This window comes from Rhinolophus hipposideros (genome assembly GCF_964194185.1).
Source record: "Rhinolophus hipposideros genome assembly, chromosome: 1".
NCBI lineage: Eukaryota > Metazoa > Chordata > Mammalia > Chiroptera > Rhinolophidae > Rhinolophus > Rhinolophus hipposideros.
This window is the reverse complement of record NC_138047.1, coordinates 8,630,181-8,774,359: the sequence shown is the minus strand read 5'-3', so window position 1 is coordinate 8,774,359 and position 144,179 is coordinate 8,630,181. Positions and strand designations below refer to the sequence as shown.

Here is a 144,179-nt window from a genome sequence, read left to right as displayed (position 1 = left end):
GGGGACGAGTGTGGGAGTTGCAGAGAAAAGTGTGTTTTTAAACAATAATATAATTAGTTCCTAAGAGAAAAGGTCTTGTCCCAACTACTAGAACATTTTTAAATTCTCCTTCTCTTTCAAAATTGCACATTTTCTCAGTGTTTTTTGTTTGTTTGTTTGTTTTGGTTTGGTTTAGTAACTTTAATAGGTATATGAAAGTTTTTTAAAAAATGTACCAGAATGGAAATGCAAAATGGCACAGCCACTTTGGAAGACAGTTTGACAGCTTTCTATAAAATGAACATACTCTTATCATTCAATCCAGCACTCATACTCCTTACTGTTTACCCAAATGACTTGAAAACTATGTCCACACAACACCTACACACAGATGTTTACAGCAGCTGTATTCCTAATTGCTAACATGTGGAAGCACCAAGATGGCCTTCAGTGGGTGAGTAAATAAAATGTGCTCCATTCAGACAATGGACTATTATTCAGCACTAAAAAGAAATGAGCTGTCAAGCCATGAAAAGACATGGAGGAAACTCAAATGCACATGACTAATTGAAAGAAGCCAATCTGAAAAGGCTACATACTGTATGATTTCAACTATATGATATTCTGGAAAGGGCAAAACTGGAGATAGGAAAAAGATCAGTGGTGGCCGGGGGTTGAGGTGGGGCCTGAGGGAAGGAAGGATGAATAAGTGGAACACAGAGAAGTTTTAGAGCAGTAAAACTCCATTATACAGTTGGCCAAGCCTATAGAAAGTACACCACCAAGTGTGAACCCTCCTGTAAACTGTGGACTCTGGGTGAAGAGGACGTGTAAATGGTGGTTCATCAATTATAGCAAATGTACCTTCTGGTGGGGATAATGGGGGAGGCTGGGTGTGGGTGTGGGGGGACGGGGACCATATAGAAATTCTGCACATTCTACTTAATTTTGCTGTGAACCTAAAACTATACTAAAACAAGTCTAAAAAAAAATTACCGGTATTGATAATTTTCCTATAGATTATATGTATTCTTAAGTGTTCACTGGCCACATACACCAAGTAGAAACATAATGAATTTTAGGGCGACAAGGACTTTTGCTTGAGATACTCCGAGGATTACCCACCATTGTTGTCTTCCAGGTTTTAAGTAGTGTTCCATTCATAGGGATAATTATCTTTCCCTAAGGGTTAATTTAGGACCCTAAGCTAATTTTTTCATTTAAAATGTGTATGTCCTTCCTATATTTATTTTTGTTAATTAAAATGTATATTTTTCCTTATTACTTATATCATACTAGTTTATTACATAAAATTTAGAAAACAGAAATCTTAAAAAAGAAAATAAAAATATTCCATAATCCACCACCAGAGAGAATTCTCCCGGTAATTTTTTCTATGTGTATTTATTTTTCAAAATAAATCATAGTATATTTTGTGCCGTCTTTTTTAAACATTTAGTAGAGCATGAATGTCTTTTTATGTCATTAACTATTCTCTTACATAATAGACATGCTAAGTATGGCCTCTTCCCCCAAAGTAGGATTGGAAGAGGTCCTAGTTTAGGCAACATGTGATCACACTTCACAGTACCTCGTCACTCACGCCACTGACAATGTCCACCCACTCATACACACACACACACACACACACACACACACACTCCCCTGATTGGGTCATTCAGATTTTCTCTCCCAGTAATTTGGAATTGGACAAAGACTGCGTCAATGAAACCACGATGGAGGTCTTTGTACTGTAGAGTTGATGAAATCAAAAGAATATGCTGCCTGTAAAGGGAAGCCATGAGGAGCAGAACTTTTATGAGAAGACCAAGTGCGCTGGTCTGCAAATAGAAGCAGGAGAACAGAATAGCCCTGCAGAGACACAGGGACGAGAAACCACTGGTGTCGATGGGTGAAAAACCTGATTTGCACTTACAGCTCCCATGTGACCTGGCTGGTCCATTTCCTTAGGTGGTCATGAGTTTACTTGTTTTGACTTTTCAATATTTTACCGTTTTTACTTTACTTATTTAAGTGGATTTCAGGTGATGAGCATTGACTAAGATAATCTATAGTCATTTTTACTAGCTGCATAGTTTTCTCTTGTAGAAATACATAATTCAACCAGTTAATTCCTAGTTGGTTATATATTGTCTATATTTCTCAGCTATTCTAAAGAACACTATAATAAGTAGCACTGCAGCTAAATCTTTGCAAATATTTCCTTGAGATAAATCATTACATGAGAAATTACAGGTTAGAGGAAATTAATATCATTCCCAGTAGTCGAATGTATGAAAATTTCTGTTTTCTACATGTTTACCAGCATTAAGTTGACAACTGAAGAAAGAAACCATTCTGCCAATTAAAATAGCTGAAAATGCTTTCTTACAGTTTTAATTTGCTTTTTTTGGGGGGGTTACTGGAATTGCACATACTTCCATATATTTATTGCTCAGTCATTTTCTTTTATTATGAAATGTTCGTTCACGTCTTTTATTCATTTTCTTCCATTTATTTGTTCATTTATGTCACCTTGATTTGTGAGCATTCTTTTTAAAATTAAGGCTATTAGACTTCTGATTCTTACATATTTTGAAGTTACTTTCTCCTCATCAGCTATTTGCTTCCTAATATGATACATGAGACATTTTGATATACATTAAAAATACCACGGGTGCCAAAAAAATGTATACAAGTGGACACTTTGGTTAATGTTGCTCAAGCAGTAGTTCACCATAACCAGAACTGTCTGGACACTGACGGTAACCACTTTGAGCATGTCTTGTAATTGCACAAGTCAAATATGACATTCCTCTCTCATCTTTGGTATCGGTATATATTGAGTATTACAATTTTAATGCAGTTTTCCTTTCTTAAAACGTGTATACATTTTTTTGGCACCCTCTGTATATTTGTATGGTCATGTGTAGTAATATTTTCTCTGCTGGTTTATTCCTTCAATGTCATAACTAGAAAATAGTTTACCTACTTAGTATCATATAATGATATACTTTCATTTTTAAGTGGGCATATGGAAAAAACATAATGAAATACAATAGCACTTAGATATGAAATATTTAAATGACATAAAATGCAGACACAAAGTGACATATACTAAAAGAAGAAATTCATCACGGAACCATTTTTTTAAATTTTAGGCGTACTGAAAAGTTACCAATTCTGAAACCTTTCTCTCTGTAGGAAAATAAAGCAGGAGTTTTAGCTCAGATTAAATTTATTTTAAAAATATTTTCATCCTGCCTTAGCTCTGCCTGTATTATTTAAGCTTCTAAAATTACCGGGGGGTGGGGGGCAATAAGATAAGAAACATTAAGTAATTAAGGTGACAAAGACTTTTATCTATTTCTCTCTTTCCTGAAATTACACAGAGGCAACTATGAGAGAAAATTCACTCCGGATCTCCAAATTCATATGGCCCCATCCATTCCTTTGTGTGGTGACATAGGAATAGCTATCATTTGAATGTGAAATGCTGTCATCTAGTGGATTGTAGAGTTCACCATTAATATGGTTCCCATTCAGAAATGTGCCTGAAGAGTCTTGAGTTGTCAGCCTCAGGTCTGCAGCCCATAATTCACATGATTATTCTTATTATCTTTTTTTTTTTTTTTTTTTTTGTCTCGTGGCTAGGGACAGAAGTAAAACGATGTATTGGAAATTACAGGAGTTGTTCAGTACAGAGGAAAGGGGGAGATTAAGCCCACATTATCAAGGGTATATTACAAAGTAGCTGTTGTGCAGTGTACTGTATCTGAAGTAGTATCTCATTGTACAGATGAGGAAACAAAAGCTCAGAGAGGTCTAGCAACTTCCCGTGGTCACAAAGCCAATGAGTGAAGGCGCTGGGATTTGACAAACAGGATGTTGGAAATAGCAGATGTAAGTGAAGAGAGCAAGAAGGGACACAAATCTAACATGAGATAGGTGGTGGGGAAACAGCTTTTTAATTGACAGAGGTTTATTAGTCTCGCAGCAGTCCTGATGGGGAGTGTGCAGATAGTCCAACTTCAGACCTGAGCGCTGAATTCTTTCTATTCAAGCATAAAAAGCGGCGTCTTCATAAGTGTGCCTTGGGTTGGTATATTGATATTCCCTTTGCAAGGTGCTTTGTTTTAGGACCTATACTAATCCTTTGCTTCAGAGTCCGAAGTGCTTGCTAATTGATTTTGTGTAAGAATTTCTATAAATATGTTGTAATTCTATGCCCTCCTTATCCGATAGGACCCAAGCCTAGGGAGGATATTCCCCTCCTGAAAATTAAGAGATGTGCCTTCTCAATAATACCCACAGTTCGGGAAGGCTGTGCCTTCCTCTCTCCTTCACAGTGCTGTGTGCGCATGCTCTCTGTGCACATGTTGCTCTATTTCTAGTCAGTGTATGTTCTGCTCCCCTCAACATCACCCCCACACCCAAATAAAAGCATTTCCAGGAACCCCAAGTGGATGGCTTTGTTTGTAGCCTTCCTCTTGGCAGGATCAGTATGGGCTGATTTATAAATTACAGGTAGGTGTGCAAAACAGATCAAGGTTCACCGGCTATGAGCCCACTCAGTGCACCTTCCGGACAATCGCAAGTGGCTCTAGGTTCTCCGCTAATGGCTTCTGCAAACACTGTCAGTTCCAGCCACTCAGGCTGCCTTGGGCTCAGAGCAGCATGAGTTGTCCTCCTCTCAGTAAGCGGGGAATAAATAAGGTCATTTGTTTTGTAAATCACCATACTCAAAGCATGACTTCCCTGGATTAATTTTCACTAATTCATATTTGAAATAGGTCCCTATGCCTCCTTGTTAGGCCATTTTCATGGGGGAAGTAACTTGCCTCTGTCTTTTTTTTTTTTTTTTTTTTTTTTACTATCAGATGCAGATGTCTTGTTATTTGAATGAAATCTTTATAGGAAAGAGGCAATGCCTGCAATGACATTCCTCTCTCATAATCTGAGGCTGGAATGCAGCAGAGTGAAATGACTGTCGTCCCCTAACAACTACTGAAAAGACAATATTCTTTAGCATTGTGGACCAATTACTTCATGTGTGTTAATTACTGTGTGTGTGTGTGTGTGTGTGTGTGTGTGTGCGCGCCCCAATACATTGGGTAAAAATTTTGGACCTCTGACTCATACTGACGATACACAATATAAAAAGCGCACATGCACTCTATGAATGAAATGTCATATTCCCTCTTCTCATCCACTCTCCTGGCCAGCTGCCTCAGTGCTTCATGAATGAAAGAAATGGGAAAGAAAAGGAATGGAGGTGAAGAAGGGGGACAAAGGAGAAAGGGCAGGAAACCCCATCATACAGAGGGCCTCTCCCTGGCTCGTGATTGGCATCTGCTTTTCTTCTTCCCTTCAGCTCCAGCCCCCACTCTGGAATCTGAATGAAAATGCCAGGGATTTGACTGCCTTTCCTCTGTCTGACACCTGAAGGCAGAAAGCTAAAGCCCAAGGCCATTTTAACTTAACAATAAGATGTTGTGATGGTTGACTTTCTGTGTCAACCTGACTGGGCTCAGGGATGCCCAAAGAGCTGGCAGAACATTATTTCTAGCTAAGTCTGGGAGGGTGTCTCCAGAAGAGATTAGCATCTGAGTCTGCATACTGAGTAAAGAAGATGGTCCTCACCAATGCTGGTGGGCATATCTCATCAACTGAGGACCTGAATAAAATACAAGATGGAGGAAGGGTGGGTTTGTCCTCTTGCTTGAACTGTGACATCCATCTTCTCCTGCCCTGGGACAGTGACACTCCTTGTTCTCAGGCCTTTGGACTCAGACTGAGTTACACCACCAGCTTTCCAGTGTATCCTGCTACAGATGGCAGATGTGGGACTTCTCAGCCTCCATAAATATGTGAGCCAATGCCTCAAATAATCTCCTCATGTCTATATCTATCTATCTATCTATCTATCTATCTATCTATCATCTATTTATCATATATATAGCTATAGATATAAAATATATATATAAATAACAGAATAGATAGAGATAATATCCTTTTGGGTCTGTTTCCCTGAAGAACCCTGAATAATACACATGAAAGTTAGAAGTTGACTTCAATTCATTAAACACAATTCATTAAAAGGAGCGCGATGGTAAGACACAGAAAGTGATTTCCCCACGGCTGCCCACAGCTGGCAAGTTTCAGACCCAGGGCTACACTAGTCCTCAGACTCCCCCAGTCCAGTGTTCTCCATCCGAAAGCTCCCTGCTTCCCTCAGTTATGCTCAGCTTCTCAAGGCCGGGGTCAAGACACCAGACTCAGACCTTCTTCTTGCACACACCTCTCCTCAGCTCAGCCTCACCTTGACCTGGGTTTAACCTCGGCATTAACCTGGGTTTGGTGACACCTGTCACACAAAGGGGGGGGCCCTGCCACCATATTTGTAGATGCACCACGACAGTGATTTTTCAACCAGGCGTGGTTTGGTCTCATCAGGGGATTTTGGGGGGCAATGTCTGGAGATATTTTTTGCTGTCACAACTTCAGGAGCGCTGCTGGCATCTAGTGGGTGGAGGTGCCGCTGGACATCCCACAGTGTACAGGACAGCACCCGACAACAAAGACTTATCTTGCCCCATGTGCCAATAATGCCAAGGTGGAAAAACCTGCATTGATCCTGCCAAGGCTGGTCTGACAACTCCAGAGGCAGATCTGTGCCTGGAATCTGGTTTTGGCACGAGCCTTTGCAGATCTGCAGACATGAGACCAGCAGACTGCATGGTAGGGTATCAGGAGAGTAAAGATGTCTGGGTTGCAGGCCAGGCTCTGCTCCGAACCAGTCCTGGCATGAGAAAAAGCCACTTTCTGTCTCAGGCCTCAGACATCACGGGAAGAGTCCTATGCCTCAGAGTGGTCATCGTTGCAGAGATTGAATATCATTCAGCCCACAGAAGATGCCTGGGAACGCTGAGCGTGCCTAAGGGCAAAGTGCCATGCATATCAGGTTGTGCCTGCAGCCTTCTGGCTTTCACGTCAGCCATGAAAAGTTGGGCCAGAGCACAGCCCCTGTGGGCCAGGAAAACCTTGGCCTGAACTTCCTCACCTCTCCCTCCTAAGCCCCCTCCCTGACAGACCGATTGGAACCCCAACACCTTAGATATTCACACTCATGTCCTACCTCCCACAGTGTCCCAGTGTCATTGCTTATTTTCGACGATTTGCTTTGCCCCCAAGCTCTTTTCCCAACCCCCCCCCCCATTCCTCTGTTTAAATCATCAGTAACAATTTCTAAAGTTCATTCCAGACCAGACATTCTATGAGAGTAGGTCCACGGGTCCATCTATTCTCCTATTAGCTTTGCACTAAATCCTTGAAACCATTATGAAAACCTTCCTAGCAACTCTGCTGCTAAAAAAGACGGCTTTCCTGCCCCATCATGTCCACCAGTTTTGGCCATGTCACTCCCAACATTTGAGCCACTCTATATGTACCTTATGCCTTTATTTCCCCAGACACCCATCAACTAAAAAATTCTTCCAAGAGGACCATTAATGTCCTTTGAGAATGCCTGTTCAAAAGAAATTTTCTCTACTAGAAATTTCTTGAGACCCATGAATGGGTGTGTCTGGTGCCTCACACTTAGGAGATGCTCAATAAATATTTGCTAACTCAATTTGATAATGAGCAGGCCCGACAAATATAATGGCATCATGTTGCTCTGTGTTATAATTGGCTTATATCTCAGGAAAGTTAACCCAGCGTCTTTTTTTTTTTTTTTTTTTTTTTGGTTTCGATTTCGTTAGTACCACACAGAGAGCATGTGTTGTTCTTATCACTGTTAGTTTCTTACCTTCTCCCCCAGAAACTCACAGCAGAGAAGAAAAAAAAAACAGAAAGATAAAGAAGGGATGAGATGTAACCCAATGGAAAAGCTGGTGCCCCTGCTGTCCTCAGTTCTGAAACTTAGAGAACACTGCTCTGATTCAAAGCCTTTGGTTATTTTTATTTCACCATCATTTATCTATCCCTCAAGATCACTAAGTTAAAAATTAACCAACCTGAAATCTGGCTTTTGTTATGTGAATTTTAAAATGTAGAGACATGGACTCATCCTTTGGGCATCTTAGCCTTTTAATCCAAAGGAGAATCAATTTGAGTTAATGGCTGTAAATGTGGTGGTTGTGAACCAGATTCTGCTCATGTGCAAAGCTGTACTTTTCCATCAAGTCTATTCTTTTAACTGCTACATCTCCCCCAAGCAGAAACCACAGCCACAAAATGTCACAACAGGGAGTAAAACACCGAAAACACGTGGGCACTTAGTAACTCAGAACTTATTACACCTCGGTACTATGGGGCAGCCAGCTTGCTGGAGCAGAGGGAGCAGGGAAATTTTCATTAACTGTGTGGGGCCCCAGGATGTGTTTTGGTTTTGCAAGCTGCTTGGCAGGGCCTGCCTTCCTGTTTATCCACCTCGTATGCCCTTCCAGCACACACAATTCAGAACACAGGTGGAGGTCTTTTACATTCAAAAGACCAGAACATTTGTCATAAGACTGAAAAATAAAAAGATAGCAGCTCTGGAAGATGTGTGCCCCTCTTTGCTTTCCTTTGAAGGCTGCAATTAAACACCTCACAGAGAACTTAGCCATGCCATCCCAAGAAAAGGGGGTATCTGAACCCAATTATTTGGTAGTCAACTTTGCCCCGAAAATAAATGAAACTGCAAAGCTGTCTTTTACCCGATGCCCAGGCCCTGACAGAAAGCTGCGTGACCAGAATTTTATATCCATTCCCTTGGGGCATGATTTAAAGCAAGAAACCTGTCTTCGGGAGGAAAGTGGGGAACAGCTCTAGGGACAGCTGAAAAATGATGGTGAAGGGTTTTTGTCTCCCTCTCAACCCTGTAAAACTAAGTGAAACCGACCTCTGATTGATTATTAAACACTTTGCATTAAATGGCTGGGGGATATTCAGCTCATTAAATCCATGATTCTTAGAAAAGCTATTTTTGCTGGATTATATAGTGGGGGTGGGGTAGGGGCACAGATAATGAGAAGGAAATGATGGTATCGAGTTGGCAAAACTCCTGAGAAAGTTGAAAAAAACTTCTGTTAGCAACACCGCCTACCTAACAAATACTATTCTTTTTGAGATTAAAGAATCAGGTGAACAAATATAAGTCATCACCTTTACTATGGAAAGCAGGTATTCACCATGGGGAGTGGAAGAATCATGTCTAATGGAATTCTTCTATTTAGAAGGACAAAATTGTCTTGCATATGGGACCAAATTTCTCCCTTCATCTCAAATTGCTTCTTTTAAGTATTCATACTAATAAAGGTTAACGTGCTTCTCTTTATTTTGGTCACAAATTAGAATTATTTCTGGCATCACTTATTTGTGCTTTTTAAAACACTGTGTACACTAGTGCCTTACACCATGGTATTTAATGCAAATGAGGATTCCTTGGTCTTAAACAGAACACTTGATGGGATTCAAAGGTTCCCATTTAGTAGAGGAGGCATCATTATGCTTTTATTTACTAGATGTGTTTTCTTTCCATTCTCATGGTTTTTATATTTTCCTCCACTTTACTTGGAATAACATCATCTCCCATCTATCTGGGGATAAAAGATGATTACCTTTTTGTTCAGAATCCACTAAACGAATACAGTTATTCTGTTTGTTGCTAAGCAACCAAGCTGGGTTATCCAGAAGAATCTCACTCCACTGTCAGATCCTTGTTCCCTTTTTGATAATTGACCATGGAGAGAGTTTGCTGATGATGAGGAAGAGCTTGCAATCAAGAGACTTGAGGAATAAAATAATAATAATAATAATAATAATAATAATAATAATAATAACTCTCCCAATTTTGTCAAAACTTTTACATAAACAAATATCACTGAATACCATTCAACATGGATGAAACTTAAATGCATTAAGACGAAGCCAGACACAAAAGAGTACATACTATATGTATTTCATTTCATTTAGATGAAACTCAAGCAAAGACAAATCAGGTAGGGATTGCCTGGGATGGGGGCACAGGGAGTTTTTAGGGATGAGATGGAAACATCCCAGTATCTGTATATTGATTGTGTTAGAATTTGCACAGGATGCAAATTGAAATGAAATGTAAATGGATGTATTTTATTGCATATAAATTACACCTCAATAAAGAAACCAAGGGTGTTAGTGCTCATGTATGTAGTTTCTTAAATTTGTATTTAGTTGTGTTATTTTTAGGACTGAGACTATCTGCTCCTATTGGGAGTAATTCTCTTTGACAGGGAAAGGAGATTCGTGTACATTAATAAAATGCACCTTAATTTTTAAAGAAAGAATTTTTATTACTTTTTAAAAGAATACTTGAGAAGTATTGTAATTCATATATATATTTCCCTTGGCTGCTTTTTTTTCCTTTCCTTTTTTATTTTTGTTAAAGTTATACATATGAATAATTTAAAGAATCTCTTATCTCACAAAAACAATGACTTTCAACTCTTTTAAGCTGTTTCTCTTTGGAATTAATTTTGCATTTCTAGTAAAATGTTTATATTGCTGCTTCTTGATTTTTTTCAGATTATGCTTTATTGGTTTCTCACTCTGGAAATTTAGTTCTCTCTCTCTCTCTCTCTCTCTCTCTCTCTCTCTCTCTCTCTCTCTCTCTCTCTCTCTCTCTCTCTCGTGAACTTCCAGTTCCTCGTCTTCCCACTGTGGTTATACCATCATTTTGTTTAATTTTGGTGTTTACCTTATTAGACTATGTAAATGCCATCCACTGAGAGACAAGTAGTAAGCTATGATCACTTTTCTTTTCCTGCATAATTTTTGTTTTCCTGGAGTTAATAAGTGCTGGGGTTTTGTTCACTGTTTAGTTTGCTCCAATGAGGGCCCACGCTCGCCACGCCCACGGCACAGCTGTCACCTTGATCCTCGTTCCTGATTGCTCTGTGCACTCCCTCCACCTCTCATTGGATTGTCCTCACGTCCTGTGAAACTTGGTTACAAAGAATGAGTGGCAGGTCTGCTTAACTAGAAACGTTTTTTTAATCTACCCTCATATGTAAATGATTGCTTATCTGGGTATAGATATCTAGATTGAAATTTGAAGCTGTTTCTCCACTTTAATCTTTTAAAAGTTTCTAGTGTTAATTTGAGAAATCTCTGCCATTCTGACACATGTTGCTATAGGAAACCATTTCCTTTCCTTGAAAGATCCTCACAGAATCTTCTAGTGGCCCACTGTTCCGAAATATCACAGTGACCTTCCAGGGCGTGGGTCCATTGTCACCTCCTGTGCTGAGGACTCAGTGGTCCCTGTCTATCTGGCAACTTATTTTCATCTGTTCTGGAAAACTCTGAGTTGTTCCTCTGGTGATTTCGTTCCTTCCTATTATTTATATGTTTGGATATCATGGACTCATCTTCCAATTATCTCATCTTTTCATTCCTATTTCTGTTGCTTTGTGTGCTTTCTCAATTTTATCTTCCAGCAATTCTATTGCGTTTGTTGCTGTCCTATTTCCAAGGGTTGATTTTTCATAGGGTGTGATATATGCCCTTATTTTTCTGTACTTATTAATGTTGTTTCTGATAGTTTTTTTCTTTCTGTGTTGTCTCCTCCGAGTTTGTGTTTTCTGTATGTTTTGGTCTCTGTCTTAGTCTGTTTTGACTGCTGTAGCAAAAATACCACTGATTGGGGGCTTGTAAACAACAGACATTTATTTCTCACAGTTCCGGAGGCTGGACAGCCAAGATCAAGATGCCAGCAGATTTGCAGGTTCATAGATGGCTGTGTTCTCACTGTGTCCTCACATGGTGTTAAGGGACGCCAGCACTCTCTGGAGTCTCTTTTATCAGGGCACTAATCCCATCATCGGGGCTCCACCCTCATGACCTCATCACCACCCCAAAAGCCCCACCCCTAACACCATCACCTTGGGGGTTAGAATTCAACATATGGATTTGGGAGGAGACGATGAACGTTCAATTCATTGCAGTCTCTCTCGTTTATGATGAAGGCTTTATACAGAGGGTTAGTGAACCTCTGCTATCTGCCCATAGGTAAGGCTGGATCAGGAAAGGCAGATGGGGGGCTCTGTGTGGAGATGGGCTTGTTGAATGTAGGCCTCACTTTCTGTCGGGTGGGGAAAAAGTGGAGATCTGGGGCCCAAATGCTTCTTACCTGACTTTCATCTAATCCTCTTGTTTCCAGCACCACTTTCAATATTGTTCTAAGGGCATGATGCAGCTGATTCCTGAAACGTCCAGGGTTCTGCCTCTTGGCTTTCCTAATTGCAGGCTTAGAATTCATCTTTCTTGGATCTGTATCTCTACTTGATGAAGACATACTTTCTGTATTCTAGCTCGCAAATTTCCCCCCATCATTTTCCCTCCTGTTCTCCTTACCTACATAAATTTACATTTTATGATAACTGTTTGTTATTTGCTAACCCCTTTGGGTTGCTTTGTGGGGTTTTAGGAGAGAATGGAAATAAATACTTGAGACCCACCTGCCATCTTTAATGAGAAAAAAAAAGTTTTTTAAGGGTTTGAATTCTATATTTCGGATCAGTAATAGAAGAAAAGATGGAATTAGAAAAAATATGCACATATAGACAAAGTAGATATGGGAAAAGACACACAGAAAAAGAGAAAAGGTTGACAAAGCAAGGCATACACAGAGAGGGGACACTAAGACCAATTAAAAAACACAAACGTTTACAAAACAACAGGTTAGTGGGATGTACTGCTGTCAACGTCCTCATTCTCTAAGGGACAACAGCAAGAGCAAAAGTCTACTTTATGAAATTGATCCAAGCCACTAAACAGAAGCCATGGCAGGACAGTTTCTTGTGACATAAAAAGAGGCTGGACTTAAGCCTGTAATGCAACTGGATTTGTCCCTTAATTTGACACCTATCCCTTCTCCCACATCCCTGCACTCCCTGACCAAAGAAAGACACTCTGCTGGTTACTGCAGAAGGTGAAATTCTAAGGGGTGCAGGGCAGATGGAACCTATGGTGAGCTGGGATCTTTGGATTAAAGAATCTCTGTGCCCAAGACACTTTAATGTTCTTTATAAAAACAAATCACCAAAAACAAAGTATCGAACAATGGAGGGATGATGTTTTTACATGTTATATTTTTGTACTTCTGACATATATTATCTCTGAACTTCACAACAAACCTGTCAGCCAGATATTTGCATCGCCACTTCACAAATGACGAAACTGAGGCTCAAAGAGGTGATGTGATTGGCCCAAAGCCACCTTGCAAGTAAAAGATTTGAATTAAATTCCAGAGCCCGTGTTTATTTCCCATATCGTGCTGCAAGAAAGCCAACATATCCGTTTCAGACATCCTATTCTAGGATTATGTGTTTTTGTTTCCTGTGTTGACTTCAACTCAACAGATATGTCTTAATTGTTCTAACCAGGGAAGCAAGAATTTTCAAGCTCCTATAGCTTCACCATTCAGCAAGAAATACCTCAAAGAGGCAGAGGGGAGGATACTCAGTAAACCAATGAACTACCGACACCGTCAGAATTTCCAGGGCTGTGAGTTGAAAAGGCAAACAACACAAATCCACTGGCAGACTGCCAATGATTTTGTCTGCCCTCACAGCACACGATTTTCACAACTGTGTGCCCTTGACTGATAGAAACGCTGCAAAATACCTTCTGAGTATCATTATTTTGAAACTTGAGAGGACCACAGAAGAATTCAGATAGCTCATTCCCAAAGTTTCGAGATGCCACAGAACCCATGATAAGCTCTCACATGTGGGGATTTTCCATTTAAAAGGTACAGTATGTAGCAGCTTGTGACACTTTTAAAAAAACAAACAAACAGCTGTTCCTTTGCCTGTCGGTGCCATAATCTTGTTTCCTAACTGCAGCTCAGTGAAAGAGATTAATCTTCACAGGCTCACTATGAAATCAATCTACACAAATCAGAGAACACACAAAAGAGTTGGTTATTATACTTCACCGTTTCTGCAGCAATTTAAGCTCCAGAATGCTCTGCAGACGACCCAAGACACAGTTTGAAGGAGAACCCACACTTGGCAAAAGATTAAAATATCAGCTGTCCTTCGGAAAATAATCTACATGATCAGTGATAAACCGGAAATTAAGGTTTTTACAGCTTTACTTAATCACAATTCTAAGAAGAATTCACACTGAAATGTAAACTACTAGAAATGTGTTAAGATGTCAGCCTTCTCGTGGGCATTTAATTCTAAACTAAAGACAGCCCATCCTTGCCTGTATTTTTCCACTGTTTGGTTCTTTCTTTTTCTTTTTATATTCTTTTTCTTTACTTAGGTATGTTCTATTGCTTAGAATAACAAGGACAGCCAAAGAATTATTACCAATTATTCTTGTGGAGGGTTCAAAATTTTGAAAAGGCAGCCCAAATCGTTTATTTGTTTGCGTTTGCTAAAGGATGGAATTCTCAGGAAGTTGGCGAAAGGTGTCAGCGCCATATTTTGCCTGAAGCTTGAATACTTTAAAGTAGGGAAATGTCATCATAATAGCAATGCAAGTAGAATTAGACTTCTGCTTCTAACAACCGGAGTGGAACCCAGAGAAAGGAAGAGGCCTTAGTTCATAAGCCTACTGAACACTCCAGATGAAATACCTCTGTGTACACCTCTCTTCCTGTGATGTCGGTATCCCCAGTCAGTTCCGCTGTCTTCTGCTTCTGAGGAAGAGGAAGGATGAGGCAAAAGGAGAAGAACATGGAGAAGGAGGATATGTGCTCATATTCCTGGCTTCCCTCCCCCTTGAGTGGTCCCTATGTGCCAAGGAAACAAGAGGAAGACAGCACCTTTCCAGAGTAATGTAAGCTTTGACAAGTTGTGTTGTCTCCCAGATTGCAAGCCGTAGCCCCGAGCACAGAGGACACGAAGGAATTTGACATCGTACATGGCACATGGTACATGTTCTAGAAGTTTTTGTTAAATCTCAATACCATCTGAGTGGCGAGGGCCTGTTGTGCTTTATTGTGGGAATGTGACGTTCATGGTATATGACTTCCAGGGGAAGTTAGGGAGCCGGGGGGCATTGTGGATGGGGAAAGGTGAGTGAGGAGGACTCAGAAGAGAAGCGGGGGGCAGCACAGCTCTGAAGATTGAAGGACAAAGGAGAAAAGACTGCCAGTTACTACCCATAAAAAATATAGTCATTAATATGGTAATAACTATGTATAGTGCCAGGTGGGTACTGGACTAGTCAGGGGGATCACTTCTTAAATTACACAAATGTCCTTTTCAGGAAGACGGCACTGAAAGCGAAGAAGGAAACCCCTGCTGCGTCCCCCCAACCCCCACCCCGAAAGCGAAAGCCAAAGCCAAAGCAAAGGATTTGAAGGCAAAGAAAGCAGTCCTGAAAGGCGTCCACACCCACCATTCCCCCTTCTTAAAAACCAGACCTCTAGTTTCAGCTGGGCCCTCAGCATCACATTTCCTGGGCTCCCTTGCAATGTGAAGTGGCCACATGGCCCAGTGGTGGCCAATAAGATGAAAGCAAAATGCTGAGTGGGACTTGCAGGAGGTTTTCTCGAAGGGCATGGACTGCTGGGAACAGAGTCCTTTTTGCATTTCTGCTACTTCTTTCTCCTTCCTTCCTTGAAGAGGTGATAGCTGGAACGCCAGCAGCTGTTTTGGACCATGAGGTGGCCTTAGAAATGAATGCCATGCATCTCTGAAAAGGCAGAATGTAAAGATGAGAGCATGGGGCCCTCAAGACCACTTTAAGAGCCCGGTGCTGTTCTTCTGCAGTTATGTGACAGAGAAGCCAGCTTCTGTCTTACTGAAATAACTGCTATTTTGTGGTTTTTCTGTTATGTGTGACCAAACTTCACTTCAACTAACCAAGAAATCTCTCCTTTGCCCTCCAAGAGACCGCAAGTGAATGTGAGTGGCTCCCCACTTACAGTTACTTACAGCAAGTTGGCTGACAGTTTTTCTATCATTAAATGATTAAGGATAACTTTGTTTGAGGGTGATTTGTTTGACTAAAGATCTCCTTTCTTTTTATGCATGCTTTTTCTGGTTTGATATCAGATTTCCAAGAAATAGCAAGAAATCAACCTGATTTTGATGCACCAGTGGTTTCCTCAAACCCCCACCGGCCAAGAGTGATGCAGGATCACAAACACAGTACAGTCTGCCTCTATGAGCCTCCCCGCTAGCTCTAGAAGTCCTGAGAGGAAGGTCTCATGCTCACTCGTGACACTGTTCGGTCCCTTCCTGCTGTCCTGCTCCCTGGAGCTGCCTAGAAGAAGCGACATTTGTTCCTGACAAACATTCCTCCTGCTTCCCCTGCTTCTCCACGTTGCAGATGAACCCAAATGTATCCTTTCCGTCTTCCTACATACCTTGTCACACATTTGCTCCAATAAGGACATCTTGTGAAGTCCCTTTATAGCAGTTTTAGTGAAAAACTCTCAAAGTGTACTTTTTATTTTTTTCAATCACAGAACCCTTTCTCTAGAGCCCAAGCTGGATGGCCAGGCCCTGAGGGGAAGTTTATATCTTATTATTCTTTGCATTCCTCATGCCTACCTTGTGTCTTAGTCCATTTGGGCTTTCATAACAAAAATGCCATGAACTAGGGGCCTTATAAACAACAGACATTTCTTCCTCACAATCTAGAGGCTGGAAGTCTGAGATCAAGATCCCGGCAGATTCAGTGTCTGGTGAGGGCCTGCTTCCTGTTTTAGAGATGGAGTGGTCTCGCTGTGACCTCACATGGTGAGGAGGCTCGCTGGGGTTTCTTTTATAAAGATGCTAATCCTATTTGTGAGAGCTCCACCCTCATGACCCCACCTTCTCATATCACCACCTTGGGGGTTAGGGTCTCAACAGTCATTTGGGGGAGCAGCACAAACTGTCAGTCTACAGCACATAGTGCTTGAGATCTGAGAGGTGTTTATTCAAGTTTTTGAATGAATGAGGGCTCTATAGTGGCCAATAAAAGAAGTCCATTTATTCTCTCTTCTAGCCCTGAATAATCACCCTAGAAGTAAACCCAGCTCTCAAATGTCCCAGTGCTGTCCGTAAAGATTAAGTCCTTTCCCGGAGACTCGAATGCTAAAAAGATTTCTCTTTGGTTCTTGGTGGTGACTCTACCACACACAGTCCTGGAGGGGCCGGGGAGAGGATACCGTCCATTGGCCCAGTGACCCTGGTACGCTTGAATGTAAGGGTCAGCATTTAGCTGTGGATGCCACGCCTAAGGATCCCCAACCCACTACTCCCTACTTTTCTGTACCCCCATACTTCCACCATGCCACTACCTACAGAGGAAAAGGAAGAGATACAGTAAAAGAGTAGGCTCACGATACCCGTCTGGGGCTGGACAAATGTTGGATGAAAAGACACCTTTTAGGTGTTTGGGCTAGCCTCCCTCATGGGACAACTTGAGGTGTTGGTGTGGGGGCTCCGCCCCTTGGATCCCAGAGCAGGAGAGGGCATGATACATGCACAATTCAGCTCCCACATCTGAATGCAGGAAGGAGGAGGGCGGCCTTGCTAACTGTTCTCTTCCCGTGGCGAAGTCCCACTGCGCTGTCCAAACACGCACTTGTTGGCCAATCAGTGAATGCACACGCAATGAAATCGCTGGCCTGTGGCTTTAAAGCAAATCCTTGGGAACATTGCAAGTCGTTAATACAGAGCAATGCAGCACAGGCAGCTTTGGTACCTAAACGAGCACGCATTTCCCTTCGGCCTGAGGCCTTCGCTAAGCCGACTACGCTTTCTGTCATACAGCACTGACCTTTAGAAAGCACAGATCATAGATCCTGTATAGGCTGTGGACAGCCCCAAAGGTGCTCAGAACCTCTTCCCTTGCTTTCTTCCCGAGTCAGCATCTCGCCCAAGTGGAGCGGGTGAGAAGCTGAGATGCCTGGGTTCCAGTTGAAATGCTGACAGCATGTTGTGTGCCTGGGAGTAAGTGTGCGTGGTTAACTCGGTCAAATGATTCATCCTCTCTACACCTCAGCGATGGTGATGATGGTAGTAAGTCCTGCTTGGCTTAACTCACAAGTTTGTATAGATACCAAATGGAGAAAGTATTCATAGTAGGAAAAACTAAAAACCCCAGAGTCTAAAATGCAATGCGTTGTTTTCATTTTCCAGCTTTTTTGTTTTTTCCTTTCTTATGCCCTTAACTCATATCTTTTCTTCTCCTTCTGCAATGGTTTTCTTTTCTTTCTGTGTTGTGTTTATGTGGGTTCCTATGCTTTCAAAAGTGCCGGAAGAACCCTCTAAGCCGTCAGCTACATTTGGCTTCATTGTCCATAAAGCTGGGCAAAGGACTTCATATAAAACATATGCTCAATATACTAGTGTTCCTGGGCAGGACTCTAACGACCACGGCTGGAGGCATGAAGGTCAAAACGGCCGTTTGTCTGAACTCAGGGGCCTCTGTGGCCGGCAGAATACTGCAGAGTTCACAGGGGGTTTTGTTTAAGAGATTGATTAATTGATTGATTGATTATTAGCTCCTGGCTATTGTTTTACCTCTTTGGCTATCTCCTGTTTAAAGTTACCTTTTTCTTTTTTTATTAAAGTGTTTTTGGGTGACAATTGTTAGTAAAATTACATAGATTTTAAGTGTACAATTCTGTAATACATCATCTATATATCACATTGTGTGTTCACCACCCAGAGTCTGTTCTTCCATCACCATATATTTGATCCCCTTTACCCTCATCTATCACCTCCCTCCCCCCTTACCCTCTGGTAACCACTAAACTATTGTCTGTGTCTATGAGTTTTTGTTTCTTTATTTATTTGTCTTGTTCCTTTGTTGCTTTCAGTTTTATATCCCACATATCAGTGAAATCATATGGTTCTTGACTTTTTCTATCTGACTTATTTCGCTTAGCATTATACTCTCAAGATCGTAATTCTATTCTTAGGTCCACTAGGAAGCTCCCAAAACTTTTGATCATTCTCTTTATGGCCCCATTCCTCCTCTTTCCTTTTCAAACATTCTTTGAATATCAATAATATATAGTCTCTCTGGGACCTCTGTACAAAAGAAAAGAAGCTAAAACAAGACTTCCAAACTGTGCCAAAATAGGACATATAAGCACTGGGTCAAAGGAGAAGATGGTTTGAGATTTATCTTCTCAGGACATAGAATTACATTTTGGTTAAAAAAAATAAAACAATAGTTTGAGTGATGGCAGGGCTTTATCCAGCCAAGCCTCTCAATACCACAGCTGAGACTCATAGACCAGAGGGAAGAGGCCAATCTGAGAAAGCCTTTCTCGCCCAGTTTTCCTGGGTTTGATAGTCCCCCAAATGACAAGGAACAATTACTACACCCAACATTTAGCATGTCTACATTCAATGCCCACACCAGAAAAACCCCACTCATCAGTACTAATATTATTAATATCATTTCACCAAGGAAGAAACTGAAGCCAAAAGAGGATTAACAACATGCAGGTCACCAACTAGAAGTGGCAGAGCTGGAATTTTAACTAGGTTTTTCCAGTTTTCTTTGTAGTTAATTTGTAAACTGACTTTGGTTTTAAGTACCACCGGAGTAAGAAGTTGATGGTGTCCACACTTCAGTAATATTATATTTTAAATGATGTAAATGACTAACAGTCTTCGTAAGCATTTTTCCTCTGCAGTTTGCATGAAACTACCTTGTTGGTCATAGCAATGGTTCAAGTCCAATGTCATGAGATGGGATGATCTGATTTGCTCCAGATCACTGAGTTAAGCATGGGGACAGCCTTTGTTCCCCAATTCTTGTCTACACTGCAGCCCTTGTGTGCTAATTTGATAATGATGTTCCTTAGTGATGGAAATGCATTTGTATAAATTATAAGTTTTGATGAAGCTGATAGTGATGATATAATTAGAGCAGGGTTAAACACCCTGTTTTCCAATTATAAATGTGATTTATAGACATTGTAGCAATTTCTATAAAAATTGTAGGAAATTCAAAATATGGAAAAAAATATCCCTGATAATTGCTACACAGTCTTCTAGTGGTGAAACACTAGAAGATTTGTGCATTTCCTGCCATCCCTCCTTTCTAAGTCCATAGTTGGCTGTATGCTTTGTATGCCAGAAGAGAGCTACTTTTTTCACTAATACCATATTGGGTATTTTCCCCAAGTCACTAAGAATTATGTGAAAACATTTTTATACCCTTCAATATGGCATGACTTGCCATGATTTAATGAACTGTCTTCCCTGTAGTTGGACATTTAGATTGTGTGGTGTGTTTTTCTAAGTCATAAATAACCATGTCTATTTTTGCTTAGTACACATTCCCAGAGTAGGATGACTGGGTTAGAGGGAAGGAACATTTTGAAACATTCGCAGTGCAACATATTGCCAGCAAATCACATTACAGAAAGGCTGGATCAGTTTGCATTCGGTGAGGTGGACACTCTCATTGTGGGGGTCCCCCAGGTCTCCTCAACATTTTGGAATTCACCCCTGCAGCCCTCTGTGTTCCCATGATTACCTCCATGCTTATCTGGCCCCGTCACCTCAGAACCTGTTTCCTGTCTGAATGGGTGACAGAGCTGGAGAGGGATGTTCCAAATTCCTTTCAGAAATGTGAGGATACCCAATGGACAGAGGATCTGAATAGGCATTTCTCTAAAGAGGACATGCAGATGGCCAATAGACGTAGGAAAAGATGCTCAACATCACTGATCATCAGAGAAATGCAATTAAAAGCCACAATGAGATGCCACCTCATTCTTGTCAGAATGGCCATCATCAATAAATCAAACAACACGTGTTGGCGCGGATGTGGAGAAAAGAGAATCCTCGTGCACTGTTGGTGGGATTGCAAATTGGTGCAGCCACTATGGAAAACAGTATGGAGGGTTCTCAAAAATTTAAAAATAGAACTACCTTATGACCCAGCAATTCCACTCCTGGGTATTTATCCAAAGAATCCAAAACACAAATTCAAAAAAATATATGGACCCCCTATGTTTACTGCAGCCCTATTCACAATAGCTAAGATAAGGAAACAACTGAAATGTCCATCAATAGATGACTGGATAAAGAAACGGTCGTACATTTATACGATGGGGTATTACTCTGCTATAAAAAAGAATGAAATCTTACCATTTGCATCCATGGATGGACCTAGAGGATATTATGAAATAAGTCAGACAGAGAAAGACAAATACCATATGATCTCACTTATATGCAGAATCTGAAGAATGGAATAAATGAGCAAAGAAAACAGAAATGGACTCAGAGATACAGAGAACAAACTGATGGTTGCTAGATGGAGGGGGCTTGGGAGATGGGGAGAAGTGAAGGATTAGAAAGTACAAACTAACGCCGAATAGTATTCCATTGTGTATATATACCACAACTTCTTTATCCATTTAAGGGGGATCAAATATATGGTGATGGACGGAGAACTGACTCTGGGTGGTGAACACACAATGGGATTTATAGATGATGTAATACAGAATTGTACACCTGAAATCTATGTAAATTTACTAACAATTGTCACCCCAATAAATTTAATTTAAAAAAAGTAAAAAAAATAAAAATAAAAATAAAATTAAAAAAAAGTACAAACTAGTAATTATAAAGTAGTCATGGGGATGTGAATTACAGTATGGGGAATATAATCAACAATGATTATGTAGGGTGCCAGATGGGTACTGGATTTATTGGGGGGGATCACTTCATTGATTGTATAGATGTCTGACCACTGCACAATACACTTGAAGCTGATGTAGAATCATATTGAATGTCAACTCTAATTAAATATATCTATATCTATCTGTCTATCTACCTATCTTCACACAGGGTGCCAAAAAAAATGTATACATATTTTAAGACAGGAAAACTGTATTAAAACTGTAATACTCAATATATACCAATAGAAAAAGATGAATACAAGTCACGTTTGACTTCTGCAATTACAAGAGGTGCTCAAAGTGGTTACCATGAGTGTCCAGACACTTCTGATGATGGTGAACTACTGCTTGAGCAACGTTGACCAAAGTGTTCACTTGTATACATTTTTTTGGCACCCCTGGTATGTGTATTCACGGAATGTAAAGTACAGCATAGGGAATATGATCAATGGTATTATAACAGCTATATATGATGTCAGGGGGTAGTAGACTTGGGGGGTTATCACTTTGTGAGGGGTATAAATGTCTAATCATGTGGTTTTGTACACCTGAAACTGCTATAAAAAATAAAAGTAAATGATTAAAGAAACAAACCTGTGAGTGCACCCTCTATGCCTGGGCATGGACACCCCTGAGGCCTGGGAGCCGCTCCCCACATACTTGCTGGACCCCCCGTCCCTTTCATACGAGGAGTCTGAGCTCTGGACCCCACAGGGTGGCTGGGCAGGGGCCATTTCCGGAGACAGCCATCTCCGAGGATCCTCCTCTCCCTGCTGGACTCTCTCCCCACGTGTCTCTCCTATGTCCCCATCCCATAGCTGCAACAATGGATCACCGTTGGGCAAATCTGAGGTTACCTTACAAGTGTTCCCTGCGGTGGATGCGTGGAACACCTTGGTATGTAAGTAGACAGTTCTGGTTTGTCTTCCTCGAAGACGTGTTACTTTAAAACCCCAAACACCGGAAGAGGGGTCTGTGAGATTATGAGTTCCACTTATTGGTCAGGTTTGTGTTGGGATTAGGGGAGCGGTGGTGGTGGCATTGCTAAGTGAAATTTGTGTGCAGCAAAAGTCCCTTATGTCCCTTTGATCAAAGGGTGCAGATCTGATGGCAGGACCGGCTGAGACTTGGGTCTTTTAGGCTCCAGCAAAGGAAAGGGTTAAGCCAGAAGCCAGGTCCTTGTCAGGTGTCTTGAGTACACCAGCTGGTTTGTGATGTGAATGCAGAACGTTTACTACAAAGCACCCCAGATTCAGGGGCTCTGGGTCAGGCCTAAATCGAGGGGGGTGATTACCTCCTTAGAGATGAGCTCCTTCCGATCTGACGAGGATGAATAAATCTGATTACACTTGTGAGCGTTCACATCTCTCGTTCTCAGTCTGGTGATTTTTCTAGGGCAATAATGTTATTTCCCAAATTGTGAACAAAAGCCAGCCTAAAAAACAAGTGGGACTGAATGCCAATGATTTAATATACACTGTTCTACTGAATTACGATTATTAAGTCCATCTGCGAGGGTCTCAGAATGACAGGAGAAAACTCAGGAAATGATGTTTGTTCTACAGAGGCTGAATATGTGGCAAGTTATTGATCAGATATAACCTACATCTTTTCAAGAGTAACTTTGTTGTAACATCTGAAATAGGAGGAAATGGTGCAATGATTAGAAGTTAGCTATATCATGTTGTATCTTCTGGGAGGGGGAGGGGACGACGTTGGACATTGGATTCCATGGCACGGAAAGCAGGGCTTGATGACGAGGAGAAAGCGAGGCTATAAATACTTGGGCTGACAGAGCAGCAGATGGCTGGCTTGGAAGTGGGTGTCTGGGAGGGAAATGTGCTAAGTGGTATTGGCATATGTTTCCTCGAGTCTTTGACCTGCTTGTTTCTCCAAAGACTTTATTAAAGGCTTGGAAAAGAGATTGGAAAGTTGTGACGATAAAGAAAAGTTGGAAAAGAAAAGGGAAAGACTCACAGAAGGCACGTGCCTCTCTCTCCTCTGTGTGATTGATTTGTATTACAAATAATCATTTTAGTCATCCTGAAAAATATCAAAATGCCATCTCAGATTTCCCATCCTCCTTCCAGCCACCACGCCCATTGGCACAAGAATGCAAAGCAGAAAACTGAGGGAGCCAGTTGGGCTGTAGGCCTGTGGGCGGGCACAGAGTTGGTTTGACCCCATAGAAGCTTCCTGTTGACTCAGCTCAGGACCATCCATACAAATATTCATTGTGCAGCCCTGTTGGTAACACCAGCACTATTGTTCTGAACAGTTTATTCAATAAAGTAATAGATCTCCAAAGTGCGATGCCAGTTTTGCTCATGTTAGACCCAGATGTAAGCTTCCGTTTGGCCTGACTCGATATTTTCTTTTGCCTGAGAAGTTGCCCATTCACCTTCCTGACTGGTCCTTGGGCCACGTTAGTGTGAACTCCGTGAAAGAGGGCAGGACACCTCTCTCCCTGCGCCTAGCCCGGCCCATCTCGCTTGAGCAGGAAGATGTGCATTCATTATCCAATTGCATTGTTCTTCTTTTTTATTGTTTTAATTGGGGAATATTGGGGAACAGTGTGTTTCTCCAGGGCCCGTCAACTCCAAGTTGTTGTCCTTCAATCTACTTGTGGAGGGCACAGCTCAGCTCCAAGTCCAGTCGCCGTTTTCAATCTTAGTTGCAGGAGGCACAGCCCACCATCCCATGCGGGAATTGAACCAGCAACCCTGTTGTTGAGAGCTCGCGCTCTAACCAACTGAGCCATTCAGCCACCCCAATTGCATAGTTTGTAAAGGTCTCACTAGGTTATAAATTCTCTGAAGGCACGAGTCATGTCTTCTCTTTTAATGTTTTAATGCTTGACAGCAGCTGGCATAGCATCTTGCACCTCCCGGCCCACTACACAGGGAATTTGATAGTCTATGGAATCTGAAGAGAGTACACTCTCTTCTCTCCCCAGACGAAGAAAGGCTCAGATGGAACATGGGCTGCTACGGGTCTACCTACTGGATATTCTGGATATGGACGGCACGCAGAGGATACCCTGTGAGGAAGCCAGTGTGCCCTCTATCTGTAAGGTGCAGAGGGGGGATCCCTCATATAGCCATGTGGTGCTTAACGACGGGGTACGTTCTGAGAAATGCATGCTTAGGCGATTTCGTCATTGTGCGAACATCATCGAGTGCACTTACTCACACCTTGACAGTCTAGCCTCCTGCACCCCCAGGCTGCATGCGACAGCCTACTGCTTCTAGGCTACAAGCCTGTACAACACGTCACTGCACAAGACAACACTACAAGATTCAGTTAAGCACAAGCAACAATAATGCAGTAAGAGATGCCATAAACACAAGAGGTTTATGTCTGCTGCCAGTGTAATACGATATTTTACAGCGAGCTGTTTTGTTTAATAGAAGAGTACACTCTGAAATAACAAGTAGAAGTATGGCATAATAAATACATAAACCAGCAAAGTAGTTGTTTATTATCATTATCAGGTATTAAGTACTGTACATACTTGTCTGTGTTACACTTTTATACGACTGGCAGCACAGTAGGTTTGTTTAAGCCAGCATCACTATAAACACGGGAGAAATACGTTATGTTAAGATGATAAGACACTGTGAAGTCACTAGGCGATAGGAATCTTTCAGCTGAGTTCATGGATTGGAAGACTTAATGTTGTTCATTCTATCCTTTTTGTTATGAAATATAACATATACATAAAAGTACATGAAACATAAATGTAGAGTTTAATGAAGTATTTTAAGCAAAGTCCCATTTAGCTACATCTAAGTCACACACTAGAAACTGCCAACGTTCCAGAAATTCCCGCCATCCTGCACACCCCTGCCCTACCACAATGCTCATTGTCGCCTCTAGAGGGAGCTGCTATCCTGACTTCCTTTATAGTTTCTGGCACTTAGTGTGCATGCTTTTCTTATTTATCTTTTATATAGTTTTACCACTTAAGCATCTCTAAAAAATAGTCTAATTCTGCAAGTTTTTGACTTCATATAAGCAGAATCATATAATGTATATTCTTTTATGTCTGACTTACTTTGTTCAACATTATGTTTTTAAGATTCGGCCAAGTACCTGTGTACCTGTAGTTTATTCATTTTCCTTGCTCTATAATATTATACTGTACGAATATACCACCATTTGGTTATTGACTTTACTATTGATGGATGTCAAGGTGTTTCCAGTTTGGAGCTATTACCAAATATGCCACTGAAAACATTCGTGCCTCCTTGCTAAGGAGACGCATAGGCACACATTTCTCTAGGGCAGTGGTTTTCAAAAGGAGGTCCCAAAGGGCAGCATCAGCATTGCCTAGACACTTGTTAGAAAGGCACATTCTTGGGGCCCACCTCCACCCTACAGGATCCGACACTCTGGGGTGGGGCTTGCCCATCTGTGTTCTAACAAGTTCTCCAGGAGATTGTGAAGCACACCAAAACTTGAGAACCACTACTCCTGGGAATATCTACCCTAATCTAGGGGTAGGACTGACCATCTAGAAGAGTCACAGCGTCTACCCGCAAGTTACTTCAAAGTGGGCAGCCAGTGTAGATTCTCATGGCGCAGTGTGAAAGATCCCATGGCCTCCCCGACGCTCCCTTCACCAGGGAAAGGGAGTGTGTCGACACGTGCATTTTACAGATGACTTAGATTGTTTCCCTTTTCCTACATCTATGGTCCATTTTGATTTCCTCTTTTGTGAAGTAAACTTTCCACTCTTTGCCCTCATTTTTTTGGTCTGTGTTCCAGCCCTTTGTCACTATAGGTTCTATTTCCAGGGTGGGCACATGACCTCAAGGCAAAGACAGCTCCGTGCTGGCTGGTCTCCCTGGGTTTTTGCCTTCACTTTTCACCTGGTGATTCTTCATTGTTGTTCTCTTTTAGGTTCTTTTAAGAATACAGTTTTTAAAAATATGTATCCAGCTTATTTTGGTTGTTTTCAATAGGCAGGTTGATCAGAATAAATTTGTCCATCGTTCCTGGAGAACACATACCTAGGTGTTCACAGGGGGAGGGTGGCCCATGTTTTAAGAAGGAAAGTGACCTCATGCTATGAAAAGTGGAGTTAATAGCAGAATTTGCACAGCGTTTCATTCCTGGAACTCTTGAGACAGAAAATTTTAATTTTGTGAAAATCTTACTTTTGTATTGTGTATAATCCTTACTCACTTATTCATTTGATGAATAGCTACTGAGTACCTACTGTGTGCCCAGCTGTACAAGGCCTCTGCACTCGCAGGGCCCAGAGTTTGTAACAGTGACCCTGTATCTTCTATTTTTGAAATTTAAACCTCTGATATAATTCAATTTGGCAGTGGTTTGGCTTGGGACTTTTTGAAAGTTTTGTTTTCTTTGCTTCCCTCTCCTCTCCCAAACCTTGATGACTCTGTTTACCGTGATTTACTATGCATACCAGTTCCAATGGTTCTGCTTACTTCGGACCAATGTACACACCTGGCTCAGTAACGTGGGAGGGGTTTTTTGCATCTATGTGGGGTTCACTCCTGACTCTGCGGCTGAATATCTTCTAGGAAGTGCCTTTTCCTGAAGTTGCCTAGCCAACTTCTCCTTCCTTTGTTTTGCCCTTCCTTGTGTGTCTATAAAACCTATGGTGGTATTAAGGGTGGGAAGGCAGTCGTTGTGACAGGGAGTCCGCTGTCTTCCCTTAATGCTGGTATTTTGGAACAAAACCTGCTTTTTTTTCCACCAACCTTGCCTCTCGAGTTACCCCATGACCACTGGGATGGTTAATTTTGTGTGTCATCTTGACAGGGTCTCAGGCTGTCCAGATATTTGGCTCAATGTTATTTCTGGGATGGTTGTAGGGTATTTCCAGATGAAATTAACAATTGAAACCGTGGACTGAGTAAAGTCACTTTAAATGTATTTTCCTCTATTCAGAAAGCACATTCAACAATTAAAAACAAAAACGAATGCACACCATCCCTGCAAGGCTGCTTTCCCTTCTTGGCCAGCCTAGTATTGTTGCTCTGGTGTTCAGCTTACCCCCTCCCCCACTGCTCAATACAAAGTCTTGTTTCTTATGTGCAGATAAATGCACCATTTTTAAACAACATCTTGTCATAGCCTTAGAGATTTCCAGCTTCCACAATGTAAGTTGTTTTTTTCCCCATGTAGCCAGGAACTGGATCAATAAAGTAAAAGCATAATGACTTTCCCTGCTTTATTTTAGTAGGTTATCTGATACTATTTGCTTTTTTAGTCTTAGTCAATATTGGTGTCTCCTGGGAGGCAGAGATGATATCTCTTCACGAAACCCATTTCTCCGCGATCCTAAATAAAAAGCCAGCCAGGACAAAGGATTCTGAGCAGTGCTGGTCATTTTGCAAGTGGGTCTCACACAAATGTTAGCTCAGCCTAATTTCGATCATAACCATCTCCTTTGCCGTTTCTGTAAGCTGTGGTGGCTGCACCTTTCACCCAGAGCCCCCAGCTGCCTTAACCATCGGGACTCTGTTTTGTAACAGGGCATTGTGCCCTCCTTGCTCAACTGAAGCCCTGTAGCACATCGGAGACAAATTTTAAAGCTCAGGCACAAAAACTTTTGCTGCCTTACCCAACATGAGGGAAAAAAATTAATTCTGCTCACACCTGGTTTGCTCAGGCTGCAATAAATTTGTTACACTATGGGGGCGCCATACATGTCCTTTCCTTGTTTCTTAAACCTTCCTTTCCTTCCTCTTTTTCCTCCCGCCTGATTTCTTCAAGTGCTTATTTCAAATTAGTAAGACCCTCAAGGAAAAACTTAGGAGCTGGACGGTAGGCCTGAGAAAATGAGATTCCACGTGGAATAATTACCCCCAGATCCCGTTTCCTCGGGCTTTTAAGCTTAATCTAGTTCCAGAGCCAGCATTTGTGGGCGCATTTCTTCTTTCAAATTGGACTTGCATACCAACCATGACAGTGATACCCAAGCTTGTCAAATGACTTCTCATCAAAAATTTTTTAAAAATGCTTTTCAGGAAGCATCAGCAGTAGCTTTGTATGAACTAACCTCATGCTGTGACCACAGTTACAGTCTGGGCTCTTATTTTGCATATGGGTAGACTGAGGCACAAAGAAATGGGCTTTTTTAAAGCCATAAACTTAATTAATATCTAGAATACACTCCTGCTGGATGGGGTCCAGCGTAGCTGTGAAAACAATATAGAGTGGGGGCTGCCCTGGATTCGAATACCAGCTCTGACATTAAGTAGCTATGTGACCTCAAACAGGTCATTTTACGCGATTCCTCATCTATAAAAAGGAAGAGGTTGAATTAGATGGACAGATCTCCGAAGTGCTAACATTTCCTGATTTTTGGTTTCATTTCCCACAGAACAAAGGGCATAAAATTAAACATACTTACAATTTTCAACTTACATGCACAATGGAAAAAATACTTTTTTATGTTATAATTTGCAACATGGGAAAAATATGTAGGCTGAGTAGATTCTGAAGGAAAATTGTGTAGGAATCAGCAATAAAATATAGCTCTTCAAAGTTTTACCCATCAGATATTACCTTTCACGGCTTTCCCATCTGGGAATTGCTACCCTCCCTTACTTGTCTCATAGAAGTGAAATAAGGGACCAAAAGGGTCATTTTCTGAGGTTCTATTTTTAGTACCAGTGCATCTAGTCTTTCCAAGCTGCAGTTTCCAAAACATTAAAGTATTAAATTTGGAGCGGCTTTCTTTTCTCCTCAATGTTTATGGGACAGACACTCTACTCATTTGTTCTGCTTCAAATATCAAATTATTTTATCCACCCAAAGATAGACATTCAGCACTCAGGCTCTAGAATAAATACATTAAATTAAATTCATTTTGTTTTGACTACAATCTGACCTCTCCTTATTTGTTCTCAACTCCTGGTTCCTGTACTACCTTCTTTCTGGATATTTCTAGATTAGCACGTCTTAACCTGGGGTTTATGGACCCCTCCCAGGAAGCTTACTATGCATTCCTTCCTGAATGCTATAAAATGTTTTTGAACGCTCTGAATAGAGTTAAAAGGACTTCTTGTGTACATCTATTCTTGTAACTTTTTTTTTTAAATGTGGTGAGAAATTTCAAAGTTTTCGTCCTATATTTAAAGGAGACCATGACTCCCCAAAGGATAAGAATCGTTGCTCTTAGGTATTAATTTATAGAACTTGACTTGTTGACAATATTGCAATAGGGTTTTTTTTTCCACTTCCTTAGCTGATGGTGTCTAGATTACCTAAATTGAACTGAGGTCCTCATTTGAACTAGTGAGTGAGTGCTTAGGTTTAAAAAATACCCAAATTTCTAAACTGTCAACTTTGTAGATTAGAACTTCTACCAGTCCTGGAAGATGGGGAATTCCATGTGCTCTGTGCTAAGTATCTCTTGCAACCTATTTGGTACAAAGTTAATATGCTATATTTATTGATCTTAGAAAAATCTTTCACAAAATGAATATGTGCAAGAATGCATACCCTGGGGCCTAGAAATCCTTTTAAAATTGCAGGTCTTTTGGGAAGATGGTTATATATGTTTCTCCTTTCTCTCTTTACCAAGTAAACAAAAATGCTACAAACACTCTATTTCGCTCTACAGTTGATCTACCAAATCAAATCACTTTAGTGCCATATGTATCTCCCTGTTTCCCTTTCCCTCTCCTCCTTCCTGTTGCCTAGTTTTGAATTTTGACTAAGAAATGTCTCTAGGGAGAATGTTGGCAGAAAGTAAGTGAAAACAAAGGACTTAATGAAACAATCTGACCTGTATGAAGTGATGCAATTTAGAATCGATGCCAGGAAGTTTCCGCTTTCTTTTTCCAATATCCACAAAATTAATCACGCTACTATAACTGCATTAGTCATTTAAGATTGTGCTCTTGTAAATGGACGCCACCAAAAGCATACCGGGATCTAAGGTAAGGAATCCACAGGGAAAAAAAGTCAAGGTTATCCTGTAGAAATATACTGATGGAAACATCAATTGCATTTAATTCATGTATTTACTGGTCACCTCCTGAATGACAACACCGTGGGAAATACTGAGGAAGTCCATGACAGAGTGCCCATTTTGTGAAGCATTCAGTCCCACCCGATAGCTGAGATTTGCACTACGAAACAAGGGGATAACAGGTGGAATAGGCAGTCCAGTTTTCAAGCACACCCCCATTTAATTCTACAGGAAGCGGGAAGAGGACGGGATTGGAGGCGCTGAGACACTTGAAGACAGAATCCTAAATTTATACTTGGATATGGCCCAAGAGGTAAAGAGGGCATTCGAAACCAGGGTGACAGGCACAGCAGGGGCTCTCCTGGGAACAGTGAGAGAACATACAGAAAGGAATGGAATCAGCCTGCAAGAGAGACAAAGAAAGTAGGGTGAGAGGAGAAACCTGGGGCTGATGGTGGCAAGGGTTGAGTCTCATCGTTATTGGTTCTATGGCTGCTCGAGAAAGAGGGGCTGAAGAGGATGGACTCCAACAAAGATCCCCTTAACTTTAGGTACCTCCAAGGTTAAGCAGTTCCTATGGCACCAATGTCCCACTGAAGATGTGGACAGGTACAATGTAGAGGGAAACAAAAGAGAGGAGGGAATAAGGTTGTGAGAAAGGGAAGAGGAGAGAGAGAAAGAGAGAGAGAGAGAGAGAGAAAGGGGAATAACCTTATTTCGATTAGATACCTACTTGTGACCAGGGCTTCATGGGCCCAACCCGACATGGTGGCATTTCTGCTTTATGAAATGCTTCAATTGGTGTGGTAGCTTCCCACGCAATAAATACAGCTCCTCAGAGGTGCTTTGATCCTCCTAACCAGCTGCTTTCCTGGGATTGAGAGCTCACCCCTCATCATTCAGGAAGTCACCAATAAATACGTGAACTAAGCAGAATTAAAGCTTCCATCAATATAGTTTATGAAGGATGACCTTGGTTTTTTCCAAGTGGATGTCTTAACGTGGAACCCAGTATACACTTGAAGTCCAATTTAAAAAGGTATGGTTCATCCACCTCACACCTGTTAGGATGACTACTATCCCAAAACAGAAAATAACAAGAGTTGGCCGAGATATGGAGAAACTGGAAGCCGTGTACACGGATGGTGGGAATGTGAAATGGTGCAACTGCTGTGGAAAACAGCATGGCAGTCTCTCAAAAAATTAAACATAGAAGAACTGCCACATGATCCTGAAAATCTACTTCTGGATATATACACAAAATCATTGAAAGCAGGGCCTTACACAAATACTGGTGTACCCACATGCATAGCAGCATTATTCACAATAGGCAAACGATGAAAGCAACACAAGCAGCCATCAACAGATGAATGGATGAGCAAAGTGTGACCTAGACACACAGCAGAGGACTGTTCGGTCTTAAAAAGGAAGGAAATTCTGATCCTCACCACAACTTGAAACTGGAGGACACCATGCTACATGAAATAAGCCAGTCACGAAAAGACCAACACTGTATGACCTCACTTATGTGAGGCGTCTAGTGTAGTCAAAATCATAGACACAGAAAGTAGAATGGAAGTTGCCAGGCCTGGGGGCGCGGGGGGGTGGGGGGTGGAGTAGGGAGTTAGTGTTTAATGGGGAGAGAGTTTCAGTTTTGCAAGATGAAAAAGTTCTGGAGATGGATGACAATGATGGTTGTACAATGATATGAATGCACTTAATGCCATTGAACCGAACACTTACAAATGGTTAAGATGGTAAATGTTATGTTATGTGTATTTTACAATAAAAAAAATCAAAACTGAAAAAAAAAACAGAATATGGTCCAAAATGACTAATGTTGCACGAGGTCCCACCCAGCGGAAGGACCCCCTCTGCAGCCTCTCAGTCAGCAGATGCCCTATTAAGCACTTAATTATTTCTCTTTGATACTGGCTTTTTTTATCTTTTAATACAATAGTTTTACTGTCTCTGATAATTACTCTGTCTCGATAACTCTTTTAAACCTAATGAGGCATGGTAAGCTCTGCTTAACAAGGCAACACATCATTAGCTTCTTGCCCGTTTGCCATCTTATCGCACTCAATTACTGTATCACCAGCCAGACACTAACGTGTCACTTGCCATTGGCAAAAAAGTGTGAAGTGACCTGCTGTCAGGTCAATGAGTAGTGGTACTTAATAAACTTCTGGGGACCACTCACAATCCTGCATTTTATCCCGCTCACAGTCCAGGTTCGGGGGACTTCGGTGTACACCGGAGTTCTACATGCCTAATAATAAGATATTTGGGCAGACTCTTCCGCTTTCTCATCCTCTGCTCTCAGGAATTCTAACATTTTGTCCCAAGAGTCCCTCATAGAGAAGCAGTGAGAAGAAACATGATGAGCGTGGGGTCAGTCTTGCTAAGCTGTTGATCACCTGTGTGGCTTTGGGCAAACCTTATGAGCCTATTTGTTTATCCCAAACAACATATAATATTTCTGAGTTTTGTCTTGAAAGTTAAATGAGTTAGTGGCTATCTGGGTTACCAAGCCACATTAGCCTGGAAGGAAAGAGTAAGTTAGTTCCCTTTAGTCTATTTTTGAAATGAATTAGGGTATAAACCAGTATAGTGTCAAGATGCTATCAAAATCTATTTCTTTCGGTCTTTCTTTTCCCCCCTACTCTATATAACTGCCACCAACCTTCTATTGTATCATCTCCAAATCACTTGGGGCCCTAGGGGGTGTATTTATTTATTTTGCATCTACCTAATGTTCTAGGCAATGGCCAGTGGGCTAGAGATGGTCTCTGCCCTTAGCACATTCATCTTCTCAGTAAGTGAATGCCCATCGAAGGATTACAGTTGCTGTGATTTCACGCAAAGGGTAGGAATAGCAGAAGGTCAGTTACTTTTCATTTCTATCCTCCCACTGCCCAGAGCAGTGCCTAGCATATCTACAGCAGGTCAAGTTCAAAGTTCTAAACATGTACACATGGTGATCTTAACAGTGAGTGAGTGTAATGAGAAGTGGAGGAGATTACTAATCAAAGGTAGCATGCTGAGGTAACTGTGTGGTGTGGTCGGCAGTACAGATTTGGTGCCAGAAGAGGGAGTTCAAGTTCTAGCTCCCTCACTTGTTTGTACTACACCCCAAGTCCAGGTGCAGAACTTAACTGCTGACATGGAGATGGTAATGCCTCCTCACAAGATTTTATGACAACGTAAAAGGATTGAAGTATCTGAAAATTGTAGATGGTAAATTACCACTGGAAACAATTTTATTGACTTTGATAATTTCCTTGGGCCGTGAGTCACCAAAATAATTACTTGTGATAAAAGGAGATATTTTTAAAATTAAATTTGCTCTACTGAATAATTACAATAACTGCAATTTCATGCAAAACAAACAAACAAACAATCTCTCCCTCTGCCTCCTTTTTATACCCATATTCTTGCTTTGCTTCCAAGTTCATTCTAAGTCTGTTTCTAAAACTGAACTTCCGGAGCAAGACCACAGGGAAGGCTACCGTCTTCTCGGGACAAAATGAATCTCACACCCACATCTTTAATAGAAGGTCCGTTTTCATCTGAGCACATGGATTTATTTTTGGAAGATTCAAGGCCAAATCATTTGTCACAGGTATTTTCCAGGTTATCAGCTTGTGAGCTTGGTCAGTTTACAATAAACATGACCAACTACACTTCTATGCTTCCAAGTCTGAAAAAAACCACGGCACTGTTACCCTCAAAAATCCCTTCCTGAAAGATCCAAAATGGCAGAGCAAATAAACACTGTGCCTGCTTCCTTCCGTGAACACAGTAAAATTACAACCAAATTATAGAACAACCAACCTGGAGACCCACCTGAAGTCTGGCCAAACAGCAGTTTTATAACTAAGGATATAAAGAAAAAGCCACATCGAGACTGGTAGGAGGGGTGGAGACATGGAACAGGCCCCAAACCTCCCTGTGACAGTTGAGAATTAGGAGGGATACCTCAGCCACGGCGGTTCCTCCTGGAGGGGGGAGGGACCCCAGGCCCACACTGGGATCCCCAGCCTGGGGTACTGGTGTTGGGAAGAAGAGCACCCACAACATCTGGCTGTGAAAAACGGTGGGGATTCTGACCATCCGGGTGGGACGGAAGTCTGCGGGAAGCTCAGCTGTCTTCTTAAGGGGCCCGTGTACAAACTCCTGCACTCACAAGCACTCACCCTGGGCTCCTGCGGAGGGACGCTGCCTCGGGGGCATCAGAGGCGCATGGAGGCAGACGGAGATGCATGGCTTCAGGGCAAAGGCTACAAGAGAGGCGCCCTGTGGGGGGGCCTCCTCTTGTGCAGCCCGCAGTCAGGTGCCATCTTTCCTGAATTGAGCCCGCCCCCACGTGGCCAAATCTGAATCTGATTGGCCTGGTGAACTCCGCTTGCTCTACCCTGCTGACTCCACTGGGACCACCCCCATCCAAGTCTCCCAATGCTGGAGGTACTTTCTCAGCAAGCAGCCAGCCCCGCCCACATCACACTCTTTCTTGGAAAACTATCTGCCCCAACCATGTGCCCCAAGTAGGTGGCTACTGGCCTCAGTGTGCTCTGAGGCTTTTGTGAGTAGCTCCAGGCTCAGCAGTGGCTCCAAACCAGAATCTACATTAACCTGGTGACTACTCACTCTAGTGACTCCCTAGTTGCATACTGCATGAGGCTGAACCTTATAGGAGCCAGCAGGTGGCAGCAGGCCTCGGGGTGTCCTGGCTTTCTGTGGAGTTACCCCAGGCCTTTTGCTGGTGCAGACCTTCTCAGTTCATAGCGTGACCTCTCCCACATGCTTCCAGGTTTAGCACAGGCAGAGAACAGCCATGGGTCACTTTGTAGCCCCTACCAGGTAGTCCCCGGCTGGTCACAGGCAGTGGGTGACCTGAGCCTGCCCTGGAGCCCCTCCCAGGAGGCCCCAGAACCAACGTACTTGTAGGTTGGCTTCAGACCACAGCAGAGCACCATCCAATTAGCCCCACAAGCAGCACACACAAAGGGCAATCTCAAGAGGCACCAGAGCCTGCTGGGGTGAATCCGACTCTGTGGGGTAAGCCCCCTGCACACCAGCCCATAAGCTATGGATGGGGCCAAATCCCATAGCCAATCACCCTGAGGGTCAATCCCACCCACTGACCTGCAAATAGTAATCAAGGCTCAACTATAACAGGAGGGCACACACAACCCACAAGGGACACTTCTGGAATACCCAGAGCAGGTGACCAGGGAGACTGTGCCAAGGCTCCACAGGGAACCTACTACCTAAGGCCACCTAGCCAAGACTGGGGGACATAGCAGATCTACCTAATACATAGAAACAAACACAAGGAGGCAGCCAAAATGAGAAAACAAAGAAATATGTCCCAAATGAAAGAACAGGAAAAGTTCTTAGATAAAAAGACATAAACTGAGAAGGTTCTCCTCACTGGTAGCCATTGTTACTTGTCTTTTACGTGTAAGCAAATACAAATATACAAATCCTACTTTGTGTGTTGGAAGCACTCTGTGTATATTGTTTTGTACCTGGATCTCTCCTTGTGTACACACAGACATAGTCCTCAATATTTTTTATAGCTGTGTAGTATTCTATGATCATATGTACCAGAATTTATGCAAGACGTTTTCTATTGCTGGGCATGGATTGTTTCTAATCTCTTGTTATTGTAACACAATGTCACAGTATATTTTTGCACACGTATTATTGTACACATGCAGTTGACCATAGAATAAATGTCCAGACGTGGGATTGCTGGATAAAAGGGTCCATGCATTTGCATTTTGGGGAGATTAGATTCCCTTCAGTAGGGATTTACTATTCTGTTCCCCAACCAGCCATGTAGTGCCACAGATCAAGGCACTGTGCTATGTTGTGGGTGCAGTGGGGATCACGATGGACAGAAGCTCAGCTCCTGTGGAATGTACCTTCCAGTCCTGGCAGCCTAATAATCTGCAAGTACGAATACAAAGACAATTGCAAATTGCAATTAAATGCTGTGAAGACAACTCTTTTGATGGAGAGTGGTGTAGAATGGTGGGTGATTGGTGAGGGGTAAGCCATGCTAGATAAGGAGCCAAGGAAAGTCTCTCGGAGCAGATGGCATTTGATCCAAGACCCAAAGGGTAAGAAGGAGGTAGCTAAGAAACTGGGAGAATGTTCCAGAACATCTGAGGGGGCAACAAGGAAAAGCATTTTAGGCTCCTTCTGTAAAACAGTCTCTACTCTCCTCACCCAGAGAGGCCCCCAGAAACATGTGGATCAACAAGGCACACGGCTTCATTCTGGGATTCCTGTTACACACAAATCAAGGGCTGTTGGACTTAGTTGTTCTATAGATTTCCAACCTGAAGAGCGTGTAAAGTTAGGTGAGATGGAGAAAGGCAAGTTAGCTTTGTTGCTTAGAATCAGATTTCCCTGTTCTTCACACATGAGATATTTTTTCACACCATTTTTTAAGTTTCCAGAATCTAGTAGATACGTATTTTTTTAAAATCATATTTTTTAAACAATCACATAAACTTTTTATTTTAAAGGTTTCCAGAATCTAATAAATACATAAATTTTTAAAACCATGCTTTAAAAAAACACATAACATAAAATTTACCATTTTAACCATTTTTAAGTGTACAGTTCATTAGTGTTAGGTATATTCACATTGTTATAGAGCCGTACATTTTTTAACAATAATAATAATAATAATAAGCTTAGTCAGTGAAAAGATTGGAACAAGATAAAAATAACTAGAATTTGCAGCAGAGTTAGGTGAGCACCTCAGATCCCAAAGTCTAAGGGAGATAAAACAGAAAGGGGGCAGTCACTTACGGATGAGGATGAAATAGAGGGTTTTTGATATCTGGAAGTGTCCTTTCCCTAAAAGATGTTGATTCAAAGGACAGGCTCAGCTCATTCTCACTGTCCCTTCCCATCTAGGTTATAAAGTGTTTGCAGTTTTGCAACTTCTACTGTGCACTTTCATGCTTGAGAATGAATTGCATCTTTTATTCAGCAGACGATAATAATTAATACACTTTAGTAAATGATTGAATCAGATTAGCAGCAGGCAGGTCAGACCTCTCTCCATGGCTACCTGCTCGTGGCTACCTGCTCGTCTTTGTACCCCTTCAGACGCAGCCTGGCAATCTCACATCACAAGTGTTCTTGCAGTTTCCTGCTGAGCCACTAGGTTACTGGAAGGATTCACTGACTTTGGCCCACGTCAGGTGTGTATGCCCTTTCTGTGCTCTGGTCTTCTATATCCCCAGTGGTAATTACTGGGAAGACAAGAATTGGCTACTTTATAATGTTATAACAAATGGGTGAATTTAAAAAATCTATTTGAGATATGTCATGTCATCTTAGTGACAGTGGGCTGCACTCTGAGTCCTCCTTCTCCTTTATGGAAAAAGGATGTACATATAGATAATGCAATAGGAAGTACAGAGAAATGCTATGGGAAATCTATGGATAGTGAAAAAATACCGCCCAGAGTGTCACCTTTCTCTTCATTTTTTCTTTGACTCAGGTTGCCATATGGCAATAATCCACTAGATGGTGCTATCCATCCGTTTATCTGCCACCTTGCACTGGGTGGAACCCAATTTTGAGACTTGAAAGCTACAGGGCAAGATTTCCTTAGAAACAACTTATCAATTAAAAAAGAAATAAAATAAAGATCTCTTGAAGTACAAGATGCCTCTGAGGGTCCCAGTCTTCTAGCAGCAGGTCAGCTTGCTGCAAGGGAAGTATGACAGGATTTTGTTAAAAGCCTGGGCAGTGATTTTTCTGGAGGTGAACAAAGGCATCAAGGAAAGAATCTAAGCTTCTATGGAAAACCCTCAATGGTTTTCACTAAAGCTTGCCATTGCCTGGAAAGTGCATCTTAGATCTGTGCACTTTCTCTCCCATTGACTGCCCACCACGAAATAAGAATTTAGATGTGCTGGGCGTTTTCACAGAGTGAAAGCAGAGCAAACTCTACTCCCATGAGTCTGGGAAAGATTCCATCATCTGGAAGTCATAAAGCCACTTTCGGTAACATTTGATGTCACTTTTTGTGAAAGGTGCTCAAGTTTCAAGGCCTTTCCTTGGTCTGAGCTCTGAGTGCAGTGGTGGGCACCAGGAAGCATGCATTTCCACACAGAGCTGTCCTGGCTGCTTTCACCACAAGGGAAAGCCGGCCTTGTGTCTTTTCCCTTCCGGGACCCTTGCCGGCCTGTGCACTTTCTATTCCTTTCTTCTGACTCCCTTTGTCCCCTTTCTCTCTTATCAGGCTCTTGCTTTTTTACCCATTTTGTGACCTCAGACCAGGACAGTCTGTCACTTTATTTCTTTGATGATTTTCCTTTTCCAAGTTTCCTCTAAAATACGTGTATATTTTTCTTGCTGGGGATGTGTAGGGACTGATTATTTCAGATCCACAAAGAACTGCCCTTGTCCTTGGTGGTCTATGATTGACCTTCCGTGCCTACGACCACCTCTCAACTTGGAAGTGGGGGGCAGCGGGGTCATAAGTCGTGGAGGCTGAGGCAAGGGTATTCCCTCATGCTAGGTCATCAGGCTGATGAGATGCACCGTGACAGCTGTCCCCAGACCACCCTGTTGCGTGTCCACTTTCATTATATCAACATTATGGTGGCGATGCCTCTTAGCTCCTCAGGAAGGTCCTCAGACACATTTAGGAGAGGAATTCAGGCAAACACACCCCCCACCCCATTCTTGTGTGGCCTCCATAAACATTCAGTTTGTCTGATGCCATCGGACCTCTCCTGCTTCCATCTGTTTGAGTGCGGTGCTTTTACAATATCCGTTACATTCATTGGCTGACTTGGCCCAAGTATTCTAAAAGCACCCACTTAGGTTGCTTTCCAAAACTGATTTTACGTTTTAAGTTGAAGAAGAGGGAAGGGTGTGGGGAAGTGGAAGTGAGTGTGTACCCCCTATGCAGTGTGGGGTGGATTTTTCCAGTCTACGTAGCTACTGGAGGAGTCAACTGATTGTGTCCATTTTATTTAACCAAAGAGATGTGAGAGAGAGAGAGACAGAGAGAGAGAGAGAGAGAGAGAGAGAGAGAACTGGATAGATTAGATGGATGGATGGATAGATGGTGGATGGATGGATGATAAACAGATGGTAGACAAGTGGAAGAGAGAGACTATACTCCAGTATGTTTTTCAAAACTATAAAGGTAATACAAAGAAAAGGCAGAAATAATTTATCAGTTTACTTCACAGAGAAATCCTATTACAGGGTGAGCTCTTTGCATATTTTAGATAAAATTAGCGCAGGATTCTGCCTCTAGTTTAAGATAACGTAAGTGGGTGCTGCTGGCCCCTGGACATGTTAGGACAGCCACTAGCAGCGTCTGTGGAGGAAGCAGGCAGCTATGTGGGAGCAGTAAACGGTAAAGAATTTAGAGGCAGAACAAGAAATGCAGCATTTATTCTGCCGTTGAGCAGCAGAAGCCTTAGGAGACCTCCAGTGGACACTGTGTGTGTCTCCATTGTAAGGAACCCTTGAGGTTGGAGTCTAATGCCCGTCGTCCTGTGAGCACTGTTCTTTGACCCAAGAGTGCCCTGCTGGGGAACCGACCGTTGGAGGAAGATAGCTACTTTGATAGGGTTTGGGACCCTTTTTGCTCAGAAATTAAAATACTCAACGTGAGTTCACATTGCAAAATGCTCTTATAAATTTCTCTAGCAGTCTTGGATACATCTAGTGATTTATGTATCCCTAAGGTCTGTATACTCACCCTGAATAAGCCCCTTGAAAAATAAAAGTGATTAATTAAGACCAGGTCCACCTAGCCCTTCTGCTTTGTAAAAAGGATCCCCAAACAACACATTTGTTGTTTTATGGATTGGTTTAGATACAATGGGCCCACTTGATTACAATGCCACATGCTTCAAATATTTTTACTGAAACGGATCAGGCCCCAGGGAGACCCTCAGTAAAGGGGAGGTTATGCAAATGCCCCCTGGGGAGAAAATGGAGATTGCTTCAAAGGTTGTGGTCTTGTGATTAGTAACAATAAGAAAAGAGAGTACACAGTTATAGGGCACAGGTTCAGGTCTTTCTTCTTTATATCCTTGTCTCTGACTTTTCCTACCTTGGTGAGTCTGAAAACATTGTGCTGGAATTCCGAGTTCTCTTTTTCCTTCTCTTCTAGTGGAACGTTTTCAGGAACCAAAGGAAGAAAGAGCATCTGGTCCAATTTGACCACTTTCACTGAAGAAGATGGAAAGATTTGATCAGTTTCTAGGGGATTTTTTTTTCCTCTACAGTGAACAAAAACAAAAATCACATTGCGTTTTGTTTCTGAATATTCCAAACATGACCCATTGATGGGGGGGGGGGTGTAGGGTGGGGGTCAGTGGTGGTGGTGGTGGTGGTGTTGGTATCTTTTTCTTAGTTCTTAAAATAACTTCTAACACAACATAAGTTGTTCTTATTCCTGACCACACATGAAAGTCAAATGAGATAAATCTAACATTTACCAAAAAAGCACAAAACTATTTCAGAAATACTTACTGACTTTCTTTTAACTTCAGCTTATTTTTAAAATGCTGTGGGTCAGGTATATTAATGTGTCCAGATTTCTACCTTATCCACTGTCCTGCTGATTTGTCTGAAGATACTTCTTAAGTTCTCCATAATTTCCTTGTTTTACAAAAATAAAATGGCATTATTTCTTATGAATTATTGTAAAAGTAAATAAAATATAAATATTGTAATTTGATTCCCCTGTTGAAGTCCTTGGGTCAACCATCATAATATATAGAGAACTGTAGTACATATTTTATATCCTGCTCATTTATTTCTAAATGTTTGCCCAAGTGAATGGCCTGGAATCGAATGCATTTGAAAATGGACTCGTATGACATAGGACCGGACAGTGTCACCTAGAATGGCATAATGAAAATATGGCACTCAAAGAAGCCTATTTCTTAGTTCTATGAATCAAGTTATAGGAACCTTTTTATACACTTTGCTGACGTCCCTCTATCAGGTCTTACAGAACAGGACCCTGCTCTGTGGATGAATGCAGACTCTAAAACATGCCATTGTCCTTGTACCCCAAATTAATTGAATTCTGTACATAAATATATATTTAATTGTCACTAATTGTGATACAGGTGAAAATGGGCTCTAGCTAGCAATTAGCAGTGCTAAGTGAATCTATAATTGATATTCAGCCTTTCTTTGTCATCCTGGCTGTTTTAAAGCAGAAAAACCTGATGTCGCGATGATAAACTTTTTCTTTTCTTCAATCCTTATTTATTGGACTACTGGCATTTCATAGTAAATGAACATGTCTTTGGGAAAACAGCTCAACCCGTTTTCACTGGATATGCTGCATTGCATTTGGCTTTGACCTGTGACAATGGATAGGTCAGTTTCTTTGAAAGCTATTGGACAGAAAGTGGTTATCAGAAATGAGACAAGCTGGTACAATAGCATTCGATTCAACAGGTACTGATTGGTACCCATCCCTATGTACCAGACACCGTGCTGGGTTTGAGATGCACAGAAATTAATTAGTCTTTGCTCTTCCCTTGTGGCATTGTGAAAGACATAGGCATCTGAATGTCCTGCCCTGTTGTGAGGACCTATCTTTTTCTGTTTATTCTTAAGTATAATCAATTACTCAGCACTCTTCCTATTCATTCATTCATCCATCCATCTATCCTTCCATTCAACAAATCTCTATTTAGTACCGACTATGAGCCAAGCGCTGTGCTGGGTACCAGGGAGAAAAGGAAGCGTAAAGCCAACCCTGGTTCCTATTCAGGGAGCTCACACTTCAGTGGGGGAGAAAGATGTTAAGCAAAGAATCATCGTGAGTAAATGTAGAACTGCAGCCATGACAAGTACTGTGAAGAAAGGGGGGGGGGTTGCTATGTCATGGGATGGCGGGGAGGTGGGGGGAGAGCTGGGCCTGCAAACTGAAGGTCTGACCAGAGCAGAGGGTGTACTTTGGTGCAAAACTGGAGAAGAAAGGAGAGCAGGAGCCAAGTCATGGCGAGCCTTATAGGAATTATTCTGGATGGAGTGGTGACATGCTCAGACTCGGGTTTTAAAAAAATCCCTCTCCAAACAACACTCTGGACCCAAATGTTAATTGTACGTTTTGAAAAACCCAGGGTTAAAGAAAGTAAACTATTAAAAACGTAAGAAAGAAGATAGTTCTCTGGCTGCAGTGCAGCAAACGCATTGGCGCATGCTTTGCTGGCTGTTATCACTCCAAAGGATCCGTCATACATGAGTGACAGCGGAGGGACATGCATGTCTTGATGCCCACGGTGCCGTGTGCACTTTCTACCAATCCTAGTGGTCAACACCTGCTGGGCTGACCTTTATAATGCATCTTCCGGAATATACCAATAGCCCTGGGCATGAAGTAACTTCCAGGGGAACACAAATAAATAACACAGATTTCATTCATCACCTTCCTGTGATAAGAAGCTATGAAAACATGGCACAGCAAGTGAAACTGTAGAAGAAAACAGTACTGTGGCCTCCTGAAATCCTTATTACTTTGCGGACTATTCTCTCCAGAAGGGCAGAGATCTTGCCTTCCTTGTGCAGAAATGATTGGCGCCTGTGTTTTTTAGCCAAAGAACGAACTATGGGGACAGACTGGCTCGTTTAAATAAAATGGGGTTGCCATTAGAGAACTGGCTGCCAAATAAAGCCTTGAATGTTTTTAAGCCAGTAAAAGAGAAGCCATATCGTCCACCGTGGAGACCCACTTATGGGTCTGTTTTGATGGGCAAAGGCTGCAAGTGTTGGTTTAGCAACTCCTCTTCCCTTTCCTCTGCTTAGGGAGCTGATGGAATTTGTCCTGGATGCCGCTGTGGGAATGCTACCCCTGTGGCCTGGAGTGAAATCCGTGTCCTGGGTAGTGGAGTGATGGGATTATTTCCACCTGTATTTGGAGGTGAAATCCAGCATGGGCGGATTTAGTCTTTGCATCAGAGAAACGGACGCTGCTGTGGAACTTCTGTTTATTCAGAGCTTCAGCTTAATTTCCCTCAAATTGTGGGCCATCAGAGAAGGTTCCCTGTTGGGTCGCTGTTGAGCCCGTGTTCGGCTAACAGTAGGAGTTTCAGGAGCTAAAATGACTGATGTGCCACACTGATCAGGGTCAACTTGCAAACAGCAGAGTCTGGTCTGGTTAGATTATGCAGAGAAGGATTTGTTACAGGCTGTTAAATGACTCTCAAGATCACTGGTAAGACTGAAGAAATTAAGGAAACTCTAGGCTGAGTTTCCAGGAACTACTCCCCAAGTCATACTGCAGAAATGGGCCACCAAAGAGCTGTGACTGTCATGGTCAGAAAGGCACCTGCCATTGCCACTGCAGCTCTGGGAGTCCAGGTTTCTGCCCTGTCCACACCAGCACAAGGCATGACTCACACTCTGCCTCTGTCCCCTCCATGTCGGCTCGGAATTCAAGTCCCAAGCAATTGCTTCTGTTTGGTGGAACGGAAATCTCATTAGATGCTCTGTATTCATCAGGGTTCTCCAGAGAAACAGAACCAATAGGATCTGTACACATATAGTAAGACATGTATTTTAAGAAATTGGCTCACGTGACAATGGAAGCTTGGCAAGTTCTACATCGGCAGAGTGGGTTGGCAGCCTGGAGACCCAGGAAGTGTCGATGTTGCAGATGAAATCTGAAGGCCATCTGCTGGCAGAATTCCCTTTTGCCAGGAGGTGGCTCAGCCTTTTGTTCTATTCAGGCCTTCAACTGATTGGATGAGGCCCACCCATTATAGAAGGCAATCTTCTTTATTCAAAGTCCACCCATGTATATGTTAACGTCATCTAAACACACCCTCACAGAAGCATCCAGAATAATGTTTGGCTGCATATCTTGGCACTTCGTGGCCAAACCAAGTTGACAGATAAAATTACATATCCTGTGCCCAATTGCAAGGGAGTCTAACAAATGTCTCCCTGCTACTCCCTGCGGTACAGGAAGGCACCCCAAGAAGGGCGGAATAAGTGTGTGTAAACCAGACTGCAGAATCTGCTCATGCCTACGGAGACGTCCTTGTCAAATCAGAATAACTCTTCCAAGTTTATGTACAAACATTCTTGGAAATCAAAGTGTCGCTGTTACTGGTATTGGTTTTAATGGAAGGTGAACAATTTGCTTTAAGTTCTGTCCTAGATGTGGGGGGAAAATATCTCCATTATAAGCATGACTGTTTAGCCTACTGAAATAAAAGCAGGGTCAGAAGCTAATAAGAAAATCTTAGAGAAAGATTCTCCTAGTCTTGTACATGGTATGCACAGGGGTTCCTGAAACTAATGGTTTTAAGTTTCCACCTTTCCTCATGAATAATGTAGAAGTTTCCTCATTTATGTCCATTTCCCCAAATTAACATAAAGTGGTCAGCTTCCAAGGTTTTTAGTTCCTTTCAAAATTTCAGCCAGATGCCTTCTCTTTGAGAGAACACCTCAAGTCTTCCCTCTAGAATTAACGAGGCCAACTCTCCAAGCTTCTGTTTTGACCATTGAGTAACACTTCAGGCTAGTCAGGTAGTAATTAAAATACATAATTAATAATCATTCACATGTGTATGGCATTTTATATTTTGAAATATTTTCATATCTGCTGTCTTCATGACAACACTTGAGGTTATTCTTGTTTGGTTTTGCTTTTCAGGTGAAGAAAATGGAAGCTTAGGAACATCACGTGACTTGCTCTGTGGAGCAGTGGTTAGTCCTGGAGGCAGCAAGCCCAGTCTCCTCACTCAACTCCAGTTCGACTTGCTCCATTCCACAGCTTACATTTGCTAGGCCTTGTTCCAGCCTACGTTCCATAATTCCAACACTATCGATTAGCCACTCACTCTTAGGTAATTCTCAGCCTTGGCTCATCACATCCTATTTGAGCAACTTCAGGTGGGTTGTGAAATAGGCCAAACGTTAATTTAAAGTCCCTCTTATCGAAATATCTTTGAGGTGTATGTATTAGGTTGGTGCAAAAGTAATTGTGATTTAAAAGGTTAAAAATAATTGCAAAAACCACAATTACTTCTGCACCAACCTAGTATATTCGAAGTTTACTCAAATACATGCCTTCTGTCCTAATATTTCTCAAACTGTCCCACCAGGGGGCAATAAGAGGTCTCTGACTGGCCGACAATTCTAGCACAGTCTTTCTTGTGATAGTTTGTTGGACATTCTTTTTTTATCACTAGACCAGAAAACTTACTATTGATGAGTTTTGTGACAGAAATTCAAGAAAATGTACTGCAGCTCACTTGGTAAAAATTGTATTTTAACCCACTTGTTTGAATTGTCTTCTTATCAGAAGTATGTGCTAAAGGTAAGGTTTATTTCCCTCACCTCCTTTTCCTGGTCTCTGCCTTGTTGCAGTTTGTGCTGGTATTTTCCTACAATTAGGTTTTTCTCATGTTGATCAGATCTCCCCCACCTCTTAACATTCCCCCCTCAGGCCTCATGGTGTCCTGGGCAGAGCAGCCCTAAGTACTAAGGTGATAATAATGTTAACTTAGTGTAAGCTTCTCCGAGGAAGGGAACATGCCACGTACTTCTTTGTATTACACACACACACTGTAAAATGGGGCCGTCTCAGGGCCTGCGCAATAAGGCAGCTGTCCTCTGTTACAGCTGTCCATTTGTTACAAGTAGAGAATGCAAGATGGAATGAATGAAGTCATCGATGACAGCTCTACAGGCCAGATGGAACAGAAGGAGCATGGACTCCTGAATCTAGTACCATTTTTGGTCAATGATTTTTCATCCCTTAAGACAGTGCCTATTCTCAAGGCCTGGACTCATGCCACCCTGCCATCTTTCAAGGCTCGGCCACACTAGCTCCCATGCCTTCTCGGGCTGCTCTAGTTGACAATATCCTGCCCCTTCTCTGAATTTATACTATCTCACTGACAGAGCCCTGCATATACCTCCTCTGTTATGAGTTACTTTTCTTGGGTGTTTGCCTCTCAACTAGAGATCAACCCCCTGGCACCTCTTCACTGCCCTACACAGATTGGGCATTCAGTAAACGGTTCTTCTTTAGATTCTACATTCATTACATCATTGCACAGTTCATCTCCATGGGTAACATAGCAACATGGAAGAAAACTGCAGGCCTGTGACCTATTTAAAAATGTGACATCTCACTTGAGTGCTGGACTGCCCTTCAAAGACAAGAAATCCAATGTCAGATTTGTCTTGCTTTGGGGAGCTTCATGCAATCATGGCTTTGCACCTCTGGGGATGGGAAGAACTGAATCGCTTCATGGTTGCTTGGAATCCAGCTTGAAAAGCACAGAGGCATGTAACTTTGGGGGTGGTAAAGACAAGGAAGCTGGGAAGAACGAGTGGAATCTGCTGGGACACGCCTCACTTTCTCCCTCTGTGTGGGAGAAGCATAGATGGTCCAAGGTGGGAAGAAATGACTATTTCTAGTTGCTCCAAAAACTGGGAGTGGGTGGGAATAAAGTCACTATAGGGTCAAGTGGGTACTGGTGGGAGTCAGGGGAGTAAATGACGGTGAGCCTTGACGTTAATCTGTCTAGGAGGAGTTTAAAAGTCCCTCCACCAACATACTCCAGCTCTACTTAATGAAATACGATTTTTTTCCCCTGGAAAATTTCCTTTGACTTATGAGGCTGTGTTTTCTCTTTTGATCAAAGCATACGGCTCTTTCTTAATCTGAAAAGCCCAGTGGGAATTTGTGTTGGTTCTTCTCCCATCTCTGCTTAAGAACCATGCTCCCAGCTGTCTTCAGTAATGTTACTTGGCAGAGGGAATAGGCAGACCCTTGTCCCCAAAGACTTGAAGAATGCTCTGCTTAGAAGTGAGAAGCTGACCACCAGATGTGCTCTGCAGTGGTGGGCACCTTGGAGGCAGGAAGGAAGAGGACTGAGGACCCGAGGCGAATGTGTCGTAGAGGAATGGAACGATCACATTGCTTATCCAAGAGTGGGTAACCCCAAATCCAGCTTCTTTTGGCTTAGAATATGATGTGCTGTTTTCATGTCAAGCTTCACTTCTCAAAATGTGTTCTATGTAATAGTACACTTTCTCCGTATTGTCTAAATAATACCACACACAAAGAACAGGATGAATGTTTGACATAAATTCTCCTCCTTATGTAAGAACAAAACTATATGCTATATTCAGAGGAAGGCTGAACCGAAACCAGCCATGGTTCTTTCCCTTTGCTTTGTTTCCCAGGACTCTGTCTATAAGTATGGTCCTTGGGATCTGCTGTCATTCATTGTCCAAAGGATGGAGTGGGGTCGGGGGGAGAGGGAGGGAAAATTCCTCCTTAAAATAGGGTCTGAGACACACATTCCGCTGGCCTGGGAGGCATGGGGAATGCTCCCGTGCTGTTGCCGTGACACCAGGCAGTGTTTCCATAACACAGCCTTCCCACGTTCTGGGCAGGCCAACTTGGACGGCTTACCCTGCATGATGCTAGTCAGGCTGGAAAGTGATCAGGGACCCTTTGGGATTGCAGTTCTGATTTTCGTGTGTGGAAGCTGACCTCTGGCTAGAACTCTGGCTAGAGCCCAGGCTGGGGATCTGATGGGGATGATCCTGGAGGAAGACTCGGAGTTGCTCAGAAGATGTTGAATACACTCTGTGTCCTCTTTTTCCATTAGTTGTGTGAGTTAGTAGGTGTGCGGTGTGTTGTAGCTGCAGGAATTCTTGTGTCTATGAAACAGAAGTAGCTGTAGACAGGACAATGAGAGTGAATAAAAACTGAGGAAGGAGCAGTAAGCTACCCACGAGGACACGGGCAATGGCTAACTTCCATCACGTCAAGATTGTACCCTTTTCTACAAGAGAACACAAAGGAAGTCAGGAACTTAATTTAAACTTGATAGGTGTAAATAGGAATAAGACACTCTATTTAAAGCCCTTTGTGATCCCAGAAGAAAAAGAGTACTCAAACCACTCGCGGTTTCTCTACTGTGTGGACAAAGTTAGCATATGTCTGGCACAAGGACCCACACTTAACAGAAAACCAGTAAAATGCTTGCTTGAATGGAGAAGCAAAGTGCCCAAACCATCTGTGTAGTGATGCATTTTATGGCCATCGGGCTCCTTTGGGAACATGCTCAACTTCTGGGGAATCCCCCACTTTGAGTCCTGCCCCCCAACATGTGGAAGCTTCAGAGGACTTCATTTCTTGGCGTCAAGTTTCCACAAGTTGAGCAAGAAAGCTCTGTACTCCCACCCTGTTTTTCTTTTTACCCCAAAGCATGCTCCCCAGAGGATCCTACTGGGAAAGACAGATTCTTAGAAGATTTCAGCCTTGGTCTTTTTTTAGTTCAAGTTCTGTTGTCCTGATTTTCTGAAGGAAAGAGAAGTACAAAGTAAACTGACGGAGAAGGAAGAGGTTTAGCTATTCAAGGCATGGTTCAAGGTCATCAGCCTGGGCTTTCCCTGGAGCTTTTTGGTAATGGAGAATCTCAGGTTCATCCTCCTCCCCACTCCAAATCACAATCTACTGTTTAACAAACTCTCCCAATGATTCACAAGTACTTTTTTGCTTGAGAAGACTGGTATAGAGAAAACCCCAAGCAGTAGTCTTCAGAACTGGGAAAGGAAATATTACTTCACAGAGTGAGAAACAGTTACTGGGTTTCAGCACCAAGGAAGACAGAACATTCCAGAAAGATAGAGAAATAAGGGTGGAGTTCTAACATAAATATTCCATTGTAGAAGCTTCTGATTCCTTTAGATGCAAATCTCAGACAGACTAACAGTCTGATTAGGTAGGGGAGGGGACATGGGGAGGACTACGGTGGGGGGGGCAGGGGAAAGAGGAAAGGGGAAAGATCAATAATTTTCTTATTAATTTTAAAGTAATACATCTCCATTCTAAAAATTTTAAACACCACAGAAGAGCATAAAGTAAAAAAAGGACGGGAGAATTGCCTTCCTCCAAGACTGTATTAATCATATAAAATTAAGAGCACAGGTTCTGGAAACGAACTGCCAGGGTTTGAATCCCAGCTCTATTGCTTACCAGCTGTGTGATCTCAGGGAAATTATTTAACTTCTCTGTGCCTCAGTTTCCTCTGCTGTAAAATGGAAATAACAGCAGAATTGTTGTGTGGATTTATTTTGATAGGTGTCAAGCTCTTCAACCCAGGCCTGCACATACATTTTATGTGTTGGCGGTTATGATTCTAATACTTGAATGTTTTTCTTTTACATTGAAAACTCGGATCCCTTTGGTATTTCACCATGAGTCGGTAAAGAATTAAGAAATACATTTTTCTCTCTAATGGCTAGCTAGTTATCCAAACATTATTTATTGACTAATCTCATTCTCCAAGTGTCTTAAAGGTTAATTGTAGTCTCTCCTACCCCCACCCACCCTCTAAAAAAAAGAAAAGATATGTTGATGTCCTAACCCCCAGCCCCTCAGGATGTGACCTTATTTGGAAATAGGGTCATTGAAGATGTACTTAGTTAAGATGAGGTGTATTGGAGTAAGGTCGGGGCCCCTTAATCTAATGTCTGGTGTCTATAAAAAGATGAAAAGACACGTAAAGAAGAAGGCCACGTGAAAACAGAGGCAGACACTGAAATGGTGCTGCCACAGCCAAGAAATGCCTGGGGCTGCCAGAAACTGGAAAGGGCCCTGAAGGATCTTCTTCTAGAGGCTTCTGAGAGTCCAGCCCTGCCAAGAGCTCCATGACAGACTCCCAGTCTCCAGAACTGTGAGACGATACATTTCTGTTGTTTTAAGCCACCCAGTGTGTGGTATTTTATGGAAGCCCTAGGAAACTGAAACAACACCTAAGGACAGGTTTTTGTTGTTATTCTTTTGGCCTGGTTGTTTAGTCCTATGCCTTCGTGATATGTTTTAATGATGTGTAAGTCCAGTTCAGAAGAGAGATTGAACATTCCCATCATTTCCAGTAGTTTTTGAGATAAAATCTGACACCTTGATATTGAAATTAGTAGCTATTATTGGCCATTGTAAAAATTATCATACTTTTCTGAAAGTCTGAAGCCTCTGTCAGCGCCACTTCTCACTGTGGGGGCCCCAGACACTGAGATTCTTTCTAGCGTCTAACATCTCAGCGGCCATGTCTCCTTCTGTTCCTTGAGAGAGGTTTACAAAATGTAGTAGGATGCCGTTAATGATGAATAAACTCCATCTGTACATTACACTGAAGGCTGTATTTGTGCAGAGCCTTCATCCCTTGGTTTATGACGATGTTAATTGCTTTGTAAGGACTGTTGCTGGAGTTGCAGAGAGAAAGTGCCCATGCCAGGTTCCATTTCCCCCGAGTAAAGCAAATCAGATTAGAATAATGAATGACACGCCAGGACTTCTGAGGTTTCCTGGGGGAGCTAATGACCATTCACAGGGTCTTAGCACGAGACCCCCTCTGTGGCATCAACAGGGATGAATTTCATAGCAGCTAAGCGTCGGGAAATGTGCTTTTAATTATCACTTAAGATGTACCCTGTCAGAGGTATTCATATCACTTGTATTTAATGAGAATTGATTTTCAGATTGCATTACCCAGAAAGACTAGGATCATGGAGACCCTGGTTCTTTCCTGAGACTTTCAGTCACCACGTGTTTCTGGGTCGGTGCTCGCCTGCCCTGGCAGCCACCAGATATCTAACCTGCCACATGCGGCCGGGGCAGAGGCCCGTTCACTAGCCTTAGTGTGGTTTCTGATGAATAAGACGCCACCAAGCTGAGCCTGGCTCACCAGTTTCGCTGCAAAGTGAGGCAGCCCCAGGGAAAATAAATTTAGGTTGACTCGTTCACGGTGGTACACAGAACAGCTTTGTCAGAGCAGCCATATTGAGCAGAAACAATGTGTCAATTGGGGTAAGCAGCCATTTGAGCACTCCCACCTCTGGCTAGATCTTCCCCTGGTTCCTTCACCTTCTCTGAAGTGGTCAAGCATGTCCTGGACAGGTAGGCCAGGTGTGCAGAAAGGCGGCGACAGAAGGAGAAGATGTCTGGTTATCCAAGCATTTCTCAAATTTCCATTATTCATATATCACAGGCCACCTTCTGGCCATAAACATGTACTGTCTTTACAGTGATTTGCTTAATATTTTCCTTTCAGCTGACTCAGTGAACTTTATACATTTACTTTGCAAGGAAAACTTAAATCACTATTGTAAACAGATTAGTCTTCCTGGTTTGGAAGTCAAAATTTTTCAGTTGCACTTATTTGTTAATTGAAATTATTTGACACATAACATCATGTAAGTTTAAGCTGTACAACACGTTGAGTTGATACATTTGTATGTCACAATATGATGGCCATTGCCGCGTTAACTAACACCTCTAAATGTCACATGATGACCATTTCCTTTTTGTGGTGGGAATAATTCACCTTTTCAGTCATAGATGGGTATTGTTGCCTGCTGATGGTCTTGTCTGTGATGGCTGCCTGTGATTTTTTTGTTAAGGTGGATATTCGAGAGGTGTTAAAGGCATAGTAACATGATCTTTTCTTTTTCTAGCTCAGAATCAGAAGGATTGAACGAGAACTGGATAGAGAATAACTTTTTCTCTATGAGATCCCATATTATTGATTTTTGTGTCTGTATAAAACCTAAAAGAATGGTGGTATGCTTCCCTCTGTTTGAGAAACAATGATATAATCCGTGCATAATTATGTGGGGACCATGTTGAAAAATTATGTAGAGGGAAGTCAGAGGAAAGGGGAGAAAAGGAGACAAGCAAGAGCAAGCAGGCCTCGCTGATCAAAACACTGCTTCCCTCCATTGTGCAAGAAACATAGTTCTGGAAAGGAAAATGATCAGCATTAAAATCAGCCCCACCTCAGTCTCTTGGCCCCTCCCTCTACGTTCTTTCATCCACTCGGTGAGTATTAATTGCCTCCCACAGATCAGACACCGTGCGACATACTGGAGCCATGAAGACAAAGAATCACTGTCCTCAGAGCCTTGTCTAGTCCTACAGAAAACAGAGAGGTGTGTAGAGAGCTGGGGGTCTACCAGGAAGTCGCCTGAATCAGATTTTGGGGGATAGAGAGCAGCAATGGGGAGAAAGCAGTTACTGGGGTCTCAACCTAATGGGGTATTCTAATACTGCAGGAAATGGAAAGCAATCACATTTGGGAAAACAGTACACATGTCTGAGCTGCTCAGGCCCCTTGACGTGCCCCGCAAATGGGCAAGTATTGCTCTCTACTGCACTCTGTTTGCTGACTGTAAAGGAGAATGTCAGCATTAGACACCAGGTGGCACTGATCATTCAAGTTTCAGAGCCCGGAAGCAGTGATGTCTCCATTACAAGCTGAACTTTGAACTCATCGGCCAGTTTCACTGATTGGCCTGATGTGACTCCTTTGCAGGAACCATTGTGTCCTAGTCCATGGCTCCTGTTGGGTGCATTCTGTCCTCCTGGGCAACCATCCCCAAGCAAGGCCTAGACAGGGCATTGGCTCCTGAACCTGCTGACCATGTCGCTTGAGAGGGTGGCCACCAGCCTTGCTCTGCTCATCCTCGGCTGGACCACAGTAAGAATTCGGGTGGCATTTCTGTAGGTTGATGTTCCAGATAGCGGTGAGGTTTTGGTGCCAGAAGGATTGGAAGTGGCCAACTCTTGGCTATTCAAGCCATGATTGTACAGATTCAACCTGTCACTCACATTAGAGCTGCTTCTCTGGTCCTCCATGGGGCCATAAAGTAGTCCATCTTACTCCCCCTGAAGCAGTTTGGGCAAAACACATTGGGGCAGAAAGGAAACCTCAGTAGCGTTCCCTTGTGGCTTTCAAGACTTATCTCTGTGCTCCCATGGCCGTGAATAATTGTGAGCTGCCTCTACTTGATTTCAATTCACTGTCCCCCAGCATCACGTCTTCCTTTGCCATATATAATTAGGAGCTACAAGCTTAATATTCAATTTCCTTCCTGCTTCCTGATAACAGACAGGTAGGAGCACAGGGGATCTCACCCCAGCAAAAGGGCTGCCATAGTGTCGACAGCAAAGATGCTGCATGGATTCTCCTCCACTGCCGTGTGATGGTCTCCCCCACAGCGCTAGATGGTTTTGTTGGACTACATCCGTGACCCTCAGCTGGACCTGGTCCTAGTGATGCTCAGTATGTCATTCGTTGTCAATGTGAGTGCGTCTCAACGGGTTTCTGAGGACAAAATGGCTAGCACAGCCAGGAAGCTGGCCTTGGAGTCCCTCAGCTCAGGAAGGGGCGGAGCCAACAGAACTGTGTGGTGTCCTTGGCAAAGGAAGTTCTTGAAAGAATCTGGATTTCCCCCAAGGAACCCATAAAGCAATAAAGTAATTTTTCTTTTCTTTAAGTTATAAGAGAATCACTGAACGTGTCTACAGGGCAGAGGATAGAGTCCATGAGGCATACACCTCAGATGTTCCATGCTGGAGTTTCGTGTTGCTTGTTTTGCAAAGTATTCTCCTTGGGGCATAATCTATCCCAGTTCTCTGCGACCAGCCTGGAAATGTTGGTGACTTGAATGCTGTTCTGATGCTTCCTGTCCTTGAGATTCAGCCTTCAAATAAAGGAAGTATAATGGGAAGGTTAGACCAAGACGGTTGATGGCTGTCATGGCCTCTGTTCCATGAAAGGACAGGGAATGGAAAATATTCTGTCTTTATTTCAACCCCAAGTGCATCAATTATCAGAAATGGAAGGACTCTTTAGCTACTTAGAACATTCAGGTATTTTGACTTATTCAAATTGCTGGAGGTCCAAGCCATACCCACCAACCTCCCCTTCTCCCCAACTAGTTTTAATCATAAATATTGTTGCCACATTCCTTTTTTCACCATCATCAGATTACCAGGAATGAGTGGCTTGGGGGCTGGAAGTGAGCCTGGCTGTTGGAGACAGAGTTAAAGACCCATTGAACACAGAACCATATGTCCACACTCCTGATTTACCCCCTTCCCTTACCAAGACCTTAGACACACACATGCTTCACCATCTTTCACAGTCTAGTTTCAGGGTTTTGTTCAAAATCATTTTCTATCTCAAGTCATCATTATCATCTACGTGTCTTATTTCCTTTTTGAGGCCATCATGTTCTGCGTGGTGGACAACTTGATCATGACTGCAAAAAAAATAACAAACAAACAATAGTGACAATCTTCAATCATATATATTAATATATATTTATTATAGAAACTTAGATATATAGTTATTGTATAAACTTTGGATACTACTAAATATATAAAAAAATTATTATTATGTATAATCCTCCCACCCAAAGATAATCACTATTATTATTTTGACACATTTCTTCTAGTCTTCTTTTCTATCATTTGTATACAGCTTTCTTCTTAATATACATGAACATTCCTCCATGTCGTTAAATATTCTTGCATAATAAGATGCCCTCATATGAATGTACCATGAGTAATGTCACCAATCCCCTCTTGTTAGACACTTGAGTTGTTTCTAGTTTGGCTCCATCATTGTCCATGAATGTCTTGCTCACATCTTAGTGATATTTATAGATGGCATCCCTTGAAGCCAGAAGGACACTAAGTCAAGGAACACACATGTGTGTTTAAAATAATACTTCCCACCAAGTTGCCCTCAGACAGATGGTACCAATTTTCCCTCCCAGCGTCAGTGAACAAAGTTTCCCTTTTGCTGGGTGTGATTCTTTCTAATGGACACTAGAGCAGGGTTTCTTTGTGGAGCTCAGGGTGAGATGAAGAAGGCTCAGGAATGCTGAGGAAGGAATGATTGCCCCTCAGAGAAGACTACGGTTCTCCAAAATTAGATGAAGCCTGGATCAGGAGTTGGGAGTCCTGAGTTCAAGTCCTGCCCCAACAAGCTTGTGCTACCTTACTTCTCTGGGCCTAGTTTCCTCTCTTAGAAAGTGAAGTGGTGAATAAGACAATCACTCACGACAATAAAAGTCCCTGACATTGCACTCCCGGCTTCCAAATGAGCCCCAAGTGTGGGAGCTGCCTGAGCTGATGAGAAGCCAGGTCACTGTGGTCCTTCCCGAGGAGAAGGAAGCTGTTCTCGGCCAAGGTGTGAGCAAAGCCTTCCTCCCCTCTTAGCAAATGGGGTCAGAGCCTAATAGTGATAAACAACTTGTAGGCCTCTTAAAACATTTATTGCCACACTGGTAGTCTCCTTCCAGAGCTGAGGAAACTACGTGGACCCTGTGCTTGGGACCTCCAGTATGACTATATTTGGAATAAAGAGGGAATTAAGGCTAAATGAGGGTCGTACCCTGATTCAATAGGATTTGAGTCCTTATAAGAAGAGACACTAGAAGGCATTCTCTCCACCCCCCTCCCACTCCATGTAAGCACCCAAGGACACAATAAGAAGATTGCCCTCTGGTCTTCTGCAAGCCAGGAAGTGGGTTCTCACCAGGAACTAAATTGGCCAGCCCCTTGATCTTGGACTTCCAGCTTCAGAACTATGAGAAATAAATATCTGTTGTGTAAGCACACCCGCCTGGAGTATTCTGCTATGGCAGCCCTAGTTGAGTAAGATAACGCAACAAGGGTTCAGCATCTTCAGTGACTCAATAGAAAGAGAGAGGCCAGGTGGGCCCCAACCTAGGCACAAGTGGCAGGGTCTACCATGCTGTCCCTGTCCCACCCTCTCTCCTTAATTACAGTAAGTGTCAGACTGGATAGGTTTCCTCCTTGCAGCTTAGTAGACAAAGGGTCAGCTCTATCCTATCAGAGAATCTCATTTTCTCCCACTGGCAGCAGCAGCATTTGGAACAATGCGTGGGGATAAAATGTCTGTCACAACACTCAGTGCAGGAGTGTGGCATTCATTCCCATCCTCGCGAGAGACACATCCAAACCCTCCTTGGCACATGGTCCTGGGAATCACACTCTTCACTTCCAGCAGAGCAGGGAGATAGAAACATGATGAGGTTTCCTGCATAGCCACGATTGGCACTTTCCCCTGAATGTAGAGCCTGATAGCACCAGGCAGGCTCATGGCCTCAGAAGCCAAGTCAAAAAGAAAAGACCCATCCGGGAGCAAGCTGACCACTCCTGGGATCTACCCAACTTTTATTCAGAAAGGCTAGTTAGGAACCGGTGCCCTAATTACCTAGAGGCATTCATGAGGACTCAAGGGATGTTGCTTTGTAGAGAAAGTTGGTTGCTTGGCTATTTATTGGATATGTAGCTATCTTTCTTGAATACTTAGTATACGCCAGATATGGCACCAGATTCCAGGCACTGATTTCTCTCAACCAATGGGAAGCAGTCCCGAAGATCTGCATTTTACAGAGGAGGAAATGAATGTTTTAGAGGCATTAGAGGGCCTCCCAAAAGTCACGTGGTCAATGACAACCCATGGAAGACCAGGAACACTCGCTGAGTGGTCTGCTCAATATGCCACACTATCTTTCTTGCGGGTCAGACCTTCACTGGTGAGGGACAGGATCCCACTCCATTTGTCACAAGCAGAAGTTCCAATAATATAGGACTATTGGGACCCAATCTTTTTCTCAATTTTGGCAAAATATCCTAAATCTCCCTTCTTTTTCTTTTTTTTAAATCGGGGAATATTGGAGAAGAGTGTGCTTCTCCAGGGCCCATCAGCTCCAAGTTGTTGTCCTTCAATCTAGTTGTGGAGGGCGCAGCGCACTGGCCCATGTGGGAATCGAACCAGCAACCCTATTATTCAGAGCTCATGCTCTAACCAACTGAGCCATTAGGCCACCCCTAAATCTCACTTCTGAGATCATTTCTTGCTGTTTCCTGGCTTAGCCTACTCAAACTGTCAGAAGAGGTGTTTTATTCTTTATAGATATTCTCCTGGAAGTAGGTCTCTTTTTTCCCCCAAAGGGACACAAAGAATACTTTAAAAATCAAATTTACAAAAAAGAAATTCTTTATCCTCGTATTTTCCAAGGTTTTATTTATTTTTTAACAGTCAGATAACAATTGGGCTTTGTTTATCATTGAAAATGGAGGGCTATCAGCCAGAGTTTAACTATTTTGGATACCTCATAAGTGGAATGATACAGTAGTTGCCTTTGTGTGACTGGCTTATTCCACTTAGAATAATGTCCTCAAGTTTCATCCATGCTGTAGCCTGTGTCAGAATTTCCTTTCTTTTTAAGGCTGAATTTTATTCCATTGTTTGGAAAGACCTCATTTTGCTCATCCGTTCATTATCTGTTGATGGACACTTGGGCTGGTTCCACCTCTTGGTTATTGTAAATAATTCTGCTATGAACATCCCTGTGCAAAACTATCCTCAAGGGCCTGTTTTGACCATTTGTTTTTAGTACAAGTTTTACTTTCTCAGCAAATTCCAATTATACAATATGAAATTATCAATTATAGTTGCCATGTTGTACATCGGATCTTCAGACCTTACTCATCTTATAACTGAAAGGTTGTGCCCTCTCCCCACCTCCCACACCCTCCAGCCACTGGCAACCAATTTTCTACTCTGTTTCTATGAGTTTCACTGTTTTTTCGTGTTGTGTTTTTTTTTGTTTGTTTTGTTTTGTTTTTTTAAGATTCCACATATAAATATGCCATGCGGTATTTGTCTTTCTCTATCTGGCTTATTTTACTTAGCATAATATCCTCCAGTTTCATCCATGTTGTTGCAAATGGCAGAATTTCCTTCTTTTTCAAGGCTGAATGATATCCCATTGTATAAATGTACCACATTTTCCTCATCTATTCACCAGTCCATGGGCACTTAGGTGTTTTCCATACCTTGGCTATTGTGAGTAAAGCTGCTGTGAACACGGGGTGCAGATATCTCTGAGATAACAGTTTCCTTTGGATATATATACCAGCAGTGGGATTGCTGGATGAAATGGCAGTTCTATTTTTGGCATTTTTATATGTATGATGCAGTGGCATTAGGTACATTCACATTATGGTTGTGCCTGGAGGGTTTTAAGATGAAGCACACACTTTTGGAATCCACCAGGAAGGGAGGTCACCCCAACCTCTAGGCCTAGAAAGGGACACAAGGGGTGTTGGTTAGGCTGACTGCCACTCTCCCAAGGGAAGGGCTTCTCACCAGCATCATAGGAGAGATTGACAAAGACCCTTTCCCTGGAGGGGCCTTGGTCCTCAGCCTCAGGCTTGATCCCCAGCATAGGTGACCTGGGGTCCTCCTGCTGCCCTGCTCCCTCCCTCTTCCTCTCGCCCCCGCCCGGGTCCCAGCAGCAGGGCCCCTCCCAGCCGAGCTCCTTTCCCTGGAGACCCCATTATGTCACCAAATCAGTAGTTGAATGGCCTGCCCTGCGCAGGCGCAGAAAGTCCCACCCAGGGTGCCAGCAGCCCCTCTCCCCGCACCCTTCCCGTTGCCGTTGCCGCACTCACTCCACCCGGTGCTAGAGTTTCCCCCAGGCACATCAGGCGGGTGTGGGGAAAGTGCCTTGGGGTTTATCGAGTTCATCGGACTGTCTAACAGCAGGCGCCGGGCTGCCAGCATCGCTGCGACTTGAATTTCTACCATTTTCTCTGCTTAACACCTCGCTGGCCCTCCCCCTCCCCCCACATATAATAAGCCCCATTCTTTTCAGCAGCTCGGCAGCGAAACAGCAGCCAGGGACCCACCGCGCGGGGACACGCCGGGGCTTTACTCGACCTGCTCGATTGTTCTCCCCTTTCTCGCGGGGACATTCAGCTGTAATCCTAGCAGGCCCCGCATAGAGGGGCGCCAAGGCCTTGGCTTCTGGGAGGAGTGAACTGAGCTGGGACCTGTAAGTCAGGCCTGGCTTGGGCTGATTGTGTGGTCATCAGCGAGTCACACTGGTGACTCGCTCAGCCCGGCTCAGCTGCCACGATGACCCTAGAAGCAGGAAAGAATAGGCTTGTCTCTGCCTGACCTGGCAGGGAGGTCTTGGGAAATGCTTTAGTCTAAGGAATTGAAGAGTTGGGAACAAGAAAACAATTCTAGTTATTGTGCCTAGAATTAGGCTCTGCTCCCTAAAAGGGATGGGCAGTTGGGAATAAACCAGGGTAGCAAGGGTCATGTAAGGACCCATAGCAGATGAATTAGGCTTAGATTTCCATACAAGGCGCTTAGGTTTGAGTCTAGCCTGGCTGCCACCTGAAAACTGCAACAAGAGATCTGCTTTGGATGACTTTAGTAAGACATTCACTTGGGGGTAGTTTGGGGGTTTTTTTTCCCAGAGAGAGAGAGAGAGATTTTAGATTTCGTATTTTATCAGGTGCTGAAATGTGTCCATGACTCCAAAGATATTCGGCATCACGGTGCTGTAATCTAATGGGAGCATACTATACAAGCTATTCTGCAACTTGTTTTTTAACTTCGTATGTGTCAGACAGCTTTCCCTGTCCATATACACACATCTATCTCATATTATTAATAGCCATAAACCATTGTATTAAAGTGACCATGGGATAAGGCTGCCCCAGACAAAGGACAGGAAAGAAAGAAGGAGCAGGGGATGAAAAGCACGCCCGCCCTGTGTGGGACATAGAAGGAAGGGGCCTGCGAGCAAAACCTCGTAGAACTTCAGAAATCTGTTCCCTGCTGCAAATACGGGTAATTCTCGTAATCTGATTTCGCTCTGTTCATGTGAACTGTGGGCATGGAGGATGTGCTAATGAGGTTGAGCAGTGACAAGGCATATTTGTTTTCAAGTGTTTTACCTTTGGGCCATGGGATTCTGTGCAGAACCGGCATCCTCCTGTCCCCCATCCTTGGGCACTAACTTTCACTGGCCGGTGGCCCCAGATCTAAGTCTGTGTTCGGTTCTTTCCTTTCTTGTTCCCTGTCAGACGTATGTGCTCTTGCTGGGACTTGCTCATCTCTTCCGGAGAAGCCAGGGCTGTCCCCCCTGCAGAGCGCTGGGTGTCTGACAGACAAAAAGGGAAGTTCCTGGGACTCCCGTCTCCCCAGCCCTTGTCTCTCTGCCAGGTGCAGCCCAGCAGCTCATTAATCACATCAGTAGCCGCATTGTCTGGGCCTCTCCCCAGGAAGACAAGTGACAGTTAAAAGCCACTGAATGTGCACGTGAGTTCTGTCTTTCTCCATTTCTGTGTATTTCACTGGGTTGTGGTTTGGGACCCTCTTTCTCCAGCTGGCTCTCCAGGCCCACGCCCCCCATATGTGTTCCCATGTCCTTCAAGCAGACAATGATTTGTTTCAGAAAGCTACCTATAAGGAGCTGTTTCCTAGGATGTCATTTCTAAGAGAAAGGCGGGAAAGATGTACTTGGAGGGATCCTGTGGTCTTCACCCCGGCAGAATTCCCTGCCCACCTGGCACCCAGACCAGAGTCAGAAAGCCCATTCTATACAACGGACACTTGCTTTCAGGGCAAAAAGCAATGCGGAAGTCACTGCATCTGGGGACACACAAGATAGCACCCTACCCCATCCTTTCTTCTTTGGCCTGGGATAGTCCGCTGACATACACAGGCAGGTCCTACACTCAGGGCTCTGCACAGTCACGATAGCGTATCTGTTTTGTCCAAAACATCCCATTGTCATCTGACGGACAAAGGCCTGCAGCCAGGCCAGCCTAAGCTCACACAGCTGTGTGATGCTGGCAAGTCACGCCATCTCCCTGCATTTTAGTTATCCTATACAATTCATTTTCCTTTGTGTTTTTATTAAAAATAAATACGTTTTTATATAAGCTACTCCTGTACATTTCCCCCCTCCAACCCCACCAGTTCTGTGAGACCTGGATCAAATGCCAGCAACAGGTTGAAAACAGTCTCTTTAACCCTCCACACATTTTATCTGAACCGCTGTAAGGGCTCACTGCGGTCTGTCTTTTATGATAATTAATTACAAGAAACATTATCTCTAGGGCTGGGGAGGGAGGGCATTCTGTCCCCTCCACATAGTTAGTGCCCACTAAATATTAGCTAAATGAATGAATAAGTGATATTTATTTTGAAGTATTTTCTCTCCTGGGAAAAGTGCATGAACAATTTAAAATGCTATTGTCATTCCATAATATACAAAGTTTTATACTGTGTTTTCATCACGGGTTCTTAAAGTGTTCCATTTTAGTTTTCCAGGCAGGCAGAGGAAGAAATTTTTAAAAATAAGCAGTATAGGAGAACTTGTAGTTTCTAGAATATTCCTGGAATATTCTAAGCCTTCTTCAAAAGCAAATACACTTCACTTTTGAGCCGTCTTCAGACTTTGAACTGTTTCTGCATTCCCCTGGAAAGGTTTGCTTCTTCTGCAGTATTTCATGTGAGCTTTCAGAATAGAAACTGGATTTCAGCATTCTGTAACATTTCTAGAGCTTATGTTACTTTTGTGACTAAAAGATCCTAGCAATGTGAGGTCGACTTCCAGTAGGAAACTTAACAGGATGAAAAAGTGTGTGTGTGCCAATCACACAGTCACTCACACTCAGGCATCTGGAGTATTGTATTTCCTGTGTTGTCTGTATTTCTAATAAAATTTATTTGTAAAAAGCATACTAAAATGTATTTATAATGAATTTTGAAAGAAATTATTTGATTGACATGTCAACAAACTTAGTGCATGTGATTTGTCATCTTATATAACTAGGAATTCCCAGTGAGCAATCAGGATATTGGCTTTCTCTTACACAAACACAGCTGTTGTTTTGAGAAAATAACACAGAGAATGTTCAGGAAGCATGATGTGTCAATAAAAATTAACTTTGAGTTGGCCTATGAAATGTACCCAACACATGTACACGTGCACGCATGTGCACATGTGCACACACACACATTTCCACCTTTATTTGCAACAATCAGAATAGAAAAGGACTGTGCTGGGATTTCTTCCTATCTCCCCAGATCCCAAATTCCAAATACTTACAATAAAAATATAGACACTTTGGAGACAGAAGGCTTGCTTTTATTCTTGTGTTTTAGGTGATGCCAAAGTAACTAAAAGGAAGTGTCCTAAGATGAGAAGTCAACACTGCAGACTTTAGTGTTTAGATTCTAGACCATCTACACAGGGCCAGATGATGGAGTCATGAAGTGGACGAGGTCTTTAAGGAAGAATGAGCAGTGGAAAGCATAGAGGACCAAGGATGAACTTTAGGGTAAGTCCACAGGTTGGTAGGAGGAAAGAAATTCAGCAAAAGAGATGAGGGGGAATACATTTAAATCCCCCAAAAAAGTAAAGGGATCAGTATTTTAGAAGAGAGAGAGGCCAACAGAGCCTTGCAGTAGCCAGACCTCAGGAATCATAACTTGACGTCTGAGATACAGTTCCACTAACGTGAACACAGAAGCTGGATATGATGAGTTAAGCAACTGACTGAAAAAGAAAAATGAGGGTTCAAATACCAACGACTACAGCAAGCCTGACACAGAAATAAGAGAACACAGAAGCCTAAGGGAGCCCGAGCAGGGACAATCCTCTCAGACCAGAGGAGACTTCTGAATGACATTTGAAACCAAGAGGGAAGGATCTGGTAGGGAAATGAGAGTCTGGAGATTCTAGGAAGAAAAGGAATAACTGAGGCAACTGCCAGAGGAAGTGAGAAGGGAGAGGATCCGGAATGAAGGTAGACGGGTACAGATGGAACGAAGGGAGTATGAGGAGAATAGCACCATGACGAGAGAGTTGGAGTGAACAAGGGAACTCCCCCTGCAGTTTTCTCAGCAAAACAGAAGGTGACTTCCTGTGGAAAGCTGGAGGCCGAGGTGGTCTAGAAAGCTGCGGAAAGTGGCAGGCATTGAGGCCAATGCACCTCAAGGAAGACACGTGGCTGAATGCCTGTGGGAGCCCTGTGGAGCTCCGTGACTTTCCCTAGGCAGTTTTCGTATCTCAGGAGTGGGAGTAAAGGAAGCAGGTGATGGAGACAGATCTGGGACAGGGTCAAAGGGAAGAGGAACCTGGGATTCAGCAAGCTTTCTCCACTGTGGGTTCTCAGTAACCCCAAAATGAACAGGGCAAGGAGACCGCTTCAGTATGGAAGATGTTCCCAGCTGCTTCACATTATTAGAAGAAAACATTTCGCGTGGTTGTCTCTGTCTATGCTCTTCTTCCTTGCAGCTTAGAACGCTCCACCTTCGGAATGGTTCCCAATTTCCTTCCTACCTCCATAGTCATGCCTCCTCCTTACTCAGGTAACAACCCTCTTCCCAGTTCTCTTACAGGATTTCCCTCTGTTTCAGTCTTTGCGTTCATTCCATCTCCTGCTCTAAACACATGACCTTTGAATGTCTTCCTCTCAATCCCAGTTCTGGAACACTGACTGCATCTCGAAATAACTCGAGTCACTGAATGAATCCTTTTGCACTTGTTACTCGGAAGTTCAGGAACTATCTTCATCTGCAGGCAGAAGGGAAAGATCACAGGATCTGAGAAGATATCTCGTCCAGTGCCTTTGTGTTAGAGATGAGGAAGCTTCAGCCCAGAGAGGTTGACTGTGTGCCCTTGAGATCAGGCATTTGCTTGCTTTGAACACAGCGTCCCGGTGACGGCTCACCGTCCTTTGTGTCTGGCTCGATTCTAATCAGGTGCTGCTCCATTCAGAATCTGAGCAAGATCCGGCAGGACCACCCTGGTGGGCGTGGGAACAGTAAGATCACAAGCTAAAGATGCCCCTCGAGGAGGAAAAGTGACCTTGAGCCAAACGGAAGTTCTGAGCAAGATGATGGCCAGTGAGTGCAAATCAGTGACCCAAAAAAAAAAGGCAATCAAAATTTTGGGATGCCAGGGTCCCAGAGAATAAGGGACTGGGAGGTTTAAGACCTCTCATATTTGACAGTTTTATCAAAGGTCAGGAATGGCTGCTGCATATTTGCTGTTCCATAGAATAATTTGTGTTGTTTTAACATTATTCTTCCAATGTCACTCACCACTCCGTTTACATATATTTTTATGTAATTCAGGAATTCCTAAAAATAAGCAGCGCAATTAGAATCATCAAGTTTTATTCTCTCTAGCTTTAATTCCATGTTCCCTCAAAACATAAACATGCCAATATGTTGTTTGCTTTTAGACGTCACTCTACAAATTTTTGTTTAAGAAAAATGTCTCTTGAATGTGAACTATCTCGTACCCTACTTATGCTTTTAAACCGACTAAAATAAATATTTGAACTTACATTTCTAAGTATTTGCTTAGCCGTGTTATTGTATTTGCTATTTATTTTACCTGGGTCATGTTCTTCTGATTCCAAGAGTCCTCCATATTTAATAACAGCATTGTTTGTATACATTCTGTGTAGCTCAAAGGAATCCAAATAATTCATGTTTTGATTAAGTGTCTTGGTCATCTCAGGCTGCTATAGCAAGAATGCCATAGACTGGGTGGCTTAACAACAAGCATTCATATCTCACAGTTCTGAAAGTTGGAAGTCCAAGATCAAGGTGCCAGCAGATTTGGTGCATAGTGAGGGCCCACTTCCTGGTTCCTAGATGGTGTCTTCTCGCTGTGACCTCACATAGTGGAGCAGAGGGAGATCATTTCTCTTGTATCTCTTCTTATAAGGGCACTAATCCATCATAGGGGCTCCACCTTCAAGACCTCATCCTCTCCCAAAGGCCCCACCTCTTAATGTCATCACACTGTGGATTTAGGCTTCAGCACATGTATTTTTTGGGGGATTGGAGAGACAAAAACATTCCTTCCATAGCATTCAGTTTAGCCAAGCGATAAATTTAAAGAAATAAATCTTGTCTCTGATTCACCTATGAAGATCAGTGATTCAATGAAAGTTTAATGCTACGCCTGACAGAAACAAAGGGGTGTTCTTCTCAGTTCCTGGTGCCTGCCTCACAGCTCAGCTGCAGTGGGGGTCAAGATGGTCTAATGGTTTATCTTCCCAAACACCCACACCCTGGAGCCTGAAGCAGTAAATCGTTGAAAAGTCAAATAGAAGAAGATAAAGTGCCTAGCATGGGCGGGTTGAGAACATTCAGTCCATTTTATCTGGGGAACATGAAACTTTAAATTAGGAGACCCTTAAAGATGACCCATAGACGGCTTTCTTTTTTAGATGCCGGAGGGGATGGGAACCCAGACATGCAGACTTTGAAGATCCGAACTGGTCAATTGTTAGGACTCTATGATGATAACATGAGATTTATCTCCTCTAATTGCAACATATTTCTCAATCTCATTCAACTCTTTGCTTAATTACCTCCTCCCCACCAATTTAAAAATTCTCAAGGAAAACAAAAGATTGCCCAAATGGTGAAATTGTGTCAAAGCTAACAAAAGAAGTTCTGGAGGTTCATCCTGGCCCTGTTCTAAGTCTTCTATACAATGTGGGAAAAATCACTTGACTGCACTCTGCCTCAGTTTCCTCACCTGAGAATTCCTCCTTTCCCCTGCACTGACTTTAAAAGAGCTTGCTATTCACAACATACATTCCAACAGAAAATACTATATTTTTCAACCAAATTAAAAGGCTCTACGTATAACACGGGTGTGGAGTTTTGGGGTCCCAGATATCCCTCTCTGGCCAAAACAGAAAATTTAACGGTAGATACCTTTAGCGAGAAACATAGATGTATAACTGAAGAGAGGGAGAAAGAAAAGTGAGATTTGTCTACAATAAAAACTTTAAAATAAAAGCTCAACCTCAATACTTAAAAAAAAAGTTTTTTTGATGGGTAGCTTACTGGAATATTCTCCTATGCTCGTAGAAAAGCCGTAGTAACTGGGAAGGCCTGGCGGTAGCCTCCTCTCTGCAGCTACCTTCAACTGCTAACACGGCGGGCTGGCCTCTGGGCTCAGGGAGACCTACCCAGCTGGCACCGAGATTATACAACAGGGACGTCCCCGTGGAGCCTGACCAGGCACTGGCTGGCTGGGACTCACGCTCCTCCTCTGAACTCTGAGCTCTGAAATATGGAGCATCTGTCAGTCTGGGCAGGTGTCTTCACACCTCTGGCACGAAAACTGACAGCTAATTTGAAAGGATGGGAGTCAAAACTGACACAGCTGGAAGGCCGTGGTCTGGTGGGCTCACAGTGGACAGAGACCGAGACGCTGAGACAGGCCAGAAAATCCCGGCACTAATTTCATCTCTGAAGCTGCCTGGTCCGACAGGAACACGTGGAGGTTGTCCGGCTGCTCAGATGGTTCCCACGGGAGGGTAAGTAAAATAAACAATTGTTGTAACTCTGATTCCCCTCCAAGTGCTAAGTATGCGTCCATATTTCATGAAAGTGTGCTCTGGAGTCGCTCCCGACTGGGAAAAACCTCCAGTGCAGCCAGCACAAAAGCCTTTATTTCACTCAGCCTCACATCAAAATACTCTATTTCTCTGACTCAAATCTTTCTTTCTTTGCCGTTTGACTCAAGTGCCCTGCGTCCATCTGCATCCTGACTATGCCCCTTATTCGGTGAGCATCAGGCTTACGGAACCTCGGTGGTCCTGAAAAGACCAAACAGAACAAGAGTGGGAACTGGCGAGGAGGATGGGAAAGGAGGCTGCAATGCCATCAGCAGCCTCACGTCCCCCTGATAATAAGGATGGGCTGCCCAGAGAGGGTCCACAAGGAGAAGGGTGATAGTCACTGACTTTTGACTTTTGAAGACCCCTCTCCATGATTTTAATCTTTCTCTACTGGGACCAGATCTGTCCAATGTCTAGAACCAGAGCCCTTCAGTCATGCTGATTTCCTGGCTTTGCCTATTTGAGGTATGGGAAGGCTTCTTAGACTCCGTGAGCATGTCCGCACTTCCTGCCCAGAACATGCAGACTCCTATGGGTAGCTGACGGCCGCACCCTGGGCTGTGTCTACCTCCCAAGTCCGGAACTGCAAGAACCCGGTTTATCACCTCCTGGAGGACTGTGAGCACAGAGGCCCACAATTATGATGAAGGCTGAACCTACTAAAAGCTTCGCCATTCAATGGGCCGACTCTTCAGCCACGACAGGCCAGTAAAACACATCCACGTGGGGCTGTCCTGTTTATTAAAAGCACTTAGCTTACTGGAAAAATAAGAGACTCTCCATTGGCAAAGTCAAGTGGTTTACAAAGCCCACTGGAAAGACATGGGGAGCTAGGATATAGATTTTCTATTTTCAATCAATTTTTTTAAACATAAAAATGGAAACTAATTTTCAAGGGCAAGCTATCACAGCAGAAGAAAGTCCTCTCCCAAGCAAAGATTTAATGGCTTACAGTGATCAAATCTACATGCTATTTGCATGACCTGTGGTCTGGGCTCCATCAGAAGGTCGCCTCAAGCAGAGGCTGGCCACACTTCTGGAGGACACAGCAGTACTATGAGGACAAATTCCTAAGCATTTACAAGGCGGAAAGCAGCGTGCCCAAACGTGGCCATTTCTGCAGAAAAAACAAACTTGGTGGCAACCATCCTTCATCAGAGTGACTTTATGGTAGGCTTTGAGATGGACAAGCCAGTTGGTACAAGATACAGACTTCTTGCTTTCAACTATGACCTTCCCACCTTGGTGCTACCACCTTTCTCTATCGTACATAAGGAAGGGGACACAGGAGGAGGAAGCAGAGGAAATAACATCTCATTCCAGCTTCCTGACCCTACCCTTTGCTCAAGCAGACATCACGTCTACAGGCCACCAGGGGTAGGCCGCAGGTTGCAGCCAACTGCCAAGAGACGAGGCACGTGCCAGTGACAAGAACCACACCATGGTGTCCCCAAAGGCCATTTCCCTGTCATGCACTCTTACGTTAAGGCTGCTAGTGTCAGAGTCCCCTGGATATTCCCAGGCCGAATGTAGTCTCTGAGTCAAAAGGATGGGCTGCCAGGTAATCCTTGTATTCGCCGTCGAGCAGCTGGGTGGCGTTCCGTGCAAACCAGCAATCTATCTGCTCCTCCCCATTGTAGATTTTCCTCTGTTTCCAGACCACAGGGACCTGGTGCCCTTTCACCTTCAGGACAGTCTCAGAAGCCCCACCTGCCTTGCGGAGTGGAGGACTAGTAGCGTTCTTGCTGGGCCTGGCAGGCTCCCCTGTGAGTCTGGCATCCTGGTTCAGGAACTGACCTGAGAGGACAAGAAAAGCAACAGGTCTAAGTCATGTGCAAGGCCACACTGTGTTGAAAAAAAAAAAAACCAGCTTACCAGCAAATGCACATGTGGCACCCAGAGAAGGGGGATTAATGATGTGAGTGGCAGGAGGGTTTTTAATTGAAAGGCTTGGGTGCTTCCCAGAAGGCACCCAGGCCTTTCCCAGCATCAGCGACAGAATGCACTGTTTTGGCAGGTCTGGAGAGGGGAGACCCGAGACTTTATAGGTAGTGGTCCCCACAGCTGGAAGCTGTCCACTTGCTAACACTGGAAAGCTGCCTCCCCAGCAAATAAAGATAACCACAGTCTGCCACTGAGTTAGGAGGACAAGCAGGTGGGGATGATAAACAGGGAAGAAGGGTCAGCCTTCCTTTCCTTCCTCCCCAGTCAAACGTCCTCTCGTATTATACAGTTAGTGTGTTGTACTGGGCTGAGGGTACAGCAAGCACTGGCTTCAGTTCGTTCTTGAGACACGTAATTGCATTCTGCAGGTCAAGCGAGGGCACTGCTAGGGCCAAGGAATCCTGGTCTGCGGCTGTGAGAGGGAGCTCGCGCTTGGCAGGCAGGTGCTGCAGAAGCACGTCCATCTCAAGTGCCAGGAAATCCTGCTTTCTAAACTGAGCCCTGGCAGCGGCCAGCTCTTAACTTGTGGGCAAGGGGCCCACACGAAATTTCACGTCAAACAGAGCCAGCCTGAGAGAATAGCCTGATGTCACGGCAACAGGGGTGACCCCTGGAAGGGACACCATCTCATGCCGGGTGCAGGGCTGTGGTCTGCCCTTTCTTTGTATCTTCTTGCTAAGAGTAAGGAACCAGACCTTGAGAGGATTACTCCCCATTTCTCTGCTCGCTTTCCCAGAAAGCCGTGAGAATTAGCCTCTAAAGCCCATTCCTATTCTAGAAAGTCACCAGGAGGCAAGAAATACAATTTCCATGATATGTATAAAGACCACACTGCCATAGCATTTCTCAGCCAAGCTGAAGCTGTCAGCAACATCAGCCTTCCTCCGGGAGCCGACCCCTCCCCTCTGGCCCACGAAGGGCAGCTGCGTACCTAACAGTCCATGGCAGTTGCCGGAAAGGCCTTTGCTGCTGGAGATGTAGAAGCCCAGGTGGTCTCGCTGGTAGGGGGCTGGCTTCTTGTAGAGGTGAATGAGGATAACAAAGGCCACGGTGCCCTGGATGGTGACGGTGACGTTGGCATTGGCGGACACTGACACCTCCAGGCCTCGACACCCCACCACCACGCTCTGGTTGCAGGGGAGGACCAGCCTGTCCCCACCATCCAAGATGACTCTGCGCGGTGTGACCTCCAGGTACGACCTCTCGGGCTTGTTGACCAAGATGGTGATGGTACGGAAGTAAGTACGCTGCTTCTTGTGGCCGTTGGGGGGAGCCGGGGCCCCAATTAACTCTCCGTTCACTGTCACACCTCAAAGGCAGAGGGGAAGAGAGCGGGGGTTAGAAAAACCATCCCCACTTTCATGCTAAAGGCATCCCATCAGAATTCCCTTCCTTCTCTGGCCTTATCTTTGTATTTCTTGCATCGTGAACTTTGGCAAGTGGAGGCCCCTCAGTGCCTATGAGTGAATTTCTTCCCCATGTTGAACCAGCATCTCAGGATGGCGGAAGGACGATGCAGCATTGGGTCAATATACCACCAAAAGGGTTCCCGTGTTTGTTTGCATGCATTCTCGGGTTTCATTCTGATTGTAGGGACCAAGACTCATATTCCTTATCTACCTAATCTGAGCACGTGGTATAACGCAAAGGTTAGAATTGTGTTGAGTCCAAAAACTCAAGTTCTTCCAGCTTCTAGGTGCGCTTCCCTGGGCACGTCACGGTAAAACACTGAGCCTCAGTGTCCTCATCTGTCAGATGGGGGTAAGAAACCTAACAGGACCGTCGTGAGGCTCCCGGGAGGTGGCATGCATGTAAGCTTTTGATGGCCAGCAAACAGAACTTTCTTTTTTCCTTCACCGTCATGAATACAATGACAGCTTTTCTAGACCTGAGTGTCGCCTGTGAGCCAGGCCCCTGGGGAACCATGCTGTCTGGACAGGTGGCGATCCCATGTGAGATGTTTGGGATTGAATTGGGTGATGACCATGAAGTGTATTTTGCTCTCAGAGGAACTTGCAGTAAAAAAATACCTGTTATATAATTAACTCTTGTTTTCTCTGCTTGGGGGTACTCTTCCTCTACAGCGTCACTAGCAACTTCTTGGACATTCTAGGGGAAAACTGCCTTCCCTGGGACAAGGGGTCAGGGAAAGGAGGAACCCCAGAATGAATGGAGGTCAGGTAGTCCCGCCTCCAGGCTCCAAGCACCTTCCACTGAGCAGACGCCACACTGAACACAGAAATGATGGAACAGTGCCAACGGGGGTGGGAAACTCCAGGGTGGGGGAGAGTTAGGCCCCTAGCTCACTCCTGGGCCCTTTGAGTCACACATAAATTGAGATTTAGCTCTAAAACTAGGAAGCCCCACAGGACAGCAAGGAGGGAAATCAGCCTGGGATCAAACATTACATAATGACATCACCCGTGTCACCCAGCCATGGGACCCTCTGTCACCTAGCTCTCCAAAAAACTCATTTCCTCAGAACTGAGAAGTACCAGAATGTCCACTGCAAAGCTTGTCGTCATAAAGTCTGGCTGTGTGGCTATCCACATGGCCCTCCCTGAGGCACTGTTACCTGCATGTAACTCGAGAAGCTTTTCATATACCAACCCCTTTTACGCCGCGGTCCCTCTATGGAACAAAGGGGATCGAAGCCCTTCCTACATCCGTGTGCTGTGCACACAGAGCTCAGTAATTGACATCCGGCCTTAACATCTCAATCATCAAGAAACAGAGAGAGATGAGTTGAGAACATCCCACCATCATCACAGTTTTTGAATGGAAATACATAACAACAATAATTATCGTGAATTTATGCAGCACGTGTGCGTTTACAAAACAGCTTCCTGTCCATTATTTAATTTGGTCTCTATAATAGCCTGGTGCGGCCGGCAGAGCGAGGATCACCATCTCTGTTTTACACGGGAGATAGCAGAAGCTCCCGCGTCAAGTCTCCAAGGCCACATAATGAGTTAAGTCAGAGAGCAGGGTTTCCTGCGCACATATTCCTGCTTCCAAGCCCAGCACGCAGTCTGCTTCCTTTAATTAACCATTGACGATCCTCGCTGAGCACCTATGACGTGCCCCCTTACATACCTGGATATCCAGCCTAGGAAGAGAGGAAATAGAATACGCACCTCGCTCTTGCCAGGGGCCACCATGCCAGGCAGGACTTACCAGAGTCTGAGTGATCAGAGACCAGCCTTAGGATGTCCCCGGGCTGCCCATCGATGTTGAAGCAGACAGTGAGCTTATTCAAGGCGAAATCCACAACAAAATGCGGGTCTCCATCCGCTGGCAGGGCAGAAAAATAACAGGAGAGAAAGAGAAAGAAAAGACATTTATTGGGTTCCGTACTCTTCTATTTTCTCACAAATTATTTATTTTATCCTGTCCATGACCCTGAATGTGTAAATGATGAAGATGACCGGGAGGTGAAGTGACTCACCCAAGTGACACAGTTAGGACGTGGTAAAGTGAATATTTGAACTTGGGTCCTCTAAATTCAAATATAATGCTCTTATTATCACACTTGGCCAAACACAGACAACTAAGCTTTGAGAGGTAAGCCAGGCACAGAAAGGAACGAGGGACCACCACCACCCCCCACTATTACTGAGTCCACATTCTTCAATTTCCCACGTGGCCTCCCCCAATTCTTTCCTCCTTGACTGCCCAAGTGTAGAGGTATAGGTGAGAACCCTCCCTCTCCTGTGGCCACACTGCATGGCACTAAGGACATTCAAAGTGCCAGATGTCACAACCCTTACGTGGCAGGAGTAATGACCAAGCCCAATGTAGGGCTGATGACACGTGAAGGACACAGGAGCTTAGGCAGGACCATCAGCGATGACATTGCAGGTCCCTCCTCTGGGTCATACTGACTTTCTTTCTCTCCAATTTTTGTCCACAGAGGAGACCACAACATTTAGCTGGTCTCGTTCCTGGCCATTTTCTTCCTTTTCACCTTGGGTAGGATGGACAGCCCTGTCTCTTATTGTGCAGACAAAATGTTTCCTGAGAGTCTACATCAATTCTCTTCTCTCAGAAGACTGGGGAGTTCGTTTCTCTCAAACTTATGCACCAAACACAACGTGGTTCTGAATACCTCTCTACTTGATGTTCATACATGTATGTATATGCATTATATATGGCAGGGAGTGTGAGGCAGAAGGTCAAGACTGACCGCCAAGCAAATTAATGACCATGGTGACATTGCCGAAAACCCTTTCTGCCTCACCATGACTCAGAAGGGCCCTTGAAAGAGCCTGGCTGATCTCTCTGTGAAGTGCCTCAGGCACCTTGTGAATGGCAACACAGAAAGAAATAGAAGTACTGGTCTTCTGTAAACGAAAGAAATGATACCGATAGGAGATAATACTCCTGGGCCACATTCTTGGCACGCTCTAGGTATGAATATAACTGGGGGCCAGTTCTCCGAGAGTTTCCTGGGCTCAAACCACATCAAATCTCCCAAATCCCTTTCCAAGAAGAGACATTGCTTGCTCCAAAAAAGAGAGGCGTGGTCTGAAAGTCGTCACGCCACGCAGAGTCCATGAGGAAGGTTTTCTTGCATTCCATAAGCATGTATAGGTTCCAAGGAATCACGTTCTCTCCATTGAAGACTGTATGTTTCCTATTCCCACAGCTAATCGCCAGGATGTCCCTGGCTTTAGGAGCAGGCACGTCCAACACACCAGCAGCAAGACTTACAAAGGACATATGTATATTTGAAGACTTCAGCCCAGGCCTGGTGTTATCATTCATCCGCATTTTTATCATAATCCCAGGAAGCTGGCCAAAGGAAATTTTATGGTATTTTTTATCTGTTCTTTCCTCTAAAGTCAAGGATTAAAAATTATATATGATAATTTTTATAAAACCTGCATGGAACCCCAGGAGCTGGAAGCATATATACTTCAGATCTCTAAAACAAATGTCTTTGTGACTCAGTAATTATGAGAACATGCTTCTGCTGCCTGTTTTTCAGGGGCTGCTGCCAGGCTCCCGGGGATGGTGCTACCCACGGTGTTTATGTCATGGTTTAATGATGATCCACGTTCTCAGAGCTGCCCCACGCTGCTGTAGGGGGCTCAGTAAATATAGGTCCCAGTGTCATGTTTCTGTGAGCTGGTATTTTAACTGGCTTCAGGGAATTCCTGATTGCCCACTTTCTAAACATCTAAACTCTCAAATCACACAAACCATGCTCTTTTCTTTACCTGATGTCTTGGAGACTTTAATTCTTGGGTTGTATGGTTTCTTGAGAGCTGGTCCTAGAAAGGAGAAGGATGAAGACAACTACTGTTATTCATGAAAGAGGGTGAAGAGACAGGTATAGAGAGGAGAGGGTTGAGATCAGTAAAATGTAGCTTTCAGATATCTTGGGGGAAACTTGAAAACATCTTTTTTAAAGAAGGAGCTTGGCCTCACAACACACAATTGAAGGTGTAGCGTGCGTAGGCTTATTTTATACTTGTATAAATTAGACACTATCCTTCTTCTCTGTGATTTCTGTGTATATAATAGGGGGACTATTCCATCAGACATAAGGTATAGTTATGGGAGGAGGGGGGGAAAGTAGACTTGTTTGCTGGGTCCAGAGTTTGAGATCTGCAAGATGAAAAAGTTCTGGAGATGTTTCACAGTACGAACATACTTAACAGTACTGAATCGTACTCTTAAAATGGTTACGATGGTGAATTGTATCTTATATGGGTTGTTTTTGTTTTTTGGTTTTTTTACCATAATTAAAAAAAACCCTGAAAACTGCAAAAATGTAAAACATATATTGTTATAGTCCCATGTCTGTAGCTTTGTGTGTGTGAACCCAATTCCTAAAGCAGCAGGCAGAAATAATCAATTAAAGAATAACCTAAACGTAAATTAATGTTAAAAAATAAATATCTTATTTCAAACTGTTGGTATTAACAAGATCACGTTCTTCTTCAGATGTTTGCTGCTCTCAGAAATTAAAGATGGAAGTATCTGAATGTGTCTCAGAGCCTGTCTTCTTTACACAGGTCCCTGGCCAGCAGGACACGGGCAGAGTCAGGCACACTATGGTGGAGAAGCAACTTCTCAGTTTAGACGGTTACTCTGAGGAGCCTTGGGGAGTGGCAGCTGCCACAGACACTAACATTTAAATTTCCCCCCTTCTTGCACCTCCCCCTCCTACTCTGGTTCAAGCCATTGTTTTCCAATCTAGTTGTGTAGGACACAGGCCCCTGGCCCGTGCTGGCAGTCGGTCACCAGGGGGATTGCCGGTTGTCAGTCGGTTGGCAGCTCTCGCCAGTTGCCACCACTCATGCTGGCCACCACCACGTCAGCCCTTGCTCACCTCTGGCTGCTCACGGCAGCCCAGCTCCAGGGAGAGCCATTGTTCATAATCTTATCTGTGGAGGGCGCAGCTCACTGGCCCATGTGGGAATCAAACCAGCGACCTCGGCGTTAGGTGCACAGTGCTCCAACCACCTGAGCCACCGAGCTGGCCCTAAAATTTAGATTTAAAATCCATCCAAGCTTCAGAACAAGAAAGATTGTCCTGAGTATTAACTGATGCTTCTGGAAAATTCTATCCCAAACAACTCTTTTGAGCAATCAGTTGGGTTCCTCATATGGCTTTTTCATAGCGTCACGTGACCTGCTTTTCATCAGAACTAAAATTGTACTGGTTTTGCCCAGACAAGCTCCACTCTTTCTAAAAAGAAAACAAAAACAAAACAAAATAACAACAAAAAAACCCTAACATAACATTTTTAACCTCCACATCAAGGTCTGAACTTTTCAATAGATTTCTAGTTCTGCACTCCTAAGGGGAGAGGATACCTAACATTTGTAGAACATTCATATGTGCCAAAGACTTAACACATTTACTCCTTGCAACAGTTCTTCTCAGAAGTTATTATTATTGCCATTTTACAGATAATGGAATAGAGGCTCAAAGAGGTTCAGAAATCTGCCCCGAGCCATACAACTGGTCAGGAGGTTTGGTGAGCTGAAGCTCAGCTCTGTCCAGATCCTAATGTGTGCTTTCTCCACCATGCCCAGGTGCTTCTGTGTTTAAAGTGTGAGGAATACATAAAACAGCATTTGTAGGCCCCGGGTTAACATCAATTCCCTCTCCTTAGGAGATGTGAACTTGACAGGAATTTAATAAAAATGTTACACATAAAAAAACATGCTGTTTTCCACAAACATATATTACTGAGAATAAAATCCTCTGCTTTGGTTGAACTACTTTTCCTTTCCTTTTCCTGTTCTCGTTGCTAAGAATTCCACCATCAAAATGGCGCTGAGACAGATAGTGACGGTTTCTGTTTAGATGCTGAGTGCTAAATATGCAACGGGTGAATTCTCTCAACAATCCAGAACTTGGTCATCACCTATGTTCTCAGGAAAATAAAATCTAGCATGCACATCAAATGACATGACTCCAAAGTACTTAAACATATGGAAAGGCAGTTAAAAAAAGAAATCTTTGTTTATTAATTTGTTTATCTCCAGTAATGCCTGGCGCGTGTTGCACAGTCAGTACTGATGATTGATGAATAGACTGACTTCACTGGGCAACATTTCTGAGACAACTGCCACCTCTTCTAATTTCTCCGCAGAGATGCCAGTGTTAATAAAACAAAGCCAATAATTGAATGCACTCTGTGAAAACTAGGAGCTGTATGTAGAATTGTTGTTTATAAACATTACAGCACAGCAAACTAAAACGGGCTACTGCTGAGATGACCTTGGCCTGAGAAGGAGGTAGAAAGGCTATGTTAGGCCCCTCACACTCGGCCATCACCGGAGTTTCATTACCTGGCTGCAGATTGGAGCCTTGCAGGCTCTGCATCACTGTTTCAGGCCCTGTGGCAGCAGACATGCCATAGGGGTCCTCCAGCTTCTTCAGCTGCAGTGGTTTCTTCAGCTTTATGGAGGTGAACGGGGTGAGGAAGTGAGAGTTCACGGCCAGAGCCTGGGCCTTCTGCCTCAGTTGCTCTTTCTCCTGCTCATTGTCACTCTGCAGCCAGGAACTCAACAGCTCCTTCACGGTCAGGTAGCTCCAGAGACGCCTGAGGGGGTTGGAATCCTCCTCTTCGTCACCCTTGGGCCTGGCATTTCCTGTGACGTCATTCTCCGCCTTCTGGGGCTCCACGGGCACGTCTGTCTTCAGCACAACAAATTTCTTACTATTGCTGGCCGTGACTTCCACATGCAATCGATCCATCTTCCTGTCCACCAGCTTCCCAGCAATGATGATCTCTGAGCCGTTGAAGTAGTTAGGGAAGAGGGTTCTGGTGGCCTGCTCCACCAGGCTGGGTGGGTAATCGATGCGGATGTCTGAGAGCAGAGGGGTCCTGATCTCATCGTAGAACCTGAGGCGGAAGAAGAGAGAGAGAGAGAGAGAGAGAGAGTCAGGACCTTGCCCTGACTGCAGGCAGGACAGGTCCTCAACGAATCTGTGGGCTGTTGGAAGGGTGGCTCTGACCTCAGAAGCCATCAAGTCCAACATTTTACCCAGAAGAACATTTCTGATAGGAGGCCATGCAGCTGCAGCTTCAACACCACTGGCAACAGAGAACTCACTGTCTCACAAGGCTTCCTTGTCTCTTTTCAACAGCTCTAATGAGGAAGGAGGAGGCATCTCCTTTTTCTCCTTTTTCTCCAGCAGTTTCCACCCGCTGGATTCAGTGTTGCTTCTGGAGCAGCACAGCATGGATTAAACTAACCCATCTTCAACACTTATCTACTTGACAAACCCTGCTCTAGGCTCCTAGAACTCATCTTTTCACACAGCCTAATGGATCCCTGATTTCATTAACTATTCTTCAGGTGATAGAAGTTCAAGATTCCTTAACCACTCTTGGTAACGTTCCTTGGTACACACCTGTTTCTTGAAGGGCCTCTTAAAACATTTTTCTTAGAAGCAAGCACGTATTACAGATGTGTTTTAACTAGCATGTTATACTTGAGAAATCTGACCTTCACTTTGACACTATGCCTTTGTGTAATGCAGCATTTGCTTGCATTAGCTTTTTTTCCCAGTTATGTTACACGGTTGCTACATTTTGAGTAAAGAGACAATTAAAATCCCTTTTCCAAAGATCTAGAGACCACAGGGTGTGGAGTTAGACCTCCATCTCAGCTGTTTCTTTGCTGTGTGTCTTGAGACACATGACTTAACCTCTTTGAACTTCAATTTCTCCCTCTGTAAAATTGGAATGTTAACAGTAACTATTTTGGTAGACTACGAGCTGTCTTCTCAGACCCACTCTCCTCTTCTGTCATAATAATTGAGTTTTAACTGGGCGCCTGTCCATCCAGCTACAAACTACATTTCTTAGGCCATGTTCTCCCCAATGGAATATGAGCAGAAGTGATATGTGCACCTTCTGTAATGCTTACTCAAAAGAAAATGGCTTGCCCTGGCTTTCTTTTCCTTCCCTCCTTTTAGCGCTGGAATACAGAAGTGACAGTGACCTCATTTCAACCTTGCAGTTAAGAACAACATCTAAGGGGTGCAGAGCAGTAAAGTGGAAGGAACCTGACTGTCACAGAGCGGAACAAATCCTGTCCGACGATTACAGGAGAAAGTCATCTGCAAGGCCACTTAGCCTTTACCTTAATATACCTACTCGTAGAGTTTCTGTGAGGATCACGTGAGACAATGTGTGTAGAAATGCCCGTCATATTGTAAGTTCTTCATAAATGTTGGGAATTGGCGGTATTTCTAGTAGCATGACAGTGCAGTTTTATTTGTTTCAATGTAGTTGCTTTTGCTTATGAACACCTTACGCAATCTCAATTCTGTTAGACAATGCATTAGAGTCTCCCTCTTTGCATGTAGTTTTGAATGATTTTGAAAATGTGGAAAGCTAATCTGTGGTTTGATTTAAATCTTTGACAAAATGCTGAGGGAAAGTGGTGGGTAGCTCCATCCCAAGGACCTATCTTTATTGCCCACCTCAGTGACCTCCAGTTAGATTTATCATTAATGAATGTTCTTTGATTATGGCTATTAAACACCTATAAATCTACCTAAAGCTCACTTTCCTTGTAAGTATTTACTATATAAGGTGTGATAAAAAAAATATGGTGAATGTTTAAGTAAAAACATTTATTACAGTACAAGACATGTTGCCATTAATCCCCCTCAAACACTCCCCCTTGCTTCAAACACACTTATCCCATCATTCTCGCCGCTTTCTGAAGCAGTCCTGGAAGTCCTCTTTTGTGAGTGTGTTTAGTTGTGCTGTTGTGGCTGCCTCGATGTCCTGAATCATTTTGACTTTGGGGAAGAGCCAGAAGTCACACGGTGCCAGATCCAGTGAATAAGGTGGATGAGGACACACTTTAATGTTTTTTATTGGATAGAAATTACCTCACTAGAAGTGATGTGTGTCATGATGGAGAATGATTTATGGCACACTTTAAAACACACTTTCTCAACCATAGCTCACACCCGACTGACTGCCCCGAACAAGTTGAAACTTGTCACACACCGTTACTAAAGTGCGACACGCCGCTTCCCACATTTTAGTGTATGTGCTGCCGAAGTGAGCACCCGCTTCCCATATTGAAGATCCCTGCCTTTCCATTGGATGGCACCCGGCAGCAGCATTCACCTTATTTTGTGATCACAACGAAAAGGCTGTGTCACACATCGCTTCTGGTATATGGCAATTCCTGTCCAATAAAAACATTACGGTGTGTCCTCATCCACCTTATTCACCAGATCTGGCACCGTGTGACTTCTGGCTCTTCCCCAAAGTCAAAATGATCATGAAGGATAAACGTTTTGAATGGATTCAGGACCTTGAGGCAGCCATGGCAGCTCAACTAAAGACACTCACGAAAGAGGATTTTCAGAACTGCTTCAGAAAGTGGCAAGAACGATGGAATAAGTGTGTTTGAAGCAAGGGGGAGTATTTTGAGGGGAATTAATGGCAATGTGTTTTTTAGTGTAATAATCTTTTTTTTTATTTAAACATTCTCCATATTGTTTGGTGGTACCTCGTATATGACACAAAGTGGGTTAAAGCAATAATGCTGAACTGGGAGTCAGCATGTCATTGAATCAACAAAAAAGTCATACCTGATGTTTGGCAACATGATATCTGAGGTAAGGCACTGAACTGAGTTAGAAGACCTAAGTTCTAGTTTCTTCTCTGCCCCCCACCAAAAAAAGAAAAAAAATATATATATATATATATTTATATAGAGAGAGAGATTTATATATATAATCTCTCTCTCTCTCTCTCTCTCTCTCTCTCTCTCTCTCTGTATATATATATATAAAATCAGTGACCAGTGTCAAGTGGTCATTTTGCTTCCAAATAAAGATAAGATCATTTTAACTAGTATTCAGCATGGAAATGACACTACTTCTCCTAGCTAACTCACACAGTGGAATTAGAGTAAATATACCAGAAAGTGCTTTGAAATGTCAAGAAGACAATTATAACCAGAAGAGTTAACTGAACACCTAACACCTGATAGCCATTCTGCCAATACTTCACACAGGTTTTCTCATCAAATTCTGTCAGCTGGCCATAATGCTCACTTTATAGATGAGGAAACATAAAATCTTGCCTAAAGTCACAAAGCAGGGCCAGAACTTGCAGCCAGACTTGCCTGGTTTCAAAACCCATTCTGACGTCACCCACTGTCATGAGTTACCGTTAAGATGCACGCTCGTTTCTGAGTCTCTCGTGAAACCCAACCCTCAACCCCCTTCTGACATCCTCTCCTTGTCCCGAGAAGACCCACAACGGACCCGATGAGCTGTGAGCCCGCGTCATCCTCCTCGTGAACACGCCGGGTGAGGCCACAGTTCTCCAGCGACAGTTTCTCCAGCAGCTTGAAGTCCACGTCATTCCCGATGCCGATGGTGAAGATGCAGATTTGGCCTCGGGCGGCCTCCTTGGTGTTGTTGAGAATCTTGACGGTGTGGGTCTCCCCGACGGTGGGTTTCCCATCCGTCAGGAAGATGATGAGGGACACACTGCGGTCCTCAATGTCGTTGTGGGCCACGTAGTTGTTGAGTAGCCTGATGGCCCTCTGCAGGGCCCCGTTGATGTCTGTGCCTGTGGGACACCAAAACAGGACCGCTCATGCCTTGGCACATGCCTCCTTAACCTGGAAGCACGTCATGGCTACAGATCACTCGGAACCATTCAAGCATGAGTAGGAGTGACATGTGGCGGGGTCGGGGTGCAGAGAGGTCACCTACATATACAGGGTGATTCCAGGTCACACAGCCTGTCTAGAAATTTGGCAAGTGTTTGCTAAGTACTTTAAATATTTTAACTCATTTGATCCTAAGAACAACTCCGTTATTACCCCCATTTTACAGGTGAGGAAACTGAGGCCTAGTGAGATTAAATGACTCATGGATAGGGGACCTGGATTGAAATCCAGGCCATCTGGCTTCGGAATCTATGCTCCCAATCCTGACATGACACTTCTGTGAGAGCAGTGGATTAATTTTCTGTTCACCTGCAGAGTTTGGGACAATGAAGTGCTGAGAAAAAAATAAAACCAGGAAGGTTTCTAAGGTTTAGATTCTAAAAGAACATACATAATGCACGTCAACTGTTTTCTACAGCTTTATCACCCCCCATCACCACCACCACATAACTTGCTAATTGTATGAAGTACCATTAAAATGAATTCAGTGTAATAAGTATTTGTTGAGCATACACTACAAGTCAAGGACTATGCTAGGAACTAGGGGACATACAAAGAGTTTCTTCCCCTCGGGGACTTGACAGCCTTGTCGATTCCCTGTTGTAGATCATCGCTATACTATTAAATCTAATCTTTTATTTCTCCCATCAACCAGTAAAGCAGTTCCCAGACCACACTGCTGTGGAGACTGGTAGGAAATCCCATTGCCAATCAAAGTTTGGTCCAAGCAAGATCAAGTTCCAAACGAAATTCATTTGGGAAATCAGAGCTTTGTCTTGGATAAGAAATAAGGAATAGGTGAAAGATGAAAAATCTCCGAGGGAGGACGACTGAACTGGGGGTTTTATGTTTCCAGAGGACGAAAGCAGAATTAACCAAGAACAACAACTCTGAGAGATGGCGTCTCTGTAAAGGGCCTTTAAGAACGGGAGGAGGGGTCAGGTGCAGGTCTGCTGAACACTTGTCATGTGTCCACTACACTAGTGACCGAGAGAAGGGCAAGAGTAAGACACAGGTCCTGAGCTGGAGGGCCTTACATCTGACACAGTTGGGAGCATTAGCACACTGTTCTGATACTCTAGTTTTCCTAGAGTTCTTTATGACTCTTGTCTCCTGGGCACTCACGTGGACACCCAAGCCAAGTGTGCAAAGACTCAAAGTTCCTCACACTTTCCATCTACGGCATCTCCCAGACCCCCTGGGATTCCTGCTCTGCTCCCGGTGACAACCCTGCAAGGGGACTAAGGCTTCAGTTGTGCAGTTCCACTTGCTGCTTTCTAAGGTGCTAAGACTCAAGCACACAAAACACTGACTCATCTATTTGGCTTTAATTCCCCACCCAAAACATTTTACAAAAGCAGCTTCATTGTTCCGGACCCGTGAGATAAACCAGGAAAGGCTCCAAACCCTATCAGGTATTTTCCCTCATAACTTACTTGACCATCTTCATTCGGGGCCTGGAAGAGGAGAACTTACAGATTTGGTGTTCAGAGAAACATAAGCTTCTGGGAAAGTTCTCAGCTGTTATCGCCTTTCCTGTGATAGCTTCAGCATTCAAATCCTCGCCTCTTGGGGGAAATTAGCTACTCGTTTATAATCACGTCAAAGCTAACGTGAAAAGGAGGACTCATATTTACCTCCGGTGGGCGACATGTGGTGAATATAGACTTTGGCGTCTCTGATATTGTCTGGAGTAACTGACACCAAATGGTCCTTCCACACTTTGATCCGGTTGGAAAATCCAATGATACTGAAATGATCCTGGGATCGGAGGTCGTGGAGAATTGTGAAGAGGGCGTCCTTGGTCTAGGCAGACACAAAACCAAAACAGTCACGTCTGAGCACATTAGTCCACATGTCCCCTGGCTGGGAAACTGCACACCAGGAACGAGCTCAGGGCTCATATGAAGAGCCTACTATGTAAAGGGCACGTGGCTAAATGTCAAGGAACTTTGTCAGCTCACTGAAAAAACTGACATAGCTATGTGACAATTTTATACAAGACACAAGTGAGTGTTTAATACATGAAACGTCGCATGCTTTTGTAAGATGTGGTGTATCAGGCCCCCCATGTCCTCACAATTGCTGTTCTCTTGACTTGAAGTGTTTTTCCCCACTGCCTATGCCCCATTGTTTTCACCCAATAAGCCCCCAGTCATTCTTCGTAACCCAGCTGACGTACAGTATTCTCTATTTGAAACTTTTTCTAAGCCTCCAAAGACAGCTGATCCCTCCTTCCTTTAGACTAGAACAGGCCTCAATACGCTTGTATTATAAAGTGCATACTACTCAGTAATAATTATTTGCTTTAGATCTCTTTCTCTTGGTGTGCTGTGACTCTTTGCAGGAGAACTTCCAATGTACAGGAGGGGCTGGAGAGAAGCTTCGTGAATAAATGAATGAATGAATGAATGAATGAATGAATGAACGAACGGACATTTCACGAATTATAAGATTACAAGTACAAATAGTAAATATCACAGGCCTTTAAAAAGATGGAGAAAACTGTGGGCTGGAGCGACGAGAGAAGGCTTCACAGAGGAGGAGTTTGAGTATGAGGCTTAAGGGAACTTGGAAGACGAGGGAGGACATTCTGAAAAGAAGGTGTGATGGTTCGAGGTAACCCAGGTGAATGTGGAGATGCTGAGGGGACAAGAGGTGAGGATAAAAGACATGACTTGAGGAAAGAAGAAAAAGACCATATGAAACCGCAAACAGGAAGGCTCTAGGAACCTGGACAAGAGCTGCTAAAATAATCGACCATGTATTGTTGTCTCTAAACAGCATTGTTGTTAGACATTTAAAGAGATTCAGCATATGAAGTACGGGAGATTTATTACATAATTGCCACAACAATGACATCTGGTGGCTTTTACAGTGATTAAGAGCACAGACTTGAGAGCTGGCGGTCTGGGTGTGAGCCTCGAGCTGTCCCTTACTCTCTGTGTGGCCCTGGGGCCCTGGGTAGTCTGTCCCATCACTGACTACCTTTCCCCTGTCCCTGTGCCTAAGTTACTATACCAGCAAAAGTAGGACAATAATAGTGCTACCGCATCAGGTTGTCACAAGGATGAAATCGGTGACCACATAGAAAGCACTTAGCACAGGGCCAGCCACACAGTATGTTATATAAGTGTTCACTCTGCCTTTCCAGTGCGGGGAGGAGACAGAGCTAAGGAGAATCAGTAAAGTCTGGAGTAGTGACTGCACAGTGACGTGTGGTAAGAAACTGAACGGTTACCCTGAAAATATTCTGTAGGTCTTCTCCCAGATTCTATGACTCTCTGCCTTTGCTTTATAACCAGCTGCAGATGGGATTGCCCCCTCCCACTGCACCTTCTGCCTCCATCTATGCGAATTAGCCACAGTTTCTTTATCTTTTCCCTTCAGAATGGTCCCTCTTCCTCGCTTTAGTCTTACTTTTCAATCTTGTATTCAGCTGTATTCACTCTAACATCTCAGCGTCCAACCGTTGAATTCCATAGGAACTTCAAAATCCATTAGAAAATGAATCTGGACATATCTACTTTTAAGTCTGTACATTACATTCTTTTAGTAAGCTAAGAGTTTCTCTCCTGAGCAGACAGATGTTCGCGCAACATTCTCCTGGTGGATCCTTACTAAATGAATGGCAGTTGTATCTCATTTTCTCCCATCTCTTCATCCCCAGGTTGAGAAAGCAGTAGAGTTTAATGATGATGATGGCATGGGCAGCTAGCATTCCCTGGGAGCCCTCTACTCCCCAGATCTTATGCCAAGTGCCAGTGTTTTTACACACTCAGGCCATGGACCCATTTAATCTTCACAACCTACAGGACGTAAAGTGATTATTAAAATTCCCATTTTACAGGCAAGACGACTGAGGTGTGAAGGGCTTAAGCATCACGCCCCATGGAAGTCTGGATGAAAACCCAGCAAGTCGGGCTTCAGGGCCAACATTTATACGAGCAGCAGTGGAATCTCAGCGCCAAGATTGCTGGCACTGAGCCTACTCTGAGTTATAACCCTTACAATGTGCAGCTGATTTTGGGACCCCTTCCAGGTCCGTGCATGTTGATGGGCTCTGTTTATTTCTTTGTTTCTTTCACTTCATTTCTGGCAGCAATTAATGGATTCATTTCCTATAACATGCTTGCAGAAAGCATCCGCACAAGGAGGAGAACAATGAACATAGTTCATTAAATCCATCCTCTCATCCTACAGAGGGTTGTCCCATCCCCCCTACCCTTCACCCTCACCCCCAGATCTTCCATGAGAAAAGAATGGCAACGGGAGGCTTATTTTCATTCAGGGTCTAAGATCCCCCCTCTAGTGTCTGCCCTCTCCTTCTGATGCTGGGCCTTTCCTCTTTCCGTCCCATTACTCCTGGTTTTTCAGAGGACAGACACTCTAGCAGCCGAATTTCCTGTCCTCTCTCATCCCCGACTTTCACCCCCAGGAAATGTGTCTAAGAATCTTGCGATAATAAGCAGAATCCACACCCAAAATCTGTCAGCACCATCTGGAAGCCATTTTTAAGTATCTGTAGGCTTTCTACCAAGATGGCGGTTCCTTCCTTCTTGACGCTCTGCTCGCCTATGGTTTTCCTGGCACCAGCCTGGATGCCCTCCTCTCTGACCTGTCCTCCCTCGCTATTGCTGGCACCTCCTTCTCAGCCCACCCTGGGATGCCGACTCAGCCCCCCTCACACGACACACCTCGCCTTAGTGAGTTCATCCAGTCCCGATTACTGGATGGACGACTTCCACACCTTCCTCCTGAGCTCACCGCTCTCACGAGATTCAGACCAGTTCTCCCTGTACGTCCCACAGGCATCTCAGATTCATCGTGTGGAAGATTTGAAGCTTTGCCTTTCTACCCAAACCTTTTCTCCTCTGCTGCTCTCTGTCCTAGAGAATGGCACCTCCAGCCACCCGGTGGTCCAGGCCAGAAACCAGACATTGTGTTGCACCTTCTTCCTCCCCATCTCCCTAAGCCTCGTGCCCTTCAGTCACCCAGTCCTGGCCATTCCACCTCTTTTTGCAAACCCTTGTCTTCCTAAACATCCTCGTGATCATAATCTGCGCTCGACCACCTCTGCCCTGGATTAGCAATAGACATTGTTTTTTTCTTTGATATTTTTTCTTAATATAAAAAAAATATATATTCCTTTAAAAAAAAAGATCAGAATAAAAACATACAAAACTCACAAATGCTCCCCCACCCCCATCTAGAGACAGCCACTTTAGTTCTGGGCTTAGACACCATTTTCCAAGACTGTGCTTCTTACCTCCCCTCCCTCCATTGTTCTCTCTTTTCCTCCACAACATTTACGGAGAGCATGTAATTACATATTTATGCATTTACTTGTCTGTCCAACTCAATTCTACACTTCCGAGTGCAGGAGCTTTTTCCGTTTGCTCACTCTCTATTTCATCCCCAGCAGTGTCTGGCTGCAGAATAGATGCCTGGTGCGTGTTTCCTGAGTAAGTGAACAGTGAATAAGTTGTCTATCTGTCACACTAGCTAGGGCTCTTCAAGGCAGCTGGGCCCTGGCCCTTCCCACCCTCCTAACTTGGTACTTTACACATTGTAGGCTTTCAGTAAATACCTGTTGAATGAGCAAATGAGAGAGAGGTGGGATTCCACTGAGTAAACACAAAGGGACTAAGAGAGACACAGCCCCTATTCTTGAGAATCCACAGCAGACAAGACTAAGAACAGCGATGGAGGAATCATTGAGCTGCCTGATGGATAGTGTTCAAGTGAAAATAAACAAATCTGATATTACAATAAACAGACGTGGATGGAGTGCCCTAAGTGTTGATGCTGATGGCATTAGCCAGCGTGCCGGCAACACCGTGTCTCCTCACCCTTCTGTCCATTTAGAGTCAACACAACCCCAGGGTGAGTATCAGATAGCTCAGTGTCATTGGCTGCCCAAGGGTCTAGACCTCTGAAAAGTTGGAAAGTCCACAGCTGTGAGGCGACAGGAGAACAGCAAGCCGTGGCTGTCCCTGAGACGCCACTGAGAGCCCAGCTCTAAGGCAGACACTTGGAAATAGCCGCACTGCTCCCTGTTGGAGCTCCGAGCTGGCCAGGCACCAAGCGTGCAGGCTTGGACAAGGGGAAGCTCGTCAGAAGGGTGTTGTTTGTTTAGCTGCTGGCATCCTTAAGGATCCTTAAATAGTGTGCCAAAGACCTCCTTTGCTGATATTTCCCCCATTGTGATGGATATTCTGCTGTAGGAATAGTTGTTCAAGCCTCTCCACCCTCCTCCCCTTAGCTCAGCAACTCCAGGTTTCTTATGACCTTGTAAGGCCACAGCTGCAACTTGACCTCACATGAACCAAGGGAAGGCAGACCAGCGGCTCACAGTTGCTCAATTGCCAGTTGCCTTAGGACCTTTTGGGTGGCCTCCCAGCCTTCATCCCAAGGGTCCTGGAGAGAAGCTGCCACTGATGCTTGCAACCACCACCACCCATTAACCCTTCACGGGCTCCTACCCTCTCCTTAGATGGGCCGATGGCCCCAGGAACTCCACGTTCTATAGCAGGCTTACAAGGCAGGCAGAAGGTCAACGTTCAGGTAGAAGAATAAATGTAAGTGGGCTTACGCTGATGTCTCTGCACAGTGTGTTTACATGCTGCAGATGAACAGAAACCAAGTCAAACTTTTTCCAAGAATACAGTCCAGAGAACAGGGTAAGCACGTTCCAGAAAGATTAGAGGAAGCCCAGAAAGGCAGAGAATGTGCAATACAGGTGGTTTGAAGCTTGAACTACCCTGAAGGCCAAGGGGAATCCCATGAGGGGATGAACTACCTCCCCTCCCAAAGGTCCCTCCCAAAACCAGGAGTGTATGATGGTGGCTGGTAGCTCTGCCAGTGCAAACGATGGACTGGGATTGTCACCACCGAGCCCCCAATGCCCTTTCCACCTAACCTGACCTGAAAGAACAGATACTGGATACCCTTAGCATGCCATGTCCCTGGAACTTCTCCCCCTAGCCCCACAGCTCCCCCTAGTGGCCTTGTACTTTGGGAAGAAACCAGCCTGCTGGAGACAAGTAACCCCAACACGCACCACTTGAAGTAATGGTACCCCCAAATGACCTTGCTAATAGGTGACCACAGGAGTCTGTGGAATTGTCTTCCTTGGAGATCTTTCAAAATAGCATATAAAATTTATGATTACATATGTTGCATAGAATTCAATGGAGATGAATATAAGTGGGGGTATGGGTCTGATTAGGAAGGAGGGCTAAATGTATGACGTTGTAAAGCTACATTTGCTCTTTGAGACCATAAGAGCAGCTTCCAGCAAGTTACCATCCTCAGTCATCTTTATGTGGGGACAAGAACAGGGTTGACGTGGGGAGACAGGTTTAGATTACTGTGTCTCACTGCTAGAGGGCAAGCCTATTAGGGAGGGGTTAGTAAATCTTGGGGAGAGAGGGTAATTGGGAAGAGACAGGAAAACCAAACCCTATGCTTAAGTAAAGAAGGATAATTTTCACTTAAGGGCCTAGCTGGGGAGGAAAACAGAATTCTTAAAGAGATCAGCTAGCAAGAGGCCCAGTGGGTATATACCATTCCTGAAAGTACCAAGCCACAGGCAACAAGCATGCAAGCATTCCCCGCCCATCCGAGGAGGGCAGTCTGCAAGCACTGGTCCATATTTGTAATCAGAAGGGACCTTTACAACATTAAGGTTATGTTTGGACGGAAGGATGATAGAAAGGTACACAGATTCAGCTAATAACTGAAAAGGACGTATTTCTTGTACTATTTAGGTAGTGAAGAAGTGCTTTGGCCTGAATGCTGGCACGAGACAAGATTCCTTTTAATCCTGGTGGTTTACAATCACAACGACTAGGGATTATGCTCTGTTTGAAATGATTTTACGGTGATGAATTCCTCTCCTTTGTACTTTCCTTGGGTTATAAGGGGGGAAAGGTATTTCCTTTGAAAACAATGTCTTAGTAGTTAATTCTAGCTCTGCCGTAGGTTTATTATTAAGTATGTCTTTTAATCTCTGTCCATTTAAAGTCTTTCAAGGACAAGGTGGGATATAAACAAATAAAAATAAACCTCTGTTTCAGGTTTTCCATTTATTCAGTAGGGTTGGCCATCCTCGCTAGTGGATTTCAGGAAAGCAAATTCTATAGTCTGCCCAGTGGTGTCTGCAGGAAGAAGCAGAGCTGGGCCCCAGAGATGCAGCCCCCTTTCCATTCTTCACTCACGCTGCCCCTCGTAGCATGATTACCAGGGACGGGAGTATCCAGGAGGCATTTTGGGCCCTGCGTTAAGCTGTACTGAACCAGGGGCTGGGAGCTTCCTCTCCCCCTTTCCTGCAAAATTGAGCCTAAGCAGCTGTGGGCTCTTGGCACAGCCTCCAGGGGGTAAGCGATCCGCTGTGCTAACTACCGTGTCGGGAATGGTGAGGAAACATTTCCCAAGGAGAGAAGCATTGCATAACAAGACCCCCAGAGGGAAACATGAATGGAGCCCACAAAAAACCCAGCTGCCTGCCCATGCCTTGCTACTACTTCCGTCCGGGTACCCATTTGGTGCAGCTTTTCTCAAATATTTCTGCATCTGCGTCAAACCACACTCAAAAGGAACTAACTCTGACACAAAAGGCTTTTGTACCACAAACCCTGAGTTGTTGGGCCTAATACAAGGGAGGCCCATGACATCACAGAAGAAACCCAAGTTCACGAGTATTCGATATTAACCATCCCGTGTTTTCAGCAGAATGGTGGTGCTGTTCCCCTAAGCAGTCCTGCCATTTGCCTCATTCTAAAATGGTTAGCACAGAGTTGACATTTTCTGTCTCATCGGCCCACACAGTCCTTTTAAATGAACCCAAGAGAAAAATCGTCTATGATGAACAGCTTAAAATAATCCAACAATGAACGCTAAGACCTTCTAAAAGTCTGATTTGAGCCATGAAGGAAAATCGTGATCATAGATACATACCATGAAATCAGCCCTAAGCTTCTGAGAGATGATACTAGGAAAAGGAATACATCCAGTACAAACTTTGGCTACGGGTCAGCTTTCTCCCTTTCTGAGATGGGTGGAGATAACAGATACTGCTCGGGAGAAGAGGGAGACCTCTCTATATTATCCTCCTGTTAGCCTGTAGTCCTTCCTGGTGCCAGCAGGGGGAGCCCTCAGTGCCCAAGATGTCCTGTCCCTGGGTGGTGGTATGGAGTATAGTCGTTCTATTATACTTGAAGGGCTAGACAAAAACAAATCATAGCCTGTGACTCCATCAAAGTTTAAACATCACATCTTCACTGCAACCTTCACTACCTGTCTAAATTCACAATAAGGAGAATGGAACGACCACCATCCCAGCACCTCTCGACACACTCCACAGGCATCCAGACATGGCACTGCCCCAAGTCACCGGGTATGGCTAAGACCAGAGTGGCGGCGACTCGCCAGCGCATGCTGCCAGTCCATGAGTGTCAATTATGTTTCAGAAGGAGCATTTCAAGATCACAGAAACTTACTCTGTAAAAAGTAGTAGAACCTTATATTTACACGTGACAAGTTTCTCAGTGATTTGAAGAGAAGTGTTTGGAAATCTTGTCATGACAGACCCATCAATTAACCAGATTTATTAAAAATCCCAACCTTAGAAACAAGGTGATAAATCGAGTGAGAAAGATCATTTCTCTATATCTGTGTCTAAATCACTGTTATACCTTTTCAAAAAATCTAGAAATCTAGCAACAGATTAGCTTCAGAGAAAAAACCAAAATATTAAAATATAATGCTACTTCACTGACTACAGAATAAGTACACTTCCAGAGGTGTGTGAACTCATAAAGAGAATTAATGACAACACGACGCCTGGTTCCCTCTTGTTTTCACTCTGCCATAAATATCTCCTGAAATGAACCACATTATAGAATTTATGTTAACCATAAAAAAATTAAACTATAAGATACATAAGGTATCCAAAAAAGGTGTGGTGTCTCAGTCACATTTTAGGAATCTGGTTGCAAGAAACAAATTCTTTCTATTAGTCAAAAGGTTCTTTTCAAAGAAGAGCAGAAACAAATGAGCTTTACGTATGTAAATGGAAAATTTAGGATAGAAGACATCATATCTCCCAATATTTTCAAACAGTTGAGTCAACAGCTAAATATTAACTTGAAATTTCACTTAGAACTTGAATACAGAACACGCTCTTTCTTTGGTCTCTGCATTTTAATGTTCACACTATTATGAACAGTGTATTTCCTAAATTAAGCAAAATCATAGGCCTCCTGTATTTTAAAATATATTATTTTAAAGCAATTATAATTTCACTTACTGTTTGAATTCTAATTTCAAATGGTCTGTCAATGCAGTGTTAGATTATATTGCAACTCTGGTTCTGATTATCTATTTACATATGTTTACCCAGTCTGTTTAAAAATATAAAATGCTTGTTTCTTCAAAGCAAGAGAAAAGCACCTTTGAGTAAAGGTTTGGGTCTAGCTACCAATATTGCTTCAGGACTGGTTTTAAAAGAGAATGCTTGTTAAAGACTAAATTCTGGCTAAATTCAGCCTTAACTTAAAAATTGTCTGAATCAGTTTAGATATTAGAAAATTTTTTGCAATGTAGACATAACTAAATATCATTAGTCTCTGTGTTTGGATAACATCATTCTAACTTGAGAATCAAACTCTCTCTCGTGTTATCATTCTGGCCAATGTTAAGATTCGTTACCTAATGTTTTGACTTCGCTTTGACAAATGTATCAAACATTTACCTAATAATGTCATTATACAGCTTTCTAAAAAGCTCTTAGCCAGTAACATTTCTTTGATTCTCTAGGACGTACTAAGCACATCCATTTTTCATGTTTGATGTGTAAATAACTCAAGATTCAAAACAGAGTCCTTTTTCACTTGTCTTCATGTGGAAGGTTAGTCCTTAGGATTTGCCCTCAGTGTCTGTCCCATACTTCCCACTCTGGCCAAGAATCTAGCCGTATCACTTCTGTCTGTAGGCTCCATCTGCAGGGATGGTTTCCTGCTCTCACAGGAAGTAAAGAAAAGGATGCTGACCGAGAGAAGTTCACCTAACTTTACAGATCTCCTTTGCAATTGGTGTCCGTCAGCCACGTTCTGTCACATTTACTGACCAATATGATTGCGTTGTTGGTCCCCAGTGCCTGGTCTGAATTCTGAAGTTTATATTACCCAACTGCATATTTGGATTCTACAGATTGTTTTTCCTTTTCTTTTTCTTTTTCTTTCTTTCCTTCTTTCTTTTTTATTTTATTTTATTTTATTTTTTGGCATTTGACTCTCTGACTGTCCTTTCACCCATTCAACTTTTCCTTACGTATGAGTTCTCACGCTTCTTGTTCCCCTGGTGGAAGTGTACCCGATGCCACTCACTGTATACCCCTAGGGATGTGCCTTGACTAACATCAAGAACATACCAGAAAGATATGGAGAGGCTGTGAAAACGCCATGCTAAATAGGAAACAGTGGACAATTATGAAAAAAGTAAGCCGCATATCAGTACACGTAGACTATAGGTGTAGGAAAATATTTAAAGGAAGTGAAGTCACCTCCACCGGGCAGAGAGAAGGTGATACCCCTGCGTCTCCTTCCCTCTTTCCATACTTTTCAAGACACAGGGAGACTAGAAAGTGGGCTTTTTGTTGCAGGAGGGAAGAGATTCAAAACCCAGATCAACTTAATTGTTGGAGGTTAGGAAGAATCTGTGGTTACTTTTTCTTTTGAGTTTTGATTGTACTTATCCTTATTTGCTGTAGGAGATTGATTCTGGAGAGCTCGAGGCTCCATACAAGCAGGAGTTTTCTTCGGCCCACTAAGAAAACTGAAGAACCAGCTTCATGCAAGGATCTCAGACTCAACTCCCCATGCTGGGAGCCCAAGCTCTCATTGCCATTACACATGGGCATTAAAACCTCAGGCCCCAGGACTTGGCGACTGGCACCTCTCCTGGGGAAACTGTCACGTAACTGGGGTGCTCACCACTTTACTTCTCTGTTCCCTTCTCAGTCTTAGAAACTGTGGCTTTTTGTTTTCCTGTCAGCTCAGTCATGCACTGAAAAGACTCGCTACAATTTATCTGCCTCTAAATGTTCATATCAGGATGGTTTTCAAGTTATGTAATCCAAAATATTACCAGAACCTTCCAGCTATGACATATTCACTCTTATTTCATGCCTTTCTTCATGTTTTCCCCCAACCAAGAATTCACTCCCTCCTTTCCTGCCAAGAAAATTGTATCCCATCTTCAAGGTCTAGTTCCTCTGTCACCTCCACCATTAACCATTTGTTGACTACCGCGAGCTGTTTCCCGTCCCTAAATTCCTTTCCACTATCTACGTGACGTGACGGATTTGGTTAACATGGCATTGTTCCATGTTTCTTTCCCCAGCAAAATTCTAAGGTCCTTAACTAAAGCATGATGCTTTTCTTGTACATGCTTTTCTCCCACCTCTATTTTTGCACATGCTATCCATCTCTCTCCCCCTTTCTTATCCCATCCACTTGACTAACTCCTAAAAGACCTTTAAGACTGAGTCAACTATCCCCTCCTCTGAGAAGCCCTCAACACCTCCTATTGCATCCCTAAAAACAACTGATCAGCACCCTGATTATAGCTTACCTGTATCTCTATTATAGTAGCACCTTGCGTACGATTTTCATATGGCTTTCCTTCTCCTCTGGACCTCTCGAGAGAAAAGGCTCTGCCTTACTTATCTTTGCCTCCCTATGCCTAGGACCTCTCCCAGAGCATATAATCAATAGCTATTGCATTCTTTGAGAATCTGAAGTCTGGAGTCAAAGCCAAGATGGGATCCGTAGGAGAGTCGGGTGTCCTGAACAAGAGAAGGGGGCGCCTGCAGTTTCGATCAGCCAGCCAAGGAGATGCCAACCAAGGAATGACACAGCTTTCTGACACTCCGATAAGCACTTCCATATTTGTTATCTTACTTAATCCTCTTTCATTTACAGTGTTTATCGTGTTGTTGCTTGTAGCCAAAGTTTCCTTTTGGGCCCTATCTGGCCCTTTACAGAGAAAGTCTGCCAATCTCCATTCCACCCTTGAGTGCAAAATTAGGAAGTGATTTGAAAGAGGAAGCTAGGCTTTTTGATGTTTTCAGAAGCTGGGAACAAGGCCTGCAGACCGAACAGATAGTGCAGGAGTACTCAAAGCTCTATATTGTTCATTTCTTCTCTCTACAAGAGCCATATAATGCCTTCATTCAGAGATCCTCAAAAAATGTTAAACATGACCTCATTTGGGTAAATCTTAACTGCCTCAACAACAAAAAATTTTAGTGGCTACCTCTAATTTATTTTAAATTATCTATATTATAATCACTTAACAGCACTTCTTAAAAAGAAAATGTCCAACTTTTCACTGGTGGCCTAAGGGGAAAAAATGTGTCCTCTGTCCATCATTTATTTCCTCATATTCTGAGTCAGAGTCAAAACACAGCAGTTTTCCCTACTGCCTTCTGTTCACCACCCCAAGTTCCAGATGTCTGTTTTGCAATGCATTTCTAAAATACATCTGCTAGTGTTTGGCTAAGGGCAGCTAAGTAGATGCAAATAAGCACTATCAACTGAAATGGTCTCTGCCACACACCAAATAATCATCACTCCAGACCACTGAGCCATGACAGATCACATGTTCTGAAAGAGGACAGCCAGAATGAATATGCCACTAGACATCACTGGGCCGTACAGTCACCCACCCACCTGCCGTCACTCTACACCTGCTCCATAATTGCATTCAGCCTAACCAATCCAAATGGTAAAGGGAAAAGAAGTCTGCATCCTCGTATGTGCCCAAGGTGTGCTTCAAGTTCAATAACAAAACACCAATAGTTAATTCTATGCATCAGAGCAAAACAGCTCCATTGGTTTTTCACAACACCACGCTGCTGGCTGAGGCCTCTTGGGGCAGGGGACATCAGTCACCCAAGACAGGCAGCATGCCACATCACGTGACCTGGCGATGAGAACACACAGAGCTTGAAAGCTTGAGAGGTGGTCTCAACTTACGGTCTCGCAGTAAAAAATGTTACAGTGAAGAGCTTTACAGTGGGGTAGGCTGGGCTTGACTCTGAATTTTTCTACTTACAAGTCCATGTATTTCAGCATTATTACATAACCTTCCTGCCCCTCACCTTGTCATTTATAAAATGGGGATAATAACGTCTACTTCATGGGATTGCTAAAAGAAATGAAAAATGTATGTCAAATTCTTAGAGTGTTTTATATGTACTAGCTGTTCAATGGTAGCTACTGTGTCTTAAAAATGCACTCTACACTTAATGTATATGTGCTGGTATGTTTTGCAGCAAAAGTTGTAATCTCCTATCTGTCCTGTACAGTGCTAAGAGCTGGGAATACGTACCATCACGATCAGAAACGAGATGGTCCCCAAATCTGTGGAGCTTACAGACTATCTGCCTACAAGGTGACACATAAAACATTCATATTGCTCTGGGAAGCCCAATTCTGGACAGTGAAGAAGCAGCTGGTGTGCTGAAGCATGAAATAAGCCAGTGAAGGAAACACAAGCAGCATTCAGACGTCAATTCTCCAGTCTAACAGTTCACAGTTCCCCTCATTTAAATTTGGCAGTTACAGATAAGAAACATTATGCTTGTTCTCTACCCCCTAAAACTATGCATTAAATTAAATGAAGAAAGGAAGACAACCTTCCAAAAGCTAACAGAAGTCTAGGATTGGCAGAGAATGGCACCGATTATGAAAATGAATTGTGAAACTTATAGCATGAAAGACATCTGGTAAATGATATATTCATTAGTCACTGCTTGGTTGCCAAAGAGGGTCCCTTAGCCAAGCTCCCTAATATGAAGGTGAAAGTAGAAAATCTAATTATATAGATAAGGGAAAAGACAGAGAAAACATGCAGACCTTGATCGAGGAAAACTATCTATTAAATACTAGACATACATTTTCCTTAATGCTCCCGACGGCATGTGTGTTTGCTGGTGCCAATGCTTTACGCATGCAACAAACAAGAAAAAGATCTGCCCTGATTACAATTTTTTGTTGCTCTTCTCAGTTCCCCTTCTCACTGAGAAGTTTTACACACTCCAATTGGGAGGCGGAAATCTTGCCTGACCTAGCACCAGAACTATCGCTCAACACATTGGTCAGCAAAAGCAAGTGGGAGAGAAAACAGCCGAGCCATGTGCCAGCCACTTGGGGGCTGAAGGAGAGGGGTCTGTATCTGTCCCCAAGCTGGTTAAATCCTGACTTGTGGGCTCACATTTCCACTGGGATTAAAACCAGAACTAGAAAATACTAGAGGCACGCAGCTTCAGGCACTAGAAGGTACTGATATATCCTTCAACGTGTATATATTTAAGATTCAATAATCTTTACAATTCTTTCTAAATAAATTGCTCAAGGAATTGTTACACACCAACGATGTGGTCTACCTAGTGATGAGGACAGTGGAGTATTTCAGGCCCATCAGAGATGACAGGAGCCAAGCATATCCAGTATAAGAGTGAATGATCCTTCATAGAATTTGAGGGGACTTGTGACAAATGTCTGCTGTTGCCAAACGCACTGACACATCATGAAAGCCCTGTGCTTCTGGGTAATTTGCCTCCTCGCCCGTGGACATGATATTGTGTATGAGATGCTGCAAAAAGCCAACTAAGTTTTTCACTCAGAGCTGTGTCCTTAGAGAAGCTGAGCGCTTCTACAATCGTCAGTGGTTTTCAAAACCAGCGGGGGCAGCAGTGATGGGCAGTAGAAATTACCTAGAGGCTTCTGACATGTGTTTGTCTGTTCTTGGGTGGTTCTCCTGGAAAGAGGCCATGCTGTAGCTTAGAAGCCAGCAGAGTGCATGCCAGACTTTCAGTGCTTGGTCAGGAATTTTCATATCCAGGAATGAAGGAAGAGGCGGGGAATTACAAATGGTGTGACATCTATCATTACATTGCCCTTGCACAATGCAAGGGAATCCTTCCTTCTAAAATGCAGCCTTGAAATGTCAGACTACACAGACCCTGACCCATTTGTATGTCTGTCATTGAAGAGTGCTGCCTCATCACACCGCTACTTGCACTGAGACCATACGCGTAGCATTGTGGTTTGATTCATGGATTTCACAGTCATACCAGGCTTTGAAGCTTGGCCCTGCCATTTACTAGCTGAGTTTATCTACCTTTGCAAAGCTTCAGTTTTTTCATCAGTAAAATGGGTATGACAACCAAATTGTTGTAAATATTACATATCCTTTTATTCAATAGTACGTGTGATACCCTTAGCATAATGTCTGGCATGTTGAAAGTGTTCCAAGCCGCATTTTTAAGAAGTGCCCAAATTATTATGAAGGTAAGTCTAGGAGCCCTGATTTGGTTAACTGGTTTTCTCTACACACTTTGGGGAAGGAATTACCTTTCTGGAGGTTATTTAGTAAGAAGATTTTTGATAGCTCTCCCATCAAAAGTGGAAGGAGACCCTGTGCACTGGAATGGACCAGGTTTGAGGTTAAACTCTGAAGTGACTCAGGCATCTGAAGACGTGAGTGCTGCAAGCTGCTGTGGCCTTTGGGAGACTGACGGCCTTTGTGTGAAGATGCAGTAGAACTGACCATGCCTTTTACTATTTTGGTGTTTCTTAGTGTTTATTGGGAAATAATTGAATATTATAATTTTGTTGAGTTCTGCAAATGCATACTACAGAAATTGTCATTATAAGTAATTTACATTATTTAAGTTCGACAATATGAAGATAAAAATAGTATTTTTAAAATTTGCATTTCTTTAGTTACTCGTACATTTGACACTTTTTCATAATCTTATTAAATCTTCTTCTTTCTTCTAAATTGTTTCATATTCTTTGCCCATTTTCTTATACAGGATTCATTTTTATTGATCTGGAATTGCTCTTTATATATTAAAGATAAACACCAATTGCTCTTTATCTAATAAAGAAAAATGTTTTGCTGCATATTTTTTCCATCTTTTGTTCACTTTTATTCTGTTTTTACTTAAAACAAAAGTCAAGAATTTTTATATAGCTAAGGTTTACTTATTTTTTTCTTTGTAATTACTTTTATTGCTTTTAGGCTTACAAAGTCCTTCCCTGCTTCAAAACCAGTTAAATACACACATATATTTTCTTACATATTTTGGAGTGTGGTTCATTGATTACTTTTAACTGCTTAATCCATTTGGAATGCCTACTCTGGTAACAGTTATCTATATTATAAATTGGTATGGCCTTTCTAGAAAATGTTTCTGAAATACCTGTAAAAACCAAAAATGAGTTGGTATTCTTTGCCCCAGTAATTCCACTTCTAAGAATCTAACTTAAGAAAATGATTGGGCATGTAGTCAAGGACTTTTACCTGAATATAATCATCCAAATGCTGTCAAGAATAGCAAAAAAAAAAAAGAAAAAAAAAAAAAGAAACAAAGAAAAGAAAAGAACTTAAAAGTCTCTCATGGGTGGTAGAGTGAGTACATTTTCTTCAACTGTCTACTATGGTAACCACGAGCCACATGTGGCTTTTTAAATTTAAATGTATTAAAATTAAATTAAAAATTGAGTTCTTCAGTTGCTAATCACATTTCAAGTGCTGACAGCCACATGTGATTAGTAGTTGCCATATTGGATAGCACAGATATAGAGCATTCCCGTCGTTATAGAAGTACCTATAGAATAGTGCTTCCGTGTGGCCATTAAAAACAGATCTTTAAAGAATACCTAATATATATACATATATTGATGGTAAGTAAAAATATCAAACTACAAAATATTTGGTGGTAACACAAATTCAGATTGGTTGCAGTAAATTTAATCATCAATATCTTCATCAAGTTATGTTTTGCCAGGGGAAACCCAAACCCTGCCCTCAGGAAGCTCATTGTCTTAAAGACAAAAGAAAAAAAAAACTGAAGCTTTATAGGTATATAGGAATTTAACAAGACACATGAAGAAAACTAGTATACTCGTATGGCACCCACTCAGTCGCTGTTAATTGATTCAAAACCCAAATGGGAATTATACTAAGTCAGATGCAAGACCTAATTAACACTGCATTCTGTGTTCAACAGTGGTCTCAAAAAAAGCCATGATTATCCTTCTGTCAATATCCTATTATCCAGCCAAGAAAGTCACAAAATCAACTTGGCTAATGATGGCACTTAAAAACTTGGAGTACATAGAGCAAAGAACTTTACAGGGTACTTCATAAATATAGAAAGGCTGTGTGATCTCTCAAACATCAATAACGAAAAAAATGCTTCACGGTGTGTGAATAAAACTTTGGGAAATTGTGCCCATAAAGAAAACCTACAGGTAATCTGTATCCAACTTTCCCAATGAGAACAATTTTAAAAGCTAAACAAAATGTCTATTTTTAAATAATCTTGAGAGTATTAGAGAGTTAACAAAATAGTGAGAAAAAACATCTGGGAGAAGATGAAAATGTAAAGAGGTGGGCTCAGTATTGGAGATCACTTTTGTCTAAGGGATGTTTGTCAAGGTGAAAGAGGTATTGAGAGATTGAGCATTTAGTAGTCTTGAGGCCAAAAGTTGAAGTTCACAGCTCACCAAGGATAGGCGCTCTGGTAAACCCACTACATTTTATGAAAAATAAAAATAAACCCATTTTTGAAAGAACTGTGTTATCCAGCTTTGAGCCATTTTGGCCTCCCAGAAAAATCTAAAGCCCTGAAAATGGACTAAAGTGATCCTAGACTGTAATGTCTCCAGGCACCTACCTAATAGAAACAAATCAAAACTTTCTCAACAGGCATAATTCATCATCGTAGGCCTAAAATTATTTCTACAAACACATTTTTTAATATAATGTCCATCATGCAATCAAAGATACAACAAGTCACACAAGGAGAGAAGATGAGAAACAATAAAAACATCTCCTAAGCATCTCCAGAATTTGGAATAACAGCATACGGGCTTTAAAATAGCTATGTTTACTGTGCTTGAGGAAAAAAATCATTAAAAACTTTGTAAAATAACTGAACATTCTGAAAAGTAACAGAGCAGATTTGCAAAAGAACAGAATGGAAATTCTAAGACTAAAACAATGTAACAACTGAAATAACCTGATGGATGAGTTTAACAGCATATCAGACACACCTGAAAAGAGAATCTGTGAACTGGAAGATAGTTTTGGCATGAACTAAGGAAAGGCAAAAGTTGGAATAAATAGAAGAGTATATTGGAAACATAGAGAACATGGAGAGAAAAATCTAACATTGGAATCCCAGAAGGAAAAATTAGCCAAAGCAATATCGGAAATAATGGTTGAGAATTTTCTCCTGAGTCCACAAATTCATGAAGTCCCAGGAACTTCAGGCAGAAAAAAATAAGAAGAAATTCACACCTAGAACCATTGTATTAAAACTACAGAAAACTAAAGGCAAAGGAAAATCTTAAAAGCAGTTGACAATAAAAGTTGCCATTAGAGGAACAAATTAAACATATAACTGACTTTTCACCAGCAACAATGGAAGCCAGGAGACAATGGCATCTATCGTCAATGGACTGAAAGAAAATACTGCCAACCTAGAATTCCATACCAGTAAAAGTATCCTTAAAGAATGAGAATGAAATCAATCATTTTCAGAGAGATAAACACTCAGAAATTCTTTACCAGCAGACCACATTTAAAAAGATACTAAAAACTGTTCCTTAGGCAAAAGAAAAAGTAACCTCAGATGGAAGATAAGAGATGTCAAAGGAAAGAAAAGCAGTAAAAATGGAGGAGTCAGAAGGCTGACTTCTGTATAAGAAAGTGATGTTGAAGACCTAAAGGAAGCTGACTTACCAGGTGAGGTTATCTTCCCCCTGTATTAATGAGAAATTATATTTGGCTATCCTCTGAAACAAAATCTTTATATCACATTTTAAACCTAATCTTTATATCACATTTTGGATTTATTTATTTTTTTTACTGTTTTGCAGAGAAGAAAAATTCAATGCCATGAAGAAAAGACCAATATTCTATATTACATGATTTTTAAATCTAAATGGCCAAAGAGACCATTCACAAGTAATAGAGAAAATATGTCCAATAGTCTATTAGCTAGGATAGGTTCAAGTGTCTGTGGAGTGGGACTTAGGGGTGGAAATAGGTGAAACAGAGGGTTCTTACAAGGTTTGAGATACCTGTTCCTCATTAAACCACATACTTATTATTAATTGATAAAAATAGATAATGAGTTAAGAAAGGAAAGCTAAGAGAGCCAAGTTTTTACTGGATGTAGAGATAGTTAGTCTGGCAGCCAGTAGCTGTTTTCTGTTACATGAGTTGGAAATATATTATAAATGCAACTTTCTGATAGTCAAGATATCAGAGTAAGATAAGCATAGCTTTTTCCAGTGGTTTGTTAAAAAAAAAAAAGTGTAAATAGTAATGTTTTGGGGATAACTTAAATTTCAGTATACTCTACATAGCCCCTTAATGTCCCTCCCATCCCTAGAATTTTAGGATTCATCCTACATACTGTGAGAACATCAGGCCTGAATTATTGAGATACAAATCCTTTGTTCTAAGGATAATATAGGGGGGTACCAATGAGTGCCTGCCATTGTTCTCAAAGGACCTCATTACTGAACAGAATTATTCCATCCACCATGGTGTTGCTGAGTGACCCTCAGTGCAGTCCTGTCTCACATTATCCACTCTCTCAGCCCCCTTTACTTCAAGGTGTTTCTATAACATGTCCCTCTGCTCCCTTAACACCACTCTGCTGAAATGATAGTTTACGTCAATGGCTTAACTGAATCAGTTCAGGAATGTCCTGTGTACGCAGAATAGCTGAAGGGTAACGCAGACATTTGGCATCAATTGAATTTTACCCACAGAGAACATCATTGTCCCCGACAAAAGTGAGAGGGAAAAATGGCCATGTGGCACTCACTCACCTGCCGAAGTTTGGTTCCCACCATGGAGGCACTGCTGTCCAGCACAAACACCACATTCTTAGGTAAGGGAGGAAGGTCTTTGGGGGCAAAGTAGTGCACAAAATAGTCATTTAGAACCTGGAGGGGTGGAGAAAGGAAAAATGGTAGCACCCAGAATAGGTAGAGAAATTAAGTAGAATGGACAGCCTATGGAACTTCTAAAAGTCAAAGACAGCATGAAACGGGCTCTAGGGGCTGATTCCACACCCAGGGCAAAAGCATCTATGGTCCCGTTCCTTCCAAGAGAACGAATTGCTAATTTAATCTGTATAAGGATAAAATCATCCCTTAAAAATGTATTGACTATATTGACTAATTCAGTTTAAATTATCCATCCCTTTCTGCCCCCGTGTCACTTGGGAATCTTGCTTCCTTCATTGTCTGGTTTTTACCAAGCATCTTACAAGTTGAGACGTCAAGGTTATCTACATACTGGATGCACAAAAATACAATTTACTATTCTGACCCTGTCTCTGGAGCAATAAAAGCTAAAGGGAAACAAGCCAGGGACCAGTCTCTCTTAATTAAAAATGAAGAAGAGCGAAAATTCTAACTTCATCTAAAACATCACAGAGAAAATTGTAGATTTCCTTTAGTCTCCAGATTACTGAAGCAGTAAATAGATACCCTCAGCCTCCAGGCAGGGAACACCAGTAGTCTCCTTGGAGACACATTTGGAGTTAAAACAGATTTCCTAAGACTCACAGAGTTCTGTTACCCTTAGGTAAGTACTGAAAACCCCAGTTCTGAGTCTAACTAGAAGAATCAGGCAATGAACATGAAATATCAACAACGAACCCCTTACCTGGATGTCCCCAATGCTCTGTTCCCTATTGACATCATATTGAATGACGAAATCTCCCAGAATGCCATTCTGGGCGATCCTGGCTTGTTGTATCACAGAAGGCTTAAAAAAGACTTTGGCGAAAGTTTCATTTTGGTTGACAACAGTAGAAGGAGGCGGCCTAGCACCACCTGCAACAAGATATAAACATGGTTAATAACTGAACAGATACATTTTGTATGTTTGTACATATGAAGGTTTGTATTCCATATGAACTTCCTAGACTTCGTACTGATAATACATCACAATACAAGAGATATGTTATCATATATTTCACCTTTATGCCTCCTGTTAAATCTTTTCTTATGAGAATTTTTAAACACACAAAAGTAGAGTGAACAGTACAATGAACCCTCATGTACCCATGACCGCTCTTTAATAATCATCAACTTTTTATCAATCTTTTGTATTTGTTTTTATGTATCCCCTCACCAAACAAATCCCAGACATTGTATTTCATCCATAAATACTTCAGTATGACTCTCTAACTATAAGAACTTTTTTTTAGCAAAACCATTATCACAAGTAACAAAATTAATGCTTGATGCCTTATTATAGCCAAATACACAGTCTGTATTTAGATTTTCCTGATTCTTCAGAAAATGTCTTGGAATGGTTGGTTTGTTGGAATTAGGATCAAAACAAAGTCCCCACATCACATTTGGTTTATGTTTCTTAAGTCTCCTTTAATCTACAAGTGTGTCCACCCCTCTCCCCAGCCTTTTTTCTACTGCTATATATATGTGTTACAAAACACTGGTCATTTGTCCTATGGACTTTCTCGCATTCTGTATTTGGTGATTGTTTTCTTGTCTTGTCTTTTAACTTGCTCCTCTACTCCCTTGTACTGTAACATGTGGGGGAGCTAGAAAAAATACTGATGCCCAGGCCAAGAGCTCATTTAACTGGTCTAGGACACAGCCCGGGCCTCAGGACTTTTAAATTTCCCATGTCAGTCTAATGTGCAGTCAAGGCTGAGAACCACAGCTCAATCTCCTGTCTTTCCTTGTGTTCTGATAGGTAGAGCTGGAGGGCTGGTTAGAAGTGATGCTGAGTACTGACTACTTCATCACATCAGAAGGTACATAATATCAAGTTGTCCACTTTTAGTGCTGGTAAGATTGATGGTGGGTTCCCGTAAGGTCCACCGGATCACCCATGATAAACTCCCTCATTGATCTTTCACTCAATAGTTTTATCAATTGCTGATGATGTTTGCTTAGATCCACTATTTCATTAGAGGTGCAAAAGGTATGTTGTGATTCTGTCATTTCTTCCATATGGAATACTTCCATAAAGAACACCTTTCCTCAAACAATCATTTGGTTGTCCTACCATACTGGCTGTCCAGACAGTTTATGGCTCTTTAAAAACAAACAAACAAACAAACAAAAACAAAAAAACACCTTTCCCAAAGCTTTCCCCAGAACAGATCTTAAGATATAAATTAGAATCCCACAAAGAAAAACAGATAAATGGATTTCATGTGATCTAAGAAAAAATAGTGAGATGACTGATTAAAGCAAAGAGCATCCTGTTTTTAATGCCTAAACTTCATTTCTTATTAGAACACACAGAATTACTTCATAGACTACCCACCTTTACAAATCCAAACACCACCATGTCTATATACTTAGAAACAGAAACCGAAATTTTTTAGGTCTACATACACCATAAAGAATAGGCAAATAAAACCGAGAATTCATAAACAACAGTGTATGCGGAGACTTTTTAACCCAGATACTGAACCAAAGCCAGGCTTAAAACTGCTGCAAAGCATCTTAATATTTTTAAAAATCTATTCAAGTAGATACCATGGAGTAAACTGACCAGCAAAGTTCCATCCCTAAGTAGCAAAATGAACAAGAAAACAAAGCATAATGTGCCTGTGATAATTTGTATTTAAGAATAACTTTCCTTCTGCTGAGGGTTTATTAGTCATTAAAGACAAAGGAAGTTTAAACATTTTCTTCAACAGAACGGACAATTCTTTTTCAGAGACATATAGGTGTAACCGTAACAGGAACCACAGAGCAGACCTGAGTCTTCTATTATTTGTACTTAGCAAGGGCAGGAATTGGGAGAGGGACCAGAGAGCCAGCAAATAGGAGTGTTCACTCCTGTAGAAAGACAGCTGTATGGAGGGTCTTATGCTTCCAACAGAGGTGCTCATCTGAAGACAGGACCGGGAAAATCTCGATGACACATTGACAAGTGCCAGCCCCCTGTTCACCAGCCTGGTAGATGGGGGGATGGAGGGGAAGGAAAACAGGCTGAAAAATGGAAAAGTCCTTGAACTAGAAGGAAACTTGCATGTTCTCCGGAGTCAACCTCTCATTGATTATTGTCAAAACACCATGAATGAGAAGCATAACACACTAGCTAAGCACTCAGGATCATGAACGAGTGAGAAGGCCCTGCATTCAATACTAACTCTACCTCTCATTGTCTATGGGACTTTAGGCAAGTTACAGAGCCTTGGTTATCTCATCTGTTAAATGGATTAATGGTCTACCAAACTCACACTATTGGAAAGATTAAGTGATGTAATGTACTTAGTACCATTCTGATTCATGGGAAGCAGTCGTGCTAGCTAACATTATTAGGAACCTTAAATACATACAAAACAGAAGAAAGGTCAGGGAATTAAATGTATGACAGCATGTCAAACTTGGGATATTATGAAAAGGAAAGAACTGCTCTTTACAACACAGTTGAATCTCATAGTCATTTTGAGTACAGCATGAGATACAAAAGAATATTTTCTATGCCTCTATTTATATAAAATTCAAGAGCTGCACAACTTCTCCATGGCAATTGGAGTAAAATGGTAGTTACATTTGGAGGTGAGGAATGACTGGGAAAGAGTATAAGTCAACTTTTTGGAGTGATGGAAATATTCTTGACCTGGAAGTAGCTGAATGTGTGTGTACATATATAGAAATCCATCAAGCTGTACACATAATATGCGCTCTGACAATTAAGTTCGCAAACTCATCCTAGAAAAAGTGCTACGTACCTCATTGCTGAATATCACTATGGTCACTTTCGAAGAACTCCCCTTGGGAAGCTATGCACTGACGTCAGCGCCTAGTCCACCCTTCACAGCAATTTTGGAACTTTTTCTGAAATGCCCATTAGAGCTGCTGTTGTATTACCATTGATGTCCTGAATGTCATCAAAATGTCTTCCTTTCAATATTTCCTTTATTTTCAGGTAAAGAAAGAAGTCATTGTGGGTCATATCAGGTGAGTAGGGAGGGTGTTCCAATACAGTTATTTGTTTACTGGCTAAAAACTCCCTCACAGACAGTGCCGTGTGAGCTGGTGCACTGTCGTGATGCAAGAGCCATGAATTGTGGGCGGAAAGTTCAGGTCATCTAACTTTTTCACGCAGCCTTTTCAGCACTTCCAAATAGTAAACTTGGTTAACTGTCCAGTTGGTACAAATTCAATGAATAATCCCTCTGATAGCAAAAAAGATTAGCAATATCGTTGCAAGAAGTTCACGTACTTAATTGTCAGACTATGCATACACTTTATTCTACATGAATACCGTAATTTTTTTAAAAAATTAACGTCATTGGGAGTCGGATAGCAGAATGTATTAGGTGCATTCAGAGTCGTTGCAGCTGGCAGAACTCGGACTGGGGAGCGAGTTTCCGGGAAACACTTTTTGTGCAGCATCAGTAAGCTCTAAGACACGTGTCTCGTTGGCAGAAGCTGCTTTCACAGCTCAGCTCATTAGAAGTGTTGGAGCCAACCCTGGGTGACTCAGTCACCCGCTGGGATGGTGTAGAGCAGTTCTCACGATGTGGTCCTGGACCAGCAGCCTCAGCGGTACCGGGGGTCTTGCTAGAAATAAACTCTCAGACCCACCCAGACACCGTGAATCAAAAACTCTGGAGGTAGGACCCCAGAGTCCTATTTTTAGCAAGATTTCCAGGTGATTCTGGTTCCTGCACAGAGACAATGGTCACATGCCTTTGATGTATGTAACTGGGTGGCACTCGATGGCCTCTAAGTTTACCATTCCACGATGTCTGACGATTAAGTTCGTGAACTTGTTGCAACGATGTTGCTGTCCATTTTTGATCTCAGAGGGATGATTCATTATGAATTTGTACCAACTGGACAAATAGTTAACCAAGTTGACTATTTGGAAGTACTGAAAAGGCAGCATGAAAAAAGTTAGACGACCTGAAATTTTCACCAACAATTCATGGCCGTTGCACAACGACAACGCACCAGCTCACACAGCACTGTCTGTGAGGGAGTTTTTAGCCAGTAAACAAATAACTGTATTGGATCTCCCTCCCTACCCACCTGATCTGGCCCCCAGTAACTTCTTTCTTTACCCGAAGGTAAAGGGAATACTGAAAGGAAGACATTTTGATGACATTCAGGACATCAAGGGTAACACGAAACAGCTCTGATGGCCATTCCAGAAAAAGTTCCAAAATTGCTTTGAAGGGGGGACTAGGCTCTGGCTTCAGTGCATAGCTTCCCAAGGGGAGGACTTCGAAGGTGACCATAGTGATTCAGCAATGAGGTAAGTAGCGCTTTTTCTAGGATGAATTTGTGAACTTAATTTTCATACCTCGAACATTACTATAATTAGATCTGACTCTTTATACTGTCAGCATGTACCTACTTTTTCTTGTTTCAATCTCTCATGGAAATGCTCTTTACAACTATGCTGAATTAACGCCATTCATGGTTGAATGAAAGCACTGGGGATTAAAAAGTATAATTTTTCTCTTCATAATTCATTTGACTAGGCTCTTTGATATAAGCCATGAGAAAGGGTAGTGTATTATTATTTTAGTTTCCTACTGACCTCTGATGTTCACTAGTTCATGATGAAAATTCATGAGATTTCCTCTAAATGGGCCTATTTTATATGCCCAAATTGGGGGTTGATTCTCAGGTTGGTCACTCACCAAGAGGCCTAGCTCCTGAGGCTGACTTCCACCCTTTAAGAACCACATGGTCAATGAAACCCAGTGAATTTTCCACTCCCTCTTAATTTAGCTGGGAAAAATTCCAGAGTAATATCTCTAGCAAATAAAATTCTCTTAGTTGAGGAGGAAAAAAAAATTAATCGATGAAGTATAGTATAGGCTGTCCCACCATCACTGACCAAAATACCAAAACAGAATAATACCATTCAGCTTTTCCTTACTGTTGACCGCCACAAAATAGTTCACAGGCATGATGAGCTCTATTAGCAGAGCCCTCAGCAATCACACGTTGTGTTCTAAAGATAATGAACAGGGCAAGGGAAGAGGTTGGGAGCAAACTAAGTGGGAGAATCTGACCTACTTTTCTAACGAGAACCCACATATCTTTCCCTCCTGTTGGTTTTTTCCTTCATGCCCACTTGGTTTGGAGTAGGAGTGAACTGTGGCAATTGGTCTGAATTGGAGGAAGCTGAGTTTTCTAACATCATCTTCCTGTTCTAATCCGGGCATCAGTGGTCTCACACAAGATAACCTTTAGGGGCACACAATTGCCTCCAGTGTGTCCTCAGTGATATTCACTAATGGCTCTTTCTTTTAATACTCCGGTGATTGGCTTGAATAGTATCTTTGTTGCTACCATCAAAGGGTAGTTGCCCAATTATTCTCAGTACCTTCTCAGATCACCAGCATCCCCTTGATGCTCTCTTCCTGTCGAAAGCCCGGTATTTTCAAACAAAATATGTGTTATTGTAGAAGCCATATACTACTGAAGAAAGTGGGCTCTCAAGTTCGACAGACTCAAAATGGCTGACTTAAGATCTGAGAGCCTCAGTTCGACATCTGTTAAACGGGAGTAAATCCATGTCCTAGAATCAATGTCAGAATTAAGTAAGATCACATATACAAGGAACTGAGCTTGCTGACTGGCACATAGTAGGTGGCACACAGCTACCTCTGATGATAGCAATAAAGACACAATTCACCACTTATTAGCCACCAGCCTCTTCCCCTACAGAAGTAGCTTCTTGTTCTCTCTAACTAGAATGAAAGGTTACTCATGAGTTTAAAATACTCTTTGATAATATACACATTACATTTTGCCATAATGGGTTTCTCTGCACCACTGAGGGCTTAGTAAAAACAAATAATCATTATTTGGAGGGGATAAGAGGCACACTTCAATAAACATTCATAACAGAAATTCAAGAATGTTTATATACAGAACAATCTTTATAAAGTATAATGCAGTTAGTAGCTTCCCAAGAACCCCCTGAAATTATATACAGAATTTTTCATGAAAGCATACGTGTTTATTTTCTTTTTGGAGAGAGTGTCCATAGCTTTCCCCAGATTCTCCAAGGAGTCAACATAAAGTTAAGAACCATGCATACAGTGTGATTAAACTTTCCTCTCATTGGTTCTCTCTTGTAATGACAGGCACTTCACATATTTTGTATGAAGGGTGAAGAAAACAATATATATGTCCTTAGTTTTGCCCTGGAACATGGATGTTATTCACAAATAAACATTCTCCTCCTAGACAACCACATGGGGGAGGGAGGGAAGGAAGCCAACTATTATGTAAAATAACTAAAGGTGAAAAGATTTAGGAGCAAAGAACCACAGTCAAGGACATCAGCTGGAAGCCACGCCCCTTTGAGTCCATGGACAGAGGGATTTCCTGCCCTCTGTTTCCTGTGGACCCTGGGGTTCCCTACTGTTGGAGAAAAGCAGCCAACACCTGGTGATTGTACAAAAGAATTTGCACACAAACACTGTCCACTCATTTCCCCTTGGAAAAGTGGCTGAATTATCTACGTTTGTTTATGGACCCGCTCCCCTGGACTTCACTGGGGATATTTCTTAAATACAGGGCAGTCAAAAATACTGAAAATAATTGGGCAACTATCTCTGATGGTAGCAAAAAAGACACAATCTAAGTAAATCACCAGAGTATTAAAAGAAACGGTGACAGGGATGTAATGTACAGCATGGTGACTATAGTTAATAACACGGTACTGCATATTTGAAAGTTGCTAAGAGAGCAGATCTTAAAAGTTCCCATCACAAGAAAAAAAATCTGTAACGATGTATGGTGATGGGTGTTAACTAGACTTATTGTGGTGATCAAGTTGCAATACATACAAATATTATTACATCATTATGTTGTACACCTGAAACTAACATAATATTGTATGTCCTTTGTACTTCAATAGAAAAAACATATTGGCTGGGTCTCAGAGTAAAGTGAGACAATGAAGATGAGAAAGAATTTGGTTAAATACCTTCAGAAGTCCCCTATTATATATAGTTTTCTTATTGGAAGAGGGTTTTATTCCCTATATTGATATTTGGTATTTTACATCCTCTAGGAAAATACCATCCTATAGATATGGCAGCTACATATAGTATAGAATAATAACATAAATTTACAGTTAAAGGAGTTCAAATTCAACTCTATCACTTTATAGTTAAGAGGTGTTTACCAGATTTCTTAGTAAAGCAGCTTTCTTCACCACTTATTCAATGCTCTTTTTTCCTAAAAGAATACATTACTGACTCTCAGTTTCCCTCTTTGATTGACTTCCCCAGAGAAAATGTGCATGAAAACGAGCAACTAACTCATGCATTCTAAAAGCAGTTCACCCCTAAAAACATGCATTATCCCTTCCCGATATCATTTTGTGTCCGTTGAGGACCTCAGTACTAGATGCCCTAAGCACTTGAAACTGAACCAAAGGTAGCGTTAGAGCAACAAGGGAGTAGGAGGGGAGAGGTTTCTGTTAAATTCCTTGTGCCCGCAGGCAAAACACAGCCCAATCCTTCAGAAAACCTGGGTGTCATTTTATAGATTCTACCTTACAGAGGGTTTTCTCTTTTTATTGTTCAAAATTGCCTACTCGACGCTCCCAATAGTATGGCTACTATCAAAAAACAAAAACCAAACAAAAAAAAAAAAAAAACACAAGAAAATAACAAGTTGTTGGAGAGAATGTGGAAAAACTAGAACCCTTGTGCACTGCTATAAATGTAAAATGGTATAGAGATATGGAAAAAAGTATGGCGGTTCCTCAAATAATTAAAAATAGAACTACCCTATGATGCAACAATTCCACTTTTGTTGCAATAGAACTAAAAGCAGGGTCTTGAAGATCCTACATGCCATGTTCAAAGCAGCATATTCACAGTAGCCAAGAGTTGGAAGCAACGCAAATGTCCATCCACAGATGATTGATAAACAAAATGTGGTCTGTCCACACAACGGAATACTACTCAGCCTTTAAAAAGGAAGGAAATCCTGACATATGCCACAGTATGGATGAACTTTGAGGACATTATACTAAGGGAAATAAGCCAGTCGCTAAAAGACAAATATTGTACGATTCTGCTTATATGAAGTACATTGAGTAGTCAAAGTCATAGAGACAGAGAGCAGAATGGTGGTTGCCAGGGACCAGGGGAAGAGGAACAGGGGGTTGTTATTGAATGGATATAGAGTTTTAGTTTGAGAAGAAGTGAAAATTCTGGAGATTGGGTGCACTACAACATGAATACAGTCAACACTACAGAGCTGTACACTTAGAAATGGTCAAGATGATAAATTTAATGCTATGTGCTGTTTACCACAATTAAAAACTTTTTTTTAATTATTAAAAATTGCCGACTCTGGTTCTTCAAGGGCACTGACAACGTGGTAGCCATGTTTAGGTTCCAAGCATCTAGCACAGTGCCAGGAACATGGTGAGAACTCAACACAAGCTTTTCAAACGTGTAACGTGAAGATGACTCAACACATCGGTATACAGTTTGGCAGACAGACAGAGGAGCCCTTCAAGAGGATCACCTAGAAAGTGTTTTGGTGGGTGTGGCAGATGCTCTTGGTAACCAGTGTCACATGCCCTAGACCCATCTCTGGTTTCAGCCACAGCTGTGGTGGACAGTGCCATATGCCCAGACAACATCCCACCTCACACACCAAACGAAGACAACAGGAAAAAGGAAGAAACAGTGAGGTCTCCCGGAAAAGAGTAGGTTGCTCACCAACGTCAAGTTAAAGAGAGAAAGCCACTCTTCCGGGTCTCTCTGAGACATCCTGCTCACAGTTGACCTTGACCGAACTACAGCCATTGTCAGAACAAACAAGATAACATGGGTTCTCGTATCGGTATTAAAAACCAAACAAAACAAACCCAACTATGAAGCCAAATGATTCATACCTGAATAATTTCTGCACTGAACAATGCTGGAAACCCTCACATAACAACCAGATTGTTTCCTGGCAAATGTACAGAGGCCAAACAGGGCCATGCCCTTCCAGCTGCAGAGTGGAGGCTGGATGGGGGGAGGGGAAGGCACGAAGCAGCAGGGAACAGGACCTGGGTGGGCGATCAGTCACAATGTAGCCCTTTAATAGGGCAGAGCTGCCAGATTTAGCAAATAAAAATACAGGATGCCCAGTGAAATTTGAATTTCAGACAAACAACGAATGATTCTTTTTTCTTTTCTTCCTTTCTTTTTTCTTTTTTTATTTTTTTAGTATAAGTATGTCACAGATATTGCATGGGACGTACTGTTTATCTGAAATTCAAATTTAACTGAGCACCCTGTATTTTATCTGGCAATCTTGGCAAAGGAAGAAGAGATCTAGATTTTTATAACCAAGTTCTGTCTCCTAATCCCTCCCTTCACAACAAAGTAAGAGAGCTGACAAGTTCATCAACTTAAACCGGGGAAGTGTTGAAAACCTAATAGCCTTTTCATTGTCAACCACGAAATTTGTTATTATTTCTAAGGTCATTTGACAAATACTCAGTGAGCGCCCATTCTATGGCTGACACCATGCCACCTACCTAGAATACAATTCTAAGAAAACCTTCACAACACAAGGCAAAGTCAAGAGGTTCACAGACCAAGCAAAGGAAAACATAAAATTTTAAAATAGGGTCAATCAACCCCTTCTAGGGCATCTACTGAAATACAAGACACTGTGCTGGTCTCCAGTCGGAGGGCACTTGACCTTGCGGGACATGTGGCTAGTCACTAGCCTTTTCTCAAGGACCGCTACAGCGTCACCAACCTCATCTTCCACCAGCCAAGGCAATGAAACTGTATTTTGCATGGTTCTCTTCTTTCTAAATAAGCGTCTCAGTTCTTAGGATTATCTGAAGGTCAACATTGTATAGGAAGTTTACATAGGGGTGATACAATTGAAAAGCAAGCCGTAAGTTGAATTCCACCTACTCCTATTATTTGCCTACCCAGGCACGTAAAGGGTGCAACGCTGACCCCTACAGAGCACAGCAACCATGGCTTCCAGGGCACTTGAAGAAGTAGGACTCTAATGACCAAAAATGTGATACTTTTCATTTTATGTTTTTGAGCCAAAATTCATACAATATAAAATTAACCACTCAAAAGTGTACATTTTCAGTGCCGTTTAGTACTTTCAGAATGTTGGCCAACCATCACCTCTATCCAGTTCTAAAATCATTCCCAAAGAAAACTCTGTAACCATTCAGCAGTGCCTCCCCATTCCTTCCTCCCCCAGGGCCTGGCAATCACCAGTCTGCTTTCTGTTTCTATGGATTTTTCTATTCTGGACATTTCATATCCGTGGAATCATACAACATGTGACCTTTTGAGTCTGTCTTCTTTCACGTAGCAGAATATTTTCAAGGTTCATCCGTGTTGTAGCTTGTGTCAGTAGTGCTTCATTCCTTCGTATGGATGACTAATATTCCGTTGCATGGATAGGCCACAATTTCTTTATCCATTCATCTATGATGGACATTTGGACTATTTGTACCTTTTGGCTATTGTAACCAACGCTGCTATGAACATTCACGTACAAGTATTTCAATTCAAATATTTTAGGTACAAATACCTGTTTTCAATTCTTTTGTGTATATACTAAGAGAAATTGCTAGGTCATATGGTAAATCTATGTTTAACTTTTTGAGGAGCCATCAAACTGTTTTCAACAGTGGCTGCACCACTTTACATTCTCACCAGCGATATACAAAGGTCCCAATTTCTCCACATCTTTGCCAAAATGCATTTTCCATTTCTGTTTCTTTTTTTACTATTATAGCCATCCCAGTGAGTGTGAAGTGGTATGTCATTGTGGTTTTGATTTGCATTTCCAGAATGACTAATGGTCTCGAATATCTTTTCATATGCTTGTCAGCCATTTGTATATCAGCTTTGGAGAAATGTCTATTCAAGTCTTTTGTCCATATTTTAATTGGGTTGTTTACATTTTTGTGTTTGAATTGAAGAATTTTTATATGCTCCAGACACTAGAGTCTTATCCGATATATGATTTGCAAATATTTTCTCCCATTCTGTAGGTTATCTTTTTAAAATGTTTTTTGTTTTTCAAAGAGCACAAGTCGATATCCTACCTTTCTACTGTATTCAGTGTGGCACATGGTCAATGATAACCAGACACCGGGAGAACACAAAGACAGTTATGAAAGTCTCCTCGTTCCTGAAAATAAAATTTCCTTTTTTATGTCAAATTAGGGTGATGTCACATGGGTCCCTTAGTTTTGACAGAAACAAGGACTTGCGATTTCTTGAGAATTCTAGCTGGGAGACTTGGAGACAGAGTTAGCAGCCCAGGAGAAGTCTTAGGAAACAAAGTGGTAGGAATGAAAGCCAACTAACGCTTGAAAACAAGAAGCAAGGCTGTGTGAGACAGCCAGGATGAATGTGGACATAATCCAGGCTTCCAGAGGTGGGACCCTCTTCTCTCACAGTGGTGGGTAGAGTGGAAAGAGCAGGAGAGGGACAATTCCCACAGGCTCAGGAAGCCATGGTGGGAATGGAGAGAAGTAGAGAAGCTCTTTTGAAACCAAAAATGTGCTGAACGATCATGTTTGCCTTTTCCAAAAGAAGATGGGACACTTAGTTTAATGAGCTTGAGACGGTGTTAGAAGGACTGCACCAACTCCACTGAGACGGCCTGTCAATACTTGTCCATCTCAAGGTTGTATGTTGGTGAGGAGAAGTTGGGCATGAGATGAGGTTATTTCCCACCAACTGTGTGAGTAATTCTGTGTTGGCCTGTAGCCACTGGTAAAAACGTGTTGGTAGAAAAGAGGAATGATACACATTTTAATAAAGATCAAAAGTCAGATTATTCTCAGGGTCTGGGAAATTAAAGAATTCATCCTGTTTAATTTACAAGCTGCTTCTGGAGGTCAACATCCGGACACAGTTAATACCCCTAAATTCTGCTGGGAAGTCCAGAGTAAGGGTTTCCAACATTTACTGAGGATCAGACGACCTGGGCTGCTTTTTTAAAATGCAGTTATCTGAAATCTATAGTCAGAAAGTGGTTTAGTGGTTGCCTGGGGCTGGGGTGGGAACCAGGAGTGGCAGCTAAGAGGTGCAAGCATCTCTGTGGGGTGATGGAAGTGTTCTAAAATTAGGCTGTGGTGATGGTTGCACAACTCTACAAATGTACAAAAATCAGGGAATTGTGCACCTAAAATGAGTAAATTTTATGCTATATAAACTAAACCTCAGTAAAACTGCTTTTCAAAAAGGCAAAGAATATAAAGGCTAAACTATTAAAGTCATATAGCACCGTACCTCTTCGGTGGTAGAAAAAATATTCAGCATTATTCTTTAATTTTACAAATAAATAAACATATTAAAAGCACTCGTGTTTTTTTTTTTTAGTTTCTCATATAAATTCATAGAATATCACCCAAAAATACAGTGAGTTAGACTTTACCCTAATAAATTCTAATTCAAGTGTTTGAGGGAGGACCCAGTCGTCTGTATTTCCTTATGGTTTTGTGGTGTGTTTTTTTTTAACCTCTCGAGGTGACTATAGGATTTAGCCAGGTTTGAGCTGCTGGATAAAACAGGCAAGGTTTTATTTCTTACTTTGTTTATCTCATTTTATTTTACTCCTAGCTATCAGGGATATCATCACAAATGCTAAAACTTCCTGTTCAAAAAAAAGGGGGGGTGAGGGATTGTGGAAATACTACTTTTAGGGTTATGGGACAATAGGAAGTTTGAGATTTTAACACAGAGAGTGGAATAACCACCCTTGAATTTGAACCAATCACATAGATGGAATATCTAGCTCAGTGTTTGCCTTCAGATGACCACAAATCCCAAGTATATTCCAGGATAGTCTGAATTTCAAACATTCTTTCTACTGAGGCCATAAATCATCAAAATATTTTAGGGGAGAAGAATTGGGTGTGTGGGACAAAAGTGAGAGAGAGTCTTGCCTTTCACTGCACACCAGTTTGTCATCTTGTAGGTTCTGAGCCATGAGTTACATAAGTCACATACGCTTTGAGTACATAAGTTAACTATTTTAATAATCCAGAGAGTTTATTACGCTTTTTGGCTTCCAGATAACACCTCACAGAATTAGTTTACAGATTGAGAAGGAGCGCATTAATTTACGGTTCCATAGCCGTGGGCCCAATTCTGACACAACAGAAAAGCAAACTGGGGCAAAGTTAGGTGATATTGCTTTTAGCCTTTTTTGGTATTTTTAGAGAACTAGGGAGAAACAGGGAATTTGAACTCACAACCTCAATATATTACAAAAGCTCCCTAAGAGGGTTGTTATAAAGATTGAACAAGATAATGATCCATGCAAGTGTTGAATCTAGTATCTAGCACGTAGCAATCCTTGTCTAGAATTGCTTCCCTAAAGGTGAAAATGCATCTGTGGTCACAGATCTGCTCAGAGAAACTCCAGAAGTCTGACTTCTTAACAGAGCCTGCCCTATCAGAGGAATGTACTGGCTGGGGTCCATATTCACGCAGTTACAGCTCATGTTTTGATGCAAGGCCGAGTCTAGTTTGATCTCTACCCTGGATTTCTTTTGGAAACACGCAATAGTGTCCAGACAAAATCACAACATCTGTTCCTCTTCTGCTGAGGCTGCCATTTTGCAGAAACAATCACTGCTGAGCTCTGAAAGATGGCAATGAAGAGCAAAAAAAGGCAATCCCTCCCCTGCACCTGGCCCGGGGAAATACTTGGGAAACCACCATGCTCTGGAGGGAAAAGGTCTGCTCTGCTATGAAGACCTAGGAAAACAATTTCCTTAAAAATAAACAGTTCCCAAGAGATCAATGGTCTGGAAAAATTCCTCTGAGATTCTCTCAGGCCCTGAAAAGTAAGCAACTTTTCAGCCAACCATCGTAATTCATAACCCCTCCAAACAACACATGCACCATAATCTCGGAAGAGTCAGTAGTTCTACACAAGGCAAAACACAGATGTCTCATGACTGCAGCAAAACTACCCTCAGAATCACCTGCTGAGGGCCTGGACACACCCACCAAGCCCTGGACATAAACCCCTAGACACACTGCACACCTGCTGTGTGCTTTCTAAGACCCTACCACCTCTCAGACTCTTCCCCCGCAAACATATTTCCTTCACACAGTTGTACATAGAAAAATTTCCCTATAAGTTATGATCAGGGAAAAATGAAATTTAAAATCATTTTTTCTTAGTCGTTTTGGTTTTGGGTTTTGTTTGTTTGTTTGTTTGTTTGTTTTTGGCTTTTCATCTCTAATTTGCAGACACTTACTTAGCTATCTATTCTTTAAAAGGCATTGTAAGGAGACAAAGGTTAATTAGACAAAGACCTGCCTTCCAAATTACTTACGATCTAATTGGAGAGATAAGATTTGCAAAGGAAAAAAGTACATATAAGGTAATAATGATAATAACAATATTTAACAATTATTAAGCTCTTACTCTGGCCCAGGCATGTCACACATTCTAACACATCCCAATGACCCTATGAAATAGTTATCACCCTTGTTTGGCCCACGTGCAAGCTGCATCTCACAGGGTCTAGGTAGTATTTTTCAAGGTTACAGTTAATAACTGAACTGGAATCCGTGAACCATACACGGGGCTGCCTATATGACATAAGAGTGGTGTATTGTATCTCATGCCATTTCTGAATGTCAGGTACCTTGACAATATTCTAACGTTTCAAATTAGATCCGGATTGAGAGGATCAAACTCGGTGTTTGGAGTCAACATATATCAAAAGACCTAAGTCCCTCACAGACCAGACACACTCCAGTGTTTGAGGGTAAATTCCTTGTCGTGTGGTGAGTCATTAACTAAACTGTGTGCTGGTGAGGTAAGTATACTTTCCATACTGTTTATTCCTCTATAGACCAGCTTCAAGTCTGGACTATTTTCACAACGTTCTCTTATCCTACTTGTCAACTCATTCCTCCGCTCTCCTTCCTAAATATTCATTCCTAAATGTTCATGCACAAGAAGACTTCTTGGGCCACGCTCCTTGCAATCACAGGGGTTGAATTAAGATTCTGCACGTTCACTTGTCACTTAGCATTTGCCTGACCTCAACATCACAACAATCTGAAACCTTGTCATTCTGATCCTGGTGCAATTTTTTTGACACATCTGTCTTGTTACCCAATGTGACATTAAGCCTTACGGGTATTATAGGATAAGGCACATGCAAGTGAATATTTAATATAAACTAGTAGTTTTAAAAATAGATGTTTAGAAAATGATCCCACCATCCCTCACCCCTAATACAAAATAATTATTTTATATAACTTTCTAGTCTTTTGTCAGCTCTATAACATATTTAACATTATATGGTATGTACAGTTGTGTCTTTTTTCCCCCCGTCACATGCTGAGTTGTGTTTATACTCATATTTTCCTAATCACGTCCATATGGTTGAATATTTAGGATGAAGGAATGTTCTTGCTACTAAAACATTATCAAACAGGTTCCTGTATGTGACATTCCCAATATTTTAGCTGTTTCACATAGGTTAGGTTCCCAGAAGTGAGCTTACGGTGGCAAATGGTTTAAACATTTTAAAATCTTTTGATAGAGCCTGGCTTTAAACACCTCCCCCCCCCCCACACACACACACACACACAGTACAGGGCACTGTCTTTGTTTTGTTGCTATCTTTCAGATTCCCGCATACACTCAGAGCGTTTGTTGAAGGGGTGTCATGCGTTTTATAGATTTCTCTAAGGCCAGCTCCCCGCGCTGAGTTACCTCAAAAGACCTGAGGGTACCCAGCAAGAACCACTCACCTTCCGCCCTCCCGCTGCCCTTCTGTCTGCTGTTGAGTAGAGGAAGCACCTCCAGCGATGTGATGCCTGCCCTCTCCAGAATATTCACCTCTACCATCAGCTTCCCCACTAGCTGCTGGGGTCGCACGCTGATGACGTGCTCGTACTTCCCCAGACGTCTCTGCAAGAGCTCTTCATAACTGAGGAGGAAGACAGCTTTGTCCTTGCTGGGAATCACTACGGAGGCTCTAAAGGTGTCAGTCCCCTTCTCCCTGCAAGGGAAAGAAAAGGGAACAGAGGGTCAGAGAAAGCCAGGTTCCCTCAAGTCCCCTTGGGGTACACCAAACACTCTGTGAGGGTCCTTAGAAATTAAAAATAAAAGTTAGCATTGGGAAGAGAGGTAAAAGCCTGCATTAGAGCAAGGTTGCAAAGGTGCAAAGAATACTGAAAAGTAGAGAATTCAAACTCTACTGAACTCTCCTCCCTCTCCCTGAGTCAGACTGAGGGGGGCAAAGGGGAAAGGGGACACTGAAGTAGGTGAACTGCTGGAAAAGAGAGCTTTGGGGTCAAGATGTGAATTACATTCTCCTCTTTGCAGGGATGGCCAAAGGAACCTGATGGTTTACATAACTTGAAATAGCTACTACGTGAGGTTTTTATATCTTGGTAAAGTTTGGTGGATGTGTTTAGGAGACTTGGAGTGAGGGTTCTCTGATTCAAGATGGCAGACTGACCATAAGAGGGAGAGTAAAGGATTAAACCAAAAGAATAAGTAGGGCAGGGGCAACTCTCAGTTGTTGGGACATTTCAAGACATTTCTGGAAGACTTGGAAATTCAGTAGAGCAAGAACTCTACATCTCAGACTATATAGGGAGGGACTGTAGCAAAGAAGAGACACAAATTGTCTGCAGAATTTCAGAGACACTGCAGGCTCTGGTTCAGGAGGACACCACAAGGTGGGAATGAGAAGGAGGACCAAAGATAGGGGGGAGAACTCCACGTCCACATATAAATGAATGACTAAGATGATACGCTTCCTACACTTATTTTTCCCGGAGCTGAAAAGAGATACAGTGTTTGTTGCAAGTGTTAAGAGGGAAATGTTTCATTGAGAGCTGGGCAGAATGAATGAAAAAAGACTGACACTTCAATTCATCATTGTCCAATTTCAGAACGTCAGGCAGAGAAAACAAATAAAAGGAATGGTACTAGACCACATTACATGCATAATCAGTAATACTGAATGTTGCAAGGCACTGGAGCGATGTCTTCCAAGTTTGGATGGTACATTATTATGAATCTTAAATTTAATACGCAATCAACATTTTAATCATAGTCTTGGAAAGTTTGCCTCTCACACGCCCATTTTAAGGCAATTACTTCAGAATACACTCCAGCAAGGTGAAGGTGAGAACCAAGAAAGAGAAAGAAGTAATGAAACCAACCTAGATAAAAATGAAAATCAGGCAGAAAAATTCGAGAACCATATGATTTCACTCCTATGTGGGATAAAACTGAAAGCAACAAATAAACAACACAAATAAACAAATAAAAAATCCTAGACACAGACAACAGCTTAGTGGTTATTACCAGAGGGTAAGGGATGGAGAGGGGGTGATAGAAGAAGGTAAAAAGGGTTGAATATATGATGATGGAAGGTGAACACACAATGCAATATATAGATGATGTATTATAGAATTGTACACATGAAACCTATATAACTTTAATAACCAATATCACCCCAATAAACTTTATAAAATATAAATTTAAAAAAAGAAAAGAAAATGAAAAGATGTCCCAAGGTAAACATTACGTGACAAGGCTGTAAAGTAATGACAGTCTTCCATGGAGCTGGAGACACCCATTCTTCCATGTTTAACAGCTCTGGAATCAGGATGTCTCCCCCAATCAGTGATGCCTTCCAGTTACTTTTGGCAATGACATGGATGTCACTGCTTGCAAAAACTTGGTCATAGCTCTTCATTTAGTCACCATTTCAAATGAGTTATGTGTCTTGCTAGATGTTAATAGCGACGGACAAAATTAAGTTTTATCTCGTAAGAAAGACAGTTAGACTCCAGGAAAAACAGACATGTATATGTTGTGATCTAACTAAACTAAACTGTGGCATGATTCTGAACAATTTACGAACTGTAGAAAAAGATAATGCTGATACAGTACATCTAACAAAGACCACTTGGGATCCACTTAGAGTCTAACAACGTTAGGTTTTAATAACCTGCTGTGGCAAGGTAAACTACGTACCAGAGGCATCATGGAGCATCCAGCCAAACAAAGAAGGACAAAGGGTTATTATAGGATTGAAGAAGGGCTGGAGTGTAGGTAAAATTAAATGAAACAGTGTTTGGAGACTCAAAGAAAAGCAAGGCTGTGTGTAAAGCATTTAATATCAGCCAGGACTGAAAAACAAACTCAAGTTTCTTTGTTCTTAGGAACTACAAAATTAAAATAAATGTGGACTTTCGTGTCCGATAACCTCTTATCTGAAGCTGTGGAGTGTGGCTGTTTTCTGTATTAAAGTGAACCCATGATCTATGTGTTCCATTTTCATTAGTAGGATTTCTAACAGCAAAGTTTCTGGCAGTCTATGATTTTAGAAAACAAGCTTTCTCAAAACTACATCCTTTCATTAATGAACAAAATAGGTTTACACGTTCTCATTTTACCTAGATACTAAGATCATTTTCCTTCAAAGGGGCTGGTAGAGAGGGAAATAAAATCTTAATACTAGGTGGCTCTGCAGTTAATCTCATTTATGTATCATCAAAAAATAAACACTACTTACTGGTTTTCAATGTTTAGATTCAGTTCATAAACAAAACCAAAAATACAAATACTGTGACAGATCAGAATTTAAATGTTAGTAACTCTGACAAAGCAAAAATAAATGATTAGGTAAGAAAAGACAGGTGCTTGAAATGGAATTGGAAAGGTAGGATGAAGTGTAAGAGAGGGAATGTTATCATGTAAGACAGTATAACTGCTCAAATTGATGGAAGAAGAAGGAATAATAATGTAAAATTTTGGAATACAAGAGGGAAAAGGGGACTATTGTAATTATGCTAAATCCTCTGTCTTCATAGCAGAGAATCAACAGATAATGTCTGATTTTTATCAAGAAACTTTTAAAAAGCAAGACTATCATGATATTTATAGTTAGGGAGGTAACTAAAAAAACTACAGAACTATTAGAAGTGAATGTTTTAGGAAGTGAGCACTGGTGAATGGGAGTGTTAAAATCTTCCTTTTTATTATAAACCCTTATCTACTATGTTGTTAACCAGGTATATTTAATTATTATGATGATAAAAAAAATTTTTTTAAATACTTAAAGGAATGAAAGAGATCAAGATGGCCAGGCAAAGAGGTAGAAAATGTGACACTTTGCTGAAGTAAATTTTTAATTCTTAATTAAATGGCACTTACCCATTATCTTCTGTGGTTTTATTCCTTTTCTCTTTTATCTTATCACCATTTTTCTTTTCTCGCTCTGTAATTTCTCCCTGATACACCTTGTCTCCAATAAGCCTGAAACACAAGAGACAGCTGTGTTACCAGCTTACACTTCCAAGACAAACTTAAACATGGATCTCATTAACTATGAAAACACTAGAAAATATTTTTATTTGCCTCTTAGCTATGCAGAAACTATATGCCAGATCGGGGCACTACCCTTGAATCCCTCATTTCATTCTACGGCAATTTTCAACTGATCCAAATGGTAAGACCCAACCCAGGAAGCCTCTGTGAGTCTCCAAGAAGAAGTCAGATCTATTCAAACCAACTTCCACGATGATTCACGAATGTGAATCGTGCGCAGGTGTAAAATTCAGACCATATACCTACCCTGTTTTGCAGATCTTTACTTGTTAGTTCAGAAGAAAAGAAGAAATATATCTTGCCTAGCAAAGGTTTCATGCTGTCTTATCATTCAGATCTCAACTTAAACATCGTCTCTTCTGAGCCACCTCCCTGATTTCCCGACCTAAACGAGCCCTCTCAATCCTACTTGCCATCTTTATAGCATTTGCTACTGTCTGAAAATATCTGATTCATTGATTTTTTTTACTTATTGTTATTATTATAGAATTTCTGGAAGAGAGCAGTACTGTCTTTTTAACAGAAGTATAATAACAATACAATCACTCGGAAGTGTGTGTGGCCCTGAAAGGGGACCCACTTATTGGAGGGAAAGAGAGAAAGAGGGGAAAAAAGGGGGAATGGAAGGAGGGAAGGAAGAAGAAAGGAAGGAAGGGAGAGAGGAAGGAAGGAAGAAGGAAGAGAAGGAGGGAAGGAAGGAGGGGAACAAGAAATCAGCCTTCTGACCCATTTACCATCCACTGGAAAATAAATTCTCAGAGCCAAAGACTGTGGGCCACACATCATCTCAGGCTCACCCTGACCACCCCACATAGAAATCTTTGTTCCAGGGTCTCTGACCATGAGTCACCTACATAGTGAAGTTGGTGATGAAGGCTGCGGCTGGAATCTGCATCAGAAACTCAATCTCCTGGTCCTCAGACGCTCGGTTGAGCATTCTGCAGGAAACCGTTGTGAAGGCATAGCGAGAAATAATGGTCGACTTCACTGAGAATTCTGTCATCAAGGGTTTGGTTTTCTGTTAGAATTAACACACACAGTATTTTCAGTGATGTGTGAAAGCATGATTCAACCATTTTGGGGGTAGGTGTAAGTCTTTTTTCTCCATAAGAGAAACAACTTTCAATTTGGGAGACACTGGCATGTCATTTTTGCTTCTTTCTTTGTCTCTCTTGATTGTCCGACTTTTTACCCCCTACATTTGTAAGACAACCGTGGTTGACAAACCAGTTTATGACATAGAAGCAAATCCTTTAACCGAACTTGAACAAATGAACAGTTAAGATGTCCAATTTTTAAGAGAATATGCATTGCTTAAATAGATTAATGAATTGTTGGAATGTTAGAAGTGAAGTACATAATATTTTTCTGTTATAAACGTTTAGGTCACATTTATAGAATCACTGAATTGATCAAAAATCAGAGCATGCGTAAAGAAATTCTCATATTTTCAAATTAATTTCAACATCCACTTAGAGACCCTGTATTCTGGGCTTTCCCATTTGGACTACAATCACATTATAGTAAAATGGGAATCAATACTGAGCTCAAGAAAGTGTTTGGAGAATTAGCACCCCAAAGGAAAAAGGAGTCTATGCTAATTAATTTTATCCCCAAAGCCTCTGATAAGCAGTATCTGCTCCTTTAGGAAAAAGGTTGATCCCTGGTCTACACTATTTAAACAGGTAGGCCGTGATATCAGTTTTTTATCTATCTTTACTGACTGGTTTGTTTTAGGAAGAGATCTCAAATTATATAGCCCATAGATACTTTTATTTGACTTGCATAATCATTAAAAAAAATTTAAGTTTAGGTGGTAACACTTACAAAATTGGGTAAGTTCACATAAAAATCTATAATGCCCATTTCTCTTGAAACAGAAAATTGGACACTCTGGCTGCACATTCCCACATGACAGGAGCTGCTGGCACTAATGGTGGCTGCGACTTTAGATCAGACCCACATTCCAGACTCCCAGCTCCCAGGACCTACCCATCCCACTTATCTCACTAACACTGAGACCAACAGAGAGTAGTCATTTTCACTGCGTTTTTACTGGAGTTTTCCTTATTTCACACTCATTGATGTCCTCTTCTACTAGATTAAAAATGGCCCATGTGTATACCTATATTCATAGCAGCATTTTTCACAATAGCTAAAATGTGGAAGTAACACAAGTGTCCGTCAATGGTTGAATGAACAAACAAAATATGGTATATATGTATAACAGAATATTATTCTGCCTTAAAAAGGAAGGGAACTCTGACACATGCTACAACACCAAGAAACCATGAAGACATTATGCTAAGTAAAATAAATAAGTCACAAAAAGACAAATACTATATGATTCCACTTATTTGAAGTTCCTAGATAAATCAAATTCATAGAGACAGAAAGCAAAATTGTGGTTTCCAGGGGCTGGGGGAAAGAGGGAGTAGGAAGTTGCTGTTTAATGGGCACGGAATTTCAGCTTTGCAAGATGAAAACAGTTCTGGAGATGGATGGTGGTGATGGTTGCATGACAGTGTGAATGTACTTAGTATCACTGAACTGTACACTTCAAAGCGTTATGGTAAATTTTATGCTATGTGTATTTTACTACAATAATTTAAAAAAATGAAAGAAAAATAATAATACTTTTTTTTTACATGGCCACAAATCCTTTGCTTCTCCTGTTTTTGAGAGCTGGAGTTTACTTCATTTCCCTTTCTATCCGGGCCTTAGTGACTTGTTTCACCTATCAAATCCACTGGCAGTGATATCCTGGGACTCTGAGACCAGGTCACAGGAAGCCTCACCACTTCCATCAGGTCTGTCGGAACACTCTCTGGAGGTCCTGCGTGACCATTTAAGACCGGGACTGTCACACTGGAGGGGCCATATATGGATAGGCACTGCAGTGACTGTGGCAGCGGAGTCCAGCTGCAGCCATTCCTGCCCGAGGGCCCAGCACATGAACAAAGCTGTACTGAATTGTCCAGATGAGCCCATCCGCCAGCTCAATAGCACAGAGCAACCCGCACGGACATCATGTGGCCAGAAGAACCACTCAGCTGAGCCTTCCCCAAACCTCTGCCCCACAAACAGTGCAATAAAATGGTTGTTGCTCTAAGGCCACTGAGTTTGGGGGACGGGTTTTATACAGCAATAGAAACTGGAACACAAGCCTGGTCTCATTTACATTTACTGTGACTCGCGCTTGAGTGGGATTTAGTCATTTTGTTGGTTATTTTGAACTCTAAGTTATTTCTGATCTCTATGCCTTTTATTTGTTTAGTGTTGTGAACAAGACTTCTGCATATTAGAAATACCCTGAAATCCTATTGAATGAAGTTAAGGTATAAATTATAAAGATAAAACATAAAGAATAAGAGACTCACAAGTCCAATCCCCTGGTTTTACCAACGTAGGCCAATCAGTTTACTGTCCCAGGTCTCATAGGTAGGAGGTAATAAACCCAGCGTGAGAACCTGGAGTCACTGACTTCCAATCCTGACCTCTTTTGTGAAAGGATTCAGAGGCAGTCTGGCCATTCAAGGCTTTCTGCAGCGACCATTGTTAGGTGGCCAATAAAATACAGAACTCCAAAAGCACGCTAAATATAATTCAGTCTTTGTTGCTGATTCAAAAGTTACCTGTGAACCTCAGTGACCATCCATTAAATTGTCAACATTCAAGACATAGGACATTAAGCCGAACCCATTCTGCAGTGCTGTCATATTCTGACATTGTCCAAAAGTTCTTATCAATCTATGTAGCTCTTTTACATAAAGGTAGAGTACTTTTACATAGTACTGTAGCTCTTTTACATAAAAGTAGAATAGGGGAAAATCTTAGGTAAACAGAGCATACAGCTCTAGCTGCACCGCATTCCAAATAACCTAGCTCTGTCAGTAGTAGTCCTTGCCCAGCACAAGTTTCAAAATAATTAGAAATCTCCTTCTTGGTACACTTGAGACAATTTTTGATGTCATGTTGATTTGTTCTTATTTATAAGATGATTATCAATTATAATTTTATTGAGCGTAAAGTGTGAAAATTAGAAGATACCTGACAAAATACTAAATTTAAGTATACCATAGCATCTTCTTTGGACTTAAATTAGATTATGGATACAGTAGAATTTTCCATAATATTACATCAAGAATAGGAAGCAAAGTTTATGGGCCCAAGAGACAGGCTGATGAAAGTTTTAGGAAACTAACCATTTTCGTTTTACTGCTTCTTCCCAGTTACTATTTTCCCACAGGAGCCCCTGCTGTTATTCATATGTCATAGCCTTTGCCTTTCTATAACAGCATTGTCAGTCTACAATCTATTAAAGTCAATTCTGTACAAACCTATGCCCCACTCCCTTATCTCCCCTTAAGCTACCCATCCCTTATCTGCCCCGGCTCGATTGTAAACTCACGAAGAACAGGCACAAGACTTATTCCATTTTTTTCACCCACAGCTCTCAGCATAGGGTAAAACTTAAAAACACTTATGGAACTGAATTGAATTTTCTGAATCTTGAATGACTAAAGAAAAAAATATATCCCAAGAAAAGGAAATCTTAATAAAATAGTGTTTGTTAAGCACTGTGATAGACTAAATTCTATGAATGATGGGGAAGAAATATTACATATGGTTCCTTCTCTCAAGGCACTATGATCACACTGGGAAGAAAGTGCAAAAATGAAAAGCAACATAGGAAGATATAAGGAGATATATAGATAGATAGATAGATAGATAGATAGATAGATAGATAGATAGATAGATATCTCTCTCTCTCTATATATATATATATCTTATATATATATATATGTATATATATATATATCCTTATCTATATATACATAGACACACACACACAGCAGGGGTGCCAAAAAATGTATACAAATGGACACTTTGGTCAGCGTTGCTCAAGCAGTAGTTCGCCATAATCAGAAGTGTCTGGACGCTGATGGTAACCACTTTGAGCCACTTCTGTAATTGCAGAAGTCAAACGTGACTTGTATTCATCTTTTGCTATCAGTTTATATTATTACCATTTTGATCGTTTTTTCCTTTCTTAAAATGTGTATAGTTTTTTTGGCGCATATATATATATATATATATATATATATATATATATATATATATATTCATGACTTATTGGCTATAAGACCTTACAGTTTTCAGAAGAAAGAGAAATCAGTGACATCTGTGAAAGAAAGGGTTTTAAAAAGCCGTAGAATTTGTATGTGATGAAAGAAAACAGAAAGAACATTCCAAAAACACAAAACTCATGGAAGTTGTAATGAACCACATCACATTCCTGGAACAAAGAACCGAGCAGTTTAATCAGAAAGAAAGGCACATTGTAAGAATACTGATCAGGTACATGAAATTTTCAGGAAAAGGAAACCCCAAAAAGCAAAGTACAGAACTTGGAATGACAGAAGTTCATGAAAATATGTCATAAAAGGAAGGATATAAAACAGGTACCTCAATTTTTCCCAATGCATGGTTCTTAAAAAGGCAACATGCTTTCTATTTTTATGTTTAAGTCATTTCATTTGGGGATGTCAACTGGAAAACGGGGCAAATATCAAGTCTTCGTGTGATATCATAATTTCTTCATTATTTTCCTACAAAAGCTAAACAGATGGAAAAGCAGTTTGAGGCAGGGAGTGTCTTAATTAGTTTCTCAAGGGGCCAAATGTTTCGTGTGACTCATCTGAGTCTCTTAAAATCAAGTCACCGAGAGGATGTCCTGAATTACCCGAGATGCCATCTGGAAATGTAACTGAGGAATGTGTGACGGAATTTGCCAGAAGCCAGGCCTCCTCCCAGAAGATTAACCTGTTGTTTCATCCTGGTCTAACAGTTCTTCAGGAACCATTAGAATAAATAATTTTGGAGGTGATAGAGAACATTCGAAGCCATCTACCTCGGCTCCCCCTCACTTGATAAAGGAGAAGGCTGAGACTTGGCAGTTGGCTGACTCCAGGTCCAGAGATTTTACGAAACCCTAAGGCCTCTCCTTTTTGAGGAAAAACAGCATAACCCATGTTGTCATTACATTAAGCAGAAGACCTCCAGACAAGGCACCTCCCTAGGGGCTGTATTTACCAGGTTGGAGAAATAGTTTACCCCCTGTAGACAGAGGGTGGCCTCAGCTTTGGATTGCTTATTTGTGGTAATACATTCTATTTAGCAATATTTCATTATGTTTAGAGGAGAGGAAAGAGCAAATGCTATTATCACCTTTATGTACGGAAAAAAAGCCTGCTCTACACACCTCCTACAAAAAAGATAAACCATAACGTTTAGAGTTGGAAGTGGGGAGACAGACACATATAAGATCTGACAATTAAGTGTGCAAACTTGTTGCAACAATATTGCTAACCATTTTTGATATCAGAGGGATTATTCATTATGAACTTGAACCAACTGGGCAAACAGTTAACCAAGTCAACTATTTGGAAGTGCAGAAAAGACTGCATAAAAAAGTTAGATGACCTGAACTTTTCGCCAACAATTCATGGTTCTTGCATCACGACAAAGCACCAGCTCACAGGGCACTGTCTGTGAGGGAGTTTTTAGCCTGTACACAAAGAACTGTATTGGAACACCCTCCCTACTCACCTGATCTGGCCCCCAATGACTTCTTTCTTTACCCAAAGAAAAAGGAAATATTGAAAGGAAGACATTTTGGTGACATTCAGGACATCAAGGGTAATACGACGACAGCTCTGATGGCCATTCCAGAAAAAGAGTTCCAAAATTGCTTGAAAGGTAGACTGGGAACTGGCATCGGTGCAAGGTTCCCAAAGGGAGTACTTCGAAAGTGACAGTAAAGATATTTAGCAATGAGGCAGGTAGCACTTTTTCTAGGATGAGTTCACGAACTTAATTGTCTGACCTTAATTGTGTATGACTAACCGTCCATGAGGTAATGACACCCCGCACCATGCTACCTGCTGTATTGCGTATACTTTCTGATTCGCTCTACATGCTTGACGCTCTGGCACTTGCTGTCTCTAATTCCTAGGGATAACAAACAACTCCCCTGTGAGCACACCTTTGATTTACCAGGAACCAGTCCAGGGCCCGCATTCCCAACCACCTCCTTTATCAAACTCTTACACACCAAAGCAATATTCCCCCTGCCCTGAATCATCCCAGGGCAATAGTGAATAATGAAGGATCATCACTGTAGCCCAGAGCCTGCCATAATTATTCAAACTATCCAATCCTACGCTTACTCACCAATTCTTTCCTGCAAAAAACAAACCAAACCAAAACAGTAAAGGCTCTGGCCTGTGCTGTCCTCCTGCCCGTCTGCCTCCTGATTGGCCCTGGGTTTCCCCAGCTGGTCCTCGTGGCACGCCACGCCTCCTGTTCCCACAGATCTGTGAGTCTTCCTTCATGAAGATCATTTCCGTGTCTATATGTCTTACCACACTTGCTTAAAACAAATCCAGTCCACAAATTTTAGAACAACTGCTATGAAGGAGGTGCCAGGCATGGGCCTTTACATTGGGAGGTTACATGATGACAGTGAATTGTCGTGGGAGAACCAGGCCTATATCTGTTAAGCGCCATGGAGACGCAGACACAAAGACAACTCTGGCTTTCAAACTATTAATATTTTTTGCATGTATGTGATGCCACAGAGCTTTATAAAAAGGGTAACGAATTAATTCAGAATGAAATCAAGCAAATCCCTGTGGTCAAGGACTGACAGCGATGGGAGAGTCCCAGCTGTTGTTACCCACATTCTATTCATCAGGGAACAGAACATGCAGATCAGTTAATATAAATATAAGGAGACATGCAGGGTAAACCGAGGCCACAGAGCCAGAAAGGAGCCAGATCACGCAGGGCCTTATATGTCCTTGGAGTTAGCCCTGCAGGTGATGTGCAGTCCCTGAAGGGGTGTGCACTGCTGGAAAGACCATTTGGGTACTGGTTGAATGGGCAAAGCTCATGTTAGAAAAGCATAATACATGTAAGAGTAAAACTTACAATTCCTAGAGCACTCTGAGAAAATCTGAGAAATTACATAGACAGTCTAAGCCAAAGGCTAAAGCAAATCTTTGTAATCAAGAATGAAAACTTGAAGCTATAAAGAAATGAGAAACTTACTACTCTGGAACTTAAAATTTTTCATATGGCAAATATTCCATAAACAAAGTTAATAGACAAATGACAGATTTTAGTGAGAACTCTTCCAAAAGTAGAATATCCACACCATACAAGGTTATTCAACATACTGGCAATGAGGGATAAAAAACACAATAGAAAAATGAGTACAAGACCTGGAAAAAAAAAAATCAGTTCAGAGAAGAACTACTGTGAATGGCCAAAAAAAGTCCAAGCTCATAAGTAGTGAAGGAAATGCAAGCTAAAGGCACAGTGAAATATCACTTTATATCTAAGAGACTGGCAAGTCAAAAACGAGTAATTATATCCACTGCTGGCAGAAATGTGCGTACTCATCACTGCTGATAGAAATGGAATGAATACAGACAGTAGTAAGTGGAACAGTATTCAAAAAGTAATCTGATAACATCTATCAACATTTAAAATGTGCATGCACTTTGATCCAGCAATCCTCCTACTGAAAATCTAGGCCATTGAATATTAAACACACCCACACGATAGAATGAACAAAAAGTTTTTGCAGTGGTGTTTATAGGGGGAAAAATGAAACCCTGAAAAACAATTGAAAGCTCATCAATAATAGAAAGCTTAATAAATTATGGTGTGCCAACAACTTGGAGCATTTCCCACCATCTAAAAGAATGGACAGAGCTAGACCAGGTGAATGAAAGTAATAATAGAAAAATGCATATAATTGAGAAGGCAGTTTAGTGTATTAGCTAAGAGCACAAGACTCAGGAGCCAGACTGTTGGGACTTAAACTGCTACCACCTCTTACCAACCATGGAGTTTAGGGCAAGTTCCTTAGTCTTGCTGAATGAACCTGTTTTCTCCTCTGTAAAATGCCTCAAGGACTTGTGACAAGGGTGATTGGGCTATATGACACATGAAGCCGTTAGATCGATGCCTGGCATATAGCAAGCACTCAGTAAACATTAGTTGTCATTACAGGATCGCACTGTTTGAAAGGAGTGATCAGAAAATCTCATAGATAAGAAAGAAAAGGAGGGAGGGAGGGAGAAAGAAGGAGGGAAGGAAGGAAGGACGGAAGGGAGGGAAGGCAGAAGGAGGGAGGGAGGGAGGGAGGGAGGGAGGGAGGGAGGGAGGGAGGGAGGGATGAAGGAAGGAAAGAAGGAAGGAAGGAAAGGAAAGGAGGGAGGAAGGAAGGAAGGGAGAGAGGGAGAAAGGAAGGAAGGGAGGGAGGGAGGGAGCGAGGGAGGAAAAGAAAGGAAAGGAAAGGAAAGGAAAGGAAAGGAAAGGAAAGGAAAGAAAGGAAAGGAAAGGAAAGGAAAGGAAAGAAAGGAAAAGGAAAGGAAAGGAAAGGAAAGGAAAGGAAAGGAAAGGAAAGGAGAGGAGAGGAGGGAAGGAAGGAAAGAGGGAGAAAGGAAGGAAGGGAGGGAGGGAAGGAGGAAGGCAGGGAGGGAGGGAAGGAGGGAGGAAAGAAGGAAGGAAGGAAGGAAGGAAGGAAGGAAGGAAGGAAGGAAGGAAGGAAGAAAAAGGAGGAAGGGAGGGAGGAAAGAAGGGAGGAAGGAAGGAAGGAAAAGAGGGAGAGAGGGAGGGAGAGAGGGAAGGAGGGAGGAAGGGAGGGAAGGAAGGAAGGAGAGAGGGAGAAAGGAAGGAAGGAAGGAAGGAAAGAAGGAAGGAAGGAAGGAAGGAGGTAAGGAGGGAGGGAGGGAGGGACGGAGGGAGGAAGGCAGGGAGGGAGGGAGAGATCTCATAGACGCCAATGTATATAAGGTCCCCCATGTTCCTCTGCCATTTTATTTTTCTCAGTAGTCCTCATCTTCTCCATTACTAATACGCTTACAATTTATTATTTACTTTGCTTATCTCTGCCCCCTTCAGCATTCCTGCTCTGTGAAGGACAGTGTCTTTGGCCTGTTTTGTCCCTTGCTGTACTCCCAGTGCCTGGAACAGTGCAGGGCAGATAGGAAGCGTTCAGAAAAAATACTTGTTGAATGAATGCCCGAGTTCCCACCTGTTAGCCTCCAACAGGCCTGGAGAGCCTTGCTCAACTTGCATGCATGAAGCTTTAATCTACAAATGTGAATTCTTTGCTAGCTTTAGTTGTTTACTTCACAAGGAAGCCTTTATTTCTTGGGTAAGGATATCATAAAAAGAAGTAAAGGTGAATTTAGGTTTGGTTTTCTTTTTTAAGAAGGGCTTTAAAACTCCGTACTTTATCTTTATAGGCCTACTGAAAAAAATCAGTCTCTTTCCATTTAAAGAAGGCCTTATGAAAGCTACGCATGCTGTGTGATGTTAGAATCCTTCTAGAAGCAACTTTATAGGCTTTGGAGGAGCTGCAAGCAAAGCTAGTCCCTGGCTCAAAACGCACAGACGCACGAGAGAGCAGACACAAGACGCAGCCTGAATATACATACCAGCCTTTGCAGCAGCCGGACCTGCCTCGGGACCCTGAGTCCAACCTACAAAAAGAGAAGAGTTGTGAAATGTGATTGCGAGGTCATTCTGAAAGGAGCTACATGAGGGGGTTGAAAGTCACTTCAAAATCCACCCTGAAAAGCAGCTTTGACCTTTCATCAAGGAGCTTCTAGGCCAGAATTAGGAGTCACCCCTCTCACATCTGGTTGACTGCTTAACCCCTGTCGTCACATTACCTGAGTGTCCTTAACTCTGTTCCAGGGGTGTGGGTAAAATGACAAGCATGTAGGGTATCCGATGGACACGTGTCCCATTTGGGAGACCACCTCAGGGATACTGTGGATGCCTGACCATGGCACTGTATACCAGAAGCTAAACAATAATGAATGCCAACTATAATTTTATATATATAATGTGATGGCTCGGTGCGAGGTCGGAGGGATAGTGGATGGGGGGAGGGGGGTTCACAGTATGAGGGATATAAATGATGAACGTCTAAGTATTACCTTGTCTTGTACACCTGACACTAATAAATTTTAAAAAAATCATTAAAAAAAGAGTTCATGAGAATATCTGTACTCTGTTTCATTCTAACTGGGGCTTGAAAATAAGCTCTTTGCTATTGTGTTCATTCCAATGAGTAAACGTGTTCAGCTTTACTCTGATGGGCTCAGTTATTCAAGTCAAACCTCCAGAACACTCTGGAAGCAAAACTGAACTTACCTTAAATTTGCTTATTGTGTTTTTTCTGGATAATTTGCTGTGCTTTCCCACATGCAGAGGAGGGGCGTGGGAAGGTGATAAAAATCCTCATTTTCAAAAATCATATTAATTAACCAGATACTCTGGATTCATGAAAATGTCCTAGCTAGCTGTTGAATATCACTCGTGAAAAACACAGTTTAAATAACAGAGGTATTAACTACTATTGCTGTGAGTAATACATCGTTCTTTCTGAAGGGCAATTTGACAACATAGATCCAAAACTTGAAAAATGTGCCCAGATTTTATGCATCTTTTTAAAACAGCTTTATGAAGTATAATTTGCAAACAGTAAAATTCATTCATTTAAAGTGCACAATCCAATGTTTTTTAGTATATCCATGGAATGGTGCAACCATCACCAAAATTGATTTAGACATTCTTATTTCCCCAAAAGAAACCCTACACCCCTTAACTGTCACCTCCAAACTCCTGCCTGTCCCCTGGTTCTAGGCAACCAATAATCTGTTTTGTCTCTATGGATTTTCTCATTCTGGACATTTCATATAAACAAAATCATAAAATATGTGGTCTTTCATAACTGGCTTTTTTCCACGTAGTATAATCTTTTCAAGATTCATTCATAATGTAGCGTGTATCAGCACATCATTCCTTTTTGTGTCTGAATAGTACTCCATTCGTGGATGGACCACATTTTGTTTATCCATTCATCAGCTGGTGGACGTTTAGGTTGTTTCCACTTTGGGGCTATTATTTGGCTGTTGTGTGGAACTTGCATAAACATTCACATGCAAGTCTTTATGTGGGGCATATGTTTTGATTTCCTTCAGGTAGATACCTAGGAGTGGAACTCCTGGGTAATACGGTAAATTTAAGTGTAATTTTTAAGAAATCACCACTCTTTTCCTAGTGACTGTAACATTTTATGTTCCCATGGTATGCATGTCTTTTAATTTAGAAATTCTACTTACAGAAAAGTATTATAAGGAGAAAAAGAATCAGTAGAAGAAAACAATAAATATACAAGAAAATTCTTTGCATCTTTTAAAACAATTGTTAATAATTGGAAATAGCCGAAAATAGCTTTAAAAAGCAGCTTGGTTAAATAGATTGTGATACACCGATTAATTAGAATATAGCTATTAAAAATAATGATGTGGATCTAATATATTTATTGACATTAGTAAATGTTCATTTTACTATACTTTACTGGGTGCTGTTCACTGAATACTTCTCTAGCTTTCCACCATAAGTATTGCCTTTCCTGTCCCCTTGTGGGAAGGCAGGACCATGTGACAGGTTCTGGCCAATAAGCTGTGAATGTAAGAAACAGTTGTCACTTCTGCTCCAAGTATTTAATTATCGACGTGTGATCCTGCAGAAATGCTTTTTCTCTATGGCACAGTAATTAGCAACGTTGGAGGTGGCAGCTACTCCATCAAGCCCAGGTCCCCGGGTGACTACAAAGTACATTCCTGTTCCACTGCCAACCCAAGATGGACAAGCTGTATAAGCAAGAAATAGACGTTTAACATTGAGACACTGAGCTTTGGGGCTTGTCACGACAGTATAGCCCAGCCAATTCTGACTGATACAGTCACAACACATGTTTAAATGATTAAATCAGATAACAAAGCACGATCTCTAACAGGACCTTGTTTTTGTAAGTAAAAGTGTTTGTACGCGTAGAATGTGAGCCAAAATGCTAATGGCTATTAACTTTGGGTGGTTGAATTCTTTTTCTTTAAACTTTTCTGTATTACTTCAGTTTTTGACAAATTAGCAATCACTACTTCCAGTAATAGAAAAAACAAAAAAGGTATTTCCATCTGTAAACTAAAACTGTAACAGAAACTGTTTAATCTCCATCTTCTCCCTGATCCCTCCCGGGGGGGGGGAAAAATACACACACACACATATATGTATACACACACACACACACACACACACACACTCGTAAATTACCATTATAAGTCATTATAGAGCCTATTCTATAGAACATGAAATAGAAGGAAATAATATAGTATTTAGGTTGACATCTGCCCTGACTCCAAATAAGAACCAAACAATTACTAGGATGATACTGGTTTCTATTTGTAAAATGAGGTAGGATGTGTGAGATTGTTTAAGGAAAGCTGCAATAAGCACACTAGGCCAGGTCTTTACCAGTTCTGCAAATCCATCTCAGGCTTTCCCTTTTCCTAAAGTTGTGAAATTGGCTGGGGACCACTTCACATAACTATGGTCAGAAGAAAAGCCCAGCCCCTCTCAGGTATTATGTTCTTTGATTGAAGTCTTTTTTTTGAAGTTGCCTCCTTTGTAAAATAGGTTTTCCAAGAAAATAAACAAGCTTTAAGGAGAACAAGAGAAGTTGGTTTTTCATTTTTGAGATAACTATCCGACCTCTCAGGGGACCGCTATGGCTACACTTCAGTCCAACTTTAAACTCAGATTGAACCAGAATCAAAACTTCCCGGTATACCCAGATTCCTGGTGCCAGCTAGGATTGAAGTGGAAATGACACCAATGTCATCATCATCGTTTTCAGTTAGGCGTTCCTGATCCCTTTCATTGTTTGAGTGTTATCCCCTTGCCTTATGAGAATCTGGGAGCGAGGTGTAAGGACAGAGAAGTAACTGACTCCAGCTTAATATCAAGGACTGCCATGAGTAGGAATCTTAGAGCCTCCCCCAAGCTGCTTGGGGCCCCAAATCATAGACTTAAGAGACAGTACAGATAGGATTCTTCGCTCTTCCTGAGCTGAGTTTATTTCTTCCAGCATCAGAACAGAAGACGTCCAGGCCACAACACTGATTGAGAAATATAAGTCAATGTCCTTGCCATCAAGGACCATACTATCTAACTTAAAAGAAACAAATATACTCATGAACATTTACTAGACAAAGTAATTTTTATAAGTTACAAAGGAAATGGGAAAAAAAGAAGACTGCACTATGTTCTTTAGTGATCATGACAACCATCATGATTGTGACGATGTGGCCATAACTTTTGTTCTTTTTGGGGGGGGGCTCTTCTGGGGTCCACGAGGATTGGGGTCCCAACAGTTCTTGGGTCCAAAAAGCTGCTGCATCCGTGACTCCAGCTGCGGGCTGAAGACCCACACAGGGAGCACGGGACAGCCCTAGTTGTTGGCCAGGGGCCCGAGAGAAAAGGTGGCTGTGGACCCCACAGTGAATGGACGGTGGCCATTCACTTCCAGAAGGTAGAGGGTGGTTGAAGATTTCCTTTGCATAAGTGACGTAGCAAGAACACTATCAGGCCTGAGGCATTTACGATCTCCCCTAGCGCCCCCATCATTAGTTAGTCCGACTAGAGGTCAATACCAGCAGACACTGCTTAAATGACATAAGTTGGACAATAGAGATTGTATTTTTCCCCAGAGTCTATCACAGTGTTGGATCACAATTGCAAGAGAGGAGAAATACCCTGAAAGCACTCTAAAAAGTCCATAAACGGGAAAGAGTCTGGGAAGTCAGGAGAGCAGTAAAGCCTAATTCTACCTGTGGTGAAAGAGACTCTGAACACGTGGACCACATACATTGCTTTCTGGTCTGGATGCTTTAATGACCCAGGTTGAGTGACAGAGAGTTGTCAAGGTAGGATTCATGCCCTCTACCTTCCTCTAGAGCTCTGTCACTCAGTCTGTGACTCTAGGTCCCATACCAGAGCCATGAGATGCTGCACCTAGGCCAGCATCAGCACCGAGAGCCTGATGCAGTGAGCTAGGAAGTCATCGACCAGTTGGCCCCCACTTCTGAATCCTGAAACCAAAACCCGGGAACTCAGGCATCAGTTGCCTCAGAGATCTCTTGTAGGACCTGAAACAAAACCAAAGGCTACAGGTTGGGAAGGCACTGGGATGCCATCCATCACCTGGGGGAGTCTGGGAAGATCCCCATTTGGATAATTCTATACCACCTGCACAAAAGTGTTCTTTCTTTGGAGCAATGTTCCTACAGGTTGTGCAGCTATTAACCATTTGCAATTTGAGGTGCCCAGAATTCAGTAATGGAAGAAGAAATTTCATTCTGGGGCTAAAACTCCACACAATTTCCAGGCAACTTAAAAAATAAAAAATACAACTACCCTTAGGCAAGTCTCTGTTTCTTTTAACTGTGAAAAACAAGGGAAATGGACCTTGCCTGTGGGAACATAATGAAAAGGTTCAGGACCTCCTGCCCTTCCACAGAATGCTCGGATCTCCATCCCATAGCCCCATCTTCCTAAATAGATGCTGCTGTTCTTGAAAAAGCATGCTGGGACTTCCCACTGGAACTCGACAGCATCGTAGGCAAGACTGCTTTAAGTTTGAGCATCTAGGTTTTGGGAAGACTGCTAGTTAGGAATGTCAAGCCACGTACAACTCCTCACCTGATTCTCAGGACATCCCCAGCCTTCCTTCCCTCCACCCCACGCCCCACAAAGAAATAAGATAGGGCTGGTTTAGGAGTGAGGAAATCTCTGGAATCTCTTCCACAATGGGGAATCTCCTTCCCCATTCAGCTCTACGCCTCTGTTTCAACAATTCCACCCAGGCCCATAAAAAGGAGACATTATTGAATGGTCTGGAGCTCACAAAATCTTTTATTTCTTTTACTTTTCAAAAGTTAAAAAAGAAAAAAAGAAAAGAAAAAGCACAGTTGTCTTGGTTTTCTGTTTTCCCAAATGCATAGGTTTGGTTCTGAGGAAGAGATCCTAACACATTAAAACTCCAGAAATTCTCAATTCAGGGAATTAGAAATGTGTCATCCCAATCGATGTGGTACCACCACAAGCATTTATCGAACACTGTCTATGTGCCAGGAGCTACAAATAAAAATCACACTGAAACAAACTACATTCAATTGTCAATATGAAAGCGGCTTGGTCTTTGGAGGAGACACCGAGAGCTGCCTTTGTCAACAGCACACCTACATTCCAATCCAGGCTGGGCACATAGAGTCGTCACACCTCTGGGTAGACCTCCATGCTTCTCGTGGGTAAAGTAAGAATGCCGAGACTGTCCTTGCAGTGATAATCAGAGATTTAACCAGGCTGTACATAAATACTAACAATAGCAAACATTACTATAGGCAAGTACTTTGCCTGAATTAATCTATTTAATCCTCACAACAACCGTAAGAGCAGAAGTGGTTTACTATTATTTTATTTCATATTTTATTATCATTCAGAAGCTAATAAAATGTAATAAGCTTCACGAGCCCTCACTTTACAATCCCTTGTAAATGGGTGATACTTGTAGTATTTGTCGGCTTGTCAAATGTATCATTGGTTGTGATTTGCTTATCGTCCCAAATAAATGTTCACTTTAGCACCTAGTTGGGTAGTCACAATTTGACATTCTTTATCTTCAAGAGGGCCCCGCAAACTGTATAAACTTGACTTCATCCTCAAAACCCAGACCTACCTCTGCCTATGAGGTAGGAACTATTAATAACTCTATCTTGCAGACAGAGATGAAATTTTGACTCAGAGAAGTTAAGTTTCTTGCCCAAGTACACGCAGCCAGTTAGTGGTGGTGGGACCCAGATTGGAACCCAGGCCGTCTGGCTCCACTTGGAGTACTCTTAACCATACACTTGATTGCTTCTTACTGTTTTTATATAGAGCTCCTAGCAAACTCTCTGGAACATTATGGACCTTCAATAATTGATGGTTATTGTTATTTTATAAATTAAAAACTGCTTTTGTAATAACAGGAATACAGCCCTATCACCAGAAAGTGTAGAGCCAGGATTTGAACCCAGAAAGTCTGGTTCTGGAGCCTGTGCTCTTAAATCCTACCTCACACTAAATAAATAAATAAGTACATTTTAAAAAATTGTAAAGAGTCAAGATAAAAAGGTAAAATTGCAAAGGTTCACAGAACTCTCTGTCTTGGAGTTTTCTTCTAAGTTAGTCTGTTTCAAGATAAATAAATAGGGCCATGGGTTGAAGACAGCATGAAATCACTACAAGGGGCCAAACCCATGTTATTCTATGGGGGCTTAGCCTTCTTGGACTTGCAGATGTTAGAGCTTCAATCTCTCCTCCTAGTGCATAAACAGAATTATTGTTTCAGTTCTTCCCACACGCTCCTTCCTCCACACCCCCCAAAACGTTGTAAGATCTTTACCCTAAATTCCTTCCCTCAGCACTTCAGCTGCCCAAGCCTACCCGTCAGCGCCAACATGAAGTGCTGACACTGTTCCAAGCACTTTAGGGACATTAACTGTTCAATCCTCATCATCCCATTATTTCCCACATTTTACAGAATTGGATATTGAGGCCCCAAGTAACCCACCCAGAGTCACAGAGCTCTTAAGTAACAGCATCAGGAATCAGACCCAGGCAGCCTGGCACCAAGCCCATGCCCTTAACCACTTACTAAAACATTCCCATTTACTAAGTGCTCACTGTATACCAAGTTCTTGCCACAAACTAGCGGCTGAATCCTTACAAGTATGCCCACAAGGAGATGGTCTCCCTGCTGTGATCAACAGGAAAGGAAGGAGCAAGGAGATGAAACGGCTTACCCAGGCCACACAACTGGAAATGGCTAAGGCCAGCCTTTCTCTCTGGATCCCCGCCAGCACTTTCCCCTCTCCACTGCACAGCCTCCTGGAATTTTTATGGGTTATACCTCCTGACAAGCCTATGAGAGAATGACTATTTCTTCCATTTTGCAGAAAGCACATCTGTGAAGCAGAGTCAACATGAAGGAAACCATCTGATGCTCGGGCCAATTCCGTCTTCCAGATCTGCTCTGCAAACCAAGGTGCTGGACAGGGGGGAAAGTGTGCCTACTCATCTCTTCCTCCCATCATGCGAAAACACGCTTTAGGCTAAATAATTTGAATATAATTTAAATGAGGTGTGTGCAAACCACACCAGGGCGTGCGGCAATGTCTACCTGAGACAGAGCTACTTCTCCCTCCAAGGTCTTTACACCGATATTCCTGTGAACTTGTTCTCTGTTTTTCATAAAGCTTTTCTGTTCATCGAACACTGAGTTGAGATTTCATGTTGGTGGGTTTCATCCACCTGTGAGGTTGAGCCATTTAAAACACACACCCTGGCAGATGCACTGCATAGGAACTAGGAGAAGTGAGACACTTTGGTCCCTGGCCCTCTGCCTACCACCCGGCCACCTTTAAACTGCTAACCTGGTGATAAGAACCTGGTGGAGAATCGTGTTCTCCCCGCTGTCAGGTGGGAAAAGCAGAGGCTTCCAACAGTTGGGAACTTTCTTCCCTAGATTGTGCTTTCTCTCTGGAGAGCTGGTAACCACAGTAACAACGCCTTGCCCTGCACACTCGTCTTCAAGGTCCTTGTAATTAGCTTAGGGCTCTGGCTCACAAATGAACAATAAAAAACTACTAGCAGTAATCTGCACGGATAACAGAAGCCAAGGAGATTTGGTTCTGCAGGACTCTGAAGTCCCAAACACAGTTCTGCAGGAAATATCACCATCCAGACTCTCACCACCAGTGACCAATAGATGGGGGAGTTCCCCCGCGGAAGGTTGGGGAACGGAGAGGGGACCGGGACGATGTGACAGGAGATGGGGTGGTCCCTCCCTTCCTCGCCTCCAGTCAAGAGCCTGCCCGGCGTCCACGCGCCCGAGGGAGGGAGGCGATGGGAAGGGGCAGCAGTCGGCGCCTCCCTGGGTCCCCCAGATCTCCACTTACTTGCTCCGAAGTGTCACCCCAGCTCTTCGCCTCGCCCAGCGACCCCGCGCAGAGCGGCAGCCCCAAGCACAGCCCCAGCAGCAGGAGCATGGCGGCACTGGGAGCGGCGGGACGTGCGCAGGGGACAGCGCGGGGGCTCGGGCAGCGGGCGCGCCCGGGGACCGCGCCGGGGCTGGGCGGCCGCGGAGGTGCAGGGCCCCGCCTCCCCGCCACCCCTCTCCCCGCCCCCGGCCCGCCCCGCGCCGCCCCGCGTCCTAGCCGGGTCCCCACTGCTCTAGGAGAAGACCCTGCAGCCCGGCCAGCCGCGTGCACGGCTCGTCCCACGGGTCCTGTCCCCTCACTCTTACACACCGGGAGCTCGTCCCGACTCCCTTCCTCCTTGCCTTCTTGGAAGTCTTCTCCATCCAGCTCTTGTGACACCTGCTACCCCATCCCCCACCCCCAACCCCTTTCTCTCTCGCACGATGTGAAATGCTTCTTCATGGACTCGCTTCATTCCTGTCGGAGGACATGGGAAGGGCCAGCCTGACACTCAATACAGAGCCCACCCCGTCGCTGCTATATATACTCCCCCTTTCCCTGCTAAATACATGCCAGTTCCCACCTATTACCACCACCCGCACCCCCACCTGCCAACCTAAGGACAATAGTAGATTTTTCCTCTGCCCAGAGAATAGCACATGCCTCTTAGTCTCAGGCACTGATATTTAGAAGCCAAATTAAGGGTTGCTAATTAGTAGTCTAATGCAAAAAGTGCTGGCAAAGTTGTCCCCATTTATGTGGCTCTGCCATAAGGGGACAGGATAGAGGAAGCTAGAACTGGCACCATGTAGTATAGTAGTTCTGATTTTTTTGGTCATTAATCATGGAAATGAATGCCACTGTTATCTTAGTTACAAACTATTGGTGATGTGTCCATCCTGCCATAGGAAGAATTATTATCTACCAACCATGACCTTTCAGAGTCTGGACACCACCTTTTTATCTGGTAGGCACACAGCATCGCTGGAACTGCTTGTTTACGTCATCTTCCAAAAGACAATCGCTCAAAGACATTTTTATGTCTCTGTAACAATTGCATCTAAATTGATGAGCTGCATAATAGTGAGGGGTTGACTACAAACAACTTCAACAGCCAAGAACAGGGAAACGGCACACTCAAAAAATGGAACATCTAATCTGTGGAATATTACACAGCCATTAAATAATATCACGAAGTCTATGGACGCATGAAAAACGTTTCCAGTGTAAACTAGAGGGGAAAAATCAGATTACATAACTATATCATCACAATGGTTGTATTTAGGTAGAAATACGCATGCATGGACATGAGAACTAGGGAAAGAAACTTGAAAAAATGAGAACAGTGGGTGTGTTAGTTTGTGGTAGTATCTCTTAAAATATTTTATTTACTCTCGTTGAAATGCTGTTTGTTCAACAGAGACATTAGGAGAAGAAAAAAGAATACAACCATGTTGCTACTGTGAAATAAATGAAAGGGAAAGCATTGTCATTAGCAGTTAGTTATTTAATAGCCTAACCACGGACTAATTAAAAAAGCATGTACCCAACAAGAAGTGACAGCAGCTGGTCCCACAAGGTTTCTACAGCCAAACCACTGGTAAAGGAGTGCTTTGAACTAAGTGAAAGGATTTTTAGTTTTAGTTTTAGTTAACAACCTGACCCTGAGTTACAAATGTGTCCCACACCTCAGGCCGACTTAGAAACTGCTAACACCCCCTCCTCCTTGTTAACTGAGAATGGTCCCAAATCTTCCAGGTTTGCCTACTTCTGCCTCCCTCAGAGGAAAAAATACCTACTTGTGAACTGCAAGTTGGATTTGGAAAAAACCAGGTTATTTGAAAGGTTATTGGGACAATAACAGCTCTATTATTTCGATCCTCCAAGATAGGGTTTCCAGGCAGGAATTCCCACCCGTTCTCAGGAATTTTTTTCGTTTTCGCGTTCCTGAATCCCAAGATACAAACTGTTTTCTGTTCTCCACGATGAATCGTTTCCCAAAGTAACGACCGATACTATCAACCACCTGGGTTCACGGATCCGATTTTCCCAATTTCCCGACCAACTTTTCTCGAGATTTGGGAATGGGAAAGTGAAAAAAATTCCTGAGAATGGGCGGGAATTCCAGCCTGTAAGCCCTACTCCAAGAGAACTAGGACCACATCTCATCATCCCTTCCTACTACCCCCTCTCCTACTTACCTCTATTGGCCTTATATTGGCTCTTTGTCCAATTTGTCCCAACTGATTTCTGCAGAGGTCCAACATGAAGGAAAGTGAGGGTTTTCTTCTTCATCTCGTAGGACTCTCCAACTCTACCCCAGGCTGTGGTGCTGGGGCATTTTTAAGGTGTGTTTTCAGGCCAGTATCTGCAATTGGAGTAGAAGTTCCTTGAGGACAATATCTTTCACAACTTGTAGCACTGTGCTAAATATAAGTTTAGCACTTAATTTGAGGAATAGCATTAGGCTTGGGGCTGTGAGGGGGCACAAGAGCGTGTTCCATGATGCGGCCCCTGTCTGTTCGGCAAGCTGAACCCGAGCCAGAACGGAGGCTGCTTTCTGCAAACCCACCTTAGAGACTGTCTGTTGGTAACTGACACTCCTTCCGACATAAGTCAGCACCCCTCCCCTGCCTCCGGCTACTTGTTAGTTCCTGGAACAGGCCTCTGTGCTGACCTGGTCAGGCATGTCATTTCCATACCTGGTAGCATTCACGGACTAGTACTGGTGACTGACCCCCCGCCCCTTTACCCTATAGCATTCTTTGACTCCTGCCAGGCGGCACGGGGATCCATTTTGTCTTGCAGCCACCCAAGACATAGCTTGTATGTAAGTTTCCCTTAATAAGCTCCATTCATTACCAGACTGGAGATCCAGCCTCTTTCTTTGGTCTTTCCCTGCCCTCCACTTAGGGAGGTAGATTTTTTAGTCTTGTGG

General features: G+C 42.5%; 1 protein-coding gene across 1 annotated transcript; it reads right to left on the bottom strand.

Annotated features, from left to right (window-relative positions):
- Nucleotides 1-66,727: 66,727 nt before the first annotated feature.
- ITIH5 (inter-alpha-trypsin inhibitor heavy chain 5) lies at nucleotides 66,728-141,392 on the bottom strand. The gene is made up of 14 exons (XM_081047464.1): nucleotides 141,221-141,392; nucleotides 132,806-132,850; nucleotides 123,143-123,306; nucleotides 122,115-122,216; nucleotides 118,688-118,938; nucleotides 102,592-102,761; nucleotides 101,748-101,864; nucleotides 82,458-82,626; nucleotides 80,408-80,717; nucleotides 76,450-77,006; nucleotides 73,860-73,913; nucleotides 71,815-71,931; nucleotides 69,569-69,946; nucleotides 66,728-68,490 (listed from the first exon to the last, which is right to left on the bottom strand). The coding sequence occupies exons 1-14, from the start codon at nucleotides 141,308-141,310 to the stop codon at nucleotides 68,192-68,194; spliced, it is 2,823 nt and encodes a 940-aa protein (XP_080903590.1). The 5' UTR covers nucleotides 141,311-141,392; the 3' UTR covers nucleotides 66,728-68,191.
- Nucleotides 141,393-144,179: the final 2,787 nt, after the last annotated feature.

Bases quoted from the DNA above. Each gene is read 5' to 3' on its own strand.
- ITIH5 (XM_081047464.1), bottom strand. From the start codon at position 141,310: ATGCTCCTGCTGCTGGGGCTGTGCTTGGGGCTGCCGCTCTGCGCGGGG. The intron at 122,217-123,142 runs GTAGGTGACTCA...CTTGTGTTTCAG, and splicing joins TTCATCACCAACTTCACTAT to GCTTATTGGAGACAAGGTGT. The intron at 77,007-80,407 runs GTCCGTTGTGGG...CTTCCGCCTCAG, and splicing joins GCGGGCTCACAGCTCATCGG to GTTCTACGATGAGATCAGGA.